Source organism: Staurois parvus, unplaced genomic scaffold (genome assembly GCF_062004578.1).
Source record: "Staurois parvus isolate SC_StPar_1 unplaced genomic scaffold, SC_StPar_1.0 ptg000195l, whole genome shotgun sequence".
Taxonomy (NCBI): Eukaryota; Metazoa; Chordata; class Amphibia; order Anura; family Ranidae; genus Staurois; species Staurois parvus.
The window spans coordinates 8,130,242-8,274,420 of NW_028317991.1; the positions used below are offsets into that span (position 1 = coordinate 8,130,242).

At 43.6% G+C, this 144,179-nt stretch overlaps 3 protein-coding genes across 3 annotated transcripts in view; all 3 read right to left on the minus strand.

Annotated features, from left to right (window-relative positions):
• Positions 1 to 23,273: 23,273 nt before the first annotated feature.
• On the minus strand, positions 23,274 to 64,752 carry LOC149461685 (uncharacterized). The gene is made up of 5 exons (XM_089677925.1): positions 64,523 to 64,752; positions 49,893 to 49,946; positions 47,369 to 48,077; positions 34,524 to 34,648; positions 23,274 to 23,935 (listed from the first exon to the last, which is right to left on the minus strand). The coding sequence occupies exons 3-5, from the start codon at positions 48,002 to 48,004 to the stop codon at positions 23,800 to 23,802; spliced, it is 897 nt and encodes a 298-aa protein (XP_089534051.1). The 5' UTR covers positions 48,005 to 48,077; positions 49,893 to 49,946; positions 64,523 to 64,752; the 3' UTR covers positions 23,274 to 23,799.
• A 25,813-nt stretch (positions 64,753 to 90,565) lies between these two features.
• LOC149461686 (uncharacterized) lies at positions 90,566 to 99,560 on the minus strand. Its single transcript, XM_089677927.1, has 4 exons — positions 99,491 to 99,560; positions 99,000 to 99,129; positions 97,904 to 98,101; positions 90,566 to 97,155 (listed from the first exon to the last, which is right to left on the minus strand). Exon 4 carries the CDS (start codon positions 96,336 to 96,338, stop codon positions 94,890 to 94,892), a length of 1,449 nt encoding a protein of 482 aa, XP_089534053.1. The 5' UTR covers positions 96,339 to 97,155; positions 97,904 to 98,101; positions 99,000 to 99,129; positions 99,491 to 99,560; the 3' UTR covers positions 90,566 to 94,889.
• Positions 99,561 to 121,706: 22,146 nt separating this feature from the next.
• DOP1B (DOP1 leucine zipper like protein B) overlaps positions 121,707 to 144,179 on the minus strand; it is a 227,720-nt gene continuing 205,247 nt past the window's right edge. Inside the window, exons 29-37 of the mRNA XM_089677928.1 lie at positions 142,545 to 142,654; positions 139,357 to 139,503; positions 137,736 to 137,797; positions 136,288 to 136,416; positions 135,979 to 136,115; positions 129,877 to 129,932; positions 126,093 to 126,251; positions 125,473 to 125,602; positions 121,707 to 123,139 (exon numbers count right to left, since the gene is read on the minus strand). Of these exons, the coding sequence (XP_089534054.1) occupies positions 122,885 to 123,139; positions 125,473 to 125,602; positions 126,093 to 126,251; positions 129,877 to 129,932; positions 135,979 to 136,115; positions 136,288 to 136,416; positions 137,736 to 137,797; positions 139,357 to 139,503; positions 142,545 to 142,654 (1,185 nt within the window). The 3' untranslated portion in view covers positions 121,707 to 122,884. The remainder of the gene's footprint in view (positions 123,140 to 125,472; positions 125,603 to 126,092; positions 126,252 to 129,876; positions 129,933 to 135,978; positions 136,116 to 136,287; positions 136,417 to 137,735; positions 137,798 to 139,356; positions 139,504 to 142,544; positions 142,655 to 144,179) is intronic.

A 144,179-nucleotide genomic window follows, 5' to 3' on the forward strand; every position in this document is an offset into this window, starting at 1 on the left:
CAAAAACAGCCGCTGTAAAAACGTCCCGTGTGCATGAGGACTTAGTGTCATTTTTTACAAAAAATTTGCGCTTGAAAAACCACTGCGCAAATATTATGTGACATAAATTGGAACTATCTCTATTTTATTCACAAGGGTCTCTGCTTTAACCCCCCTGGCGGTATTCCTGAGTGTAGCTCGGGGTAAAGTTTCAGCACCAGAAGCGGTAACCCCGGGCGACACTCAGGAATACCATGCAGCGTTGTTCCGGGATCTCTTCTGCACTTACCTTGTCCTGCGCTCCCGCAATGTCCCCCTGCAGTGTCCCCGGTCATCTCCTCCAGCCGATGCCGGCATCCATCTTCTGGGTTCTGTTCCCTGCGACGTCGGGGCGTATGGGGGATGGAACCAGCGTGAAATTTAAAAATGTCAAAAAGTGACATTCACTAAAATCACATAGTATAACATTCCTGTATCAAACCATTTCACATACATTTTGTCCCGAGTGCTTTGTCCTGCGCCCTGCCTGCATTTTTACTGTTCTTTCTGCCTGGAAACTGAGAAACGTCCATGGCGTCCAAAAAGCGTCCCTTTAGGTCAAAAGCGGTTTTAGCCCGTCTAGAGAACAGCGATAGTAAATCAGAACCACTTGCAGAATTGAGTGATAATGATTCGTGGGGGAAATTCGTCATCAGACACTGAAAACGATTCTGCGACTTTGCTCACTGATGTGCGCACGTAGCGCTATATTTCAAATTTCAGTGTTTTTGGTTTGATTATATTATTGAATTAAATTTATTATTTTTTATGATTATTTATTAAATTATAATTTATGATTTTGTGTTTCAAATTTTATCATACCCGGGATGTTTACTAGACTCTTGTTCAGACAGATTTCAGTGAGTTATTGCTAAAAATTACAGGCCTACAATAAAAAACAACATATTTCCATGCAAAAAAATATACCGCTTTGAGTACAGAAATACTGACATAATCAGACCGCTAGGGAGGCTACGAATATATATCATGTTTAGGGGAATTCTGTAATTTTTAGTAATTGCTTTAAATGAATTTGTAAACATATGTGGGAAAAAAAACTGTAAAACCGGCTCTGGCAGAGAAAGGGTTAAACTCGCCCAGTCTAAATTTAGGCTAACATTCCAGTTGTGTGTCTATAGGACAGGATTTCTGGTAGTAATTAAGGTAAAATAAGGTTTTATCCAGTAAACAAATGGGCTAACAGGTGAATTTCTAAGCGTGTGATCAACTGGCATCAGGTCGGCAAAGGAGGGGGGGGGGTGGGGGGGGGAGTTATGTAGTAAACAACCTCACATCAAAATGGCAGTTGGTGGTTGGCTGTGCTGCTGAGAAGACACAGACTCCTGTTGCTTCAGGATTTCTGTTGGATTTCAGCGTTTCTCCTGTCAACAACCTACAAGATGGATCAGGATTTCAACTGGGGAACAGTGGACCCTCGTCTCCTTCTGGATTTGGCCTCTTCACACTCCACCGGGAAGGACAGAGAGGAGGATATTATGGCCGCTGTGACGCATCTGCAGGGAGGAAAGGCAGAGAAGACTGAGGCCCTGGGTCAGCTTCTGGACATGGCTACAACCTTCACCATGGCTCCCATCTACCATTATCCAATGAGGTTCCCAAAGAGATCCGGGAAGAGGGCTGAAGATGGAAAGGCCCCCAAGGTGAAGAAGAGGGACATCACCATCAGCGCTGCATCCCAGGAGCCTTCAACCAGCACCCATTCACGCTCTTCCCGAGCAAGCAAAGGGGCTATATACAAACAGCTGGTATCTGAAGGTCTCCTGATTGCCCTGATGTCCAAAGAGCCCAAAAGAAAGGCAGCGGAGACCAAGCCTCAAGGAGCCAAAAGACCCAGGGCCCAATGAGGTAAGTGACATTAGGTGAGTATGGCTTTTATTATATTTAAAGCCCTTTCCTGTCACCTGCCCCGAATTGATCGCTGGCTAAAAAAAAATATCCATCTAAAATGTATTTTTATTTATACAAAGCCACGGTCACTGCAGTCCCAAGGGTTCCCCCTCTATTTACAGCCAGCGGGGTCCTTGATGGATTGCTTATTATGTTTTGCCCAGAGTTGGGCTTTAAAAAAAAAAAAAAAAAAAAAAAAAAATTAAAAAAAAAAAAAATAAAAAAGTGTGCATTTAGAAATTATAATTGTTTCTCTTGTTACCAAAAAAAAAAAAAAAAGTTTGTAAACATAGATAAGATAGTGATAAGATAGTATGCTTGTTAAGATAGTCTGCCATCTTGTAACATCCTCTGGTAAATGCCAAACATCTCCTTTTCCTCTTCACTTCTGTTTCTTTGGAAAGAGCAGAGAATGTTAGTTGTGGCCATATATACAGCTCTATGTGCAGCCCAGAGCCCATAGCGCACAGCCCAGAGCCCATAGCGCACAGCCCATAGCGCACAGCCCAGAGCCCATAGCGCACAGCCCAGAGCCCATAGCGCACAGCCCAGAGCCCATAGCGCACAGCCCATAGCGCACAGTCCAGAGCCCATAGCGCACAGTCCAGAGCCCATAGCGCACAGCCCAGAGCCCATAGCGCACAGCCCATAGCGCACAGCCCAGAGCCCATAGCGCACAGCCCAGAGCCCATAGCGCACAGCCCAGAGCCCATAGCGCACAGTCCAGAGCCCATAGCGAACAGCCCAGAGCCCATAGCGCACAGCCCACAGTGCACAGCCCAGAGTGCATAGCGCACAGCCCAGAGCCCATAGCGCACAGCCCAGAGCCCATAGCGCACAGCCCAGAGCCCACAGTGCACAGCCCATAGCGCACAGCCCAGAGCCCATAGCGCACAGCCCACAGTGCACAGCCCAGAGTGCATAGCTCATAGCGCACAGCCCAGAGCCCATAGCACACAGCCCAGAGCCCATAGCACACAGCCCAGAGCCCATAGCACACAGCCCAGAGCCCATAGCGCACAGACCAGAGCGCACGTGAATTGGATATATTATTTTAAACCAGAGTTTAGTGTCACCTCCTTAACATCTTACAAAAAAGGAGAGGATTGGCCGGCTATAGGGGTGGAGGAGGCCGGGTTTTTTTGTTTTTTGTTTTTTGGTGACACTAAACATCCTTATTTTTCTGAAAAATCCATTCACATCCACTAGCTAATGGCTCTTTGATTTACTTTTTAAAGAAATCATTTTCTTCTGTGTTTTCCTGCTTCCTTGTAACATCCTCCATGAGCTCCCACACCTCTCTTGTTCCTCCTCACTTTTAAATACTTGGAATGAACAGCGCATGTTAGGAAAAAAAAGTTACAAAACAATTATACAAAAATATTATATAGATTTTATAGATAAGATACATATTATAGTTATTGTCATTGTAAACTATTATTCATGAAATTGTCTCTATTATTCTGTGTTTCTGCCATCTTGTGACATCCTCTGGTAAATTCCAAACCTCTCCTTTTCCCTCTCAATTCTGTTTCTTTGAAAAGAGCAGAGAATGTTAGTTGTGGCCATATACACAGCTCTATGTACAGCCCATAGCCCAGAGGTGAATTGGATAGATTATTGGAAACCAGAGTTTAGTGTCACTTCTATAACATCTTACAAAAAAAGAGAGGATTGACCAGCATTAAGGGGTGGAGGAGGCCGGATTTTTTTTAATGTGACACTAATCATCATCCTTATTTTTCAGAAAAATTCATTCACATCCACTAGTTAATGGCCCTGTAATTTATATTTTAAGGAAATCATATCTTACTGCGTTTTCCTGCTTCCTTGTAGCATCCTCCATGAGCTCCCACACCTCTCCTGTTCCTTCTCACTTTAATTATATGGAATGAGCAGTGCATGTCAGTTGTAGTCATGTGTCCTGCTTTATGCACACTGCAAAGCCAGAAGTTGGATCAAATGAAAAAAAAATATATATTTTTTTAACCATAGTGTAGCTCTAACATCCTACAATAAAGGAGTGTGATTGGCCGGCTATAAGAGGCCGGATTTTTTTTTTTAATAAGAGAAAATCCATACACCTCCACTAATTAATGGCCCTGTCATCTATTTTCATTAAATCATTTCTTATTGTATTTTTCTGCTTCATGGTAACACCCTCCATGAGCTCCCACACCTCTCCGTTCCCTCTCACTTCTGTTTGTTTGGAACAAGCAGTGCATGTTAGTTGCAGTCATGTGCACTACTCTATGCACACTGCAAAGCCCATAGCCATCAAACCCATATGTAAATTGGATATATTATTGTAAACCAGAGTTTAGTGTCACATCTTTAACATCTCACAAAAAAGGAGAGGATTGGCCGGCTATAAGGGGTGGAGGAGGCCGGATTTGGTTGTTTTTTTGTGACACTAATCAATATCCTTATTTTTCAGAAAAAATCCATTTACATTCATTGGTTAATGGCCCTGTAATATATTTTTTAAAGAAATAATTTCTTACTGTGTTTTCCTGCTTCCTTGTAATGTCCTCCATGAGCTCCCACACCTCTCCTGTTCCTGCTCACTTTTAATTATATGGAATGAGCAGTGCATGTTAGTTGCAGTCATGTGCACTGCTCTATGCACACTGCAAAGCCCACAGCCCACAGTTGAAAGCATTTTTTTCCTCTCACTTTTCAGAGTTTAGTGTCACTTATTTAACAACTTACAAAAAGTGTGATTGGCCAGCTATGAGGAGAGGAGGAGGACAGATTTTTTTTGTGACACTAAACAATATATTTAAAAAAAAAAAAAAAAAAAAAATTCACATCCACTAGTTAACCTCCCTAGCAGTCTGATTATGTCAGTATTTCTGTGCTCAAAGCGGTACATTTTTTTGCATGGAAATATGTCATTTTTTTTATTGTAGGCTGTAATTTTTAGGAATAACTCACTGAAATCTGTCCGAACAAGAGTCTAGTAAACATCCCGGGTATGATATAGTTTGAAACACGAAATCATAAATTATAATAAAAGGAATAATCATAAATAATAATAATATAATAATAATACATTTAATTCAATAATATAAGCAAACCAAAAACACTGAAATTTGAAATATAGCGCCAAGTTCACACATTGCTGAGCAAAGTCGCAAAATCGTTTTCAGTGTCTGATGACGAATTTCCCCCACGAATCATTATCACTCAATTCTGCAAATGGTTCTGATTTACTATCGCTGTTCTCTAGCTGGTCTAAAACCGCTTTTGACCTAAAGGGACGCTTTTTGGACGCCATGGACATTTCTCAGTTTCCAGGTAGAAGGAACAGTAAAAATGTTTTTGAAAAATTATAATTTTTGGTTGTAAACTAACTTGAGGTTTTTTTTTTACTATAAAGATAATACATTTTGGACAAGATTTCTGAAGAAAGATTATTTATTTGCAAAAGTTTATAAGAAAAGCACTTTTTTTCAAAATTTTTGAACTTTTTCATTTATGTAGCAAAAAAAATAAAAATCCCGGTAGTGAATAAATGCCACCAAAAAAAAGTCTTATCTGTCTCAAAAAAATGCTAAAAAAATTGAGTACAGTGTTGCATGACCGCACAACTGTCATTCAAAGTGTGATAGTGTGATAGCGCTGAAAGCTGAAAATTGGCCTGGACAGGACGGGGTGAAAGTGTCCGGACTGGAAGTGGTTAAATTAGGGGCTGTTCACACTGCCCACACACTAACCCCCAGGTCACATCTGTGTGGTCGTGCGGGCCGCGATTTGCATGGGCACGAGAGCCTATACATTTGAATGGACTCCTGTGCCACGGGACATGCAGGGAAGAAATCTATATTTCTATATCTACTTTGGAAATCGCAGCCTGCACAGGAACCGAGGTGCCCAGTACGGTTGCCATATCCAGTGCGGGTGACGTACCATTAGAATTAATGACACCCGCCAGCGGGTCCCGCATTCCTGTGTGTGGGTGGTGCAGCTGCAGGTATTTGTGCAGGTCCCGCATCGGCACCACCCACACAGATGTGAACCGAGGGTAAACTGAATGGGTTTGGTGTGTGGGCAGCCGTCCATTCCGGCTGCAGCCAGCCAGCGGTACAAGGCAGAGTGATGCACATTTTACCGCATCACACAGCTCATTTGTCTTCTTTTTGTTTTGTGTGAACTTAATGTGAAGAACACAAAGTGACGTGTCATAGCATGTCCCCAAAAAAGCAGCACAGTGTGATCAGCTGCTGCACAGTGACATGCAATGCCTTCCTGTGCGCTGCGAAAAAATGCAGCATGTCTGCATTTTACTGTGGCTCCAGGCTGCACTGCAGTGTGAACAGGACACATAGAAAACAACCACATGACTGGCGTTCTTCCCGTACAGAACAATTAGGCGATCTCTGAAAACCTATCTCTTCAGGGAAGCCTATCCGGCCCTCAGCTAATATGGAATCTTCTATTCAGGGGCAAGCTGACAACTCATGGGGCCCCTGGGCAATAGGGGATCATGGGGCCCCTGTGTCCTTGCCCACACTCAAAAAAGCCTATGAAAAAGGTACCAGGGGCATCTCATGGGGCCCCCTACTGACCCCGGGCCCTCAGACAGTGCCCGACTTTCCAAATGGTCAGTCCGCCCCTGCTTCTATTCCTACTACCAGTCCATCCCCCACAGTTATTACCTTTTGTACCACCAGCCCCTCCCTCTTAGATTGTAAGCTCCCAGGATCAGGGCCCTCCTATCCCTCTTGTATTGAACTGTATTGTTGCTGTATTGTCTCCCGTTATATTGTAAAGCGCTGAGCAAACCGCTATATAAATCCTGTATAATAATAATAATAGCAGTCACCGTACTATGTGTGAACAGGTACCTAGAGCTTGTTCACAGCATGTCTGTTTACTGCACAACAACACACACGGCGTGATGTGAACATAGAAACAACTGTTACCTCTGTGCCCTGTTCATGCTATACATGTGTGGAGGTGTGCAGCAAAATGACGCTCAATAGACATGGTGGGAATCGGCCCTTTTGTAGTATGACTGCACTGGGCGCTGCTCATGTGACCCCCCTTCTGTATAATGTATGGACTGCCACTGCTGGGAAATCTATTATATGCAACTTTTAGTGCAGAAACAGAAAAATGTGCGGGAAAAACACTGCTATGTGATTGTTCTTATAAGGTCGTCAGTTTATTTTTTTCTCATTTCAGGAAATAATAAAAATATATTTTTATAGCTCTTGTCAGTTGATTCATCTGTCCTATGACAAAATAAACCAATGTCAGCCCGGCTGCTTTATATACAATGGCCAGCAGTGATAGATTTATTCATCTGCAGTCTGCGAGGATAAATGTAAGTAACACTTACACCCCGGGCACACCAGGGGCGACTTTCCATGTAATTTGCCATGCCGTGCGAGTTGCAAATTATATGGCGAGTCGCACCCTATTGTCCGCAATGAAAAACGTCATATCGGTGCGATTCTGACTTGGTCGGAGCCGCAGTGATTTCTAAAGTAGTGCATGCACTACATCTGGTGCGACTTGCACAGATATCAGGGCAGATGTCTTGTAAGTCACACCTCAAGTCGGAATGACATCCGACTTTGAAATCATGCGACTCCACTGGAAGTCGCACAATTTCAAAGTTGGATCGGTGTGACTAGGACCTATGTGTGTTAAAAAAAAAAGAAAAAAGGTATTTATATTTTTTAAATAAATACACAAGTGTTTAATCTTTCATGTCTATTTTTTACAGGATGGGTTATTATAAAGATGAGGGTTCACATGTAGTTTAAATGCCGCTTCACACTGGAATAACACAGGAGCACGGACTATGTTCCTTTGCGATTCCTGTGTGATGTGATTTTAGTCCTTTTATTTGAATGGGCTGAAATCACACTGGATCGCACCAAAAGTAGAACATGCACTACTTTTAAAAATGCACTGCAACCGGATCGCATGGACCATGGTACTGCGGTGCAGGCAAAAGCACTGCATTTACAATCTGAGTTTGGGATGTTGAAATCTCCAACTTCCAAATCACACCCTATTGTCCGCAGTTAAAGTGGTGATATCGGTGCGATTTGGATTTGGTCGGAGCCACACCGATTTTTAAAGTAGTGCATGCATTACTTTGGGTGCGACTTTCATAGACATCTGGGCAGATGTGTTGCAAGTCGCACCTCAAGTTGGACTGACATCAGACTTTGAAATCGTGTGACTTCACTGGAAGTTGCACGATTTTAAAGTCGGATCGGTGTTACCGGGACCTTACATATATCCAGTGAAGTGATACATAGAGATTAAACAAATCCTCCTACGTAAGTTGTGCCTGTTTACCTGCGGTCTTCTCCTCTCTACATCCATTCAAAATGCTGAATTTATAAAGCTTGCTAAGACCCCAGTCGCACTGGCACCATGAGACTTTCAAATCGCATGTGAAGTTGAACCCTATTGTCCGCAATGAAAGCATTCATATCGGTGAGGTTTCGACTTTGTTTCTAAAGTAGTTCATGCACTACATTTGGTGCGATTTGCATAGACATCTGTCTCAGATGTCTTGCAAATCGCACCTGAAATCGGCATGTCCCTCTACTTTGAAATCTTGCGACTTCACAGTAAGTCGCACAATTTCAAAGTCGGCCTTGATGTGACCGGGGTGTAAGAGTTCCGAAAAAAAGTGGGCAGAGAGCGAAAATTACACTCTGGAGAGCTCAGTGAGGAGAGTACTGAGAGCCGATCGTAGGAAAGAGACACCCCTCTTCTACACAACTCATAGGAACAGAGCTGAGCCTGTTAATGTGTTGGACGTCCCTTCTATGTCACCATTATTCTCTTGGTGTCATGAAAACTTGTCAGAAGTGATAGTAGAGGAAGGAAAGCAGCAGCCAGAAATGACACTTTGTGCTCTCAATAGAGACATGTACACACTATAGAGCAGTGGTTCTCAACCTGTGGGTCATGACCCCTTTGGGGGTCAAACGACTATTTCACAGGGGTCGCCTAAGACCATCGGAAAACACATATTTCCGATGGTCTTAGGAACCGAGACACCGCTCCTCTATCCGTCACCAGGCGATGTGTGGAGCTTAGAGAGCAGGAACCGAGCGGCAGCTCGCAGATCAAAGAAGATCAAGTGAGGGAGCTGCTGGAGCGAGTGAACAAGAAAGTGGCCAGAGAAGGAAGACAGCTGACCGGTAAGTGTCTGTACCGTGCAGATGGTTCTGCTGCAACCATGTATGCTGGCTGTAGATGGGAGAGGGAGGGAGCGAGCCCAGGCTGGAGCAGGGGTCAGCAAGGTAAGTATCATTGGTGTCAGTGGGAGGAATAGTGCCCCATTATTGGTGTCACTAATTCCAATGATGGGGCACTATTTCTCCCACTGACACCAATGATGGGGCACTATTTCTCCCACTGACACCAATGATGGCACACTATTCCCCCCCCCCCCACTGACACCAAAGATGGGACACTATTACTCCTCCCACTGACACCAATGATGGGGCACTCTTCTCCCCCCCAATGACAACAATGAGGGGGCACTATTCCCCCCCACTGACACCAATGATGGGGCACTATTCCCCCCCTCACTGACATCAATAATGGGGCACTATTCCTCCCACTGTTACCAATGATGGTTCACTATTTCTCCCACTGACACCAACGACGTGGCACTATTCCTCCCACTGACACCAACGACGTGGCACTATTCCTCCCACTGACACCAACGACGTGGCACTATTCCTCTCACTGATACCAACGATGTGGCACTATTCCTCCCACTGATACCAATGATGGGACACTATTCCTCCCACTGACACCAATGATGGGGCACTATTCCTCCCACTGACACCAATGATGGGACAATATTCCTCCCACTGATACCAATGATGGGGCAATATTCCTCCCACTGATACCAATGATGGAGCACTATTCCTCCCAATGACGTGGCACTATTTCTCCCACTGATACCAATGATGGGGCACTATTCCTCCCACTGACACCAATGATGGGGCACTATTCCTCCCACTATACCAATGATGGGGCACTATTCCTCCCACTATACCAATGATGGGGCACTATTCCTCCCACTATACCAGTGATGGGGCACTATTCCTCCCAATGACACCAATGACGTGGCACTACTCCTCCCAATGACGTGGCACTACTCCTCCCACTGCAAAATTACAGTTATGAAGTAGCAACGAAAATAATTTTATGGTTGGGGGTCACCACAACATGAGGAACTGTATTAAAGGGTCGCAGCATTAGGAAGGTTGAGGACCTCTGCTATAGAGGGATCTGCTTTGTTCATATTTCATGTTTGAGGTGTACAACCACTTTAAAACGTCAGATGTTTTTTTTGCACAGTTGCACTGGTCCAGCTTGGACCAATGTAAGCATGCATATTCCAAACCTCTCCAGGAATGCAAAGTGTTCTCTGATTGGACGAGGTGGAGAAAGGCGGGGCAGGTAATGATATCATTTTCAGCTCCTCCAGTAAGAGAAGGCTTTGTATTCATTGAAAAATAAAAGGTGTTGCCTGAATGGCACCCATGCTAAGTGACCAACCCCCTATATTCACTATGCAGCAGGGCAGCTGCTCCGTACAGATCCTGAAGACAGCGAGGGTCCCTGTAGTAGCGTTGACTACTACAGATCTTCCACAGGGATCACCAGGTATGCAGTATGCAGACAGGCAATGACGCCTCTCCTGCTTGCAGCCCCCTCTGGTATTGTGCTGCATTCACCCTGGGCTGTGTACAGGCAGCCTATAGAGATGGATGAAGACACAGCAGCTGCACAGACAGCATATCAAAATATGCAGGGAGGGTGCAGGAATCTGAACGCACACTGTGTGCACCTGGGATTCAGCTTTAGCCCCGTTCGCATTGATGCAACCTGTCATGCGATTTGACCGTTCAAATCACACAAGTCGCATCCAATTATCAGCAAAAGGAGTGTTATGGCAATTAACGCCAATGCCCCCCAACCTCACCTGAAGCCTCTGACTCTGACCCCCTCTTGTAGCATGTCTGCAGTCTCCGACCCCCTCTTGTAGCATGTCTGCAGTCTCTGACCCCCTCTTGTAGCATGCCTGCAGTCTCTGACCCCCTCTTGTAGCATGTCTGCAGTCTCTGACCCCCTCTTGTAGCATGTCTGCAGTCTCTGACCCCCTCTTGTAGCATGTCTGCAGTCTCTGACCCCCTCTTGTAGCATGTCTGCAGTCTCTGACCCCCTCTTGTAGCATGTCTGCAGTCTCCGACCCCCTCTTGTAGCATGTCTGCAGTCTCCGACCCCCTCTTGTAGCATGTCCACAGTCTCTGACCCCCTCTTGTAGCATGTCTGCAGTCTCTGACCCCCTCTTGTAGCATGTCCGCAGTCTCCGACCCCCTCTTGTAGCATGTCTGCAGTCTCCGACCCCCTCTTGTAGCATGTCCGCAGTCTCCGACCCCCTCTTGTAGCATGTCCACAGTCTCCGACCCCCTCTTGTAGCATGTCTGCAGTCTCTGACCCCCTCTTGTAGCATGTCTGCAGTCTCTGACCCCCTCTTGTAGTATGTCTGCAGTCTCTGACCCCCTCTTGTAGCATGTCTGCAGTCTCTGACCCCTTCTTGAAGCATGCCTGCAGTCTCTGACCCCCTCTTGTAGTATGTCCGCAGTCTCTGACCCCCTCTTGTAGCATGTCCGCAGTCTCTGACCTTCTCTTGTAGCATGTCTGCAGTCTCTGACCCCCTCTTGTAGCATGTCTGCAGTCTCTGACCCCCTCTTGTAGCATGTCTGCAGTCTCTGACCTTCTCTTGTAGCATGTCTGCAGTCTCTGACCCCTTCTTGTAGCATGTCTGCATTCTCTGACCCCCTCTTGTAGCATGTTTGCAGTCTCTGACCACCTCTTGTAGCATGTCCGCAGTCTCTGACCCCCTCTTGTAGCATGTCCGCAATCTCTGACCCACTCTTGTAGCATGTCCGCAGTCTCTGACCCCCTCTTTTAGCATGTCCGCAGTCTCTGACACCCTCTTGTAGCATGTCTGCAGTCTCTGACCCCCTCTTGTAGCATGTCTGCAGTCTCTGACCCCCTCTTGTAGCATGTCTGCAGTCTCTGACTCCCTCTTGTAGCATGTCTGCAGTCTCTGACCCCCTTTTGTAGCATGTCTGCAGTCTCTGACCCCCCTCTAGTAGCATGTCTGCAGTCTCTAACCGTCTCTTGTAGTATGTCCGCTGTCTCTGACCATCTCAAGTAGTATGTTAATATTCTTTGACCAAGCCTATGTTCAGATCTGTGCTCCCTCCCCTGCCTGTGTCTGTGCAGTTGCTGCATCCACTTCTATGGGCCGCCTGCACACAGCTCAGAGGTGGATGCAGATGACAGCGGCTCAGCGCCCATCTCAATGAGAGACAATAACTGCCAGTGAGTGATGGGGCAGGGGAGGATCTAAGAGAATCCTGATAAACACAATCCCCTGCAAGGGATGGGAGGGGTGTGGCTGCGCACTGCTCTCAGGATTCTGATTGGTTTCTGATCCAACATAGAAATTTAAGACAGAACTTTTAGAGGACGCGGCCTTCAGGGTAGGCTCACATCTGTGCAGGCTGCGGTTGGCACATTTTGGAACATTTTTATGCGTATTGCATTTTTTTTCTTTTCAGCGAATAGGAAAGTATGACAGATCTGTTCATGTAGTGCGACTTTAACACTCTCTGGCACCTAAGTAGCATAAAAGTGGCATCAAAGTAGTGGAGGAACCTCTATGTGTGAGGTCCCAATCATGTGATCACTGATTGGCCAATCAGTGATCACATGCAGAGTAGTAAGCAAGATCTCATTTCTGACATCTTTGCTTACCACGTGTGAAATCTGTGAATGATCACAGAGGTCACATGGTACAAGGCTATTCACAACAGCCTTGTACCATGTGACAAGCTGTGACCAATCACAGCTCACACAGTAGTTCTAAATGGTTGCAAGAATGCAGACAGAGAGGAGAAATGATTGCTTTTACAACTTTTATGGGTTTAAAAGCAATCAGTGTAAAAAAAAAAATGTCATCATCCCCCACAAGTAGTACAGTGTCACCATGGTGACAGGCTCTGGTCATCCCCTGTACTGTGTCCGCAGGCTCTGGTCATCCCCTGTACTGTGTCCGCAGTCTCTGGTCATCTCCTGTACTGTGTCCGCAGTCTCTGGTCATCCCCTGTACTGTGTCCGCAGTCTCTGGTCATCCCCTGTACTGTGTCCGCAGTCTCTGGTCATCCCCTGTACTATGTCCGCAGTCTCTGGTCATCCCCTGTACTGTGTCCGCAGTCTCTGGTCATCTCCTGTACTATGTCCGCAGTCTCTGGTCATCCCCTGTACTGTGTCCGCAGTCTCTGGTCCATCTCCTGTACTGTTCCCGCAGTCTCTGGTCATCTCCTGTACTGTGTCCGCAGTCTCTGGTCATCTCCTGTACTATGTCCGCAGTCTCTGGTCATCCCCTGTACTGTGTCTACAGTCTCTGGTCATCTCCTGTACTATGTCCGCAGTCTCTGGTCATCCCCTGTACTGTGTCCGCAGTCTCTGGTCCATCTCCTGTACTATGTCCGCAGTCTCTGGTCCATCTCCTGTACTGTGTCAGCAGTCTCTGGTCATCTCTTGTACTGTGTCCGCAGTCTCTGGTCATCCCCTGTACTGTGTCCGCAGGCTCTGGTCATCCCCTGTACTGTGTCCGCAGGCTCTGGTCATCCCCTGTACTGTGTCCGCAGGCTCTGGTCATCTCTGTACTGTGGCCGCAGTCTCTGGTCCATCTCCTGTACTGTGTTCGCAGTCTCTGGTCCATCTCCTGTACTATGTCCGCAGTCTCTGGTCCATCCCCTGTACTGTGTCCGCAGGCTCTGGTCATCCTCTGTACTGTGTCCGCAGGCTCTGGTCATCCCCTGTACTGTGTCCGCAGGCTCTGGTCATCCCTTGTACTGTGTCCGCAGTCTCTGGTCATCCCCTGTACTGTGTCCGCAGTCTCTGGTCATCTCCTGTACTGTGTCCACAGTCTCTGGTTATTTCCTGTACTATGTCTGCAGTCCATTGGTTCAGAATATTTTTTTTCTTGTTTTTCTCCTCTAAAACCTAGGCGCGTCTTATGGTCAGGTGCGTCTTATGGAGCGAAAAATACGGTATCTTAGTTCACATATATCACTTCTGCCATTTCTGAGCATTTCTTTAATTAAAAAAAAACATGTATAGGGTAGATACTACTATCAAATGTCTTTCAACAAGGTGACATAGATGTCCTACAAATTGCAAAAAAACCCATAAATTATGAGGGGCATTCAAATCAAACCGGGACTTTCGAGTTTATATAAAAAAGAAAAAATTTTGAGGAGTGGAAAATGCATTTATTTTTCGACATACTCCCCTGCTACATTTATACACTTATCCCAGCATTTAACTAATCTCTGGAAAGCTTCGGCATAGAAAGATTTGTCAGTACACCTGAGCCATCCTAGGATGGTCTGCTTCACTTCGTCATTGTTGTGTTCACCGTTTCCACAGAAAGATTTGTCTCTTGTGCAATTTCACAACAGGTTATGCGTCGATTATCCAAGATCAGATGTTCTACACGCTGAAAGTTCACAGGAATGAATGCTGTGGGCTGGAAACCGCCATGGCCGGGATCGTCACTGGTGGATGTATGGCCATCTTGGAAAGGTTTCATCTTGGCAATTGCTCATCATACTATGCCTTGGCAATTGTTCCATCCAATGTACCCCTCTGAAATGTCTTACTGCAGCTGAGCGTCTCATCACTGAACGGTGCTTGAAATTGTAGATATCCTCGGGTTTTACACCTTCGTTCACAAGAAACTTCATCACCACACGCTGTTCCATGCACGCACTAACACTGTTGTCTGCCATCTTGATTAATGGTCTCTGGACTGGCCTGTGACATGTGCGCTGCCTATCAGTAATAGGATACACTTGTGGATTGGCCAGCGACATGTGCACCGCCTATCAGTAATAGGATACATATGTCACCCACTACTGTGTGTACTACTGCCATGCTAGCATCCCTTTCTATACTTGTAAAATTAAAAGTTCCAGTTTGACTTGAACACCCCTCGTATGTTATTGCCTCAACAACAAATCAATGCAACGCACCAACACTCCACCATACAGATGTATAAACTTTAGGTGAAAGGTTGCCTGTTGTCTGTTGAACTGTCTTGGCATCAAAACCTGCTTGAAATTCCTATAAACTTGTGTGTGTAAGGCCAGCATCAGAACTGCACTTGGGAAAAAAACCTTCAGTAGACAGAGCTGGCTGGAAAGTAAGCCAACTAATTATCCTTTCTAAGAGTAAAGAAAAGACTGAGGGCTATATTACTAGAATATCATCAGGTTCAAGGGGTGGTTGTGGGTGAGACAGCAGGGACAGAGGTAATGAAGACAGTGAAGTAGCTGCTTATTGAGGCAGTGGGCGAAATGGTATTTTCTGCTTTAAAATGAGAGTTAAAATAGCTCATAGTGTTTTTCAAAATTTTTTTTGCCCTACAAGAAAAAAAAAAAGCTACTAAAATATGGCATGTGTTTCTTCATCAAAATGTGCGATATTTATCCTATGAAACTGTTCAATATTTTATCTCATGACTTGATATCGAGTGGGATGGATACAGTGGAAAGGAATTAGGACACCTGTTTTTGTCAGAAAACCTTTTTATTGCTGTCTGTGCGACCATTTCGGAGATATTTATTTATTATATTTATTTCAGGTACTTATATAGTGCCATCAATTTACACAGCACTTTACATGTACAGAACATCCAGAAAGTATTCACAGCGCTTAACTTTTGCCAAATTTTGTGATATTACAGCCTTATTCCAAGATGGATTAAATTAATTTTTTTCCTCAACAGAATACTTATGTACATGTGTTTTGTTTTTTTTTTTTTTAATTTGTAATAAATTGCAAAGATTTCAAAATGAACTTCTTTCATGTTGTCATTATGAGGTATTGTTTGTAGAATGTTGGGGAAAAAAATTAATTTAATCCATTTTGGAATAAGGCTGTAACATAACAAAATGTGGCAAAAGTTAAGCGTTGTGAATACTTTCTGGATGCATTGTGTGTGTGTGTGTGTGTGTGTGTATATATATATATATATATATATATATATACAGTCAGGTCCATAAATATTGGGACATCGACACAATTCTAACATTTTTGGCTCTATATACCACCACAATGGATTTGAAATGAACAAACAAGATGTGCTTTAACTACAGACTGTCAGCTTTAATTTGAGGAAATTTAAATCCAAATCAGGTGAACGGTGTAGGAATTACAACAGTTTGCATATGTGCCTCCCACTTGTTAAGGGACCAAAAGTAATGGGACAGAATAATAATCATAAATCAAACTTTCACTTTTTAATACTTGGTTGCAAATCCTTTGCAGTCAATTACAGCCTGAAGTCTGGAACACATAGACATCACCAGACGCTGGGTTTCATCCCTGGGGATGCTCTGCCAGGCCTCTACTGCAACTGTCTTTAGTTCCTGCTTGTTCTTGGGGCATTTTCCCTTCAGTTTTGTCTTCAGCAAGTGAAATGCATGCTCAATCGGATTCAGGTCAGGTGATTGACTTGGCCATTGCATAACATTTCACTTCTTTCCCTTAAAAAACTCTTTGGTTGCTTTTGCAGTATGCTTTGGGTCATTTTCTATCTGCACTGTGAAGTGGCGTCCAATGAGTTGTGAAGCATTTGGCTGAATATGAGCAGATAATATTGCCCGAAACACTTCAGAATTCATCCAGCTGCTTTTGTCCGCAGTCAATCATCAAAAAATACAAGAGAACCAGTTCCATTGGCAGCCATACATGCCCACGCCATGACACTACCACCACCATGCTTCACTGATGAGGTGGTATGCTTAGGATCATGAGCAGTTCCTTTCCTTCTCCATACTCTTCTCTTCCCATCACTCTGGTACAAGTTGATCTTGGTCTCATCTGTCCATAGGATGTTGTTCCAGAACTGTGAAGGCTTTTTTACATGTCGTTTGGCAAACTCTAATCTGGCCTTCCTGTTTTTGAGGCTCACCAATGGTTTACATCTTGTGGTGAACCCTCTGTATTCACTCTGGTGAAGTCTTCTCTTGATTTTTGACTTTGACATACAAACACCTACCTCCTGGAGAGTGTTCTTGATCTGGCCAACTGTTGTGAAGGGTGTTTTCTTCACCAGGGAAAGAATTCTTCGGTCATCCACCACAGTTGTTTTCCATGGTCTTCCGGGTCTTTTGGTGTTGCTGAGCTCACCGGTGCGTTCCTTCTTTTTAAGAATGTTCCAAACAGTTGTTTTGGCCACACCTAATGTTTTTTCTATCTCTCTGATGGGTTTGTTTTGTTTTTTCTGCCTAATGATGGCTTGCTTCACTGATAGTGACAGCTCTTTGGATCTCATCTTGAGAGTTGACAGCAACAGATTCAAAATGCAAATAGCACACTTGAAATGAACTCTGGACCTTTTATCTGCTCATTGTAATTGGGATAATGAGGGAATAACACACACCTGGCCATGGAACAGCTGAGAAGCCATTGTCCCATTACTTTTGGTCCCTTAACAAGTGGGAGGAACATATGCAAACTGTTGTAATTCCTACACCGTTCACCTGATTTGAATTTAAATACCCTCAAATTAAAGCTCACAGTCTGCAGTTAAAACACATCTTGTTCGTTTCATTTCAAATCCATTGTGGTGGTGTATAGAGCCAAAAATGTTAGAATTGTGTCGATGTCCCAATATTTATGGACCTGACTGTATATATATATATATATATATATATAGTACATTCACATCAGTCCCTAACCCTCAAGGGGTGCACATTCTAAGGTCCCTAACTTACATTCATACATACACATACTAGGGCCAATTTAGACAGGATCCAACTAACCTACCAGCATGTCTTTGGAGTGCGTGAGGAAACCCGCGCAGGCATAGAGAAAACATGCAAACTCCAGGCAGGTGGTGCCATGGTTGGAATTCAATCCAACAACCCTAGTGCTGCCAGGCAGAAGTGCTAATCATTTAGTCACTGTGCTAAATTCACCATTTTGTTACGGTTTCTCTTTGGCACTGCGAAAGGAAAAGAAATATCCCATGTTTTGGGTTGACATCGAACACGAATAGTGGGGAAATCTCTCCAATGGGACACAGATGGCAAAAAAAAAATAAAACTTACAAGGGTTCTAACTCTCCTTAACTCTAACCAAAATTCAAAAAAAAGTTTTGTCTTTAGTTACACTTGAAAGTAATTTTTGCTGTAATATTTGGCTATATCTTTGGACAGGTCTATTTCATCATTCTCTGATATTCTTGAAAATGTCATTCTGGTATCCATCTGTCAAACCTTCAAATTGATGGCACCCCTCTCCTATCAGCTCAATTTCCACACTTTTGTAAGAATACTTATCTTTTCCTAATCCCATGCTATCTTGCAAAAATGTTTGTCAAAGACATTTCCAAAGATATTTGTGAAAAAGTTAAGTATTCCACTAAACATGACATACTGTTTGTTCTAACAAGGGATTAGACCATTATGATGTGCATGTACATTGTATTATGTTTGGAGTGATTTGGAGGTTTTTGCAACAAATTATGTATATGATTGTATATACACAAAAAAGTCTTCTAAAATGACAAGAGAAAATACATATATTTCACTACATCTAATATAGTTGATTTACTGAGGGCAAAGAGTCCGTACACTTTGCAAGTGCAGTTGCTCCAGAGTTTAGTAAATGAGGGGAAGCTCTGCTGACTTCCATCATCCAACCATATGCAAGCACAAATGCAGTTTTTTATTTTCCTGTGATTGCATGTGATTGGGTATTCTTTGTAAAATGAAACTTTAACTCATTTACTAAGCTCTGGAACAACTGCACATGCAAAGTGCAGTCTATTTGTCTTTAGTAAATCAACTATTCTGTGTTTTTCCATATTTAGGTTTTTATGCATTACTGTTGAGAGATTACTGATCCAAAAAGGTAAAGTCTACTCCAAATCGGCTATTATATGTTTACATTCCTTAAATATCGCATATCTGGACCACTACTTATTTAACGCATACATTTATTTAGTTATTTATTTTTGTAAATTGACTTTAACAACGTTTTATGTGGTATTTACCGAGCATAAATACCAAACAGCGCCAAGAGGGTATAAAGTTATCCGGCAGCTGGAATAAAAGTAACTCCCCCCGGTAAACAAAACTCTTTGTTAGGGCTCGTTCACACTTGGCTGTTTTACCAACACTTGCCAAACGCCCCTATAGCGTTTGGCAAGCGTTGGTCTGGCGTTTCTGGAGCGTTTTTTAACGGTTGGCAAACGCTCTGCAAACGCCGCATGCGCGGTTTAGTGGCGGTTGCTAGGCGTTAATAACGCCCCACAAACGCCTATAATGCAGTTTGAGTGGTGTTACCGCTCCACAAACGCCCCGCAACCGCACCGCAAACGCCAGCTGGGCGTTTGCGGAGCGGCACCATAGACGAGAATAGGAGGCTTCAACGCCTCCTGACTCGACCAGAGGCGTCCGTTTTGCCGCGACGCAATGACTCCCATTAGAACAGCACCATGTGTTGTAATGTGCAGAATTGGCAGAGGCGTTTGGGAAGCGGTAAAAATGCTTCCCAAACGCCTCTCTGCCGCCTGCACACAACCTTGAACGTAGCCTTACACAGTTAGTCTGGCTGAAAAAAGACAAAAGTCCATCCAGTTCAACCATAAAAAAAAAGTTATAATATAAGTTATGATCCAGAGGAAGGCAAAAAACCCAGCAAAGCATGATCCATATTGCTCCTGCTGGGAAAAAAACTCCTTCCTAATCCCCTGAGAGGCAATCGAATATTCCCTGGATCAACTTTACCTATAAATGTTAGTATCCAGTTATATTAAAATACAAAGTCTTTGCACTATATGAATGTTCCCTCCCTTGACAACTATAACTATTGAAGGAAGAGGTCACTTTGGAAGGGATGCAGGAGCAGAGATACATGTACATTGAGGCCAGAAGTCCCCTCATTAAGGTACATACAGAACATGGAGGGGTGACAAGGAAGAAGGAATTGATATACAAGGCTTGATTTAACTATACATCTGGTGAGAGCATAATGAGATTACCGCCATTTTTACACGGTTTTCGATTTTTGAGGCAAATACCGCATAAAGGGATACTGTTTTAACTTTTTCAGCATCATACTAGATATTTGGGAAAAATGTTTCAGATCATGTAAATACTGCATGTGATCTGCTTTAGTGAATGAAGCTCAGTGTGTTTCTCAGTAAATCCCCAGGCCCAGTATGATGATGAAAAACTACAACCCTTGGGCTAACACAGATAAGGCAACTAGATTCTATTCTGACTTTAGCTGGCCATACACAGTTATTTTTTTTTCTTTGAGCTGAACAAAAAAAATGAATCAGGTTCTTCCATCCACACTGAACAACATGGATGGACAACTATTCTGCCAGGTTATTGCATTCTGACATCCAGTACCAGCAGCTGGCAGAATACCTGAACAGCAGCTGCAGCTGATTGGATGGAAAACTCATACAAATGAGCGCAGAGAGGCCACTCCAGGTGGAAACACGTGAACAGTTAATCATGAGCTCACCACTGCTGCCTTGTTAATCATATGCATGATGAAGAGAACTGGAAAAAAAGGCGCTGTGGAAAATGCTCTCAGACGAGCACCTTAGTGGAGGTGCATCTTTATTGGGTGAGATAAAGTAGCAAGTATAATAAAATTAACCAGCCTGAAGTGGACAGTGTGATTCCAATGGACGGCCCGTCCGCTCTGAGGGGAGCTGAGATCAGAGAATGCTCCTGTCGGCTTCAAATCACGTGGTGTCAGCGTACCAGCGTCCTGGGTGGTGTCACCATGGCAAACGAAGGCAGTGTCCGGCGTTGGCTTCAGCTGGGAGCATATGTGGGGTTACTTGACAAAGCGCAACTGCGCGAAACATGTCGTCTTGGTAACCCCACATATGCTCCCAGCTGAAGCCAACGCCGGACACTGCCTTCGTTTGCCATGGTGACACCACCCAGGACGCTGGTACGCTGACACCACGTGATTTGAAGCCGACAGGAGCATTCTCTGATCTCAGCTCCCCTCAGAGCGGACGGGCCGTCCATTGTAATCACACTGTCCACTTCAGGCTGGTTAATTTTATTATACTTGCTACTTTATCTCACCCAATAAAGATGCACCTCCACTAAGGTGCTCGTCTGAGAGCATTTTCCACAGCGCCTTTTTTTCCAGTTCGCAGCTGATTGGATGCAGACTCTGTTGGACTGACAATGTTCTGTGTGGCTCCTTTGATTTTCCAATCAAAGAATGTTGCATAGGAGGGTGGTGACAGAGCCAATCATGGAATGAATCATAGCCAGTTCATCAGGAACTGACCAAAATTTGCAAAGTGCGCAGGTGCTTAACGGGTCAGTTCACCTTTACATATTTTTCCTAAAAACGCCCCTATGCATTACAGTGTCCTCTGTACAATGAACTGCTCTGCTCTGTTTTGCAAATAAAGGCTTTTTCAGCTGTTCATATTACTGTCCTCCCCTCTTCATCCTGAAGTATTAAAAAAAGTATAATGGACAGTACACAGTTGAGTTAGTCTCCTTAAGCACAATGCAAGCAAGTAAGCTGCATTCCAGACAATCCTGAAAAGAAAAAGAAAATACTGACACAGAGGGTAGAAGCAGAGCAGAAGAGGCCCATTAGTCAACACCTTTCAAATCTTACACCTGTAAAAATGATGATCAGGTGAAGAAGGTAAGAAGATGCAAGTGGAGGTCAAATGGGGTGAGCTTGTCATTTTCTTGTGGTATTATGTTCTGTACGCATCCAGCTTTGGACAAGGGATTGGGCTAAAGTACTATGACAGGTCATACGTTTTGCTATTTTCTTTCACCACAAGTTGAAGGAAAGAAAATAGCTTGATTCCCCCATCAACAGAGTCAGTATTGATGGGGGAGTCCCTCCTCCTGCGCTATTGTATTCTGACAGCGGGACGTTTCCCCACCGTCAGAATACAATGATCACTGCTGGCAGCTATAGCTGCTGTCAAGGATAGAACAAAAAAAAAAAACCCCGTCAAGCTGGCTGTAGATTGACTTCAGTACAACCAGCCTGCCCATAGATGGATCGAAATTCAGACGGTTCAGCAGGAATTTCGATTTGTCTATGGCTGGCTTAAGAGAATTTGTAAGATATCAGCTGGAGGACCAAATCAAGCCAACCCAAATCTCAGCTGAGATAATAGGCTGAAAGCTAACAAAGACCCCAGGCCAGATTTGCTGATGTGGTCAATATTGAAGGTACCCAGACTTGCCTTTTATGAGTCTTCCTGTAGGTTGCATGCATAGTTCCATCATCAATTTCCAGCTCCTCTGATACTCTGCAATCTCTGTTTTAAACAATAAAATTAGAATAAAATTATAAAACTATTCATCAATGAACAAAGCTGCAGCTGTCATCACTAAAGCCCACTGTCGGCTGACATCAGAGAGCCGCTCCAGACTCAGGAAGGATCCCCACAATAATGTTGGGATCCACCCAGATGCCTCAATAGCAGCTGGCTCAGCCTCTCTGTGCACCACTGAGAGCCTGACCCAGCCACTCCTGCCCATGCCCAGCAAATTCTGGATGGTCAGAGCACAGAGCAGTGACTGGCAGTCACTGCTCTCTGCTCAGGGTGGACTGAGAACCGAGCGATCAACGAACATGTGATGGTTCAGTTCTCAGTCTTAGAGCTGGCGGGCGACAGCTGCAGCAGGTAGGTAGGTAAATATGTATGTCTGTTCTTTTGTATTCCCATGCTTCTCATTTAACCCTGAAATAAGCATTTAAAACATTGGTGATCAGTAGTTTATATACTACCCCTATTAATAGTCGCTAACATTGGTGGCCCCCCTCACTAAAACTGATGTAATTGGCAATATACACTTGAACTGGTTTGGGTGGGTGGATTGATACTATTGATAGAAAATAGATCTCATTTTTTATCCCATACTTGGATGATGACCACTGGGACGATATTGAATTGTTTTAAGGACACTATTAGTACAGCTGACAAGCGTATTCAATTTAAATTCATACACAAATTATATTAAACCCTACAGAGGCTACATAACATACTTAACAGCAGATGCTGACTGTCAAAGATGTTCTGTATCACCTATGGACACTTTCAATGTGATTTTGGATATGTTTCTGCATTCCGGACTCAATTTGTCTATTTTTTGGATACAGACTTAGGCTATAGGGGTCTCCAAACCCCAGAACTTGCTCTACTGAGTCTATAGACACCATTGAATCTTCCAGTGAGCTAAAGACCTTATTTTGTCTAGTTCTGTTCTACGCTAGGAAAAGTATCCTTCTAAACTGGGAAGGCACGCATATCTCTCAAGTTTACTCAGTTAGTGGGTCTAGTAGTTGATGGTCTTTTATCCACACTTACGATATTAAAGGAGAAGTACATCCAAAGCGCTTTTGGCTGTACTTCTCCTGTGGATCACAGGAGTGCAGTTCATTCTGCATTCCTGTGACCCGTTTTCAGCTAAGAGCAGACTGAAGTCCGCTGACGGCTGGCATCACTCTATCGGTCCAGGCTGGGGAAAGATCCTGACTTCAAAGTCAGGGGGGGAGCCCTACTTCTTTGTTAAAGTGGTTCTACAGGCTCAAGGATTTTTACCTTATGCATTCTGTGCATTAAGGTAAAAAACCTTCTGGGTGCAGCTCCTCCCCCAGCATCTTCCCCTTATACTTACCTGAACCCCATCTCAATCCAGAGATGTCCATGAGAGAAGTGACTCTCCCGGGTGTCTCTCTCCTCATTGGTTCACATAGCAGTGGAAGTCATTGGCTCCTACTTCTGTCAATCACAGCCAATGAGTCTGTAACGGAACCGGAACTCGACCACTCTTGGGTATATTCCGTTATACCGCAGCTTCCCTTGTCCGAACACCATCCACGGACCACACCCTTGAGATCCCTCAGGAAATAGACAGCACCCAGCTCTTCTTATTAAAACAGGAAGTCAACTCTTTTATTTTACATACACAACAACTTATATACACAGGGCGGGGAAACACAACCAGGAACAGGAAACACATTAACACCCCCTCCCCATCCAACCAAGACACAGAACAATGGGGCAGCACATGGCAAAAGACAATAGATAGCCATGTGGCCGAGAACAATGGACAACACATCAATACACAATAGACATTCACATACACACCCTGTACCCTAACAGGCACAGGGTCACTTAAACATAAGAATTTGGGGAGATGATACAGAGGACCCCCCACACCCAAAAGTCACTCCCATCACATATCTCCCCTTTCGGCAGGAGACTAACGCAGGAGTAGATCCCAGACGGATGTACTCTGAAGTTAGTCTGCACCTCCAGTCCCTCAATGTCAGCACCCACACAGTACCCCAAACAAATTGTCCCACACCAAGCGTTACTCACCCAGCCAACCTCTGCCTCTCCTGTAGAACATACCCGCCGCTGGGGAGAAGTATGGACTGGTCCTTCTCCCTGAAATCCTCTCAGCCACTGGAGAGAAGACAGGGTGGCTGGGCCGACTCCATCATTCTGTGGGGGATCTGGGCCGACTGCCCAGCATCCCTGGGGTATCCAGGTGGTGGATGTAGTCTCATCCGCGGACATCAGCTCAAGCTGCTGTTGTGAGGTGCCACTTACATCCTCTTACTGTAGCTCCTGCGGTGCTGGTTGTTGTGGGCAGAGGTCGACAATGCCATGCCCTGGTGCCAGCTCTTCTGCTGGAGATGTGCCGGCTGGTTCCTCCTCAGCAGAAAAGTCAATCAAATCCACAGCCTCTGGAACTGGTGTCTGGGGATAGGGGTTCACTATCTCCTGTCCGTGGAACTCAGGAGACATTACCAGTGCTGGGCAGAGTTCAGTACTGTTTGTCCCTGTTGCCAGGTCTACTGCTGGTTCCTCCTCAGCCAAGAGGTCTATCAGATCCCCAGTCTCTGGAATTTCCACTGCTGATTCTTGGGCATGCTGCCGAACATGTCCTAGCAGTTGCCTGTATGCCCTTTCTAGATCCAGTTCTTTCGTCAGCGGGTATTCCAGACCTGGTTCAAGCTCTGAGACCCCTGTGAGACCGAACATAGCCTCTCTGCCTTCTCGCAACTTCTTCAGGGTGGGTTCTCCTTCATCGCCAAACACAAAAAGATTTGTAAGGCTCTCCCACAGCAATCCAGGCCCACCAAAGTCATGTCCCTCAGGAGAGCATTCTGTTGCCTCCCCTAAATACTCCTGCTCTGCGTACCACCGCAGAGCCCGATATCTATTGTCCAGTTGTATCTCCTGATGAACCAGCCTGTCCTACTCAGTCACCCATTGCGCCTGGGGTCGCTCTCCCAGGAATGGCATCCGTAACTTCCAATGGTCCCTGGCCCTTTCCTCTGGGGTTGGATACCACTTGCCTTTCTCCATACCAGCAGCCTGGATGGCTCCTCTCCAAAGGACCTCCCAAATCCGCTGCCTGAGCTCCAGGTACTGATCCGTAGACACAGTCCTGGGGTATGTTGCAAGAACAGTCTGCAGCAGCCCTGGGAACTCTGATGCCAGGTCCATAGCTCCACTGGGGTGACTGACGTCTTTTCCTGCTCTTAAATCCCGGTGGTGGTTTGGATGTGTTTACAGCTTGGAAGCACAATCCCACCGCTTGCCACCAATGTAATGGAACCGGAACCACTCTTGGGTATATTCCGTTATACCGCAGCTTCCCCTGTCTGAACACCATCCACGGACCACACCCTTGAGATACCTCTTAGGAAATAGACAGCACCCAGCTCTTCTTATTAAAACAGGAAGTCAACTCTTTTATTTTACATACACAGGGCGGGGAAACACAACCAGGAACAGGAAACACATCATCACCCCTCCCCATCCAACCAAGACACAGAACAATGGGGCAGCACATGGCAAAAGACAATAGATAGCCATGTGGCCGAGAACAACACATCAATACACATTTACATACACACCCTGTACCCTAACAGGTTTGTTAATTAAAAAAAGAAATCTATTAAAATCACTTTTATTATATAATATATAACAGCAGATCTTGTTATAAAACATTTTACAAAAATTTGGCAACTTTGGATTGATCCATTTAGTGATCAGATTTGGCTGTTGACGATGGGAATGAGCCATCCTTCAATTAGTGACCTATGGGTCGAAATGTCCATTTCTTTGGTTTGTGGTAACTTTTGTCTCATATGGGTGCATGGCAATGTGAGTTACTGTATATAATTTTCTTAGTTTGTAGACCTGAGTGTGTAAAGTCTGGGTTGTTATGTTATTAAAAATGCATAAACACCTTTACAAAGAAAAAAAAAAAAAGAGACCTAATTTTTTTAATAAATCAGATTCCATCTGGGCCACCTCTGCCCTCCAGGTAGGTTTGCCACCTCATCCCTTTAAAACCGAACACATATTAATGACACAGGTTCTGAGGCTAATTTAATGCAGATAAGACACCAAGCGAGTTTAATTACCACCTTAATCAGCCCCGGAACCTGTGTAATGAATATGGGTTCTGGTTTAAAGGGATGAGGTGGCAACCGTACCTCTAGGCCATATAGCATCTGCATGGGCTGCTATGCCTTCAGTTATTCCCTTGTTTTGTATTGTGATATGAGGAGAGAATGCAGGAGAAACTTCCAAACTAGCAGGTGTCAAACATCAAGATTTATTGTGGCTTCCAGGATTGTTTTTGTAAGAGAACGGTGGTGGCTAGCTGAACTCGGGGAAAAATCTGAAATTGAACACCCAGTAATCATGAATCCCTTTTTCCCAGAGTCTTTTATAGCCACTCATTGACTGGGAGAATGCCTTGCAAGGTTATTGTGCTGCATTCCTCCCCTCTCTCTGCTCAGCTAACCACCAAGGTTCTCTAACAAAAAAAAAAAAAGAATCCTTGAAGTCTCAATAAACCTTCACAAGTAACCTCCAGGATTAGCTTTCCTCCGCTCCTCCTTCTCCTAATAAATACAAATTAAAGATGAATTCCTAACCACGATAATTATACTAACAATAGTTTACAAAGCCGTCCGCAACTCGCCCCCCCCAGCTAAATTACTAACCTAGTCTCAAAATAGCAACCAAATTGTTCTCTTCGTTCCTCCCAAAACCTCCTGCTCTCTAGCTCCCTTGTTACCCACCCATGCTCATCTCCAGGACTTCTGCCGAGCCTCTCCTGTCCTCTGGAGCTCAATACCCCAATCTGTCCGACTGTCTCCTACTCTACCTTTAGACGATCCCTGAAAACCCTTCTTCTGCTGCCACCTAACAACAGTACTTTATCTTCTCCATCAGCTCATCCCCCACAGTTATTACCTTTTGTATCTCTTGACCCTCCCTTTTAGACTGTAAGCTCTAATGACCAGGGCCCTCTGATTCCTCCTGTATTGAAATGTATTGTAACTGTACTGTCTGCCCTCAAGTTGCAAACTGTTGGAGCTGTATAAATCCTGTATAGTATTCGATCCAGGTATCGGCATGTTATACATAGTTACAATGGTCCAGCTTGGACTGTGTACATACCATACCTGGCCACTGGAAATCACTGAAGTAGACAAAGCTATTCCAATGATCTTCACTTGCTTCTGAGTCCCATGCTCAGCAGCTGGCCTGACGCCTTGTGAATACAGGATGTTGGCCACTCAGCATGGGCTCCATTAAGAGAATGCTTTGCATTTTCTTAATGAATGCAAAGCGTTCTCTGATTGGACAAGGTGGAGAAGTGTTGGCGGTGTCATCACAAACTCAACCTCATCCAATCAAGAACATTTTGCTTTCATGCAGAACATTCTCTGAAGGGTGCCTGTGTTGAGTGGCTGATGGTCTGTATTCGCAAGGCATCACTCCATCTGCTCAGCACAGGACCTGGAAGGAAGTGGAGATCACTAGAGTAGTGGTGTCTGTGATTTCCAGCTTCCAGGGGCATCGGCCAGGTATGGTCTACACAGGTATTGGTCTGAGCTGGACCAATGTACAGTAAGTATGTTTAACAGGCTGATGCTTTGATTATTCTTTAAGAGTTTCCTTCAGTGCTGTGTGAAGAGTTATGAGCTATAGTATTTCCAAGGGAAAGAATGCATTTTGGATATCATATTATTGATGAAATCTTGACTTGTTATAGAGCTCATTATGACTCAATCCTACTAGTTTAATCACATCGCAAAATCCCCTCCCCCATCCAGATTATTTTTTTAGTGGTGGTAATCAGGATTATCATCGTGCTATAAACCTACTCTACGTGTGGACATGCAAGACTCATCCACCTCAGCTTGCGGGGGAGGCAGTTTGGCACCCACCTTCTCCAGAAGACCTTGTCCCTGAACTGAATGTACTGCACACTTTTTTTTTTTGTGCCCTGATACACTTTAAAGTGGTTGTAAACCCAGTGAAGTGACTGGCCTCAGGTGATACACAGAGATGAAACAAATCCTCCTATGTAAGTTGTACCTGTTTATCTGTAGTATTCTCTTCTCTACATCCATTCAAAGTCCAGAATTTATTTATTTCAGGTACTTATATAGCGCCGTCAATTTACGCAGCGCTTTACATATATATTGTACATTCACATCAGTCCCTAACCCTCAAGGAGCGTACAATCTAAGGTCCCTAACTCACATTCATACATACACATACTAGGGCCAATTTAGACAGGAGCCAATAAACCTACCAGCATGTCTGTGGAGTATGGGAGGAAACCAGAGTACCCGGAGGAAACCCACGCAGTCACAGGGAGAACATGCAAACTCCATAAAGCTTGTCTTAAGAGTTCAGAAAAAGGGGGAGCAGAGCTGAGATTACACACAGCAGTGAGGAGAGCTTTGAGAGATTATTGGATCGAAGAGACACCCCCCCACCACCACCATACAGCTCACAGGAGCAGAGCTGAGGCTGCCAATCTGTCCCTCCCGTCACCATTTTTCTCATGGTGTCAGGAAAACTTGTCAGAAATGATTCATGCTGATAACAGGAGAATGGGGCAGCAGACAGAAATAACAGTTAGTGCTCTGGATTGAGACAAGTAAACACTATAGAGGGTTATGCTTTGTTCATATTTCATGTCTGAGCTTTACAGCCATTTTAAGCACACTGCCAGCAAAGGAAGCTAATAACTGGACAAAATCAATGCTATTCATGCTGTTTCAAAATGCCATTGGATGTCACAAAGCTAGAGGAAGTTGGGGAAAGAGAAGTGGCCTGGTGGGCAAATGGAGTGACTTAAAGCGGAGTTTCTGCTCACCCTGTCAAAAAATAAAAGTCAGCAGCTACAAAAACTGTAGCTGCTGACTTTTAAAAAACAGCCACTTACCTGTCCCTAGGTCCTGTGGTGTGTCCCTTGCAGCCCGTTTCACCAGCCGTCCTGTATTCCAAGGAGGCCGGCATCTTCAGTGTGAGCACTGGGCTGTGACAGCTTGCGGCTTCACAGCCGGGTACCCACTGCTCATGCGCGAGTAGTGCTGCGCTTCCTGAATGGTCCTGTAGTCTTCTGGGACCTGTCACGTGTTCCAAAAGACTACAGGGAGGGAGAGAGGGAGGACACCTTCCATTTCCGATTGTCTAGGCCAGTGGTCGGCAAGCCGCGGCTCGCGAGCCACATGCGGCTCTTTACAAACTTAAATGCGGCTCTTCTGTGTGCCGGGCGCCCGCTCCCCTCCCTCCTCTCGGGCGGCCGCCCCAAAAGTCAGGACTCTGCAGCTGTCAGGATGTAGGCGGGGCAGCCAGGATGTAGGCGGGGCAGCGTGACGAACTCCTCTCCTCTCACAGTCCGCCCTGAAGACCAGAACGGCGCGGGAATACGGCGAGAGGAACGCGCGGAGCAAAGGTAAGTGAATTGACACAGGGGGGACTTACTATATGGGGGATGAATTACTATAGGGGGGATGAATTACTAAGGGGGATGAATTACTATATGGGGGATGAATTACTATAGGGGGGATGAATTACTATATGGGGGATGAATTACTATATGGGGGATGAATTACTATATGGGGGATGAATTACTATGGGGGATAAATTACTATATGGGGGATGAATTACTATAGGGGGGATGAATTACTATATGGGGGATGAATTACTATATGGGGGATGAATTACTATATGGGGGATGAATTACTATATGGGAGATGAATTACTATAGGGGGGATGAATTACTATAGGGGGGATGAATTACTATATGGGGGATGAATTACTATAGGGGGGATGAATTACTATATGGGGGATGAATTACTATATGGGAGATGAATTACTATAGGGGGGATGAATTACTATATGGGGGATGAATTACTATATGGGGGATGAATTACTATAGGGGGATGAATTACTATAGGGGGGATGAATTACTATAGGGGGGATGAATTACTATATGGGGGATGAATTACTATGGGGGATGAATTACTATAGGGGGGATGAATTACTATAGGGGGGATGAATTACTATGGGGGATGAATTACTATATGGGGGATGAATTACTATATGGGGGATGAATTACTATATGGGGGGTGAATTACTATGGGGGATGAATTACTATATGGGGGATGAATTATTATGGGGGATGAATTACTATATGGGGGATGAATTACTATATGGGGGATGAATTACTATGGGGGATGAATTACTATATGGAAGATGAATTACTATATGGGGGATGACTTACTATATGGGGGATGAATTACTATATGGGGGATGAATTACTATAGGGGAGATGAATTACTATGGGGGATGAATTACTATATGGGGGATGAATTACTATGGGGGATGAATTACTATATGGGGGATGAATTACTATGGGGGATGAATTACTATGGGGGATGAATTACTATATGGGGGATGAATTACTATATGGGGGATTAATTACTATGGGGGATGAATTACTATATGGGGGATTAATTACTATGGGGGATGAATTACTATGGGGGATGAATCACTATATGGGGGATGAATTACTATGGGGGATGAATTACTATGGGGGATGACTTACTATATGGGGGATGAATTACTATATGGGGGATGAATTACTATAGGGGAGATGAATTACTATGGGGGATGAATTACTATATGGGGGATGAATTACTATGGGGGATGAATTACTATATGGGGGATGAATTACTATATGGGGGATGAATTACTATGGGGGATGAATTACTATATGGGGGATGAATTACTATATGGGGGATTAATTACTATGGGGGATGAACTACTATGGGGGATGAATTACTATATGGGGGATGAATTACTATATGGGGGATTAATTACTATGGGGGATGAATTACTATATGGGGGATTAATTACTATGGGGGATGAATTACTATGGGGGATGAATCACTATATGGGGGATGAATTACTATGGGGGATGAATTACTATATGGGGGATGAATTACTATGGGGGATGAATTACTATATGGGAGATGTATTTTCAGTTTTAAAAATGTGGCTCTCAAAATAAATTTCAATCGTGGTTTTGGCGAGATTTGGCTCAGTTGAAAAAAAAGGTTGCCCACCACTGGTCTAGGCAATCAGACCAGAAGTGGGAGCGGGTACCTGTCAAATTCGGGTAACTGCTTCCCCCCGCCCCCCCAAAGGTGCCAATCCTTAATGGGGAGCGGGGGAGCAGTCCTTAAAGCGGAACTTCCCCTTTTGGGTGGAGCTCCGCGTTAAAGACTTGCAGTGACAGAGTCCTCAAACATTATTGTAAATCGTTATTCTTTGGCAAGAAAAAAAAGAGAAAACAAAAATGGTTTGGGGTAAATTCTTTTTTATTTAGTTTTTTTTTTAGGCCGATATCTGATTTATTTTTATTTGAAGCCTTTTTTTTTTTATAAACAAACATTTAACACAAGAGGCACTTATGACGCAGGGTTCACAAAGCATTTTGGGTTTTCTAAAGAGAGAGAGAAAGAGAGAGAGAGATAGAGAGCGTGCGCAGCAGGCTGTTTCCTTTCAGACTGTATCTCTCTGATCCAAACTGCTGATGGAAAGTAGAGAGAGGCGGGGGCAGGGGTAGAGGAGGGGGATGAGTCAATGCTCTGACTCATTCAGCTGTGTTTTATTTCAGCTCTAGCTCAGTAAACAACAGGCTTATTCAGGAAGGCAGATAAGGATAGCCTGGCAATCCCAGGAGAGGGAGTCTAGGGTGCCATCTAATGGCTGAAAATGATAATACAAGATTTTCATATGTAACATCCCAACTTGAAAAAAAAAGATAAAACACAATATTTATACATACTGTATATATTTTTTTTTTCTCCCAAAAATAATTAATACAGAATCATTTCATGTTAGCAGTCTCATGTGGCAGGTACCCAGTCTCTAACCCAGCCTTTCTCAACCAGGGTGCCTAGGCACCCTGGGGTGCCTTGAGGATTCTTCAGGGGTGCCTTGGCTAAATGTCCAAAAATTGTCCAAAACTTGGCAGAGGATGGGACAAGCCTGCCTTCTAGTTACACAAAGCCACAGGTTTTCATTGAGCACCATTACGACCTTCTAGCCGCCAGCGTCCTGACAACCAATGACATCATCAGCTGATATGGAGGATGTCAGCTGCCTGCACAGCATCCTAGTTTGACCCTCTTCTACTCTGTCAGTGCTGGGGTCACATTAGCTCAGTGATGGAGAAAAACTGGGGGAGAAGAGAAACATTGGAATACTAGTCAGTACCAGTGTGGAAAAGTGTATTTGCTTTGGAAGAATACATCACCTCTAATGTTGGATGTCCTACATGTGTGGATGTTGCTGCATTAGGTAAAACTATTAGAATAGTTTTTCACATTTTAGAATGGGGTGCCTCATGACTGTCAATAATTTTAAAGGGTGCCTTGACTGAAAAAAGGTTGAGAAACACTGCTCTAACCATATCCTGCAGCTTGGGACTGGTGATGAGAATACGGGTATAGCCCATAGGAGCTGCTTATCCAAGCTTCAAGCAAGTCCCTCAATTACCAATAAAAAAAAATAAAAATTCCAGCTTTGTCTATGTATCACAAAGGAGGACCAGTTACTAGAGATGCCAATGGGCGCTGAAAATTGCAAGTTTAACCTGGACAAAAGTTGTATGTGGCTGTATTTCTCCTTTTAGCACAGGGTTCAATATGCAGTCAAAGGAAGATGATAGGATTTCTAACCCATGATTGTGTACTGGCTGAATATTCCGTTAATATGCAAGCTCTAGCCTAGGTTGTAAAACCGTTTGCCTTTGTAGTGCGATTCTGCTGGCATTTTTGGATCAACTGTCTGCATAGGTTTTTAATTCTCTCTGTCCCTGCGGCAGGGTCACAAGGACCCCGAGGCAGAGGAGGCGGCTGTCTAGCTGACAGAAGGGCACACAAGAGCCTCCAATAACCGTACTGCAGCCTCTTTTCCTCTAACACACAGCTCAGCAAGTGTACTCCGTTTTTCCAATATGTAATTCAGTGTTTCTCCATCTTTTTTCAGTCAAGGCACCCTTTAAAATTATGGAAAGTCCTTAGGAGGGGAAAGAGATAAGACGAAAATGGGCAGGGTTTTCTGTACTGGGAGAGGGGTTGCAAGGGAATGGGGATAATGTGTATGTGTATGATGGAATAAGAATCTATGGTTGTTTTGCAGTGTGTGTTCTAAAGAAAATGTAATAAAAGATACAAGAAATAAAAAAAAAATTATGGACAGTCCCAAGGCACCTCATTCTAAAATGTGAAAAACTATTCTATTAGCAGCAACATCCACACATGTAGGACACCCAACATTAGAGGAGATTTATTCTTCCAAAGCAAATACACTTTTGCACACTGGTACTGACTAGTATTCCAGGGTTTCTCTTCTCCCTCAGTTTTTCTCCATCGCTGAGCTGATGTGACCCCAGCATTGATGGAGGGGGGCAGGGGAGGATCAAACTAGGATGCTGTGCAGGCAGCTGACATTCTCCTGATCAACTGATGATGTCACTGGTTGTCAGGACGCCGGCGGCTAAAAGGTCATAATGATGCACAATGAATATCTGTGACTTTGTGTAACTAAGAGGCAGGCTTGATCAACCTGCTGCATTGTATACATGTTTTGGTCAATTTTTGGACATTTTGCCAAGGCACCCCTGAAGAAACCTCAAGGCACCCTGGTTGAGAAAGGCTGGTGTACCTGGCTGAAACTGCAGGCAATCAGGAGCTTCTGAAAAACTCCTCTCTCCTCTGCACTGATCAATTAGGCAGGGAAATGCACTGAAAACCACAATGTAATCTGACAGTTCCCATTGAAATGCACAGACTGCAAATTCAGATCTCACAGTTCAAAAATCGCACAGGACCCTTTTTCAAATTTGCACTGTGGCTCTGACGCATCTACCTGAACGCCCTCTACAGCAACGTCATTCACTTTCACATGTGAAGACACGTGCTAAAAATGCATCACAAAATGCACACGTGTGAACCAGAACTAACAAAAAAATATTCTATTAATTTGTAATGTTATATGAATGAAGCTGTATGAAGTCAGTACCACATAATAATGTGATCTGGTAAAACAATGGAGACACTATGAAAAGAGCTGGGAATACCTTTTATCTCTTGATGTACTGGCTGAGGTTGTGTTCTGCGTCTCCTTCCTTAGCTGTTCCACTTCAATCCTCAATAGGCTCATTTCAGAATCCATTTGTGATATCTGTTGCTTTAGCTGCTCAACCTGTGACAATCAGATAGAGAAAAATAGACATGAAACACCCTCATAATGTGATCTAGATATCCCCCACAAATTTAAATGCATGCAATTTCTAGCTCAAAACTAAAAATGATTCCCTGAGCTACCACAAATTACATTTATTGGTCTAAGACAAGGGCTACTCATATCAATTGTTATAATAAATACTTCTCATAAATTAATTATAATACACACCAATCAACATCAACAAAGTGTCAAAATAAATATGAAAGTGTCCATAAAGAAGAAAAGTTCATATTGTAATCCCACAAAATAGCTGTCCACACCATGTGCCCAAACGAAGATTGAGTGATCCAATAATGTGTGTTCACCGCGTGAAGTGAGAGTAATAACTCACCAGACATTAAAGTGTTACTAAACCCCGGACCCTGCATTCACTATATCTGGTCTCCCCGGACCCTGCATTCACTATATCTGGTCTCCCCGGACCCTGCATTCACTATTTCCGGTCTCCCCGGACCCTGCATTCACTATATCTGGTCTCCCCGGACCCTGCATTCACTATATCTGGTCTCCCCGGACCCTGCATTCACTATATCCGGTCTCTCCGGACCATGCATTCACTATATCTGGTCTCCCTGGACCCTGCATTCACTATATCTGGTCTCCCCAGACCGTGCATTCACTATATCTGGTCTCCCCAGACCCTGCATTCACTATATCCGGTCTCCCCAGACCCTGCATTCACTATATCCGGTCTCCCCGGACCCTGCATTCACTATATCCGGTCTCCCCGGACCCTGCATTCACTATACCCGGTCTCCCCGGACCCTGCATTCACTATACCCGGTCTCCCCGGACCCTGCATTCACTATATCTGGTCTCCCACAGTACACGGAAATGCAATTATTTTAGTAAATATAAACTAAATATCTTTTCTCATCAGCAGTTAGAGCAGTCTTATGACTTCTATCAGTGTTCAGAAGAGCACTGGTGAAGCCTTGTAGGAGGAGTTTTTTTCTCTTCTAGGATGATGCAGAACCCCTGACCTCTGTCTGGGCAGTGCTGATTGGCCCTGTGCTGATCACATGCACCCTCCCAAGAAAAAAAAAAAACTCTCTAGCAATACACACTAAACTGACCATGTGCAGAGTGTCTCCACACAATATATCTTATCCGGAGATAAGAGGGGGCACTGCAAGAAGGGGAGGATCAGAGAAGTCAGGATCAAACAGCAATTTTACACAATGCAGAGGATTACCCCTTAGGTTCCAAAGTGAGTATAACAAGAATGCTTTACTGCATGTACAGACTGATTTTACTGTTGTGGGTTGAATAACACTTTAAATGTCAGAAGGCAAATCATATTCCACTATACCAAAGTGACCAATATCTTCACAGTCTTCCACATGGCAGATTCTAGCAAGCGGGGTGAAACAGCACAAACCCTCCTTCTTATAGACGATTTACAACCTGTAGGAAGGAGCTTCACCACAGGAGAGGCAAGTACACCGGCATAGGGCAGGAGTGCACTCTCATGAAATTTGGGAACCCCAACTTTGCCAGAACCCTACTGGAGTCACATCACCAACCCCAAAGCGAGGACTTTGGAGGCAAAGGTGTACAAAACCTCTTTCTTTGTGCTGTTTCACCCTGTTTGCAAGAATCTGCCATGTGGAAGACTGTGAGGATATTGGTCACTTTGATATAGTGGAATATGATTTGCCTTGGGAGACCAGATATAGTGAATGCAGGGTCCGGGGAGACCAGATATAGTGAATGCAAGGTCCGGAGAGACCAGATATAGTGAATGCAGGGTCAGGGGAGACCGGATATAGTGAATGCAGGGTCTGGGGAGACCGGATATAGTGAATGCAGGGTCCGGGGAGACCGGATGTAGTGAATGCAGGGTCTGGGGAGACCAGATATAGTGAATACAGGGTCTGGGGAGACCAGATATAGTGAATGCAGGGTCCAGGGAGACCAGATATAGTGAATGCAGGGTCCGGGGAGACCGGATATAGTGAATGCAGGGTCCGGGGAGACCAGATATAGTGAATGCAGGGTCCAGGGAGACCGGATATAGTGAATGCAGGGTCCTGGGAGACCAGATATAGTGAATGCAGGGTCCGGGGAGACCAGATATAGTGAATGCAGGGTCCGGGGAGACCAAATATAGTGAATGCAGGGTCCTGGGAGACCAGATATAGTGAATGCAGGGTCCGGGGAGACCAGATATAGTGAATGCAAGGTCCGGAGAGACCAGATATAGTGAATGCAGGGTCAGGGGAGACCGGATATAGTGAATGCAGGGTCCGGGGAGACCAGATATAGTGAATGCAGGGTCCGGGGAGACCGGATGTAGTGAATACAGGGTCTGGGGAGACCAGATATAGTGAATGCAGGGTCCAGGGAGACCAGATATAGTGAATACAGGGTCTGGGGAGACCAGATATAGTGAATGCAGGGTCCAGGGAGACCAGATATAGTGAATGTAGGGTCCGGGGAGACCGGATATAGTGAATGCAGGGTCCAGGGAGACCAGATATAGTGAATGCAGGGTCCGGGGAGACCAGATATAGTGAATGCAGGGTCCGGGGAGACCAAATATAGTGAATGCAGGGTCCTGGGAGACCAGATATAGTAAATGCAGGGTCTGGGGAGACCAGATATAGTAAATGCAGGGTCCTGGGAGACCAGATATAGTAAATGCAGGGTCTGGGGAGACCAGATATAGTGAATGCAGGGTCTGGGGAGACCAGATATAGTGAATGCAGGGTCTGGGGAGACCAGATATAGTGAATGCAGGGTCCGGGGAGACCAGATATAGTGAATGCAGGGTCTGGGGAGACCAGATATAGTGAATGCAGGGTCCGGGGTTTAGTAACACTTTAATGTCTGGTGAGTTATTACTCTCACTTCACGCTGTGAACACACTTACATTATTGGATCACTTGATCTTTGTTTGGGCACATGGTGTGGATAGCTATTTTGTGGGATTATTACATGAACTTTTCTTCTTTATGGACACTTTCATATTTATTTTGACACTTTGTTGATGTTGATTGGTGTGTATTATAATTAATATATGTGAGAAGAATTTATTGTAACAATTGATATGAGTAGCCCTTTTCTTAGACCAAGATGTATAGTTATTACTCTTAAAGCGGCTTTTCCCCATTAATATTGTGGAGTTGGAGGTGGCACCCCTGTTTTTGTTTTGTTTGATCATCAAAAATTACATTTGCATCAAAACCTTATATCCTTCAATATTGCTGCTGTACACTGTTATGTGTTCCCACATCCAACTTAAATTTGTTATGTTTAAAAGTGCAGCACAATTATTATCAATGAAATTATATCTACTAGAAATTTATAGTGAACAAGATTATTACCAATATACAGTGCCTTGAAAAAGTATTCATACCCCTTGAAATTTTCCACATTTTGTCATGTTACAACCAAAAACGTAAATGTATTTTATTGGGATTTTATGTGATAGACCAACACAAAGTGGCATATAATTGTGAAGTGGAAGGAAAACGGGAAATGGTTTTCAAGATTTTATACAAATAAATATGGGAAAAATGTGGCATGCATTTGTATTCAGCCCCCTTTACTCTGACACCCCTAACTAAAATCAACCAATTGCCTTTAGATGTCACCTAATTAGTAAATAGAGTCCACCTGTGTGTAATGTAATCTCTGTATAAATACAGCTGTTCTGTGAAGCCCTCAGAGGTTTGTTAGAGAACATTAGTGAACAAACAGCATCATGAAGGCCAAGGAACACTCCAGACAGGTCAGGGATAAAGTTGTGGAGAAATTTAAAGCAGAGTTAGGTTTTAAAAAAAATATTCCAAGCTTTGAACATTTCATAGAGCACTGTTCAATCCATCATCCGAAAATGGAAAGAGTATGGCACAACTGCAAACCTACCGAAACATGGCCGTCCATCTAAACTGACAGGCCGGGCAAGGAGAGCATGAATCAATGAAGCAGTCAAGAGACCTATGGTTACTCTGGAGGAACTGCAGAGATCCACAGCTCAGGTGGGAGAATCTGTCCACAGGACAAGTATTAGTCGTGCACTCCACAAATCTGGTGTGGCTGCAATCTTTCTTCATCTTCCTAACCTTGGCTTGGTATCAAGAGATCTCTGAATGTTCCACTTCTTAATAAGTGATTGAACGGTACAGACTGGTATATTCAAGGCTTTGGATATCTTTTTATATACCACTCCCATCTTTATAAAGCTCCATTACCTTGTTACACAGGTCTTTTGACAGTTCTTTTCTGCTCCCCATGGCTCAGTATCTAGCCTGCTCAGTGCATCCATGCGAAAGCTAACAAATTAATTGCAATTTAAAAATCCACAGATGTGGAAAATTATATTTTAATTGCTATGTTAACCTGTATGTGTCACCTTGTGTGTCGGTACTAAGGCCAAACATTCCAGGGTATGTAAACTTTTGATCTGGGCCATTTGGGTAATTTCTGTTATCATTATGATTTAAAAAGGAGCCAAACAACTATTTGATAATAAATGGCTTCATATGATCACTGTCTCAGTTTTTTGGCATGATCAGTAATATTCTCAATATTCCCAAAATTTCACGATTTCTGTCAGGGTGTGCAAACGTTTGAGCACAACTGTATATGTAGGTGACACATTTATAATTCTTAATACAGTGTTTAAACCTTGTGCCTTGAGATCACGCAGACACAAGGTGGAGGTTTTAAGCACTGTATTAAGAATTATAAACGCATGACCTATATATTTGTATAAACGTATTCGATTTGAGACTGTGTTACAATCTTGTGCACTTATAATTGAGTACTTCATTAAGAACTATGAACGCATGGACTATATATAGATATCTCTCTCTATATATACACACACACACACACACACTATATTGCCAAATCATTCATCAATGGATTCAGGTGTTCCAATCACTTCCATGGCCACAGGTCTATAAAATCAAGCACCTAGGCATGCAGACTGCTTCTACAAACATTTGTGAAAGAATGGGTCGCTCTCAGGAGCTCAGTAAATACAAGTGTGGTACCATGATAGGTTGCCACCTGTGCAATAAGTCCATCCGTGACATTTCCTTGTTACTAAATATTCCACGCTCAACTGTTAGTGGTATTATAACAAAGTGGAAGAAACTGGGAACAACAGCAACTGAGCCATGAAAACTGACAGAGCGGGGTCAGCGCATGCTGAAGCACACAGTGCGCAGAAGTCGCCAACTGTCTGCAGAGTCAATAGCTAAAGACCTCCAAAATTCATGTGGCCTTCAGATTAGCACAACAACAGTGTGTAGAGAGCTTCATAGAATGGGTTTCCATGGCCGAGCAGCTGCATCCAAGCCTTACATCACCAAGTGCAATGCACAGTGTCAGATGCAGTGGTGTAAAGCACGCCGCCACTGGACTGTAGAGCAGTGGAAACTTGTTCTCTGGAGTGACCAATCACGCTTCTCTGTCTGCCAATCCGATGGATATGTCTGGGTTTGGCGGTTTCCAGGAGAATGGTACTTGCCTGACTGCATTGTGCCAAGTGTAAAGTTTGGTGGAGGGGGGATTAAGGTGTGGGGTTGTTTTTCAGGGGTTGGGCTTGGCCCCTAGTTCCAGTGAAGGGAACTCTTAAGGCATCAGCATACCAAGACATTTTGGACAATTTAATTCTCCCAACTTTGAGGGAACAGTTTGGGGATGGCCCCTTCCTGTTCCAACATGACTGCACACCAGTGCACAAAGCAAGGTCCATAAAGACATGGATGAGCCAGTTTGGGGTGGAGGAACTTGACTGGCCTGCACAGAGTCCTGACCTCAACCCGATAGAACACCTTTCGGATGAATTAGAGTGGAGACTGCAAGCTAGGCATTCTCATCCGACATCAGTGCCTGACCTCACAAATGGACTTCTGGAAGAATGGTCAAACCTTCCCATAGACACCCTCCTAAACCTTGTGGACAGCCTTCCCAGAAGAGTTGAAGCTGTTCTAGCTGCAAAGGGCGGGGCCAACTCAATATTGAACCCTACGGACTAAGGCTGGGATGCCATTAAATTTCATGTGCGTGTAAAGGCAGGAGTCCCAATACTTTTGGCAATATAGTGTAGATAGATATAACAGCACAACACCATTTTTCTCAGTAAACATATTTCAAAAGTTATTATTAATATGAAATTTTCACCACATGTCGTTAACAACCCATGCAATCCATACATACAAAGAAACCAAAACAAATACGTTCCAAAATTAAGTTATGTGTAATAAAATAGAATGACACATGGAAAAAGTAATGAACACATGAAGAAGGAGAGGTGAAAAAAGGCATGGAAAGCCAATACACCAGCTGAAATCTATCAGTAATTAGAAAACAATCCTGCCCCTTGTCAGTGCAAATTAATGTCAGCTGGTTCAGTCTCAACTGATGGCCTATTAAAGGTATCTCATTACCAAGGTGTCACATCTCATGATGGGTAAAGGAAAGAGTTCTCTCAAGACCTTTGCAACCTTATTGCTGCAAAACATACTGATGGCATTGGTTACAGAAGGATTTCTAAACTTCTAAATGTTCCAGTGAGCACTGTTGGGGTCATAAAGCTGCTACAATGGCCCAGCCAATCACTTGACTTCAATCCTATAGAAAATCTATGGAAAGAAGTAAAGATCAGAGTTCATAAAAGAGGCCCACAGAACCTTCAAGATTTGAAAACTGTTTGTGCAGAAAAATGGGCAAAAATCACACCTGAGCAATGTATGCGACTAGTTTCTCCATACAGGAGGCGTCTTAAAGCTCTCATTACCAACAAAGGGTTTTCTATGAAGTATTAAATACATTTCAGCTAACTTTCAATACTTTTTCCCTGAGTCATTCCATGTTTTTACACAAAACATAATTTCTGAACTTATTTGTTTTGGTTTCTTTGTATGTATGGATTTCATGGGTTAACGACGTGTGGTGAAAATTTCATATTAATAGCACCTTTTGAAATATATTTACTGAAAAAAAAGGTGACGTGTTCAATACTTATTTTACCCGTTGTGTGTGTGTTTGTATGTATATATATATATATATATATATATATATATATATATATATATATATATATATATATATATATATATACACACACACACACATACAGTTGTGTTCAAAATAATAGCAGTCAGACATGATATTTCTACATGGCAAATAATTTACTAGCAGGTGTAGTAGAGTAATAGAAATCCAACAGACCCAACAGTCATGACATGCATGCTGCTGATTCTGTGTAATTGAATCACTAATTGAAAGGGGCATGTTCAAAATAATAGCAGTGTGGAGTTCTATTAGTGAGGTCATTCATTCTTTGAAAAACAGGTGGCATTGCCCTTATTTAAGGAAGGAAGGCAGCAAATGTTGTACATGCTGGTTACAGCGCATTTCTCTCTGAAATTCTGAGGAAAATGGGTCGTTCCAGACATTGTTCAGAAGAACAGCATACCTTGATTAAAAAGTTGATTGGAGAGGGGAAAACATATAAAGAAGTGCAGAAAATGATAGGCTGCTCAGCTAAAATGAACACAAATGCTTTAAAATGGCAACCAAAACCTGAAAGACGTGGAAGAAAGCGAAAAACTACCATTCATATGGATAGAAGAATAGCCAAAATGGCAAGGACTCAGCCAACAATCAGCTCCAGGAAGATGAAAGAAGGTGTAAAGTTCCCTGTGAGTACTGTTACAATTAGAAGACGCCTATGTGAAGCCAAGCTATCTGCAAGAAGCCCCCGCAAAGTCCCACTGTTGAAAAAAAGACGTGTGCTGAAGAGGTTACAATTTGCCAAAGAGCACATTGACTGGCCTAAAGAGAAATGGCGCAACATTTTGTGGACTGATGAAAGTAAGATTGTTCTTTTTGGGTCTAGTGGGCGGAGACAGTTTGTCAGACGACCCCCAAACACTGAATTCAAGCCACAGTACCCTGTGAAGACAGTGAAGCATGGTGGTGCAAGCATCATGATATGGGGATGTTTCTCATACTACGGTGTTGGGCCTATTTATCGCATACCAGGGATCATGGATCAGTTTGAATACATCAGAATACTTGAAGAGGTCGTGCTGCCTTATGCTGAGGAGGAAATGCCCTTGAAATGGGTGTTCCAACAAGACAACGACCCCAAACACACCAGTAAACGTGCAACATCTTGGTTCCAGACCAACCAGATTGACGTTATGGAGTGGCCAGCCCAATCCCGGATCTTAATCAAATAGAAAACTTGTGGGGTGACATCAAAAATGCAGTTTCTGAGACAAAACCAAGAAATAGAGAAGAACTGTGGAATGTAGTCCAATCATCCTGGGCTGGAATACCTGATCACAGGGGCCAGAAGTTGGGTGACTCCATGCAACACAGATGTACAGCAGTTCTCAGAAACAGTGCGACTACAACCAAATATTCATTAAGTGATTCAAAGGAAAGCAAAATCTTCAAACATTTTTCAGTTTATATAGAGAATGTTTGAGTTTGTAAAGAAGAATACAAACACTGCTATTTTTTTGAACAGTCTAATATTCACAATTCTTCAATTTTCTTTAGAGGAACAACACAAATTTGATAAATGTTTCTTCATGTTTTGATTTGGAATAGAATGTGTCGTGTTCCCAATGCATTTGTGTGTAGGGAAATAAAAGCTATTAGAAGGATTTTGAGCTTTATTCACTTTTTTCAACACACTGCTATTATTTTTAACACAACTGTATATATACATACCTACACATTTTTCTTTGTTTGGGATTGTGTTGCAGTTTGGTGCAGTCATAATATTTATGTGTGGATATTGAGGACATATATGGTATATGGTTGGTAATCTTGTTCTCTATAAATTTCTAGTGGATATAATTTGATTGATAATTGCACTGCACTTTTAAACTTAACAAATTTGTAGCTCAAGTTTATGTAAAGCTAATTTACCTATACACTAGCCTTTCTCGACAAGGGCTCCTCCAGAAGTTAATAGGGGTTCCTTGAGCACTGAGCAATTTTTGGCCTCTCTGGGAAGTTACCGCTGACACCAATGATCTTTTCAGCTATCTGTAAGGGGGACACTTTCCTGTTGGCCATCAAGTAAGTGGCATTCTTCCCACTGATGTGGGAAGCTAACGTGCTAACGTGCCCTGAGCTGTGAATAAAGTTATTATTGACAGGGGTTTCTTGAGACCTAAATGTTAGATCAATAGTTGTTTCATATTAAATAGGTTGAGAAAGGCAGCTGTGCACAATCAGCCTTTGCTAAGATACTGCTGTAATTCCTGCTACTAGTCTGTCGTGTAGCCACAGTTGCAAAGTTTAAAATTTTCATAAACTGAAATAAAAAAAATAGACACAAAGAAGGTCCTGTATTCTTAAATATCCAAAACGTAAAGACTGGCTTCCAGCTCTGAAGATGGAGCTCTGCTACATACCCTCTGCAGGGCTACTGGCATGGTAAACTGCACGGCAGGATGGGGGAGCCTTTCCAGAGCAAAATCCTGGAAGCCAGAAGCTGCATATTGACCCCCGGTTCACATATATGTGACCGGGCGGGCTGCGTTTTCTGCGGGCACGAGAGCCCATTCATTTGAATGGACTCCCGTGCCTGTGACATGCAGGGAAGAAGTCCCTGCACTTCTTTGGAAAGCGCTGCCTGCACTGGAACCTCCGTTCCCAGTATGGTTGCGTTTTCCAGTGCGGGCGGCATGCCATTAGAATTAATGGCACCCGCCTGCGGGTCTGCATTTTCTCTGTGCGAGGAGTGCGGCTGCACGGATTTTGATGCGGAGCCGCAGCGGCACCACCCACACAGATGTGAACCTAGGGTGAGTGTCTTGGTTGGGGGGGAATCTTGGGATGTCAGTCATCTTTTAATAAAGCGTACCTATACAGGGGTGTGGAAAGTTTTGAAAAAACTACTTGTGCAGGGTCTAAATCGGTGTCCCAATCTACTTGTCCCTCATGACAATCTACATGTCCTGATAAAATTTTTAATTTTTTTTTACAGAAATCGTATTTAACCATGTGCCCTCCTGAGGATAACAATATTTTTTACTTTTTGCCATTAAACATGTCCAGTAAAAAAAATTTAAAAATCAAATTTCGGCACAAATTTAGGCCAAAACGTATTCTGCTACATGTCTTTGCTAAAAAAAATCCCAATACGTGTAAATTACTTGGTTTACGTGAAAGTTATAGAGTTTACAAATGGTGGTATAGATACTGGAATTTATTTATTTTTAATATTAGTAATGGCAGTGATTAGCGACTTATAGCAGGACTGCTGCGGAAATTCTGACACTGGGGTGAACTGACGTGGTGTCACTGACATCCCCAGTGACACCAATACAGTGATCAGTGCTAAAAAAAAACACTGACGCTGTACTAATGGCACTGGGCAGGAAAAGGTTAACATAAGGGGCGATCAAAGGGTTAACTGTGTGCAGGGAGTGTTTTACTAGGGGGCCGTGTCAGTGTGCTTCACTGTAAGCACACTCCTTTAGATGGCTGTGCTGTACACAGCCATCCAAACCAGTGTGCCCGAGCTGACAGGGAGGAGAACTGTTAGTAAACAAAACAGTCCTCCTCCCCATCGGAGATCCTCGGTAATCACCGTACACTGGCGAGTAATCACCGGCTGAGACCCGGTGATTGACATCTGCGGCCACAAATGGCGGCGCGGTAGGGCGCACGCGCGGCTCGCACATGCCCCCTACCCGGAAATGCGAAATCACGTATAAATAGATGATTTTCCGCACTTGTAGTGCCCTGTAGCAGTATTTCAGCTATAGGGCGGTCGGGAAGATGTCAATGCCACTTTAAGACATGTTTTTAATTGAAGATGAGACAGATTTTCACTCTAAACAGACACATAATGTGTGGTCAGGGTCTGGTTTCATTTAGCTGCTGGCACAAGAAAAGGAGGAATTTATGATTTAGGCTATAACCTTGTATCAAATCTGTGTCATCACGCATCTTGCTGTTCCTTTTTAGCTTTGCATTGTCATGCAACATAATTAATAAATGTTCCCCATTGACATTTACCTTACATTGGTAGTCAGAGGATTATTGCCCGCTTGCACTGATAATGAGGGAAAAGGTGCCCCCCCCCCCCAGGCTTCTTTCACACAGGCGCCTTCCGTTTTGATCAGCATGGGCTCTATTTGCTCATACCCTGCTGGTCTGAGCAGAGCGGGCGGATGAGAGGTCCGTGTCCACTCAGTTTATGCACAGCGGACACAGACAGGGCCCGCTCTGCTCTATGAGTGGCCGGGTGTAAACAGACTTCATTGTCTGTTTACACCCCACTACCAATCTGCCTATATGGAGGACAATGGATCTCCCTCTGTTTGTTTTTAGTGTACAGGATCAGAGGTAGGCAGGTGAAAATGGACACAAGTCCATGTACATCTGCCGATCCATAGGGGTGAATGGACAGTTGTGTGAAAGGGGCCTTGCATTAGAGGAGCCTATCCCACACAGAGGAACCCTTGCAAAGCCTTTGTGGACTCAGGGAACCCCTGATAAAAATTACTATATCTACATCTCGTGATACATTAGTGTGCTGGTCCATGGGCAGAATGTTTCTTACATTTATGACCGATAGGTAAAATTACCTCTTAGATACCAAAAATAGATCAATGGTGTCAGCGGAAATTTATCTGAGAGGAAGAAATTGCTCATTGCACAAGGAACTCCTAGCAACTGCTGGAGGAATCCCAGGGTTCCATGGAACCTTAGCTGAGAAACCTTGCATTAAATTATAATGCCTCAATAGCAGTGAGTGGAGAAAGACCCCCTATATTGGTGCTCAGTCTGAAAATGATCCCCTTACATTGGTGATCAGTGGGAGAAAATCCCCTATATTGTTGATCAATGGAAAAAGCCCCCTTTCAATGGGAAGAATGCTTCTTCCAGATATCTAAAAAGATCATTAGTGTTAGAGGTTGCTTAATTAACAGGCAACTGTACATTATTTAAAGTGTTACTAAACCCACAACAGTAAAATCAATCTACTGTATATACAGTAGAACATGCTTGTTATACTCACTGTGGAACCTAAGGGGTTAATCCTCTGCATTGTGTAAAAAGGCTCTTTGATCCTCCCTTCTCTTATCCTCCCCTTCTTCCAGTGTCCTCCTCTTAGCTCTTGAAAAGACCTATTGTTTGGAGACACTCTGCACATACTCAGTTTGGTGTGTATTGCTAGAGAGTTTTTGTTTTCTTGGGAGAGTGCATGTGATCAGCAGAGGGCCAATCAGCACTGTCCAGACAGAGGTCAGGGGTTCTGCATCCTCCTAGAGCAAAATGAAAACTCCTCCTACAAGCTTTAATCAGTGCTCTGCTGGACACTGATAGAAGTCACAAGACTATATAGGGTTATGCAGTCTCATAGGACAGTCAGAGCAAAATGAAAACTTCTACATCTTTATCTAGTGCTCGGCTGGACACTGATAGAGGTCACAAGACTGCTATAATCTGCTGATGAGAAAAGGTATTTCACAGTTTATATTTACTAAAATGATTGCATTTCCATGTTGTGTGTACTGTGGGAGACCAGATATAGTAAATGCAGGGTCCGGGGTTTAGTAACACTTTAAGAAACCCTTAGCCACCCTTGGAGGAACCCTAGGCTTCCTTGCAACTCTGGCTGCGAAAGGCTTATCTACAGTATGCAAGTATTTCCGTTAACTTGTCCAGACAGTAATATACCTCAGACTTATACTGATCCCGTGCAGAACAACAAGCGGCAAGCTGGTGGTATACTTCATCCACCTCACTCCTGCTGATGACGTTTGCCTCTTTTGTTTGTGGGGTACTTGGCTCACATTTCAGTTTCTGAAGTGTTTCGTAATGAACTTTCCACTTGTGGATCTCTTTCAGGGCCTGTTCGTACTTGGACATCAACTGCTTGTTCAAATTTTCTTGTGTTGTCACTGCAATGAAATCCGTCTGGGTAAAAGCCAGGGAAGTCTCTTTCTTTTCTTGCTGGGCTAATAATACAGCTAGCCTATTCTTTAGGTGTTTTACCTTAATGCTGCTCATTATACAACAGTCACAGTGAAAATCTTTGCCAATGTCCATAGTGGGTTGAGTACTATGGTGGTTTACGTGGTGAAGGGGCTCATCTTGTGTAAAGAGAGCAATGCAGTAGGTGTGATCATTATTGGAATCTTCTTGTTTCTCATTTGCTACCATTCTGTATGCTAGGGTAGCAGCCATGGTGCCGGCGTTAAGCCCCTCAGAAGGACCAGAGCTGTCTCGGGGTCTGAAATGATCAGTATTGAGTTTAGATGTGCCGTCTTCTTCAGTGGCCAAGGTAAGCATCTGCACATTCAGCACTGCCATCTGCAGTAGTTTCTGATAAAGTCACATGAGGCTCTTTAACACAGGTTGGAGGGTGTTCACAAGTACAGCTTGCCTGTTGATACAAGAAGTGATAGCAAACTTTAGTTTGACAAAATCAGGGGTCTCCGAAAACTAAAGTGGTTGTAAACCTCAGTCATGAAATATGAAAAAAACATATTCCTCTATAGCAGTGGTTCTCAACCTGTGGGTCACGACCCCTTTGGGGGTCGAACGACCCTTTCACAGGGGTCCCCTAAGACCATCAGAAAACACAAATTACGATGTGTAAAGAGCAGCTACTGTGTAGAAAGCAGCTGCTGTGTTGAAAGCAGCTACTCTGTTAAAAGCAGCTACTGTGCTGAAAGCAGCAGTATTGGAGGTAAAACGACACTTCATGAATTATAATTACTGGGTAAATAATTTTATGGTTGGGGGTCACAACATGAGGAACTGTATTAAAGGGTCACGGCATTAGGAAGGTTGAGAACCACTGCTCTATAGTGTGTACTTGTCTCAATAAAGGGCACTAAGTGTCATTTCTGTCTGCAGTTTTGTTCCTCTGCTATCAGCGTGAATGACTTCTGACAGGTTTTCCTGACAACAAGAGAAAAATGGTGACAGGGGAGGGACCTTCAGCTGATCGACAGCCTCAGCTCTGTTCCTGTGTGCTGTGTGGTGGGGGTCTCTTAGCTCCAATCAGCTCTCAGAGCTCTCCTCACTTAGTTCTGCAGAGTGTAACTTAAGCTCTCAGTCCCCTTTTCTCTGAATGCTCATGAAAGATTTATAAATTCTGGACTTTGAACAGATGTAGAGAAGAGAATACTGCAGATAATCAGGTAAAACCTATGTAGGAGGAATTGTTTTATCTCTGTATCACCTGAGGCCAGTCACTGGGTATACTGTACATAGGGGTTTACAGCCACTTTAAAATACAAAGGCCACATAGTATATTGTAAAAATATTTGCAGGCAAAAAAAAAAACCAAAGCAAAGAATTTCCAAATAAACTTGAGCCTATCAGAGTCCCCTGAGAGCCACCTTTACATCAGAGGGTCCCCATCAAAGTCCCCCTTACATCAGAGTTCCCCCTTGCACGAGAGTCCCCATCAGAGTCACCCCTTACATCTCGGTCCCAGTCATCCCCTCGAACACCCAAGGACCACATGAAATCTTTGTCCCATGGGCTGCAGTTTGAAGACAGCTGATCATAAGGGAACATATGGTATATTTTGAAATCCCTTTCTTAAATTCATTGATAGGCACAGAAAGACTTTCATCTTTGGGGTATACTGCTGCCTAAAAGAGGATAAAACAGCGGCAAACCAAAAATCTGTAGGCCAACCCAGGGTAACTACTAGCATGCCTCAGTTATTTAGCAAGCAGTATGGAGAGTATGATTATAAATGCTGAGGGGTGGAACCTCTCTCCCTCAATGGACTCCAAGAAAAGGACTTGCAGAGAAAACCAAATTAAGATTCCACTGAGTCACAGAGGAAAAAACAGGGGGCGCTACACGGAAGACTCCCTGTTCAAGGATGGAGAGGCCAACTGTCTCTGAAAGAAAACAGAAAGGGCAAAAACCTAGCCCACCATAGTAATGAGAGACAAACGCTGGTCTAGACCCAGCTTCAAAAAGATGACGACTCCTCCCACTGTAAAAATCGTGGGGTGGAAGCCCCAAGACTCATTCCAAGTAAAGTGCCTTCTATGTCTAATGATAAACCCTGTGAGAAGTAGGCTTTCTAGCTTTAAATATCGTAGGAAGCACAGATTTAGAGGTTCCTCTGTCCCGCTGAACTTGGGCTTCAACAGCCAAGTAACTGTGAGACAGGATGACAAATAAATCCTTTAAAAAAAAAGATCCAGATGATCCGGTGTGATCTGCTTACCACATCCATCAGGGTTGGTCCAGAGTGATCACCAGAATACCATCCATCTTGATCCTGCAAAGCAGACAAGGCAGAAATTTCAGTATGAGTTCAGTTAAGCTCAATGTGTTCTATCGCAATGGAGCCACCAGAGCATGCACTTCTTCCTCTAGAACAGTGGTTCTCAACCTGTGGGTCGCGACCCCTTGGGGGTCGAACGACCCTTTCACAGGGGTCCCATAAGACCATCAGAAAACACATATTTTCGATGGGTAAAGAGCAGCTACTGTGTAGAAAGCAGCTACTGTGTTGAAAGCAGCAGTATTGGAGGTAAAACGACACTCATGAATTATAATTACTGGGTAAATCATTTTATGGTTGGGGGTCACCACAACATGAGGATCTGTATTAAAGGGTCGCGGCATTAGGAAGGTTGAGAACCACTGCTCTAGAGGATCCCTGCACCTAGAGATAAACCTGTCCCGTTAGTTGTTAACCATTTCAATACCGGGCACTTTTACCCCCTTCCTGTCCAGGCCATTTTTCAGGTTTCAGCGCTCTCACACTTTGAATGACAATTGCGCAGTCATACAACATTGTACCCAAACTAAAATTTTATCATTTTCTTCACACAAATAGAGATTTCTTTTGGTAGTATTTAATCATCGCTGGGGTTTTTATTTTTAGTTACATTAGTAACATTGTACTACTTTGATGAAGTGATCAGTATTTTTTTTTTTTTTTTACACAATTTGCATATAGCAAAGAATTACTTTGCTATAAGCAAGCATTTACCTGAATGACATCGATTCATTCAGGGTTTGTTTTTTTTTTGTGCTTAGCTGTGATTTGGCCACAGCTAATCACATGACATGTCCATGTGATTAGCTGTGATCATTCACAGCTAGACACTAGTATACAATGGATGGCATGAAAGAAGCCATCCATTGTATACAACTGTCATGTGACCTGCTGTGATTGGTCACAGCAGGTCACATGGTACCGGCAACGGGGGCCGATACTCAGATCTGTCATCTGCTGTGTCCGAGGTACACGGCCGGTGACAGATCGCGCCGCTGCGCGGCTCTGCAGGAGTGCAATCTGCGCATGTGCAGGAGGACGCCAAATGGCGTCCACCCGGAACGCTGATAACATTTGCCGGCCGCCATTCGGCCATAGGGCAGGCGGCAAATGGTTAAAGTGGGAGTAACTCCCTTTTTTGCTTTGTACCAACAGGTAAGCCTATAATAAGGAATAATAATAACAGGAACTGTTCTCCTAAACATGTATCTTGTAGGGATTATGTACCTGTGTAGCTGCTGGTGATGTCACTGGTGCAGGGGCTCTGAAGGAATGGCATACCCGTGCTGTTCCTTCAGAGCCCTGTGCCATAAACAGTGCCTCCAGTGTACATGCCCTGAGTGATGTCATCGCGGCTCGGCCGATCAAACGGCCGCAGCCAGCGAACCCGGAAGAAGACCGGGTGAATATGGATTCCCTTTCAGCAGTGACAGGGCGCCACTGGAGGGATCTGTTTCATAGGTAAGTCTGGTGAAAAAGAGCAGACAAGGGTGCACTCTCATCGTGCATTACCGTGGTATACCACATGTTTATTAAATAGACAAATGGATGTGTACTCACAAACCAACGAAGATAAAAGCAGTGTAAATGGTCCACAAAAACAGTCACACAAATGCTGTGTCGTTTGATAAGGATAAGCTAACGCGTTTCGGGAGATAAACCCCCTTCCTCAGAGTCATAGGTAAGTCTGTCATAATATGCTAGTACGCGGTGCATATTTGTACATTATAACTTTTTTCTGCGGGGAGACCAGTTTTTTTTTCCAGCAGCGGTTTACCACCGCTTTAATAATAATAATAATAATAATAATATATTAATGAATACAGAGCTGCACTTATCTGTGTTTATTATATCTGCCGGGAGTCTGGCTTTAAATTACAAAAAACCCGCAATGAATCAAAACTAAACTCCAGGTCGATATAAATAAAGCATCATTTAATGCTGTTTTGAGTATATAATGCCATTTAAAAATATTTTGAAAAAGTCAAAATAATTAACCGCTAACTGTAATTAACTGCAATTTTTACATACAGCCAGCAGAAGAACTTTGATATCAGCCAACTGTCATCCTCCACATTTGATGAAAGCAGGTGCGGAGCTCTGCACTGGTCTGTGGCAATCACTGAAGAGCTTTGTGATTCAGTTTCAGCAAGGAGGCTGCAACCACAATAATAGGGCATAAAATTCTGGGTATCCGCCAGGCTAGCCAGCCATTTTTATTTATTTCAAAGGATCCAGTTACTCTTTAAATCTAAAAAAAAAACAGATTTACAGTTTCAGTTCATACAGATGTCATACAGATGTACTGGAAGCAGGCGCATCCTACCAGGTGCTGTAACATTTGCATGCTGCTGGCTGAAAATGAGCTGCGAGATCACAGATGTAAACAGAACAAAGACAAATTGTAATCCAATGAGAATCCCCGGCACAGGCCCGCCTCGATGACTCTATATAAATAAATAATAGATGGCTTTGCATTCATAGCATCACAAGCTGCAGGACATAAAAATGAAAATGAAAGCAAATCTGGCAGCCTGTCTGTGCGAGAGGTAATTTACACTTCAGAGGGGAGGGGGAAGGTGCTCCAGCCTTTGCTGCTATTGCTTCTTATTGATTCCTTGACACAGCTACACCTTCCATTATGAGGCACATTTATTACACGCACACGCACACCACGCACGCACACACTTCTGCAATGCTTTGCTGTGAAGTTTCCTAAAGGCGTAATCCACCATTTAAAAAAAATGATTAAATGCACCAATAAGGATAAAATAAAATACCGTATTTTCCAGCGTATAAGACGACTTTTTACCCCTTGAAAATCTTCTCAAAAGTCGGGGGTCGTCTTATACGCTGGTATACGGCATGCTGACACTTTTTAGGGGGGCGGCGCGGTTCCCCCCCCCCCGTCCAACGGAAGGGACACTGAATACAGGGGTGGGCAGGGGCTGCTGTTTCTTACCTGGCTCCGGTCTCACGACGATCCGGTCCAGGAAGCGCGGCTGCTCCTTTATTCAATTCGGCCGCTGGATGTTCGTGCGGCTGCGCCTCCTCACCGGTGATTGGCCGCCAGAACTGTAGCTCAGGAAAGGCACACAGGCGGCCAATCACCGGCGAGGAGGCGGAGCCGAGCGGCCCCGCGAAAATCGAGTGAAGGAGCGGCCGGTTAGTGTGCCGTACAGAGGTGCTGCTGCAACCACATATGCTGGCTGCAGCAGCACCATACTGCAACAGGGGTCAGCGAGTGTCATTGGTGTCAGTGGGAGGAATAGTGCCCCATCATTGGTGTCACTGATACCAATGATGGGGCATTATTCCTCCCACTGACACCAACGATGGGGCACTTTTCCTCCCCCCACTGACACCAACGATGGGGCACTATTCCCCCCCCCCACTGACACCAATGATGGGGCACTATTCCACCCCCCACTGACATCAATGATGGGATACTATTACTCCCACTGACACCAATGTTGGGACACTATTCCTCCCACTGACACCAATGATGGGGCATGATTCTTCCCACTGACACCAAAGATGGGGCACTATTCCCCCACTGATACTAATGATGGGGCACTATTCCTGCCACTGATACCAATGATGGGACACGATTCCTCCCACTGACACCAATGATGGGGCGCTATTCCTCCCACTGACACCAATGATGGGGCGCTATTCCTCCCACTGACACCAATGATGGGGCGGTATTCCTCCCACTGATACCAATGATGGGGTGCTATTCCTCCCACTGACACCAATGATGGGGCACGATTCATCGCTCTGACACCAATGATGGGGCACTATTCCTCCCACTAATACCAATGATGGGGCACTATTCCTCCTATTGATACCAATGATGGGGCACTATTCCTCCCACTGACACCAATGATGGGGCTCTATTCCTCCCACTGACACCAATGATGGGGCACTATTCCTCCCACTGATACCAATGATGGGACACTATTCCTCCCACTGATGCCAATGATGGGGCACGATTCTTCCCACTGGTGTGCATTGGAAGAGGGGTAGTCTTATACGGCGAGTATTGCCCAAACACTACATTTTAACAGGAAAAGTAGGGGGTCGTCTTATACGCCGGAAAATACGGTAATGCATTTATTCCAATTTGGCATTCAGGACTGCAGAGCTTTGTGACCATGATCAAGAGTGCAATGCGCAGGCTCTGACGTCAATCATCTCTTGCTCTGTCCATTCCCTCCTCCTTCACTCTTTGCCCATTACTGTTATCACTAGCCTCCAAACCCAATCATAAAGCTCAGGAGATGGAGGAGACAGGTACAGCTGGTGACCACAAAAAAGTGATCACAGAGTCATATCTTTACGTCTCTAAAGCTGGCCATACACTATACAATTTTATATTCAATTTCTGCCCAATTTCCTTTAGATTTAGCATCAACTATGTAGTGCAGGAGCCTGCCTTATTGGATACAATTGAAAGCGTTCTTTAGGTTTGACCTCATATTATATGGTTTTTGGTAAATCTAAAGCAAAGTTCTCAAGAAAATTGTATAATGTATGGCCAGCCTAAGTATCCTTAACCCCTTGGCGCCGGCGCCTCCCGGCCCTTTAAGGATTTCAGAAGGTGGGCGGGGTTTTAGGGTCATGTGACCACTGTGATTCACTGTCATGGCGGACACATGATCCAGAAAGGTCCCGAGTGCAAGAGGAGATCGGGACCTTTCCATGAATACCGGACATGTGTGCTGGGAGCGCGCACAGCGTGCGCTCTCAGCACATATGTTTTTCTTAAAAGCAGTCAAACATGCGGCCGCTCGGTGTCAAGGCCCAGACGCCGGGAGGCCGCACATTTGCGTGCGGCCGGCGCCAAGAGGTTAAAGCAGAGATCTACCCAAAAGGGGAAGTTCCACTTCAAGTAGTGTTCCTCCGCTCCCCGTGAGGAAGGCACCTTTAGGGAGCGGGTACCCAACTTTGACAGGTACCCACTCCCACTTTGGCTAGGTGATCGGAAGTGGAAGTTGTCCTCCCTCACTCCCCATAGTCTTCTGGGACACGTGCCAGAAGACAACGGGACAATCAATTCACAAGGTGCAGTGCTACTCACGGATGCGCAGTGGGCACCCGGCTGTGAAGCCGCAAACTGTCACAGCCGGGTGCCCACACTTAGGGCTCATGTACACTGCAGCTGATAAACTCACGTTTAGGAGCTGTTCAGCGTTTTTTTCAGCAGCCCCTGAACTCTCCCTAATGTTTTCCTATGTGTCCATGTACACATCTTCGTTTACAGGCATTTGAGTTTACAGTCGTTTTTTTGAATGCAGAAAACTTGCATTCAGCAGTTCATTTTATCAGTGTTTCACATGCAAAACGCTTGTAAACGCGGCAAATCACATCTATAAGTGTCTGTGTCTGGAATATTTTTTTAACTCTTCCAGTTCCCAATGCTGTCCAGAGCCTTTTTTCATCATGAAAAATGCGTGCAAAGTGTTTTCAAGGTACCCAAATGGACAAAACACTGAGCACAGGATGTTCCTAACATGCTTGTCACCCATTGCAATGACCAATTCACACCTCAGACCTCTCCCACCTTTCGACACAAAATAAATGTTAATGAGCAACTCACACCTAAGCTAATCTCAACACTGTAATGACTTTTGGGACTGTTTATTAGAAAAAATTATATTATCCCAAGTTGGGAATCCCAGCTGACTATTAGGGGTTAACATTCTAGAGTGAATTTCAAGGGATATTTCAAGAGGGTACCACACACGAGTGGAAAAGACTTGTTTAACCTCCCTAGCGGTCTGATTATGTCCATATTTTTGGTGCTGAAAGTGGTACCATTATTTTGCATGGAAATATGTAGTTTTTTTATTGTAGGCTGTAATTTTTAGGAATAACTCACTGAAATCTGTCCGAACAAGAGTCTAGTAAACATCCCGGGTAGGATAAAATTTGAAACACGAAATCATAAATTATAATTTAATAAATAATCATAAAAAATAATAATATAATAATAATACATTTAATTCAATAATATAATCAAACCAAAAACACTGAAATTTGAAATAGAGCGCCAAGTTCGTACATTGCTGAGCAAAGTCGCAAAATCGTTTTCAGTGTCTGATGACGAATTTCCCCACGAATCATTATCACTCAATTCTGCAAGTGGTTCTGATTTACTATCGCTGTTCTCTAGCTGATCTAAACCCGCTTTTGACCTAAAGGGACACTTTTTGGACGCCATGGACGTTTCTCAGTTTCCAGGCAGAAAGAACAGACAAAATGCAGACAGGGGACAGGACAGAGCACTCGGGACAAAATGTATGTGAAATGGGTTGAAACAGCAATGTTTTACTATGAAAAATTTGTTTTGAAAAAAATTAAATTTTTTAAAATTTTCAAATTTACCGCCGCCGCCCGTACATCCCGACGTCACAGGGACCGGAACACAGAAGCTGGATGCCGGCATCGGCCGGAGGAGATGGCCGGGGACGCTGCAGGGGACACATCGCGGGAGCGCAGGACAAGGTAAGCTCTGCAGGGACTCCCTATGCAGCGCCGCATGGTAAGCCCGAGTGTAGCTCGGGGTTACTGCTTTTGGCACTGACATTTTACCCCGAGCTACACTCGGGAATACCGCCAGGGAGGTTAAGAGACAAACACCACTATTTGAGTTTGCAGGTGAGCATATACACCTGGACCCAAAGGAACAATCGTGAGACTGAGATCCTCATTGTCTTATCTCACAAAACCTTGGGAAGTGTGGATTACCAAACAAATCTTCTTGAGATGTCACAATAGCTATTGAATACTGAGGTTTAACTCCAGTCCAGTCTATTTACCCTAATTACCCAACAATGGATGAAATTTCCTATGTCACATCGCCTTGAACTGTGTATGCAGCAGAAAGTGAAACCTGGGTCATTTCAGATATAAAGAAAAATGTGGTTTATATCAATGGAAATCTTATAAAGGGTATATTTCCACACACCAAAATATATTCAACAAAGTTGGGTATTGCATACCACTCAACTAAGTTTGAAGTGATGAAGAAGAAGATTGATTGTGAATTGGGGTAAATTTTATATTTCCAAAAGAAATAAGCTATTCCAATAGTTTAAATATCAGGAAAATGAGAAACCAAATGTATTTACATCTTTCTATGGTCCTTATCCAAAAGTTGTAGTGAAATCAACTATACTTGAATAGGACATATATTTGATACATAAAGACATTTTGTTTCTATCAAAAGATGGTCATCATTAAGACCACCAATTCATTTGTGATACCGGACTGTCCCCAGTGGACAGGTGAGGAACATCTCTAGATACGCAACTTCTCAACCGTCCAATCATCAAGTCTGTTGGGAGGTCTTTTCGGAAGAATGGAATTGGATGATATAAAAATGCCAAACACCTAAACTCAAAAACTCTCAAACTGATGAACTCACTTGCTCACCTGATCACTTCAAGACCTCAAGACTTCTAATAATCACTTCACTCCTTCTGAAAGACTGCTACTACTTCTTGATAACTTCTGAACTTAATCTTCCAACTATTTCTTCACTACTCCTACCACTATATACTGCACTATACTCACTTGCTACCTGCGGCCATTTTGCTGAGAACTTCCAGCTGCCATTTTTAAGGAAGAGAGTTCCACCAGAGACGCTGATGCTCAGTTAAATTTTGGGAGTGGTGAGACTGTGCTAGAATATTGTAATTTTCTTTGATATTTCCAATTTTCTAAAGACTTATAACATTGAATTTTGTGGTTAGGAATATATTAAGATTATATATATAATTATCACTATACTGTTTGAAATTGGTATTAGATTATATATTGCATATTAATTAATTTGTGGTGCAATTTATCAGAGAGATTTTCTTATTTTTCTATGGCCACGAAAAATAAGAAATAATATTTGAAGCACTATAAGGTTACACTAATCCCTCAAAATTTATATTTCCTTTAAATTGATAATCACATATTGTTTGATAATATAGAAATTAGAATATTATATTTTTGATTGTGTGTACGAGTATATATTCATCACCAGTATTTTGCATTTGTATTAATATATATATAAATTTTGTACATAAATAAATTTATTTATTTATCAAAAAGGCAATTTTTGTGTATATGGTATGAAATCATACTGGTAAAAGAATTCAAGGTAAATTATTAAGTGGTGATCAAATTATTAAGGTGTCCAAATTATTGGTTCATTAAATATTTGCCGTATCTTAATGGCTGGAGGCACTGCAATATTTTGTTTAAGGGAGAGGACACCGCCCTACATATTTAGAATAAATTATTACATAAACCACCACAACACATACTGCTGTCTCTGCTTCTACTCTATTTTTCTCTGAAACAGTCTAAAATAGTTAATAATTTACCACTTTTCAGTGCATTCTGGGCATTTTGGGAGGTTCTCCTGTGCTTATCTTTAAAAAACGCTTCTAAACGCAAATACACATAAACGCGTTATGAAAACGCGGTTAAACAGACAGCTAAAGACCTACAGAAATCTCTGGCACATGCTAACATTTTTGTTGACACATCTACAATAAGAAAAACATTAAACAAGAATGGAGTACATGGCAGGACACCACGGAGGAAGCCATTGCTGTCCAAAAAGAATATTGCAGCACGTTTGAAGTTTGCAAAAAAGAGCACCTGGATGTTCCACAGCACTACTGGCAAAATATACTGTGGACAGATGAAACCAAGATTGAGTTGTTTGGGAAGAACACACAACACTATGTGTGGAGAAAAAAAGGCACAGCACACCAACATCAAAACCTCATCCCCACTGTAAAACATGGCGGAGGGAGCATCATGGTTTGGGGCTGCTTTGCTGCCTCAGGGCCTGGACGGATTGTTGTCATTGATGGGAAAATGAATTCCAGAGTTTATCAAGACATTTTGCAGGAAAACGTACGACCATCTGTCCGCCAACTGAAGCTCCGCAGAGGATGGGTGATGCAACAGAACAATCACCCAAAGCATACAAGTAATTCAACAAAACAATGGCTGCAACAGCACAGAATACGCCTTCTGGAGTGGCCCAGTCAGAGTCCTGACCTCAACCCGATTGAAATGCTGTGGCATGACCTTAAGAGAGCGATTCACACCAGACATCCCAAGAATATTGCTACACTGAAACAGTTTTGTGAAGAGGATTGGTCCAAAATTACTCCAGATCGTTGTGCAGGTCTGATCTGCAACTACAGGAAACGTTTGGTTGAGGTTATTGCTGCCAAAGGAGGGTCAACCAGTTATTAAGTCCAACGGTTCACATACTTTTTCCTCCCTGCACTGTGAATGTTTACATGTTATGTGCAATTAAACCATGGCAACATCTAATGTTTGTGTAGTATTATGTTCAGCAGACTGTGTTCTTCTATTGTTGTGACTTAGATGACGTTCAGAGCACATTTTATGCCCAATTCATGCAAAACTCCACGTAATCCCAAGGGGTTCACATACTTTTTCTTGCAACTGTACATGGGGCCTTAAGATGCCGGTGTGGAGGACGGTTGGTGAAACAGGTTGCAGTGAGGACACTGCTGTCTCGTGGGACAGGTGAGTGGCTGGTTTTTAAAAGTCAGCAGCTACAGATTTTTTAGCTGTGGTCTTATTTTTTTTTCATCTTTGACTGGAGCTCCGCTTGAAGTCTCCAACAATACCCTTTGTGAAGCTCAAGGCACTGCTTTCTTAGGTTATGTTCCATGAGAATATCACGGCATTAGAGATCGACACAATGCCCAAATTTTGTAATGCTTCCTACTTTCCAGATGGAATCCCTAACAATATAACCTCAATTCTGTTAAAGGGATGAAGCTCTCCCTTACCTGATGCTGAGTGCGCCCCAATTTAAATACTTAACCACCCAGTGGATCCAGCATTCTCTTGCCGCGATCTGCTGCTCTACTGCCACTGCCTGGGTCCCACACCGCCACCTTCTTTTGTGACATCATCTCATCTGAGTGCAGGCAGCCACCTCCTGATGATGCACTGCCAGGCCTGCCACCTCCTCCATCCAGGAATGGAAGCCTTTTCCTCCTGGGAAATATGATGCACCTGCAGACTATTGCAACTGTGTTCAGTGCGTCAAGGGTACAGTGTGCAGGCTCTTGTGTTCAACCCCAGACCCAGCCCTCAACCCCAGACATGTATGGAGGTTCTGTTAGGGGACTACATGGAATGCATTCATACCTCCCAACTTTCTGAGATGGGAGAGAGGAACCCCTTTAGCACAAAGTGTGTAGGCAAAGGTCACACCTGCTGCCACGCCCTCAGTTATGTGGTCCATGAAGAATTAATTGGCTAAACGCAAAGGTGTGTTTTTTCACCACTGTGCCTCCTTTATACTGGCCTTTTAAAACAACATAAAAAGGTTTGCATGAAAGTTTTAGTTTAGTGTAACACTTTGGATAGTGATATATTGCATTTATTATAGGGGCCTAAACATCTGTCCAAAAAGAGGGACAACTGAGAAGAAAAGAGGGACAGAAGGATTAGCTTCCAAAAGAGGGACAGTTGAGAGGTACATTATATTGCCAAAAGTATTGTTCCTCCTGCCTTTACACTCACATGAACTTTAATGGCATCCCAGTCTTAGTCCGTAGGGTTCAATATTGAGTTGGCACACCCTTTGCAGCTATAACAGCTTCAACTCTTCTGGGAAGGCCGTCCACAAGGTTTAGGAGGGTGTCTATGGGAATGTTTGACCATTTTTCCAGAAGCGCATTTGTGAGGTCAGGCACTGATGTCAGACGAGAAGGTCTGGCTCACAGTCTCCACTCTAGTTCATCCCGAAGGTGTTCTGTCAGGTTGAGGTCAGGACTCTGCACAGGCCAGTCAAGTTCTTCCACCCCAAACTCGCTCATCCATGTCTTTATGGACCTTGCTTTGTGCACTGGTGCGCAGTCATGTTGGAAAAGGAAGGGGCCATCCCCAAATTGTTACCACAAAGTTGGGAGCATAATATTGTCTTGGTATGCTGACGCTTTAAGAGTTCCCTTCACTGGAATTAAGGGGCCAAACCAAACCCCTGAAAAACAACCCCACACCATAATCCCCCTCCACCAAACTTTACACTTGGCACAATTCAGTCAGGCAAGTACCGTTCTCCTGGCAACCGCCAAACTCAGACATGTCCATCAGATTGCCAGACAGAGAAGCGTGATTGGTCACTTCAGAGAACACGTCTCCACTGCTCTAGAGTCCAGTGGTGGCGTGCTTTACACCACTGCATCTGATGCTTTGCATTGCACTTGGTGATGTAAGGTTTGGATGCAGCTGCTCGGCCATGGAAACCCATTCCATGAAGCTCTCTACGCACTGTTGTTGTGCTAATCTGAAGGCCACCCGAAGTTTGGAGGTCTTTAGCTATTGACTCTGCAGACAGTTGGTGACTTCTGCGCACTGTGTGCTTCAGCATGCGCTGACCCGCTCTGTCATGTGAAGTGGCCTACCACTTGGTGGCTGAGTTGTTGTTGTTCCCAGCTGCTTCCACTTTGTTATAATCCCACTAACAGTTGACGGTGGAATATTTAGTAGCCAGGAAATGTCACGGATGGACTTATTGCACAGGTGGCAAACTATCACGGGACCACGCTTGAAGTCACTGAGCTCCTGAGAGCGACCCATTCTTTCACAAATATTTGTAGAAACAGTCTGCATGCCTAGGGGCTTGATTGTATACACCTGTGGCCCTGGAGGTGATTGGAACACCTGAATCACATGACTTGGAGGGCTGGCCCAATATTTTTGGCAATATAGTGTATATTACAATTGCTGTGACCTTTTGTGCCCTGCTGTTGGCGTGCTCTGCTCTCCCATCTGCTACCTCTGCCACAGATGGGACTTGTAGCATTTTCATCCACCAATCCCTATAAATAAATGACGGAGCTGTACAGGCAGCCTCATGTACAGCCACACTAAATTAAAAAAACAACAACATACAGCAAGAAGCATTAAATGATTCAGGTAGGGGGGAGGGGTGGGGGTTTATTTAGGGTGCTGGTATATGCAACCATGCTTTATGTGATACCTAAATATGGGTGTATCATGAAACATGGTCTAAAAAGTGGAAAAAGCTGAACTCACAGCAAACAACTAAATACACAGTTAAAGTGCTGCACATATAAGAGAGCTGTTTCACTTGCCTAATTTATTTTATTTACAGGTACTTTAAATAGCACCATCAATTTACGCAGCGCTTTACATGTAAATTGTACATTCCCAACAGTCCCTGCGCTCGAGGAGCTTACAATCTAAGGTCCCTAACTCACATTCATACATACACATACTAGGGACAATTTAGACAGGATCCAATTAACTTACCGGCATGTCTTTGGAGTGTGGGAGGAAACCAGAGTCCCTGCAGAAAACCTACACAGGCACAGGGAGAACATGCAAACTCAAGGCCGGTGGTGCCGTAGTTGGGATTTTAACTGATGACCCTAGTACTGCTAGGTAGAAGTGCTGACCGCTTAGCCACTGTGCTGCCCAAGAATTTATATTTTTGTCAATTCAGTCCTGAGATTTACACAGCTGTGCCTCACAGTACAGCCCTGTCTGGAAGAGCACAGATGATTTTTCTCTGCTACAGTTCCCTTACACGTACAGGTCTTGTTCCCTCCCCCCTGCCTGGGGTTGGACTGTGAAAGGAGAAACAGTAACCTGATGAGCTCATCTCTCTAATCAGCATTCTCGTAGGCAATGCAACAAAATCGACTGGCTCCTGCTGCTTTTCTGACTTCCAGTCTGAGCTCTGCTGTACAAGGACTGCAGTGGGCTGATAGTGGGTCAAATTCAAGTCATTACAATGCTTGGATTTAAAAAAATAATAATTTAATGATACATTGATGAATACAGAGCTGTAGTCATGTATATCTGCCTGGAATTTAGTTGTAAAGTGGACCTTTATCAAAAATCAAGGTACTGCTGTTCACACATCGGCTGCGGGAACAATCATACTAATTACCCCCCAGGATCTGTCCAGGTTTATCAGTCCAATACACACTTTGTACCAAGCAATGATGAAAGGGACATTAAACAATATTTTATGTCCTATTTAAGGCTCCTCATAGATGGGATCACTGGCCTCCCACTGGATAGGATTGCTGGCTTTCCCCTGGCTAGGCTACCTCATAGGTGGGATCACTGGATTCCTCATATCTAGGATCGATGGCCTTCTCATGAGTGGGATTGTTGGCTTCCTCATTGATGGGATTGCTGGTTTCCCCATGAGTGGGATCAATAGCTTTCCTATTGTTTGGATATCTGAATTCCTCATGCGTGATATCGCTGGCCTCCCCATGGATGGGAATGCTGACTTCCTCATGAGTGGGATTGCTGGCTTCCCCATTGATGGGAATACTGACTTCCTCATGGGTGGGGTAGCTGGATTCTCCGTGGATGGGAATGATGGCTTCCCCATGGATGTGACCAGTGGCTTTCTTTTAAGATGGATCATTGGATTCCCCATGGATGCGAATACTGAATTCCCCATGGTTGGGGATGCTGGCTTCCCTATGGGTGGGATAGCTGGATTCCCCATGGATGTGAATACTGACTTCCCCATGAGTAGGATAGCTGGCTTCCCATGGGTAGGATAGCTGGATTCCCCATGGATATGATCAGTGGCTTTCTCATAAGTGGGTTCACTGGATTCTTCATGGGTGGAATCACTGACTTCCTCGTGGGTGGGATCACTGACTTCCTCGTGGGTGGGATCACTGACTTCCTCGTGGGTGAGATCACTGACTTCCTCGTGGGTGAGATCACTGACTTCCTCGTGGGTGAGATCACTGACTTCCTCGTGGGTGAGATCACTGACTTCCTCGTGGGTGAGATCACTGACTTCCTCGTGGGTGAGATCACTGATTCCTCGTGGGTGAGATCACGGACTTCCTCGTGGGTGAGATCACTGGATTCCCCATGGATGGGAAAGCTGACTTCCACATGGGTGAGATCACTGGATTCCCCATGGATGGGAAAGCTGACTTCCACATGGGTGGGATAGCTGGCTTCCCCATGGATGCAAATTGTAACTTCCTCATGGGTGGAATGGATTTCACATAGGTGATATCGCTGGCCTCCCCATGGGTGGAATTGCTGGCTTCCTGATGAATATGATCATTGGCTTTCTCATAAGTGAGATCGCTGGATTCCCCATGGGTGTGATCGCTGGATTCCCCATGGATGGAAATGCCGACTTCCTCATGGGCGGGATCGCCGACTTCCTAATGGGCGGGTTCACTGATTTAAAATACTTCCAGGCAGTGTGAGCCAAGAGCAGGTCCTACCTTCCATCATGTGAAGGGGGCTCCATTACCCCACCCCCCCTAATGTCCTGTCCATTGTACATGTATGTATGTATACACACATAGTATAGATCCATGATTCACACAGAACACAGACCATGTGACAGGACACTTCTCTGCAGATAAGGAAGCGCTCTGTCTTGTTATAGAACCTCCACACCCAATCAGCGCTGTCATCACCAACACATGCCGACCTGTCACCTCTGTCAGACGAGAAAGGACAATTCGCACCGGGCCCGCTCTCACCTCATCCAGCCGGTCCGTCCGCCTCCACCTCATATGAGCGGGAATTACAAACAGCGAGGTGTGGGGCGGGGCTTCCTCAAGACGACCAATCGCGGCTCGCAGTCCCACCACTGGCGCGTGACTGCAGAATCGGATGAAGCTGGCGGTGGGGAGAGGAGAAGGGGGTCCCATGCGGAGCTGAACAGTCCTGATTGGTGGGGACGTGTCATCTCTGGAAGTATATGGGAGATTGCGAATTTAATGCAGGAGAGAAAAAAAGGAAGTATTAGAAACGTTCTTCCCGGCGTCCATCTCTGAGCACCGGTGTCCGCCTCCTACACTCGGTCCCCATCTGTGAGCGCCGGTGTCCGCCTCCTACATCCGGTCCCCAACTCTCAGCACCGGTGTCCGCCTCCTACACCCGGTCCCCAACTCTCAGCACCGGTGTCCGCCTCCTACACCCGGTCCCCATCTGTCAGCACCGGTGTCCGCTTCCTACACCCGGTCCCCATCTGTCAGCACCGGTGTCCGCTTCCCACACCCGGTCCCCATCTGTCAGCACCGGTGTCCGCTTCCCACACCCGGTCCCCATCTGTCAGCGCCGGTGTCCGCCTCCTGCACCCGGTCCCCATCTGTCAGCGCCGGTGTCCGCCTCCTACACCCGGTCCCCATTTGTCAGCACCGGTGTCCGCCTCCTACACCCGGTCCCCAACTGTCAGCGCCGGTGTCCGCCTCCTACACCCGGTCCCCTTCTCTCAGCGCCGGTGTCAGCCTCCTACACCCGGTCCCCTTCTCTCAGCGCCGGTGTCCGCCTCCTACACCCGGTCCCCTTCTCTCAGCGCCGGTGTCCGCCTCCTACAACCGGTCCCCTTCTCTCAGCACCGGTGTCCGCCTCCTACACCCGGTCCCCTTCTCTCAGCACCGGTGTCCGCCTCCTACACCCGGTCCCCTTCTCTCAGCACCGGTGTCCGCCTCCTACAACCGGTCCCCTTCTCTCAGCACCGGTGTCCGCCACCTACACCCGGTCCCCTTCTCTCAGCACCGGTGTCCGCCTCCTACAACCGGTCCCCTTCTCTCAGCACCGGTGTCCGCCACCTACACCCGGTCCCCTTCTCTCAGCACCGGTGTCCGCCACCTACACCCGGTCCCCTTCTCTCAGCACCGGTGTCCGCCTCCTACACCCGGTCCCCAATTCTCAGCACCGGTGTCTGCCTCCTACACCCGGTCCCCATCTGTCAGCACCGGTGTCCGCCTCCTACAACCGGTCCCCTTCTCTCAGCACCGGTGTCCGCCACCTACACCCGGTCCCCTTCTCTCAGCACCGGTGTCCGCCTCCTACAACCGGTCCCCTTCTCTCAGCACCGGTGTCCGCCACCTACACCCGGTCTCCTTCTCTCAGCACCGGTGTCCGCCACCTACACCCGGTCCCCTTCTCTCAGCACCGGTGTCCGCCTCCTACACCCGGTCCCCAATTCTCAGCACCGGTGTCTGCCTCCTACACCCGGTCCCCAATTCTCAGCACCGGTGTCCGCCTCCTACACCCGGTCCCCAATTCTCAGCACCGGTGTCCGCCTCCTACACCCGGTCCCCATCTGTCTGCACCGGTGTCCGCCTCCTACACCCGGTCCCCATGTCTCAGCTCCGGTGTCCGCTTCCTATACCCGGTTCCCAACTCTCAGCACCGGTGTCCGCCTCCTACACCCGGTCCCCATGTCTCAGCACCGGTGTCCGCCTCCTACACCCGGTCCCCATGTCTCAGCACCGGTGTCCGCCTCCTACACCCGGTCCCCAACTCTCAGCTCCGGTGTCCACCTCCTACACCCGGTCTCCATGTCTCACCACCGGTGTCCATCACCTATCCCCTGTCCATCTCAGTGCACATCACCGAGTCCCATTGTCCATCTCCTCTGCCTATTGTTCATCTCTTGTCCCCAGTACTTATCACCTACCCCCAGTTTCCATCCCTTGCCCCCAGTGGTCCTCTCCTTTCCCTCACAGTCAGTGTCCTATCCTGGGTGTTCCCCACTTACCCAGTGTCTTATATCTCCAGCGTCCATCTCCTACCCTTCTGTCCATCAGCTATAGTAAGTGTTCATCTGCCCCTAATATCATCTTACCTCCAGTATCTGTCTCTTATTAAGTGTTCTTGCATGGCAGACCACTTACTGTTCTCTCACATATATATTCTTATTATACCCAAATTTACCACCCTAACTCCTCCCACAGTTTTTACACTACATAGACAGTTATATACGGAAACGTGCGGATTGTTCCCGATTGGTGTGCTTTTACTTTGTGGAACGTTTCGCCGATTGGTTCACGAAATATCGGTGTTTTTATGGTGAAATTGGTCCCATAGGAATGAATGGCGGAATGTTCAAAACTAGACTGGGAGCTGACAAAAGCTAGAGTGTGAGCTGAAAAATCAGGACATGATTTCTAAACTGCCATCACTCCCTCATTTTCAAGCCCACCTACACAAATCGTATATCAAAATGTTCAGCTATCCCTGCTGCCACTAAAAATGTCCACAGCTAAGCCATAGTCCTGATAGTTTTCACAATATGACCATTTGTTTGCAACTCACGCTGCCCATTGACATTCATTGAAACTCCACTCTAGCCACCTCAAATTTGAAGGGCAATTTCTAAACTGCGACTGTGCCTCCATTTTTAATATTTCAGACCTTTCCAGTTACTCAAGCCACTCCACCCAGTTACTCCGCCCACTCCAGTTGTAGACTACTGGTGGAGGCAAGAACACATCACACAATTTCCACAGAAATTGTAACTTTTCTAATTATTATTATTATACAGGATTTATATAGCACCATCAGTTCTGCATTTTACAAAATGAAGGCAGACATTACAGTTACAATACAATTTGGTACAAGAGGAAACAGAGGGCCCGGCTCGTTAGAGCTTACAATCTAGGAGGAAGGGTTGAGTGATACAAAAGATAATAGCTGTGGGGGATGGGCTGATGGAGGAAATAAAAGGCAGTTTACTTGTTAGAAGCAGGATAGGCTTCTTTTAAAGAGAGAGGTTTTCAGGGATCGGCAAAAGGTGGATAGATTAGGAGATAGCCGGACAGATTGGGGTAGGAAGTTCCATAGGATGGGAGAAGCTCATGAAAAGTCCTGGAGGTGAGCATGGGAGGAGGTGACACAGGAACTAGCGAGCAGAAGGTCTTGGGAGGATCAAAGAGAGCAGTTTGGTTGGTATTTTGAGACCAGGTTGGTGATGTAGCTGGGGGCAGAGTTGTGGATGGCTTTGTAAGTTGTTAGTATTTTTAATTTTATTCGTTGAGCGAGTGGAAGCCAGTGGAGGGACTGACAGGGAGAGGTAGCAGACACTGAACAGTTGGTAAGGTGGATGAGCCTGGCAGCAGCATTCATGATGGACTGGATGAGGGGACAGCCTATGTAAAGGTAAGCCAAAGAGGAGGGAGTTGCTGTATAGAGAAAAACGAGGGATTGAATTAGGAGCTTTGTTGTATCATTGGTTAAAAAGGGGCGTATTCTGGAGATGTTGCGGAGGCTGAGGTGGCATGATTTGGACAGGGATTGGATGTGGGCCTGAAAGGATAGTTCAGAATCTGGGGTTACCCCTAGCACCCTGGCATGGGGGGATGAGTTGATTGTGGTGCTATTGATCCTGACTGAGAAATCAGGAGAAGGGGCACGTGGGGGAGGAAATATGAGCTCAATTTTGGATAGATTGAGTTTTAGGAAGTGGTGTGACATCCAGTCTGATATGTCTGTTAGTGTAAGGGAATTCCTGTGAAACGGCTGGTGAATAGACGTGCCCATGTGCACAGAAATGCACGATCACGCACGATAAAGATTGGCGCCAGACGGACTATTTAAAAGGTGCCTTTGCCTGTGCTGAGTGCTGACTGGTCTTCAGCTCCCCCGTGTCCTGCTTGTTCCTGTGTGATTCCCTTGTTGCTGACCCGGCTTGTTCCTGTACTGACTCTGATTGCTCTCCTGATTGATACTGGTTCCTGACTTCGGCTCTGCTCCTGATTCTGTACCTTGCTGTCCACCTGTTGATGACCCTGGCTATTCCTATGACACTGCTCCTGTCTCTTCCTCTCGCTTCCTGCCTTGCTCTGGTGCACACCTGGTGATCTACAAAACCAGCTCTGCATGTTACCACTGTGCCTGAATCAGAGGATCATCAGTCTTCCAAGGTCATCATCTACAAGAGCTGCAAACAACAACTACTGGCGCTCTTGTTCCCCTGGGTCCTAGACTCCCTCTGTTCCAGCTCCAGTGGGGTCAGGGCTAGTGACACAAGTGACGACCTCGTCATTTCAGTCTCCCATCAGGTACGTGACAGTTAGTAAATTGGTTATACGCAAGGAAACTGATGGGGTGAGCTGAGGAGTAGAGGGATAGATTTGTGTGTCATCAGCATAGAAATGGTATTAGAAACCATAGGAAGCTATCAGCTAACCCAAGGAAGAGGTGTAGATCAAGAATAGGAGAGGTCCAAGGACAGAACCTTAGGGGTCCCCGACAGTAAGAGGAGTAGGAGAGGAGGAAGTAGAGTTGTAAGTGACACTGAAGGTGCGGTGAGATAGGTAAGATTTGAACCAATAGAGAGTACAGTCACAGAGACCAAGTAAATAAGAGTTTTTTGAGGAGGAAGGGGTGGTCAACTGTGTCAAAGGCAGCGGAGAGGTTCAAGAGTAAGAGTACGGATTAGTGATCATTGATTTTAGCGGTTAGTAAGTCATTTGTGAATTTTAGGAGAGCAGTTTCTGTGGAGTGTTGTGAGCACAATCCAGACTGAAGGGGATCAAGAAGATTATTCTCAATTAGGTGGCAGCTCAGCTAGTTGTAGACTAAACGTTCAAGGAGTTTGGAGGCAAAAGGAAGTAAAGAGATGGGTCTTAGGTTGCTTAGATTGGCGGGGTCCAGTGAGGCCTTTTTAATTATGGGGGTGACTAGCGCATGTTTTAGAGAGTTGGGGAAGATGCCAGTAGAAAAGGAGAGATTGAAGATGTTAGTTAAAGAATGAAGGATAGAGCCAGAGGGTGACCGTATTATTTGCGAGAGAACAGGTAGTTAGGTGGGCTTTAGAAAAAAGTTTACCAACCTCCTCTATAGTAGCTGGGTTAAACAAGCGAATTATAGATTGTGCAGGTGAACAAGAAGTGTAGGGTGAGGAAGATATCAGTACAGTGGAGATCTCGTCATGGATTATATCACTTTTTGAAGTGATTAGCGATCTGGGCAGTGAGTGAGGAGGGTGGAGGTGAAGAAGGATAAGGTAGAGAGTTAAAAGGTAGAAAAGAGTGGACAGGGATTGCGTGAGTGGGTGTTAATGAGAGTGATAAAATAGGTCTGTTTGGCAGTGTGGAGACAGGAGTTGTATTTTTGAAGGGCAGATTTATTTTGGTTGAAGCCTTGCTGGGTCTTAGTCTTACATCACAAATGCTCAAGAGCACGGCTATGTTTTTTCAGGCATCTGGTATTGTCTGTTTGCCAGGGCATAATTTTATGTATAGTGAGGGGGCCAATGTGTCCAAGGTAGATGACAGTGAACTGTTGTAGACAGAAGTGGCCAGGTTGGGGCAGGACAGGGCTGAGATTTTGTCATAGAGACAATCTGTTGCTGAAAAAAAAATAGAAGGGTTAAGATAGTGAAGGTTCTTATGGGTAACTGTTCGGTAGTTGGAAACCAAGGAGAGAGTGAAGCTAATAAGGGAGAGATTAGAAAGAGGAAAAGGAAAGTTGGTGAGGTTACAAGGAGTACATAGGTAGGAAAACACAAGGTCGAGGCAGTTACCATTAGAGTGAGTAGAAGCATGTATCCATTGTTTTAGGCAAAAAGAAGTGGTTAGGCTCATAAGTTTAGAAGTAGCAGGAGTTTTAAGATTAACAGGGATGTTGAAGTCACCGAGAATGATTGTGGGAATTTCAGAAAAGAGAAAGTAAGGCAGCCAGGCAGAGAAGTCATCAAGGAAGCTTGATACTGGTACAGGAGGCCGATAGATCTCAATTCTTAAAGAAACTGGAGAGAATAGATGAATACAGTGAACTTCAAATGAGGAGAGGGAGGTGAATGAAGGTCCTAAAAAGTGCTTTGAGGGGAAAGGAGTATTCCAAATCCACCAGGCCTGGGAGAGTGAGTCCAGAGGAGACCACCATGGGAGAAGGCAGCAGGATATGGCAAGTCAGGTTTCTGTATTTGTAAGTAGGTTAAAAGGAGTTTAAGATAAAAGTCATGGACAGAGGTGAGCTTGTTACAGACAGAGTGGGCATTCCAAAGGGCACAGGAAAAGGGGAGGCTAGTTCTAGGAAGAAGAGGAATAGTAACCAGATTGTGTGGATTCCTGCCACTGTTCGAGGATAGGGGGTGCCGGGTGTGTCCTGTTGTCATCAACATCCTTCTACATCCAGTGTCCATCCCTTAGCGTCAATGTCCTCCAACCTTCAATGTCCATCTCCTAGGCCTAGTGTAAATCTCCCATCCCCAGTGTCTGTCTCCAACTCCTAGTAGTGTTCATCATCTCTTCCCAATCTCCTACCCCATATGTTCATCTCCTATCCATAGTGTCCATGCCCTCACCCCAAAGTGCATCACTTACCCCCCAATGTACATTTTCTACCCCTTTGCTCCTCACCTACTCCCAGTGTCCATCTCCTACCCATAGAGTCCATGTCCTACCCTCAAAGTCCATCACCTCCCTGTGTGCATCTCCTACTCCTAGTGTGTCTACCTCCCCAATGTCTATCTCTTATCTCCATTGTCCATCTACTCCCAATGTCCATCTCCCACCCCTAGTGTGCATTTCCTTCCCATTGCCCATCTCTTACCCTGTGTGTCTATCACCCATGCAGAGTGTTCATCTCTTGCCTCCGATTTAATGTTACCCTTAATGCCTGTCTCCTACCAACAATGCCCTTCTACCGCAATGTCCTTTTACCCCCAATGTCCATCTTCTACCCCCAATCTCCTGTTAACATCAGTGTCCTTTTACAGCCAATGTCATTCTCCTATCCCCAGTGTCAGATCCCTAGCCTGGTATCCTCCTACCCCCAATGTCTATTAGCTACCTCCATCACCTTCCCTCAGTGTCCATCTGCTACCTCTAGTGTTCATCATCTGCCCCCAGTAGCCATCGCCTACCCCCAAAGTCAATCTTCTACCCTCATTGCCCATCTCTTACCCCAGTGTTCATCATCTGCCTTTAATGCCTTTATCCTACCCTCAATGTCCATATGCTACATTCAGTGCCCATCACCTACCCCAAATGTCTCTCTTACTTCCAGTTGCCATCTCCCACCCATAGTATGCATCTCTTCCCCCTTGTGTCCATCATCTGTGATGAGTGTTCATCTTCTACTCCTAATGTCTTCTTACACCTAATGTCTGTCTCCTACCAATAATGTCTGCCTCCTACCCTAATGTCCTGTTATCCTCAATATCCATCTTCTACCCCCCAAAATTCTGTTGCCCCCATAGTCCATTTCCAACCCCCATTGTCCTGTTATCAACAATGTCCTTCTACATTCAATGTCCATCTCTTATACCAAATGTAATACCCCTAGTCCCAATTAACATCCCCTATCCCCAATGTCCTACCACCACTAATCTCCATCTCCTATCCCCAGTGTCTATCTTCAACATCCAGTGGCCTTTTCCTGCCCTCAATGTCTATCTCGTACTTCCAATGTTCATCTCCTTTCCCTAATGTTCTTATTATACTGTATCTAGAAAAACATGCCTCAGATGTACAGTAGAGGGGTAAAGCTTTTCTCAACCTTTCTACTCGGAGGATCCCTTGAAATATCTTTTGGGAATTAGGTAAGCCCTGCTACAGTTCATGCCACATTGGCATGATCAGTGAGTTGTAGTACGTTTTAAATAAAATAATAATGTGTACATATTTTATCTGCACACACCTGGATAATTAAAGTGATTATTCACAGTTTATTGTGTGAAGATTTTCAACTCCTTCAGTAAATCAGCCTTATTTTATATGCTGCATCTTACCATTCACATTTGCTGCATCTTCATTGGCATCACCAGCACCTTAGGCATCACTTTCTGTTACTTTATCAGTATCAATAGGTCTGATAGCCATAAATACATAAAAAGTGAGCGCTCTCAAATCAGCAGCCAATGCACTAAAGGTGATCACAGCAAACCTTATGAAGTACCAAATAAAGTGCAGTGCTAGATAAATGGATAATGAAGGTATAAACGACTAAAAAAATGTCCTCAAAAAATAGAAGCACAAATGAACAGTTCATAAAAATTAAGGATAATCCACTTGTTATAGTAGGATACCAGGACAAGTTTGTAGCAGGAACAAATTATAAAAGTGCGCACTCACCGGACGCGCATGGATAATGCGCATGTAATCAATATCCACCAGGGTCACTTATATAGGCGGAGTAGGTGAGCTTCCATGTAAGGATAGATAATCTTGTCTTGGTGGTGTGTGGTAGAACTGCTAGGTCCAGAGGTCCCCTTAAGGTTGGACGGGTGCACAGCCTGGGTACAGGGCTCCCTCCCTCTGGTGGTAGTGGATTGCAATAGGGTATCCTGGAAATTAGTTAGCTCCAATAGGAGCCAAAGAACAGGTGCCCATAGTGTAGTATTTTGATGATTTTATTCAGAATATAAGTGAGTAAAACAGGGTAGTATAGCACTCAAAAAACACAGTGGTAAAGAGTAGTACTGACCCCTTAGGATGGCCGCCGGGCCTCTTCGTGGCTCCAGGCGGCTGTGACGTCACGCCTACAAGGGTCAGGGGCTCGAGTTCCTCCATCTGGGGATTATGAGAGGGTGAGGAGGTTGGCTGCACTGTGAGGAGCAGTTGCAGTACATCCGGCCGCCACTCGTCCTCGGGGTCGCGGCTGTAATTGAGGCCGGGGATTGCGGCCTATGTAGGAACCGCTGCAGTGGGGAGGGTCGTGGATCATGTGGCAGCGGGGAAGGGGGCATCCAGCACCTGATCTTCCCCATTATCACTGCGGAATGTGCTGGGCCGGGTGCCGGGCTCATGTGACTCACCCAGGGACGCCTGGAGGGCAGCATTGCGCCGTGGGTGAGTTTCTAATGCCGGGGGATGAGCGGAGCTTCAGTGGGTGTGGCCGTCATCGTCCCTGGCCGCGCATGCCTCCTTTTTGGTTTTTAAAAGCCCCAAACGTGAATTAAAGCAAATTTAAATACGGTCCTTGGACAAGTAGAATGGGGCCCCGATTTAGTCCCTGTACAAGTAAATTTGGGCCCCCGATTTAGTCCCTGGACAAGTAGATTGGGGCCCCGATTTAGTCCCTGGACAATTAGATTGAGGTCCCGATTTAGTCCCTGGACAAGTCGATTGGGGTCCCCATTTAGTCCCTGGATGAGTAGAATTGGGCCCCGATTTAGTCCCTGGACGAGTAGATTGGGGTCCCGATTTAGTCCCTGGACGATAGATTGGGGCCCCGATTTAGTCACTGGACAAGTAGATTGGGGCCCCGGTTTAGTCCCTGGACAAGTAGATTGGGGCCCCGATTTAGTCCCTGGAGAAGTGTTTTTTTTCTCAAATGTCCACCCCCCTGAGTATCCCAGGAGTTCCATGGACTTGATGCTAGACTCTGATTACAAAGTCCTCCTTTCATGTTGTTGAGCCGTGGATTTCCATGAAAGTTGTTTGTGATGATCTTCCCAGGTGACACCAATGTCCTCGTTCTCCCAGCATAGCGGTCCCATTTCTGCTGCCCAGTCATTTCCAGCCCAGTGCTGATCTCAGGCTAGAAAGTTCCTCTTTTTATTGGTGGCCGTGGCGGGAGCCCAGGGACCTTCCCGTAATGTACGGTGGGGGGGGCGGAGGGGTTTGCCAGAGTCTAAATGCTGAACGAACTTAAAAGATCGATGTGCTTCCTGTGGATAATGCACTCCAAGCACATAATGAAGCGGAGATGGAGGAGCACGCCGGGCAATGTGCCCCTTCTATTGACGTCCACCGCCATTAGGGGTAGGGGGGAGGGGGGCCATCCTGCTATGGACAGTCCCAAGTGAGGACCATGACGAGGTGAGCAGAGTGAATTTCAATTTACATATTTTAACTCTTTCTCGGCCAGTTGCTGGTTTATGAGATGAAAGGAACCCGGATCAAAATGTTCAAAAAAGTGCCACCATCAACGCTCCCTTAACCACCTCCTGTCCGGCCATTGTATATAATCGGCCAGACGGTGGCAGTCCAGGGGCGGGTGATCGTTTATAAACAGCCTCCCCGCCCCCTGCTTGTGCACGCTCCCTGGGAGCACGCAGCACCGCGATCCGGTGCCCGCTGTGTCCTCCAGACACAGTGGAACACTGATCGTCATACGGGACCTCTGTGGGATGTCCCGATCATGTGATCACTCATTGGCCAATCAGTGATCACATGCAGAGTAGTAAGCAAGATGTCACTTCTGACATCATTGCTTACTATGTATGAAATCTGTGAATGATCACAGAGATCACATGGTACAGGGCTATTCACAACACGCTGTACCATGTGACAAGCTGTGACCAATCACAGCTCACACAGTAGTTCTCAATGGCTGCAAGAATGCAGCCAGGGAGAAGGAGAAATGATTGCTTTTATAGCCTTTATGGGTATAAAAGCAATCAGTGTAAAAAAAAAAAAAATCTTCATCGCCCCCCACAAGTAGTACAATGTCACTGTGGTGACACTGTACTGCTAGGGTGACAGTATGTAAAAAACATAATAATATAATAAAATAAAAATGTTAATTTTTTAAAAAAAATTATAATTTTTGGTTATAAACTGATTTGTGTTTTTTTTTTTTTTACTAAAAAGATAACAATACATTTTGGCCAAGATTTATGATGAAATATTTATTTGCAAAATTTTGTAAGAAAAACACTTTTTTTCAAAATTTTTAGACTTTTTCATTTAAAAAAAATAAAAAAATCTTCACCCCCCCACAAGTTGTACAGTGTCACCATGGTGACACTGTACTGCTAGGGTGACAGTATGTAAAAAAAAAAAATATAAATAATAATATAAAAATGTAAAACATTTTTTAAAAATTATGATTTTTGGTTATAAACTAATTTGGGTTATTTTTTTTTACTAAAAAGATAACGAAATAAATTTTGGCCAAGATTTATGATGAAATATTATTTATTTGCAAAATATTTTAAGAATAACACTTTTTTTCAAAATTTTTGGACTTTTTCATTTATATAGAAAAAAAAAATCCCAGTGGTGAATAAATACCACCAAAATAAAGCTTTATCTGTCTCAAAAAAAATCCTATGGGTACAGTGTTGCATGACCGCGCAATTGTCATTCAAAGTGTGACAGCGCTGAAAGCTGAAAAATGGGCTGGGCAGGAAGGGGGTGAAAGTGTCCGGACTTGAAGTGGTTAAAGTGGATCTGTCCCCAGATGTAGACTTCAGTCCATGCAGGCCTAGTAATAGGTGGAGGTGACATCTCTGGGGATTCCTTACCCCGTGCAGAGATCACAGAACTTCCCATGACAAGGCCTTCTCCTGACTCTGGAACAGAGATCCTCACCCGGCATAGCCCAGAGGAACCCCAACGTTCATTTCCAGGTCTTGAAGGAACCTCATATAAGCAGTTCATCGGGAGGCAGTGGCCCAGGGTGTTGCTGGTCGGTAGGGAGAACCTTTACAGGCGGCTAACAGGACCATTGGAGTCATTCTGCTGGCTTGGATGAGCGCTGCTGGTCCACGAACCATGTGGGAGCCAGCAAATGGAAAGTCATCCAGCCACAGCTTGAGGAACCCCGAGCAACCTCTGGAGGAACCCAAGTTCAGAATGTTTGTTCTAGAACAGTGGTCTCCAAACTACGGCCCTTTGCTTGCCTTTGTCTTCCCTTAGGGCACTATTCCTCCCAGTGACACCAACAAAGGGGCTATAATTCCTCCCACGGATACCAATGATGGGCACTACTCCCACTGACACCATTGCTTCCACTGACACCACCATCCAACAATAGGGACATAAGTCTTGCCACTGACACCAACAATGAGGCACTATTCCTCCCACTGACACCACCAATTGGGGAATAATTCCTGCCACTGATGTAAAGAGCATTCTTCCCACTGACACCAATGTAAGGGACACATTCTTCTCAGGAACACAAATGTAAGTGTCATTCTTCCCACTGATCACCACTGTAAAGGGCATTCTTCTCGATGACACCAATTTAAAAGAAATTCTTCCCACTGACACCAATGTAAGAGGAATTGTTCTCATTGACACCAATGTAAGGAGCATTCTTCCCACTGACACCAATGTACGGAACATTCTTCCCACTGACAGCAATTATAGCAGCATTCTTCCCACTGACACCAATGTGACATTTTTCTCACTGACATTAATGTAAGGAAAATTCTTCCCACTGACACCAATGGAAGGAACATTCTTCCCACAGACATCAATGTAAGGGACATTTTACCCATTTACACCAATTGTAAGAGGAATTCTGCCCACTGACAACAATGTAAGGAGATTCTTGCCACTGACACCAATGTAAGGAGCACCATGTATGATTAGTTGAAATAATGACAGATGTAAATGTTGGTGACTCCGCCCCTTTGCTAGCAGCCGATAAGAGGTCACCTGCTCTCTGTGGAATGCGGTGGAGGGTTAGTCGTGGGCGGGGTTGGACAGAAACACGCCCAGCCTCAACGGTTACACGGAGTAAGACAGCGGAGATGCCCAGTGTACGTTCCCCTCTCTGGTGTGCGGCCTTTCCGCGGACCCCCTCCTAGTATGTCACCGCCGGGCCTGGGGCCTGCTGTACGGTGAGGTCCGGTCACCATGGAGACGGGTTGCAGGCCGCCCCGGGTATGTTATAGTTCGCTCTGTACCTGGATGTACGGGGCCTCTATAGAGTGGACGAGGTGGCACTCGGGGGCCCGGTGTGGCCCTTAGACCCGGAGAGGGGCCCTTGGTGAACTTCTCAGGCTCCATGGAGGGGGAAGGGGAGACCACCGAGATCTGTCCTCATAACATCCACAGAGAGTTCGGCCTACACCCCTCTCCAAAGCACATACATGTCCTGTGACCCCCCCCCCCACACCCCATACATGTCCTGTGACCCCCCCGGATGCCCCATACATGCCCTGTGACCCCCGGACGCCCCATACATGTCCTGTGACCCCCGGACATCCCATACATGTCCTGTGACCCCCCCGGACGCCCCATACATGTCCTGTGACCCCCGGACACCCCATACATGTCCTGTGAACCCCCACACACCCCATACATGTCCTGTGAACCCCCCACACACCCCATAGATGTCCTGTGACCCCCTCCAGGACACCCCATACATGTCCTGTGACCCCCCCAGGACACCCCATACATGTCCTGTGGACCCCCTGGGCACCCCATACATGTCCTGTGGACCCCCTGGGCACCCCATACATGTCCTGTGGACCCCCCAGAAACCCCATACATTTCCTGTGGACCCCCCGGACACCCCATACAGGTCCTGTGACCTCCCCCCACACCCCATACATGTCCTGTGAACCCCCCACACATGTCCTGTGACCCCCACAACCCCCATACATGTCCTGTGAACCCCATACATGTTCTGTGACCCCCCACACCCCATACATGTCCTGTGACACCACCCCATACATGTCCTGTGACACCCTCCCCACACCCCATACATGTCCTGTGACACCCCCCCCACACCCCATACATGTCCTGTGACACACCCCATACATGTTCTGTGAACCCCCCACACCGCATACATGTCCTGTGAACCCCCCACACCCCATACATGTCCTGTGAACCCCCCCCCACACCCCATACATGTCCTGTGAACCCCCCCACACCCCATACATGTCATGTGAACCCCCCACACCTCATACATATCCTGTGATACCCCCAGACACCCCATACATGTCCTGTGAACTCCCCACCCCCCATACATGCCCTGTGTCCCCCCCACACCCCATACATTCTATGTTACCCACACCACACAAATGCCCTGTGACCACCCATACCACATACATGCCCTGTGACCACCCCCACACCCCCACATACATACCCTGTGACCCCCCCCCCCGACACTCCAGTATTTATTTCCAGTATGGGATGGGCTGGAGAGCATGAGAGCCCCTCTGTGTGTTTATCACAATCAGTGATCCCTGAGGAGATTTCACTTCCTGTCCTGGTGACTCCTTCTGGGGGTAAGACCGCTTCTTCCATACCAAGCATTACAACCCATGCTGGTGTTCCATGAGGGGCTACAGAACAGGCCGAGGGTCCCCATCAGGTTCTATTTTAATAGGGGGTTTCCATCAGGTTCTATTATTATGAGGGTCTTTGTTAGGTTCTGTTATTATGAGGGTCTCCGTCAGGTTCCAGTATTATGAGGGTCTTCGTCAGGTTCTGTTATTATGAGGGTCTCTGTCAGGTTCCAGTATTATGAGGGTCTTCATCAGGTTCCAGTATTATGAGGGTCTTCGTCAGGTTCTGTTATTATGAGGGTCTCTGTCAGGTTCCAGTATTATGAGGGTCTTCATCAGGTTCTATTATTATGAGGGTCTCCGTCAGGTTCTGTTATTATGAGGGTCTCTGTCAGGTTCCAGTATTATGAGGGTCTCCGTCAGGTTCTGTTATTATGAGGGTCTCTGTCAGGTTCCAGTATTATGAGGGCCTCCGTCAGGTTCTGGGAGATGTGGGACTTGGTAGAATATTTTAAAAGTCCCCTAGTAGTATTAAAATATGGATTGGATGAATATATATTTTAATTAAGGGGGTATATATGTTTTTTTTTTTTTATCTAGTTTTAGGGATTATATATATATATATATATATATATGTATGTATATATATATATATATATATATATATATATATTTTTATAATGAATTGTTAATAGAATTAGTCATGTGTTATTGAGGATTTTATAATAATATTACAGTTTTAGAGTGGTCTCTAAAACTGTAATATGTAATATTAACTAAAATGGCCACCAGCATATCACTCTAAGAGTTCCGGAGAGACATTAATAGGGAGGACTCTTCAAAAATGGCTGCTGGTCTTCGGGAAAATGGATGATGGCAGGGATGTATATGTGTATATATATATATTTTTTAACAATTAATTGTTAAAAGATTAGTCATGTGGCATTGAGGGTTTTATAATAATATTATTATAGAGTTTTAGAGTGCATATAAGGAGGGGTTATAATCAATGGCTCTGGTGAGGACCGCTCAAGAAATAACTGAGCACCCCATAATAAAGTGACCCAAAGTTTAAGACCCAAGTATAAAAAGTGTAATGGGAGCGCCAGACCAAAAGTCCCAAATCTTTTTACATTATTGTTCGCCTGTAACAAGACAACATGGAACAGGCAATGCCTTTCGGAATGAAAGCTCTCCTTCTTCAGGGCTCAGATCTTATACGTAGTTTGGAGGACTGAGAAATGGGTGACCAGTAGGTGGGTGTGGGTGGTCAGCAGAAGGAAGAATGGTGGCTTACCTTAGTGGTCAGTAGAAGGGATGTGGTCAGTAAGGAATGTTCCTTCATGGGGTGGTAAATAGACGAAAGAGGGTCCCCTTACGCAGGAGGTCAGTAAATGGAAGAATACCCTTAACATGGGTGGTCAGTAGGAGAAATGCTCATTTATGTTGCTGGTCAGTAGAAGGAAGAATGGCGGCTTACCTTGGTGGTCCATAGAATAAATAATGCTGTCTTAGATATGTGGTCAGTTGGAAGAAGAACCCCTCTTTACATGTATGATCATTAGAAGGAAGAATGCCCTCGTATGTCGGTGGTCAGTAGGAGGATGTAGAACGGCGGGGCAGCAAAATCGGCAGCAGAGTGAATGCTGACCTGGGCCCTGTCTGGTAGGATTAGTAACAAGGGACTCCCTGCGGTGGTTTCGTCGATGATGGAGCAACGGCACGCTCATCCTAACAGTGAGGGACCAATACAAGGAGCTAGTGGAGTATTTCCTCCAATCCTCATGGTAATCCTGTCCCTTGCCAGTGAACAGTACCGCTAGTGTGACCTATCCCTAACACACACAAATATGTCTACACATACACACTAAACACACACCAACATATACAGACAGGGAACAAACACACATACAAAACACCCCCCACCCCCACACACACCCTCTAACACACCTGTCCCTGTGACCACACAGGAAGTACATAGGTAATAATTTGGAGGGGCTGCAAATAAAATGGGGTGTATGCAGTGTGCCACAGGCTGGTTACATAGGGGAGTGACAAAAAGTGGGTGTGGTGACATGGGTGTGGCAACACTGTGAATGGCTTGTGGTGTCAGACCTATACCTCTACGCTTTGCTTCATTTTAGAAAATTTTAGACCTGGCGGCACATTGAAGAGAGAGCAGGAGAAAGATAAGCCCCATTGTTGGTGTCACTGAAAGTGAAATCGATCCTGAGTCCTTTGAGACAGAGGCTGTAGACCTCTGGGGCCTCCTAAACCAGAGGAAACTGTGCACTGTACACACACAGACACAAGGAGACCGACATCAACACCCGATATTACATGGTGGAATCGAACCGATCAGAAAGTACACCAATCATCTCCTCCAAGAAGCTCAATCCATAGAAGAATACCTACTTGCCTTCCGGAGGATTTGCCCCCCTTCCTGATCAGGCCAGATTTGCGATACGGCACTCTGTTACTTTAACTGACAATTGTGCGGTCATGCAACGCTGCATCCAAATTACATTCATGTCCTCCCCCCCACAAATAGAGCTTTCTTTTGGTGGTATTTAATCACGTCTGTGGGTTTTTTTAATTTTTGTGCTATAAACTAAAAAAAAGACCGACAATTTTGTAACAAATAAGGGCAGAGGACATTCATCATTGTTAGGAAAAGTGTTTGTTACCGAAGATTCTCTCTGTGAAGCTCCTGCTGGTCTGTAATTCCGACTCCCCATTTCTGTCACTTTGTAGAGGGTGACACCATATTGTAAGGCTGCAATGCTGACTGATTGATGGGAGTTTTCTAAACGACCCCCCATGTGATCAGCGGCCCGCACAGACAAAGCGACGTACTGATGTGCCGCTGCCTTCTTCTGGTTATAGGGCGCACACATGTCATCCTCCCGACACCCGCTGTGATTGCACACAGCAGGAATCTGTCAGCCAATTATTTTTGGCTGGGATCTGCTGAGAGGCTGCGTCCAAACACAGCCCAGAGCTCTGTGTTGACAAACAACACAGAGCTCTCTACAGAGGGAATGATCTTTGCAGGGATGAGAAACAAATTAATAAAAGCAGCATACATTACACATGTTAGGCACACTGTTAACCCCTTGATCACCCCTAAATGTTAACCCTTTCCCATCCAGTGTCATTAGTACACTGACCGTGTATAGTATGATCAATGATCAGTCTATTAGTGTCACTGGAGATGTCAGTGGCCATTAGTCAGTTTCTCCCCAGTGTCAGCTTCAGATTGGCCACTACACTATCACAGTCCCATTATAAGTCACTGATTACTGCCTTTACTCGTATAAAAAAAATAAATAAAAATTCCAGTATACCGTATTTTTCGCTCCATAAGACGCACCTCCCCCCCCAAAAAAAAATGGGGGAAAATGTCCGTTGCGTCTTACGGAGCGAATATGGAGCAGCCGGCCCGGTATTCCTGCCGCCACTGTGTTAGAATACTGGGCTGGCCGCTTGGCTCTTCTGTGCTCCTTGGTCCTGCTTGTTCCTCGGTCCAGCGCTATCCTCACTGTCTTTTCTCCCCAGTGCTGGCATCTTTACTGTGGGCACCCAGCTGTGACAGCTTGCTGCTTCACATCTGGGTGCCCACTGTGCATGTGCGAGAAGCGCTGTGCTTTGTGAATGGTCCGGCAGTCTTCTGTGACCTGTCACGTGTCCCAGAAGACTGGGAGGGAGAACAACTCCGCGGAAGTGGAGCGGATACCTGTCAAATTCGGGTACCCGCTCCCCAAAGGTCTGCAGTCTCTGGTCATTTCTCCTATACTGTGTTTGCAGTCTCTGGTCATCCCCTGTACCATGTCCGCAGTCTCTGGTCATCCCCTGTACCGTGTCCGCAGTCTCTGGTCATCCCCTGTACCGTGTCCGCAGTCTCTGGTCATCCCCTGTACCGTGTCCGCAGTCTCTGGTCATCCCCTGTACCGTGTCCGCAGTCTCTGGTCATCCCCTGTACCGTGTCCGCAGTCTCTGGTCATCCCCTGTACCGTGTCCGCAGTCTCTGGTCATCTGTACCGTGTCCGCAGTCTCTGGTCATCTGTACCGTGTCCACAGTCTCTGGTCATCTATACCGTGTCCGCAGTCTCTGGTCATCTCCTGTACTATGTCTTCAGTCTCTGGTCATCCCCTGTACTGTGTCCGCAGTCTCTGGTCATCCCCTGTACTATGTCCGCAGTCTCTGGTCATCTCCTGTACTATGCCCGCAGTCTCTGGTTATTTCCTGTACTATGTCTGCAGTCCATTGATTCAGAATATTTTTTTCCTTGTTTTCCTCCTCTAAAACCTAGGTGCTTCTTATGGAAAAATACGGGTATATTCCATCCACTGTAGACGCTATAACTTTCATGCAAACCAATCAATATACACTGTTTGGAATTTTTTTTTGGGGGGGGGGGGGATTTCTTTTGTCAAAGACATGTACAGTTGCAAGAAAAAGTATGTGAACCCCTTGGGATTACGTGGAGTTTTGCATGAATTGGGCATAAAATGTGCTTTGAATCTCATCTAAGTCACAACAATAGAAGAACACAGTCTGCTGAACATAATACTACACAAACATTAGATGTTGCCATGGTTTAATTGCACATAACATGTAAACATTCACAGTGCAGGGAGGAAAAAGTATGTGAACCTTTGGACTTCATAACTGGTTGACCCTCCTTTGGCAGCAATAACCTCAACCAAACGTTTCCTGTAGTTGCAGATCAGACCTGCACAACGATCTGGAGTAATTTTGGACCACTCCTCTTCACAAAACTGTTCAGTGTAGCAATATCCTTGGGATGTCTGGTGTGAATTGTTCTCTTAAGGTTATGCCACAGCATTTCAATGGGGTTGAGGTCAGGACTCTGACTGGGCCACTCCAGAAGGCGTATTCTGTGCTGTTGCGGCCATTGTTTTGTGGAATTACTTGTATGCTTTGGGTCATTGTCCTGTTGCATCACCCATCCTCTGCGGAGCTTCAGTTGGCGGACAGATGGTCGTACGTTTTCCTGCAAAATGTCTTGATAAACTCTGGAATTCATTTTCCCATCAATGACAACAATCCGTTCAGGCCCTGAGGCAGCAAAGCAGTCCCAAACCATGATGCTCCCTCCGCCATGTTTTACAGTGGGGATGAGGTTTTGATGTTGGTGTGCTGTGCCTTTTTTTCTCCACACATAGTGTTGTGTGTTCTTCCCAAACAACTCAATCTTGGTTTCATCTGTCCACAGTATATTTTGCCAGTATTGCTGTGGAACATCCAGGTGCTCTTTTGCAAACTTCAAACGTGCTGCAATATTCTTTTTGGACAGCAATGGCTTCCTCCGTGGTGTCCTCCCATGTACTCCATTCTTGTTTAATGTTTTCCTTATTGTAGATGTGTCAACAAAAATGTTAGCATGTGCCAGAGATTTCTGTAGGTCTTTAGCTGACACTGTGGGATTCTTCTTTACCTCATGCAGCATTCTGCGCTGTGCTCTTGCAGTCATTTTTACAGGACGACCATGCCTAGGGAGAGTAGCAACAGTGCTAGACTTTCGCCATTTGTGAACAGTCTGTCTTACCGTGGACACATGAACATCAAGGCTTTTGGAGATACTTTTGTAACCCTTTCCAGCTTCATGCAAGTCAACAATTCTTGATCGTAGGTCTTCTGAGAGCTCTTTTCTGCGAGGCATGGTTCACATCAGACAGTGCTTCTTGAAACCAGTAAACCCCTTTTTTTAAGGGCAGGACAGCTGTCAGCAACACATCCAATATCATCACACTGATTGGAGTCAAGGTTGGCTCACTCCTGGCTCCAATTAGCTCTGGGAGAAGTCATTAAGCTAGGGCCTAACATACTTTTTCCTCCCTGCACTGTGAATGTTTACATGTTATGTGCAATTAAACCATGGCAACATCTAATGTTTGTGTAGTATTATGTTCAGCAGACTGTGTTCTTCTATTGTTGTGACTTAGATGATGTTCAGAGCACATTTTATGCCCAATTCATGCAAAACTCTACGTAATCCCAAGGGGTTCACATATTTTTTCTTGCAACTGTAGCAGAGTATATTTTAGTCTAAATGTATGAAAAAATTACATTTGGAAAAAAAATCTTGATTAGATACAGTATGTTTTATAACCAAAAGTAAAAAATATTTTTTTTTCAAAAATGTTGGGTCTACTTTCATTTATACAACAAAAATAAAAACCTCAGTAGTGACTAAATACCATAAAAAAGCTCTATTTGTGTGAAAACAAAATATAAACTTAATTTGGGTACAGCGTTACATGACTGCACAATTGCCATTAATATTAGCGCAGCGCTAAATAGTAAAAAATAGCCAGGTCACGAAGTTGGTAAACCCTTTAGGAGCTGAAGTGGTTAATTCTGATGCAGCCGGTGATGTACTTGATCTTTTTTGCCATCCCTGCACTATTTGGATAAAAGTGTATGACCCCCCCCCCCCCCCCCCTACCTTCAGGTGTCTCCAGTGAAGGGTCCCAGTAATACTCCATCATACAAAGACATTAGAGACAATCATATTCTTCCAAATTTTTGGTAAATTTTGGTGAAGACCCTTTTCTGTTCCCTCCATGACTGTCCCCTGTGTACAAAGCCAGCTTCACAAAGACATGGCTGACCAGTTTGATGTGGAGGAACTGGAGTGTCCTGCACAGAGCCCTGATCACAACCCTAGTGAACACCTTGGGGATGAATTGGAATGCCCATGACAAGCCAGGTCTTTTTTTCTGGCACCCAATGTGAGGCCCAATGTGTGAGCCCGGTCTTCTCATCCATCACCGGTACCTGACCTCACAAATGGGACAAATTCCCACAGACACCCTCCAGAGTCTTGTGTAAACTCTTCCTAGAAGTTGAAGGATGTTATAGAGGCACCTGCAGGTCACTGCCTTTGGTTCTGGAATTGAATGGCTAACAAGCTGATTAGGAGAGATGGTCAGGAGTCCACAAGCCATATAGTGAGCATGTGTCCAGTGAGCATGCATTGCAGTGTAAGTCAGTAGATTTAATGAAGGAAATTCTGCACTCCACATTCAGCAGGGATGTTCACTTTATATCGTCCAACACTTGGGATATGTAATTTTGGACGCCGGGCCGGTAGTTTTTTGAAACATTTAACTCACCTGTCAGGTGGAAGCATTCGGGCGTCACTGCTGCCACCGATTGATTCCACACAGCCCACAGTAACAGCTTCCTCCACCACCCCATGTGCCTCCGTCTTGCCCGCTATGTCTCCCAGGCTTTAAAAGCGTCACCTATACAAAATATAGGGCACTAAAGTTTGTTGTCATTTCACGAGTACACAAAAATGTAAGGTTTGACATGCTGGATATCTATTTATTCGAAGCAACCTCGTCTTTTATATTTTACCAAAAACAAATAGAGTAATTTATTGCTATTTTGTGCCCTAAAATGAAGTGTATCTTTTACTGAAATGTTGGGTTTCCTAGACCTTTGTGGTAATGTCGTGTGACATCAATTGGAACTACCACTATTTTATTCTCTAAGGTCTCTGCTTTCAGAAAATATATCATGGTCGGTGTTTAATCTTTTGTAATTTTCAGTCCTAAAATAATTTTCTAAACGTGTGCAAAAAACACAAAAAGGGCTCTGGCAGTGTAAGGGATGAAGGATAGACCCAGACATTCCTAATATCATCTCAGATTTAAATACGGTTTTGGTTCAAATGTATTTTTTCTTTATCAGGACAAGCAGATTGTCATGAGGGACAAGTAGATTGGGACTCTGATTTAGTTTTTTGCAAAAATGTTCACACCTCTGATTCATGCAGCATTGTTTCATCTGGTCACTCTGTGCTGAGCGACTGCTGTTTGGCATCATTTAAAACTGCAATTTGAAACCTTCATAATATATACAAAGAAATGACATTTATTCTGAAGTAAAAGAACTGGTGGAAACATCTTCATTTTTCATAGCCAAAGCAAAGCTTGCGGTAACACTTTATTTTCTTCTCTTGCTTTACAGCTGGGTCAGCAACTCCGGACATGAAGCTTCGCCTGGGTCTCCTTTTGGGTGTTCTGGAGAGACTTCTGGACAAAACCCGGTAAGGAACATATTCTCTTTCTTAACCACTTGCCGCCCGTCTTCAGCACATATACTGAGGGCGAGCAGCACAGGCGACGTTCTGACACATTGCGACCAAACTTCCAGGTTTGGGGTGCGCATGCATGCTCCCTCGCTCGAGCCATGCTGTGATTGGACACAGCTGAAGTTTGATAGCTGATTTCAGCCAATGATTTTGTCTGAAATCGGCTGTGTTTACAATTCTGTGTTTACGAAACAACTCTGTGTACAGGGAACAGCAATCTGGCTGTTTATTCACCTTGCAAAGCAGGGAGAATAAACAGCCATAAAATATAGTAAAGGCAGCACATATTACACATTGTTAGGCACACAATTGACCCCTTGATCGCCCTAGATGTTAACCCCTTCCCAGCCAGTGTACAGTGACAGTGTACAGTATTAGCACTGATCACTGTATTAGTGCCACTATTGATGTCAGTATCAGTTAGTGTACCTCCCCGTCAGCATCAGCTAGCACTAGTTTTTCCACCACACTATCACAGTCCCACTATAATTTGCTGATCGCAGCCATGACCAGTATAGTGTCTAGAACTGTGTAAATTCCAGTATACATACCATGGTTTGTAAACGCTATAACTTTCATACAAACCAATATACACTGATTGGGATTTTTTTTACCAAATACATGTAGCAGAATTCATTTTGGCCCAAAATTGGCCTAAACTTTAAATTTTTTTATTGGGTGTTTTATAGCAGAAAGAAATATTTTTTTTTCAAAATGTTTGGTCTTTTTTAATTTATATAATAAAAAATAAACAACCCAGCAGTGAACAAATACCACCAACGAAAGCTTTCTTTGTGTGAAAAAATGATGTCAGCACACCTTTCAGCAGGTCTGGGTGTTGGAAACCGCTCAAGAATGCACTCAGACCCATTACAAGAGGGCATTCTTGTGGGATTTTGGTCTCACTGGCAGTGGCAGATTCAACTCTGAGGAGGCCCCTAGGCAGTCGCAACCCTGGCCCTCCTTTGCAGGTTGCTGGCGGTTTCTCCTGAACCCTCTAGTGGGATAACATTGAATGAAGTACTCTGCTTGTTGGCTGCTAAATGGAGATGACATCACTACTGTACTTTTCTGCTCTATAAACAAAAAAAGTGACAATTTTGAGAAAAAAATATTTTTGACTTTTTGCTATTAAACATGTCCAGTAAAAAAAATTTAAAATTCAATTTTGTCATAAATTTGTCACTGGAGATGTCAGTGGCTGTTAGTCAGTTTCTCCCCAGTGTCAGCGTCAGATTGGCTGCCACGCCATTACTAGTATAAAAAATAAATAAAAATTCCAGTATACAGTGAAGCAAATAAGTATTTGATCCCCTGCTGATTTTGAATATTTTCCCACTCACAAAGAAATGATCAGTCTAAAAATCGAATGGTAGGTGTACTGTAACACTGAGAGACAGAATAGCAACAAAAAATTCAAAAGAAATGCATGTCTAACAAATGATGCACTGATCTGCATGTTCATGAGGGAAATAAGTATTTGATCCCCTATCATTCAGCAGGATTTCTGGCTACCAGGTGTCTTTCATACAGGTAACAAGCTGAGATTAGAAGCACTCTCTTAAAGGGAGTGCTGCTAATCTCATTTTGTTACTTATATAAAAGACACCTGTCCACAGGAGCAATCAAACAATCAGATTCTAAACTCTCCACAATGGCAAAGACCAAAGAGCTGTCCAAGGATGTCAGGGACAAGATTGTAGACCTACACAAAGCTGGACTAGGCTACAAAACTATCGCCAAGCAGCTTGGTGAGAAGGTGACAACAGTTGGTGCAATCATTCGCAAATGGAAGAAACACAAAACAACTGTCAGTCTCCCTAGGTCTGGTGCACCATGCAAGATCTCACCTCGTGGAGTGTCAATGATCTCCAGGCAGCTGGGACCACAGTCACCAAGAAAACTATTGGTAACACACTACGCCGACAAGGATTGAAATCCTGCAGTGCCTGCAAGGTCCCTCTGCTGAAGAAAGCACATGTCCAGGCCCGTCTGAAGTTTGCCACTGAACATCTGAATGATGCACAGGAGGACTGGTTGAACGTGTTGTGGTCAGATGGGACCAAAATCAAGCTCTTTGGCATCGACTCAACTCGCAGTGTTTGGAGGAGGAGGAATGCTGCCTATGACCCCAATAACACATCCCAACTGTCAAACATGGTGGTGGAAACATTCTGCTTAGGGCATTGAAAATGGGTTGTGGATGGCTGTTCCAGCATGACAATGACCCAAAACACACGGCCAAGGCAACAAAGGAGTGGCTCAAGAAGAAGCACATTAAGGTCCTGTAGCGGTCTAGCCAGTCTCCAGACTTTAATCCAATTGAAAATCTGTGGAGGGAGCTGAAAGTTCGAGTTGCCAAACGTTAACCACCAAACCTTAATGACTTGGAGAGGATCTGCCAAGAGGAGTGGGCCAAAATCCCTCCTGAGATGTGTGCAAACCTGGTGGCCAACTACAGGAAACGTCTGACCTCTGTGATAGCCAACAAGAGATTTTCCACCAAGTACTAAGTCATGTTTTGTGAAGGGGATCAAATACTTATTTCCCTCATGAACATACAAATCAGTGCATCATTTGTTAGACATGCATTTCTTTTGAATTTTTTGTTGCTATTCTGTCTCTCGGTGTTACAATACACCTACCATTTGATTTTTAGACTGATCAGCAAAAATCAGCAGGGGATCAAATGCTTATTTCCTTCACTGTATATCCCATCCACTGTAGGCGCTGTAAATTTCCCGCAAACCAGTCAATATCCACTTTTTTGTTTTGTTCTTTTTTTTACCAAAGACATATAGCAGAATATATTTTGGCCTAAATTTATGAAGAAATTAGATTTTTTTAAAAAAATCCTCATATACACATAAACAGAAGCTCAAAATAATGCTTTATCCTTTAAAACTTTTATTTGCACATTAAAACATAAAAAATGCACTCCCATTCCAAAGGTCCATATCTGCACCATGCATGGTGAACATCCAGTAATGTACTAATTGGGCATAAGATGGCAGTATCATCCCCGGCAGTATGGAAACAGTCTTGGCTCCAAAACGTGACTAATGGGAAAAACGTCATTCATCGGAATAGCAGTAGTAGTAATCCATACGCCTCTCCAGGATTTTCATAGTTGTAGGCAGTTGAAGTTGTACATAGGGCCCGTGCATTGCCTTGCAATATACTGTGTTTGGAGCCCGACTGTTTCCATACTGCCCGGGATGATACTGCCATCTTGTGCCCAATTAGTACATTGCTGGATGTTCATCATACATGGTGCAGATATGGACCTCCGGAATGTGAGTGCATTTCTTATGTTTTAATGTGCAAATAAAAGTTTTAAAGGATAAAGCATTATTTTGAGCTTCTGTTTATGAGGATTTCGGATGAGCCTGAGGCGGTCATCTAGAGGGAGCATCTTTTGGAGCTAATTTTCAGCAATTCGATCTTCAGAGTCCATACATATGTGACCAAAAGTGCAGTTAGACCAAAACATTGTACAATGTGAGGTCACACTGCTGGAGGTGAGCAGATGTATGGTGGAGGATTTTTTGCACTGGATTCCTGTGACAGATACACATGGTGGCCGTTATTTTAAGGAGGGGGTCACAGGAGAACACTTAAATGATTGGACTTTAACCAAATATATTTTTTGGACAATTAATCTTATTAATTTAAATATTTTTTGAGTCACTTTATTTCTGATTTAGACATCGCTGTTTTTATATATATATATATATATATATATATATATATATATATATATATAGCCAAAATTATTGGGATGCTTGCCTTTACACGCACAGGAACTTTAATGGCATCCCAGTCTTAGTCCATAGGGTTCAATATTGAGTTGGCCCACCCTTTGCAGCTGTAACAGCTTCAACTCTTCTGGGAATGCTGTTTAGGAGTGTGTCTATGGGAATGTGTGATCATTCTTTTAGAAGCACATTTGTGAGATCAGGCACTGATGTCGGGGGAGAACGCCTGGCTCACAGTCTCCGCTCTAATTCATCCCAAAGGTGTTCTATGGGGTTGAGGTCAGGACTCTGTGCAGGCCAGTCAAGTTCCTCCACCCTAAACTCGCTCATCCATGTCTTTATGGACCTTGCTCTGCGCACTGGTGCGCAGCCATGTTGGAACAGGAAGGGGCCATCCCCAAACTGTTCCCACAAAGTTGGGAACATGAAATTGTCCAAAATGTCTTGGTATGCTGATGCTTTAAGAGTTCCCATCACTGGAACTAAGGGGCCAACAACCTAACACCATAATCCCCCCTCCACCAAACTTTACACTTGTGTGGTTTATGGATTCCTGCAGCAGCTGTGATAGGAATCCCCCAGACTGGAAGACGTATAATGAGGATGGAGACCTCCGGGAAGGTCATGTTCATCTATAGAATGTTTTGCATTTGTTTATCTACATTGTTGAGACTTCATTCACATCTTTGCACGCTGGGAATGCGCTAATAATGCGCATGATGTTCATGGTGCCATTCATTGTTAATGTCAGCCCAAATTAAGCCAGCAGACGCACGATAAAAAAACGCAAAAGTCCAATGCCCAAAAAGAGATTAATTTGTCACATGTAGGGCACAATTTCAAAGGAATGCGCTGCCATATGCGGGTTGTGCAAAATGCACAGAAAATAAAGAGCGCCAGAATGTGCATTCACGTGCGTGCTGATGTGAGTGGGGCCTACGTCTTTTTATTGTACAGCAACCCAACAGCTCCTGCAGAGGATACAGTGATAAACACCAACAAATGTACAGTGTGGTGCCTATCACAGGGATCAGTATGTATGTATATACAGAATGCATTACAATGAGGGTCTTCTCCGGGGTCCAATATTATGTGGATCTCTATCAGGTTCCAGTAATATTAGGGTCTCCTCCGCATTTCATTAATATGAGGGTGTCCTCCAGGTTCCAGTAATATGAGGGTGTCCTCCAGGTTCCAGTAATATCAGGGTCCCCTCCAGGTTCCAGTAATATCAGGGTCCCCTCCAGGTTCCCGTAATATCAGGGTCCCCTCCAGGTTCCAGTAATATCAGGTTCTCCAACAGGTTGTGTTATTATAAAGATCACCACCAGTTTCCATTATAATTAGGGTCTCCATAATGTTCCAATATTATGAGGGTCTCTTGCATTCCTTTATTATGTGGACCTCTATCAGGGTAAAATATTACGAGGATCTCCAATCTTATGAGGGTCTCCTTTTAGGTTCTGTTATTAGGAGGATGTCCATCAGGTTTCACTATTATGTTGTTCTCCATCAGGATCTAATATTTTGAGGGTCTTCTCAGGTTCCATTATTTATGTGGATCTCCATGACATTGTGTTTATTATGAAGGTCTCCCTCGGGTTCTATTATTATGTGGATCTCTGTCAAGTTGTGTTATTATGAGGGTCTCCATCTGGTCCCAGTATTATGTGGTTCTCCATCAGGATCTAATATTTGGAGGGTCTCCCTCAGGTTGTATTATTATTAACGTCTGTTAGAAGTGTTTCTGAATTGGCAGCTCTTTCCTGTAAAGAGGCTTTCCTCATCCTTCATAGTGACACGGTTGTGTTACACCCCAGACCATCTTTTCTTCCAAAGGTGGATTTGGCATTTAATCTGAATGAGGACATTGCTCTGCCTTCCTCGTGCCCAGCTCCCAACCATCCAAAGGTGAGGACATTGCTCTGCCTTCCTTGTGCCCAGCTCCCAACCATCCAAAGGAAATCTCTCTACATTGTCTGACCTAATCACAGCCATTAGAGTGTACCTAAAATCTTCTCTAACATTACACAAATATTCCCTGTTTGTCCAATCTGTGGGTCCTCACAAGGGGCACCCCGCTTGAAAACCCACCATTGTACAGTGAATACAGGATTTGAATACGAGAGCTAATGTTCAAAAACATCCTTTCTTCCTTGTTATGTTCCCACTCCACTGGATCTGTTTATCCCCCCCGGCCTTTAGGCACCAAACCTCTGTCACCCAACTGTATGGCCATCACCTGGTCTTCTGCCCCCGGTCTTCTCTTCATACTTTTACAAAGTTTTACCGGCTGGATGTCCAATCTTCAGCAGATGCATCTTTCGGCCACAAGGTTGTTGCAGTGACACACTGAACCTGGGGGGTATAACCCTGTTATTTCTTGGGCCAGTTCTGTTTGCCTAGTTGTTGCCCACCCTGGAATTCATTGCTTGGGGATGTCCCATGGTGTATGAATAAGATGCCATTCTCCTGTACTGTGTGATTAGAATCAGAGGAATTTGGACTGATCTTAGGCTGAATTCACACAGAACGGACAGATGTCGGAGAGTTTTAGGGACGGTGTGATGCGCTATTCAGTACATCTTACAGCTCCTTTTTTTTTTTGTTGAAACTTTATTTGAAGTGCACAATAATGATGCTTCATTCATGCCACTGTACAGCAGTGTGGTTTACTGGGCTGCTGTACACTGCCATGCAGTCCTGTATGATACCCTGCGATAAAATGCAGCATGTCTCAGCTCTAGGCTGCATTGCAGTGTGATAACCTATAGTATATGGATAAGTTGCCTGTGTCTTGTACCATACTATGGACATTACAGGTAAGTCAAAATTCCTCAGATTGTAGCCATTGACACGAATATTGGGGGTTATTATTTGAGTTATTCACAGGAATTCTGGGGTTTTATTACTGAAATCAATATTGGGAGTTATTAGAGTCATTTGCAGGAATTTTGGGGTTTTATTACTGACACTGACACCAATATTGGGGGTGGGTATTGCAGCAAGTGATCACTCATGCCTGGGCAATTTTTTTGGTCCCACTAATACTAATGCTGGGGGTTATGGCCATTCTTGGGGAGTTTACTGGGAAAGAAACATAGAAGACCGACGGCAAAAAAACACCAAGTGGTCCATGGAGTCTGCTCCAAAGTGAGATAGTGATTGCACACATATATTGTTAAGGTGTCAGGAAAGGGAACTTCTAGGACTGTCACATGAAGCACAGAGAGGTGGATCTCCTCCTGGTTGGTTTTATTCTTCATCCTCCCCTCGTCCTGGTAAAAGAGACTAGCAAGATATCACCCCAGGTGGGACTCAAACCCACAATTCCTGGCTTAGGAGGCCAGTGCCTTATCCATTAGGATACCGGAGCTTTGTTATCCAGCTATCTCTCTCTCTTTCTGTCTATGATCTTTTAAAAAAATCTATCTATCTACTTTATCTATCCACTTTATCTGTCTATCTACTTTATCAATCTATCTACTTTATCTGTATATTTACTTTATCTATCTACTTTATCTATCTATCTACTTTATCTATATATTTACTTTATCTATCTATCTAAACATGGTGGAAGTCCATGGGGGTGCAGGTGAGGTCAGAACAGAGACGGGGTTGTACCCTGCGCCCTGTGCATAATGCACTCCTGAACCCTGTGCCCTGTGCATAATGCACTCCTGAACCCTGCGCCCTGTGCATAATGCACTCCTGAACCCTGCGCCCTGTGCATAATGCACTCCTGAACCCTGCACCCTGTGCATAATGCACTCCTGAACCCTGCGCCCTGTGCTTAATGCACTCCTGAATCTAGTGCATAATGCACTCCTGAATCCTGTGCTTAATGCACTCCTGAACCCTGTACATAATGCCCTGTGCATAATGCACTCCTGAACCCTTACACTCTGCGGGTTACACATTCCTGAACCTTTCTCCCTGTTAATAATGCACTCCTGAACTCTGCGTCCTGTGCATAATGCACTCCTCTTTCTATTGGAGATCGGCCAGTGTTATCCTCCGACTCCTCAGAGGTGCTGCCTTTTCAGACCCGTAAACCTTCCGATGATCCAGAGGAAGGCAAAAAAACCCCTTGGTCAGATGGTCACCAACGGAGTAAAAAATTCCTTCCTGACCCCCTAAGGCAATCGGATTGTCCCTGAATCATCAGTCTAGGATGCCCAGTTCATCTCCCTGTTCAATGCTCGACGGTAGAGATGGTAGAGACTCTTCAAAATAGTCAAGGTCTTCACATTTACAGCGTCTTCTTCATTTTCCATGGAAGACTCTTCAGATTTTTCCAGGTCCTCCTCGTTTACAGCGTCTTCGTCACTTTCCATGATGACTCTTCAGATTTTTCCAGATCCTCTTCATTTTCAGCATCTTTGTCACTTTCTGTGGAAAAATCTTTAGAATTATTTAGGTCCTCCTCGTTTACAGCGTCTTCATCACTTTCCGTGGAAGACTTTACAGAATTATCAAGGTCTTCCTCGTTTACAGCGTCTTCATCTCTTTCTGTTGAAGACTCTTCAGAATACTCTGGGTTCCCCTCGTTTACAACGTCTTCGTCACTTTCCGTGAAAGACGCTTCAGAATACTCCGGGTCCCCCTCGTTTACAGCGTCTTCGTCACTTTCCTTGGAAAACTCTTCAGAATTATCCAGATCCTCCTCGTTTACAGTGTCTTCGTCACTTTCCATGGAAGACTCTTCAGAATTATCCAGGTTCTCCTCGTTTACAGTGTCTTCATCGCTTTCCATGGAAGACTCTTCAGAATTATCCAGGTTCTCCTCGTTTACAGCGTCTTCATCACTTTCTGCAGAAGACTCTTCAGGTTTATCCAGGTCCTTCTCGTTTACAGTGTCTTCGTCACTTTCCATGGAAGACTTTTCAGAATTATCCAGGTTCTCCTCGTTTACAGCGTCTTCATCACTTTCTGCAGAAGACTCTTCAGGTTTATCCAGGTCCTTCTCGTTTACAGCGTCTTTGTCACTTTCCATGGAAGACTCTTTAGAATTATTTAGGTCCTCCTTGTTTACAGCGTATTCACCACTTTCTGTGGAAGACTTTACAGAATTATCTAGGTCTTCCTCGTTTACAGCGTCTTCATCTCTTTCTGTTGAAGACTCTTCAGAATACTCTGGGTCCCCTTCGTTTACAGCGTCTTCGTCACTTTCCGTGGAAGACGCTTCAGAATACTCCGGGTCCCCCTCGTTTACAGTGTCTTCATCACTTTCCATGGAAGACTTTTCAGAATTATCCAGGTTCTCCTCGTTTACAGCGTCTTCATCACTTTCTGCAGAAGACTCTTCAGGTTTATCCAGGTCCTTCTCGTTTACAGCGTCTTTGTCACTTTCCGTGGAAGACTCTTTAGAATTATTTAGGTCCTCCTCGTTTACAGCATCTTCACCACTTTCCGTGGAAGACTTTACAGAATTATCAAGGTCTTCCTCGTTTACAGCGTCTTCATCTCTTTCTGTTGAAGACACTTCAGAATACTCCGGGTCCCCCTTGTTTACAGCGTCTTCGTCACTTTCCATGGAAGACTCTTCAGAATTATCCAAGTCCTCCTCGTTTACAGTGTCTTCATCGCTTTCCATGGAAGACTCTTCAGAATTATCCAGGTCCTCCTCGCTTACAGCGTCTTCATCACTTTCCATGGAAGACTTTTCAGAATACTCCAGGTCCTCCCCGTATAACGGAATCCCTCGGACTACACAGTCCATTAATTCTTCCATCTTCATACTTGAATGTTCCGGTTCCATGACAGTCTAGAAAGAGAAAATGACATTCATCAATGTTTCTGATTGATACAGAAAATGGTGACAAAGCTTGGTGACCCAACTCCCTGATATGCAGCAGATTGCCCCAAGAGGGATTCTTCTTCCCCAACTCCCTCTAGTGGTCAAAAGAAGCATTAGATGTGGAGGCGGCATTCATTTTATATCTTTCAGGCCAAGTATATTCCCTACAGGTACAGGAAATTATCTGTTACTCCTGTCAGAAATCCAGTGACTTTGTAAGTTCCTGTACCATGAGCTGAGATCTCCTTGTTATCAGTTTTCTCAGCTTCTGTCTGTGAACTAGAAAGCAATCCCCTCTGTGTAATGGAGGTAAAAAGAGGTGAATGTGTTTTTAGTTCTAATCAGGCTAGGGTGACAACACTTCTTCTCCATAGGTACAGTAGGTCCGCATTGTCATCCCAGGACAGGAAGCATTTTACTGGCAGGATCACCAAGATAAACAAAGCAGGCCTAGGCTGTGAGCCTGACCCATACACAATAATTATCACCAATAATAAACAGAATTCCTTCAGAAGAGTCCCCAGACCATGTGATTGTGCAGTGAGCACAAGATCGCAAATGTGAGAATTCTGTTCAAAAATATGTCTTGGATGCTGATGAAAAACTCCCCTCCCCCATACATGGACCCCTCTATTGTTCATATACTTACCAGTTTTGGTGCAATAGCTGGGGGTGACTTACCTTGTTCCACCTGGGCCCAATTGATCATGTTAAAAAATGGGTTCTTTCTGATGTCACGTACCAAGTATGTCCGCATGTCCTCTTCTGGCCATAGGAGCTGTAAAGAAGAAAGAAATATGGTAAGAAACACTGGGAGAACAATTAACAATATGTGACCAACAGAACTCCCCATTGTAATATTGGATTCTGACAGTGACATATTTCAGCTTCCATGATTTTACTTCTAAACCCACCACTATGTCATGATTGGATTGGGTCGTAGCATGGTCCCCTATTTGTGTCATGTTAGCTCATGAGAGGCTTTAAAGGAAAACTAGAAAAAAATCACAAAGGATATTTTGCAATGAATTGTTATGAAGAATGTATAAAAATCATCTTTCTATCAAAGCTGCAACTGCCGGGATTTTTTCTCTTCTATCGATGCCACACCAAGGGAGTTCTATACTCCGTCTGTGTAAGGAACGTTCTCAGAAATCAAATGTTCTGTATGTGCAATTGGCTTGTCAAATGAAACACACACAGAATGTGAACTCAAGTCATACACATCGTCTGCAATGTAATATTTCCCTAGCCATCCTCTGTAATAGGATTTTCATTTTGGTGGTGTAATGTCTAAGACTCTTCTACTGCTAATGGGACACAAGGACTGCTGCTTTCCTTATAACAACACTGAGACAGCTCAGGGGGGCTAGAAGTGAAGGCGGATCCTTCCACTAAGCAGTCAGCGTGCTAAAAGACTCGCTATGACCCACGTGAATGTGTGCCGGTAAGAATGTGCAATCATGTTTCCTGAACTCCTCTCAAGATCTATAGAACCTGGAAAGGGTAAAGCTGTGTATACTTACCATAAGTATGAGTCCATTGAGCTGCTTGTCCTTGTGATTTGCAAAATTCGAGTTCTCTCTAAGGATTGTCACAGACAAGCTTTCATTCTTATTTCTCTTGATCTTTCTGAAGTCATCGGCGCTTATGGACAACTCATATAATATCACTCCCAAGGAGTAATAGTCTGCTGTGGTGAAGTATGGCATACATTCAGTGACCTGTAGAAACATAAGGGCAGAAAAAAGGATGAGACTATAGTTAGGACAGAGGAGACTCCATGCTGACATATGTGACGTATGAAGCCTCCCAGGAATCCTAAAATTGTGTTAGAGACATCAAACTAAGGCAGAGCTGCTTGTGAATATTGGAGGTGGAGCTTAACATTTATATATAGTCAAACTCTTTGTTTTCTAAGTTTTGGATAGTGTGTGGAAGGGTTCAGACCCCTGCCAACTTTTTTTTTGCTGTCTGTGTGCCATTGAGGAAATTTCCCTTCACTTCTTGTCCCAGAGATGCAATAGGAAGTCAAAGCAATTCTCCCAAAGTGAGGGAAACTCTACTCTTAGGATCTTGTCCCCAAACAAGTCTCACCATTGGAAGACTTTCCCTCTATTCCTTTTCTGGGGACAGCTGTAACATTTTGCTTTCCGCTTTATTTTCCTTCTGGCTAACAGGGATCGCCAGTACAAATAAACAGTGTGACTCTTTCTAATGAGGACACCAATAAAAACCTGACAGCGGGTCTAACCCTTGTCTCGAGGCATACTTTGTTTCTCTTAAAGGTGTACTGACCCCAATAGCTCAATGTTCACAAGCGCTCACCATGGTAAAGAGAAGAATGAGTGGAGCAGGTGAGCCGTTCCTGAAGCTTTTATCCCATTTGTATGTGTGAATCGGGCGGACTCTACAAAGAAGCCCCAACACTGCTGCAACTCTCAGAACTTCCCACCTTTTATTGGATATAGTTCTGGCCTGGAGAGCCACTGAAATCAACCGGGGGTCCAGTGGAGGAATTCTCCATCAAATGAAAGGGGAGCCCCCTGTGTGTCTTCTCTATATCCTACAGTATAATAAACATTACAATAAAGTCTAATATCAGGACATCACGAATCTTACCTCTGGAGCCATGTAACGAGATGTACCCCGACGTCCTATGGTCTTTCTGGACTCGGTACATGAGGAGCCAAAATCTGCAATTTTGATGTGTCCGTCATGGTCCAGGAGAATGTTCTCAGGTTTGAGATCGCTGTGAAGAAAAGAAGTGAACAATTAGCTCTGCATATCCCACATTTTATTAAAGAGATAAAAGATACAAATATACAACTGTACAAAGATGGGTGAACATTGATGGGTGGACATTGGCTTCTTTTATATCCGTCTACAGGAAGTTCTGGGTTCCCAGCTCCGCCCACCTGCTCTATTCCTTATGAGGAGTTCTCACTCCTTTAGCTGGACTTTGTCTAAATCCTACATTAAGCAGAATATGGCATGAGCAAGGAGACCTTACAGGAGGAAACACAACTGGGAACTCTGGTGGAATGTCTTCCTGATTCAATAAGATACCAGAAGCCAAGGAGTGATTATTAGTCAGCTAATCCAATACATACCTGTGCAGCACCAAACCAGCATGCAGGAATTGCAGGCCACAAACAATTTCAGCAGTGAGATGTCTAAAGGAGAGAAAAAATATGAATTAGCATTCAAAATCCTCACAGACCAATAAAAGGTAAAGATGATTTCCCCCTATAGTACATAGGGGTATGGATGGACGAGGCTCAGTTGGAGGGGCCTGGCTGTGTCACTGCCTGTGCTCAGCCACCCCTGACTCCATCACAGCCCTGTCATTGAACTTACCTTATGGGTATGTACCGAAGTGGAGCTTTATCCTCTATCAGGTCCCGAAGATCCCCTCCACTCAGGAATTCCATGGCGAGAAACAGGTGAGTCTGTATAAAAATAAGAGAGAGGTTAAATTAGAGACAAGTAATATTTCACTTTGTGAAAGAATATACGAAGGCGCGCACACACACCGGCAGACAGTGCAATGTGGGTTCTTCCTTCAGGAGATTGGGAAAAGCAAACAGAAAATACGTAGGCCATCATGGCTGGACTATCCTGATCACAATACTAGTTTTGTCTGGCTGTAAGGGTGATCCAGTCACTTCAGTACTTTGGTCACCATTCTGGAAGTCCCATATAGATCCGGAAGCCTGCCTTCTCCAGTCCTTTTAGCTGCAGGCTGGTTCTGGCTCGGCGACTTTAATTTTTGAGACCCCAGGCAGCCAGGCAACTAGCAGTTTCAAAAGTAGGTCAGCTATGGCAGCCTCTCAGTAAATGGCTTCTTTTAAAGAAAACCTCTACTCTGTACAGATTACTTCACCAACCTCCAGCCTTGTAGTAGGCGCTCTAGAGTTCTGCTTTTACCTATACTCCCCCTCTATTGTACAGCGCTGAGTAAACCCTTTGGCGCTATATAAACTCGATGTAATAATAATAATAATAATACTGCTTCCCCGACTACAGCCAGAGCCTTCAGAAAAACCTGGCGTGGGACACAAGTGGCGCTCCCCTCCGCCACTCACATTTCAGCACTCATTGGCTGAAGGACTAATTGATAGGTCCAAAAGACCAACATCGGGGGAAGGGGGAGGCTTATCCTTCTATTTTGGCTTAGAAAAAACATGCAGTTTGCATAACATAAATTTTAGAGGTGGGTCAGTGGGAGAGCGCAGTACAGGAATAGGATGAAAAAGATGAAGCATTACCTTTGTCTGGAATGATCCACATAGATGAATGATATACGGAGTGTTCCTGTATGTTTCCAGTATCTCAAGCTCTTCATCGTCTTCGTTAAATCGCAAATTATTTTTAACGATCTTGATGGCAAGCTTCTGATGAAAGGAGGGATGGGAGGCCAACACCACCTTCCCATAGCTCCCCTGTCCAAGTAGTCCATGGACGGTGACACTTTCCAATGATAGTGCGCATGACTTGTCCACTTCTGTTTCCTCATCCTCATTGGATGGGATCACTTCTGACTCCTCTTCTTTGGTGGATGAGGTCACTTCTGTTTCTGTGTCCTTTGTGGCTGTATCCTGTGACGTTGGCCCATCCTCTGTGGCGATTGCAGCCACTGAGGTTTCCTCTCTCTCGCTGAAGAGTAAACCAACTAGGGTCAGCTCTATTTCATTGGCAGTTGAGTCAATATTTGCTTCTGGAGAAAGAAAAAAAAAAAAAAAATTATTTCTATTCCTGCTATTTACATGTTATTTACTGAAGTAACACAGAATCTGTGGACATTTAAATGCATTTGATTTTACATATGTAAGCGAATGTCATCAGTGTTCTTGAATGGATCTTGTGTCACCCGGTTCTCTATGGGAATTCTATACATAGACAATGTGGGGGTCTGAGCCCTGGGAGTCCATTTTCAGTGCATGGCTTTCTGTGCCAGGACAAGTGTCAGCTAAAGTGCTTTTAATTCACTCAGTATCACCATAGTTAGACTTTGTGGCCACCAAACCATAGAAATCCTGTCTGCGCTGAGATCCTGGTGATAAAGACCACTGATCTGCTACATGACATACGCAGGCTGTGCGTCCTGCTCAGTATGCTGGTGATTTACTCTTCCTCCCTTTTAATGCAATCCCAGCGTTCTGCTTTTCCTAAGTAATAATCATTCTAATATTCCATATCTCAGTGGTTGTACAACAAGGGTGTTACTTAACCACTTGCCGCCCTGCCACTGTACATATATGGCGGCAGGGCGGCACTCGCAGGCAAAACCACGTTTTAAAACGTGTGTTTTGTAAACAAATAGGGGGCGCGCGAGGCACGCCGCCGCCCTATCTGTCCCGCGGATCACCGCCGCAGATGTTAGTCGCCGGGTCACAGCCGCTCCTTAGCGGCTATGTCCCGGCGATCGGCAGCAAACAGTGACAGAGAGCACAGCTGCAGTAGCTGTGCTGTCTGTCACTTCCCTGTCAGCTCGAGGATGAGCTGATCGAGAAAGAACAGTTTCTCTTTCTCGATCAGCCTTGTCCCGCCCAGTACACACCCCCGCCCCCTAGTAAAACACTCCCCTCACTCTTATAACCCTTCCCTGCAAAATAAAGTTAACCCCTTCCTCCCCATTGCCATTAGTACAGTGTCAGGTTTTTTTTTTTTTGCACTGATCACTGTATTAGTGTTTTTGGGGATGTCAGTGACCCCAAGTCAGTACCCCCCAATGTCAGAAGGTCCGCTGCAGTCCCGCCATAAGTCCCTGATCAACGCCATAATTCGCTGATCGCCGCCATTATTAGTATGAAAAAAAAACTAAAAATCCCAGTATCTTTCCTGACATTTGTAAACGCTATAACTTTCACGTAAACCAATTAATTTACACGTATTGGGTTTTTTTTTTATCAAAGACATGTCGCAGAATGCCTTTTGGCAGAAATTTATGACTAAATTTGATTTTTGCATTTTTTTTTTACTGGACATGTTTTATAGCAAAAAGTCCAAAATATTGTTTTTTTTTCCTCAAAATTGTCAGCCTTTTTTTTTTATAGCGCAAATAATAAAAACCGCACAGGCGATCAAATACCACCGAAAGAAAGCTCAATTTGTGGGGAAAAAAAGGATGTAAATTTCATTTATGTACCATATTGCATGACCGTGCAATTGTCCGTTAAACTAGCACAGCGCTGTATAGCAAAAAAATGGCGTAAATTGCAGTATCTATACCATAGTTTGTAGACGCTATAACTTCCACACAAAGCAATCAATATACACTTATTGGGATTTTTTTTTACCATAAACATGGAGCAGAATACATTTTGGCTTAAATTTATAACCAACTTTGAGTTTACTATATATTTTTTATGGCTGAAAATAAAAAATATTGTTTTTCTTCAAAAGTTTTGGCCTTTTTTTGTTTATAGCGTGAAAAATAAAAAGCGCACAGGTGATCAAATACCACCGAAAGAAAGCTCTATTTGTGTGAAAAAAGGACGTAAATTTTGTTTGGGTGCAGCATTGCATGACCGCGCAATTATTTGAATTAATGCAGCGCCGAGTAGCAAAAAGAGGCCTGGTCATTAAGGGGGGTAAATCCTCTGGAGCTCAAGTGGTTAAACTTTGGTAATGCTGTAGAGCAGGGGTAGGCAACCTGAGAGCTGCAGGACTAAAAGTTCCATCATGCCTCTGCAAGTCATAGCTGTAACTGTCAGTTTTGTAATCTTTGCAATGCCTCATGGGAAATGTAGTTCCACAACAGCTAGAGAGCCACAGGTTGCCTACCCCTGCTCTAGAGGCTGAAATATGTAGGGCACTCACCAAAATGATGCCATTGAACAATAAAGAGTGGGGGGAGGGGGGTCTGCAGGAGCAGGGGGATGAGTTCTATAGGCAGCTATGTTCTGCGCACACTAATATAAAATAGAAGGAATATTCTTCAGCCCCCATTCAGAGCCCAGAACATGGCTGTCTGCATGACCGCTCCCAGTGACAATGATGAGAATGGCAGAGGTGTGGTGGCAGCACCATCAGGTCTGTGTGTCTCCTTCACACATCATACCTGTCACCTCACTCCTCATACATGTCACCTCTGACCTGATAAATGTCACTTTCAAATCTGATTGGCTGCCCCTTGGTCAAATGAAGAATTAGCTAACTGTGAAATGCTGCTGTTTATTGCAAGACATTTTCTTGGTGTTTTCCTAGCCTGCTATCGGAAGGGTCCCAATGGAGAGATTTCCCTTCATCATCTGTTCTGTAAACACAGCAAGACTTGGAAAGAAATCTCTCCAAGGTGAGCTCAGTCCCCTCCTAGACCATTGTTACCGGAAGCCGTTACCCCATCCCAAGATTTCCCCTCTATTCCTGCCCTTGTGGATCTTCTGTCACTTTCCATCCTGGTGACATTGGTGATCAGGACACATGGAGAGGGTGAATCTCCCTAATGGAGACCTGACAGGGGTCCTAACACTCCCCTACTCTATGCAGTGACCCCTCTAGGTGTATATAGCAGTGACCCCAGTGTATATAGTACAGGGTGGTTTTGTAAATGATTTTTTTAAAAAAATAAAAAAAATCGGATTTTTTTTATTTAAATCTGATTTTTTTTTAATAAAATGCTTTTTGAGGAAAATCTATTACCATCCAAAGGTTATTCCATCATGAAATAAAGATTAGTTTTTTTAATTATGTAGAATAAGGCTGTATATGTTTAATTTTTTTGGTAAATAAATTCCATGAATCCATTCACAATGTCATGCTCTTCCAGAGGTTTTTGTAAGATTATTGGGCAGTTTCTCTGCCTACAAGATATTATCACAGATGTTCGGTTTACTTTTGCAGTTCTCAAAACTGAATTTGACTCAGCGGAGATCACATGCCTCTTCTTCACAGCAAAAATGTTATAACATGAACAGAGTTAAGAAAAAGACCTTCATCCTAACTTCTACAAACCTATGAATACAGAATCAACCCCTTCAGTGCTAAGTTTCAAGAAGTTCAGTGAATAGAATAGAAACAATATTTTTCTGATTGTTTGGAGTGGAATAGATCTGCACAAGAAGAAAGTGAAACTAAGTGTGAGGAGGAAGGGGCTGACAGTCTAAGTTTCTTAAAATATATATATTTTGTTTAGCCAAATTAGTTAACAAACATGGATGTTTAAGCAAATCACATATGCTGGAATGTTATTGTTTCAGATGAATAAATCTATTTAAATTGTTATTATTAAGGTAATGATTATTTTTCTCCTTCCTAAGTACAACAGAAAAGTTGTCCAAATATGAATGATTAACCTATTAAACTGGGGATAAAAAACTAATATGAAAAGTTGTTATTCTAAAAATCTTCATCTACTTGTATATTAAAGTTATACCAGCAAGAATTAGTCTTTATGTAGAAAACTAGGATTTAAATCAAGCCTTACTGACTAGTGATTTAAATCAAATCCACCCTGATATAGTATATATATATATATATATGTGAGTGACATGCATTCTATTGCCCTACAGTGCATTCTATTTCTCTATGATAATACTTACCATCAGCATCTTTCCTGGTTTTTGGTTGAGGAATGCCCCCAACCCCCCGCCTAAGTGCCCTCCCCTCACCCCTTAGAGGTGCGGTATCCTCAGACTGGCAGTCCTCTGTCATGGGTTGTACACTGATTGGTACATTTGCTTCTTGGTTCAGAAGATCCTTCGCCTTGTATCCTCTCTTCTTCTGAAACAGATGTCTAATCATTGCCCAGCACCCACCCTTCTGGGGGGCAGGTATTGTGGGCTGTGTGGTAGGTAGGTGGTTCTCTACTAAAGGTCCCACTTTCAGTAATACAACAGGTTCCTCTTTGTTGGTGTTCAGGGGATCCCGCTGGTGAACGTTTCTTCTCCTGAAAAGTCGCATTGTTAGAATATTGCAACACAGCAGAGCAAACACACTCGCTTCCTTCTCCCAGGAGAGTCCGTCACGTTCTGAGCTGTGTGGCTGCTGACCACTTCTATCCCTGTGCTGGTCACATGACTCTGGTTGCCGTTACAACTGTGTAACTGCCAAATTTCAAATCTGCTGGCGGCCATCTTTTCTTTGTGTGTAAATTGAGTTTCTTGGCTGCTGCTGCTGCTGCTTAAAACATAACTGACATTTCTTTTTGAAAATGTGAATTTCTTGGCTGCGACTAAAAATAACTGACTTTAAAGAAAAAAAAAATTGAATTTCTGGGCTGTTGCTGAAAAAGTCAGATTATTGTGGGGGTGTGAGACTGAATTCACAGCATTATTATGGGATGTGTATCGAGGGCTACTATGAGATGTGTATGGGGAATTATTATGGGATGAATGGAGGAGGACTATGAATGGATAAATATTATGGGATATATGGAGGAGGATTATGATTGGAGGATTATTATGGGATGTATGGAGGAGGGTTATGATTGGAGGATTATTATGGGATGTATGGAGGAGGGTTATGATTGGAGGATTATTATGGGATGTATGGAGGAGGGTTATGATTGGAGGATTGTATGATGTGATGAGGAAGGATGGGTGTCATTCTCTGTGTAGATCGGTCCTCATTTTCCTCCACCTGTGGTCAGTGTACAGCTCTGAGCTGTGTGCTCTCTATTTCCTATGTACTGATGGATCTTCTTCTATACAGAAGTGTTTAGGATACGGTGTGTGTGAGATAATCTGATGAAAAGCGGAGCAGACATCATGTGACCTATAAATGACTCCGCCCCCATTCTATACTACAGGCCCTCTGGTCTCAAGATGGTTTAGGGGGATTATTTTTATCCAGAAATGGAAGAAATGATAACTTGTCTGTGGTAGAGAAGGGGTTAAACCCCCACTGTGCAGAGAAACTAACTTTTATACCCTGGGGGGAGCGGGGAGGGGGATATTTGTACCCTGGAGGGGGGGAGGACATTTCTGCCCTGCTGGGGGGAGGAGAGGAGGACATTTCTACCCTGGAGGGGGGAAGAGGACATTTCTACCCTGGAGGGGGACACTTCTACCCTCTTCTACCCTGGAGGGGGGAGGGGTGGGGAATATTTCTACCCTGGAGGGGAGGGGAACACTTCTACCTCAGAGGGGAGAGGGACATTTCTACCTTGGAGGGGGTTAGGGTAAGAGAAAATGTTTACCCCCTGAAAGGAGGGGGACACTTCTACCCTGGAGGGGGGCACTTCTACCCTGCAGGGGGACACTTCTACTCCAGAGGGGGACATTTCTACCCTGCAGGGGGACACTTCTACTCCAGAGGGGGACATTTCTACCCTGCAGGGGGACACTTCTACTCCACAGGGGGACACTTCTGCCCTGCAGGGGGACACTTCTACTCCACAGGGGGACACTTCTGCCCTGCAGGGGGGCACTTCTACCCTGCAGGGGGACACTTCTACGCTGGAGGGGGGCACTTCTACCCTGCAGGGGGACACTTCTACTCCAGAGGGGGACATTTCTACCCTGCAGGGGGACACTTCTACTCCAGAGGGGGACACTTCTACCCTGCAGGGGGACACTTCTACTCCATAGGGGGACACTTCTGCCCTGCAAGGGGACACTTCTACCCTGGAGGGGTGGGGAATATTTCTACGCCAGAGGGGAGGGGAACACTTCTACCTCGGAGGGGAGAGGGACATTTCTACCTTGGAGGGGGTTAGTGAAGGAGGATATTTATACCCCGGAAGGGAGGGGGACACTTCTACCCCCGGAGGGGGCAGGGATGGGGGACATTTCTTCCCCTGGGGAGGAAGTGGATTTCTTGCTCAGCTTACCTTTTCCAGAACAGAAGCAGGCAGGACCAGGGAGGATTAACGTCTAACTGAAGGGAAAATATTTATTGTTTGTCATTTTGATTCCAGAAATACTTTTGTAGATTGTAAGCTCGAAAGAGCAGGGCCCTCGAACCTCTCGTATGTTGTTTTGTTATTGTATTGTCTCATGTACTGCCCCCCATTATATTGTACAGCGCTGAGCAAACTTTTTGGCGCTATATAAATACTGTATAATAATAATAGTGGGAGCTGTCTGGGTGTTTATATTCCTTTTTTTTTCTGATATGTAATTGGTTTTCTGACACCCACCTGCTAATTATCTGGAAGTTCCACTAGTTTGCCCCCGGTGGGTTTCCCAGGACCATACACATTCTTTGTTGTTTCTATACATACAGCAGCTATGTCACTTTCACATTTTGGGGATAATTGATTATTGTATTTAATATTCTTTAGTGTTCCTAGCATGGAAGGGTATATTGAGGACATGGGGGTTGTCACCTTGGAGTTTTTTGACCCAATTGGCCTACAGGTATGACCATACCAATAAAGTGATATTAAAGGTACATTTAAAAAAAAAATAACAAACATTCTTGCCTGTCCTGTAATGGATTTCCACTGATGAGCCCCGATCCTCCTCTTTTGGGATCCCCCTCCTTGCCCCCCTCTCCTGCAAGTAACTTCCTATAGGGGCACACGTGCAGGCTTGCTCTTGAGCCACTGCTCTCTCTGTTTATTCACTGCCTGCTCTGGCTTGCTTTCTTCCCATTCTACGTCCTGGTTCTATCTCTACCCTAGATAAGCTATGCACACTCATCGGCCAGCCACCAGATGTAAAAGAAAATATGATTCATCAGACAAAGCCACCTTCTTCCTTCCTTGTCCAGTTCTGATGCTCATGTGCCCACTGTAGGCGCTTTTGGCTGTGGACATGGGCCGGCATGAGCACCCTGACTGTTCTGCAACTACACAGCCCCATACACAACAAACTGCAATGCCCATTTTTTTCTGCTTTCAGCACATCAACTTCAATGATATGTTTACTTGTTGCCTAATATGTCCCATATGCCATTGTAACAAGATAATCAATGTTATAGACCTAACCTGTCAGTGGTCATAATGGCTGATTGGTGCATATTGATCACAATAATGTACCCTCCCTGTTGATGAAATCATTTTTAGCAAGGTTCCCATGAAACTTGAACGTTATTTTATGGGTTTCTCCTTTGGTAAAGAGGTTGAGAACGGCTGTTCAAGTATGTGGCTCCTGTGTGTGGCAAAGGCAATGATAAGCTGCTCAGACAGAAGCAGCTTCAGCAGTAGTACAAGTGTGAATGAGGACTAACTGTATGAAGTTCTCTAGGACCCCAATAGCAGATGTACTCCTGTGTTTAGTTTTTCTAAAGGCAGAAAATGTTTTTGGGCAGCATAAAAACATCAGTGATTCTCAGATCACTTTTTCCTGTGTTTTGAAAAACCTGCTTTACAGCAGATTTAGCCACGTGAGAGTTTTCTAATCAAATTCCAGCTGCTCAGAATTTTATATTCTCTTAACCACTTCCCGACTGGCCGTTTATACACAACGGTGGCAGTGCAGGGTCGGGTGGCCGTTTATAAACAGCCTCCCCGCCCCCAGCTTGTGCGCGCTTCCTCGGAGCACGCAGCACTGCGATCCAGTGCCCGCTGTGTCCTCCGGACACAGTGAAACACCGATCGTTGTACGGGACCTCTGTACGAGGTCCCGATCATGTGATCACTGATTGGCCAATCAGTGATCACATGCAAAGTAGTAAGCAAGATGTCACTTGTGACATCATTGCTTACTACATGTGAAATCTGTGAATGATCACAGAGGTCACATGGTACAAGGCTATTCACAACAGCCTTGTACCATGTGACAAGCTGTGACCAATCACAGCTCACTCAGTACTTCTCAATGAGTGCAAGAATGCACACAGAGAGAAAGAGAAATGATTGCTTTTACATCCTATATGGGTGTAAAAGCAATCAGTGTAAAAAAAAAAAAATAAAAATCTTCATCACCCCCCACAAGTAGTACAGTGTCACCATGGTGACACTGTACTGCTAGGGTGACTGTATGTAGTAAAAAAAAAATAATAATATAAAAAATAAAAATGTTTAACAATTATAGGTTTTGGTTATAAACTAATTTGTATTTTTTTTTTTTACTAAAAAGATAACAGATTAAATTTTGGCAAAGATTTATGATGAAATATTATTTATTTGCAAAATTTTATAAAAAAAACTTTCAAAATTTTTGGACTTTTTCATTTAAATAGCAAAAAAAATAAAAATCCCAGCGGTGAATAAATACCACCAAAATAAAGCTTTATCTGTCTCAAAAAAATGGTAAAAAATTCATTTGGGTACAGTGTTGCATGACTGCGCAATTGTCATTCAAAGTGTGATAGCGCTGAAAGCTGAAAATTGCCCTGGTCAGGAAGGGGGTAAAAGTGTCCGGTCTGGAAGTGGTTAACACAGCTATGGTGAACTGCCTTAAACACAGCTAAACGTTCACTCTCAGTGATGCCATCAAGAAATCTAAATGGTATCACCTACAATTATATGTGTTTAGAAGTGTGCTCTAAGTGCATATTGTAACAGGTTTGAATGAGGCTTTAGTGTCCCAGTGAAAGGGGAAAAAAATATTTGGCCAAAAGGAACACCATTGCAGGTCTCTTCAGGTCTGCCTAATCCTAGCTATGAGATGTCTCTGCTGGACTTTCATTTGGAAAAACAGGACACCAAGGGTGAATATCATACCTAAGCATATTATGTTCTTGAGCACATTACTAAAAGTACACCGAAATGCTATCACTGGATATAGGCAAGTCACATGGGGAAATAGATGGAGAGTGGTGCAAGGCCCACAGTTCCACTAGTATTAGTCTTCCCTTCTCTGTGGTTGGCTATCGGACCTATTGATACTGATAAAGTAACAGAAAGTGATGCCTAGGGTGCTGGTGATGCCAATGAAGATGCAGCAAAAGTGAATGGTAAGATGCAGCATATAAAATAAGGCTGATTTACTACAGGATTTGACAATCTTCCCCCAATAAACTGTGTGAATAATCACTTTAATTATCCAGGTGTGTGCAGATATAATATGTAAACATTATTTTATTTAAAACGTTCTACAACTCACTGATCATGCCAATGTGGCATGAACTGTAGCAGGGCTTACCTAAGACCCAAAAGGTATTTCAAGGGATCCTTCCAGTAGAAAGGTTGAGAAAGGCTTTACCACTCTCCTGTACATCTGAGGCATGTTTTTCTAGATATAATAACATTAGGGAAAGGAGATGAACATTGGAAGTATGAGATAGACATGGAGGGCAGGAAAAGGCCACTGGATGTTGAAGATAGACACTGGGGATAGGAGATGGAGATTAGTGGTGGTAGGACATTGGGGATAGCGGATGTTAATTGGGACTAGGGGTATTACATTTGGTATAAGAGATGGACATTGAATGTAGAAGGACATTGCTGATAACAGGACAATGGGGGTTGGAAATGGACTATGGGATTTTGGGGGTAGAAGATGGATATTATGGATAACAGGACATTGGGGTAGGAGATACAAAGAACAGGTTAATTTGGTTTTTGATAGTTGGCTAACTGGCTGGCAGTTTGAATGGTCTCTCATCCCCCTCTTTTGATAAGTTATACTTATCCATGTTCCTTGCCGACAATAGCTATTATTACACTGGGGTAGGCTGGCAAGTTGAACTGGATAGTCCTATTTTTTACATTGGGGTAGGAGGCAGACATTATTGGTAGGAGACAGACATTAGGTGTAAGATGACATTGGGAGCAGGAGATGAACACTCATCACAGGTGATGGACACAAGGGGAAGAGATTGACATTGAAGGTAGAAGATGAATACTATGGGTGGGAGATGGTGACTGGAAGTAAGAGAGAGACATTTGGGGTACGTGATGGGCACTGGCTGTAGCATATGGACATTGAGGGTAGGATAAAGTCATTAAAGACAGATGATGAACACTGGGGTAAGAGATGGGATGCGTTGGCCAATGTCCTGCTAGGAAACCTTGGATCCTTCTATTTATGGGGATGTTACTTGGCATGTACCACCTACCTAAACATTGCTGGCTACCAAGTACACCTCTTCATGGAAATGGATTCCCTGATAGCAGTGGCCTTTTATAGCAGGATAATGTGCCCTCCTCCTACACTGCAAAAAATGGTTCAAGAATGGTTTGAGGAACACAACAGCAAGTTCAAGGTATTGACTTGGCATCCAAATTATCCAAATCTCAATCCAACTGAGCATCTGTGGGATATGCTGGAAAAAAAAGTCCCACCTCGCAACATACAGGACTTAAAGGATTCTCTACTGACGGCTTGGTTCCAGATATCACAGCACACCTTCAGAGGTCTATGGACATCTATGCCTCAGTGGGTCAGGGCTACTTTGGTGGCAAGGGCAGGAACTGCTCAATATTAGGTGGGTAATAATGTTATGGCTGATTGATGTACACTCACCGGCCACTTTATTAAGTACACTTGTTCAATTGCTTTGTAACACAAATGGCTAATCAGCCAATAACATGGCAGCAACTCAATGCATTTAGGCATGTAGACGTAGTTAAGATGACTTGAAGTTTAAACTGAGCATTAGAATGGGGAAGAAAGGGAATTTAAATAACTTTGAAAGTGGCATGGTTGTTGGTGCCAGACTGGCTAGTCTGAGCATTTAAAAAACTGCTGATCTACTGGGATTTTCATGCACAACCATCTCTAGGGTTTACAGAGAATGGTCCAAAAAAGAGAAAATATCCAGTGAGCGGCAGTTGTGTGGGCAAAAATGTCAGAGAATGGGCAGACTGGTTGCTGCGGCATTCAGATTGTAGGGTCCAAATTTGGTTTAAATAACATGAAAGCATGGATTCATCCTGCCTTGTATCAACAGTTCAGGCTGGTGGTGTGATGGGGGATATTTTTTTTTGGCACTAGCATGGTGTACCTAATAACATGGCCGGTGAGTGTATGTTTTAGATAATACAAGGGGTGTTCAAGTCAAACTAGGATTTTTAATTTTAGTTATAAAAAGGGATGCTAGTGTGGCGGTATTACACGCAGTAGTAAGTGGCAAGGATGTCCTATTACTGATAGGCAGCGCACGTCGCAGGCCAGGCCAGAGACCGGTAATCAAGATGGCAGACAACAGTGTTAGTGCATGTATGGAACAGTGTGGGTGGTGATGATGTTTCTTGTGAACGAAGGCGTAAAACCTCGGGATATCTACAGAAGACTTCAAGCACAGTACAGTGATGAGACGCTCAGCCACAGTAAGACATTTGAATGGTGTAAACATTTCAAAGATGGCTGTACGTCTGTAGTGACGATCCTGGCCATAGTGGTTCCCAGCCCACAGCAGTGATTTTTGTGAACATTCATCATGTGGAATGCTCAATCCTGGGTAATCAATGCATAACTTGTCGTGAAATTGCACAAGAGACAAATCTTTCTGTGGGAACGGTGAACACGATCATTCTCGAACATCTTTCCCCTTTTGACCAGCACTGAAGAGTTGAGGTCTGCACTGCATTGAAGAAGCGTTTTTGACAGGGAAGGCCAGGATTTTCTGGATCACATGGTTACATGTGATGAAACCTTTACAATGCAGGAGCTCATACTGCTTCCCTCATTACATGGACATTACAGCAACTCAGCTGGGAGGTATTGCCACATCATCCTTACAGCCCAGGCCTCGCTCCAAGTGATTTCCACCTGTTTGGACCCCTAAAAGAGTTCCTCAGAGGTCAGCATTTCAGCACTGATGAAATCAAGCAGGATGTCCTATGATGGTTCAGATGTACTGACAAATCTTTCCATGCCAAAGCTTTCAAGGCATTAAACGCTGGGAGAAGTGTATAAATGTAGCAGGGTAGTATGTCAAAAAATAAATGCAGTTTCCACTCCTTGAAATTTGTTCTTTTATTTTATAAACTCAAAGGTCCCGGTTTGACTTGAAGACCGGGGTGTCACTGAGAGCCCCAGGTCCCGTTCTAACGATCAGGACCCAGGACTCCTGATTCTGGATCACATGATAGCCTCTGATGGGCTACCAGAGTGACCAGTCACTCTATAGTCTGCCCACCCCCTTTTTTTTTTTTTTTTTTAAATCTATGAATGGAGGAGAGAGAGTCTCTTATATCTCTCTAACTCCTGGCATAGAGAAAAAAGAAAAAAAGTTTGTTTAAAAAAATAAATAAATATTGAAAAATGAAATAAAAAAAGAAAAAATACCTAGACCAAGGTTTGATCTAGTTCAGTGCCAGGGTAAGTGTTTGGGTCAGGATTTTTTTTCTTTTAAATTGGTATCAGTTTGTTTTAGGTTAAAACAAACAAAAAACAAAATGTGCACTATTGATTATGGGCTGTACGGGTACAAACAACAGATAACATACACATATATGGTATCGCTGCGATCGCCAAGAGGTGGAACATTTATTTTGGGTTGTTATTTGGTGATAGGTTATGGCAGTAACAAGAAACACACAGCTACATTTAAAAAATTATTTTTTTTTACTATTTTGGGCCGGTTTTCCTTTAATAATAATAAAAAAAAATCAGGAGATATCCATTACCATTTACCACCAAATGAAAGCCCAGTTTGTCCTGAAAAAAAAAACAAGGTATAATTCACCTGGATGTACAAAGTAGTTGTGAGGATATGTATGGTTTTACTAACACATGTCAACGTTGCAAAATTGTGCTTAGGCATTTAGATTTGTTTTACCCTTAGGCGTGAAGGAGTTAACAACTTCCTGTGACAAATAGTTTTTCAGCAATAATCATAACATAGCTCATGGGACCCTAGCAACCTGTGAAGGAACCCTAGGCTTCCACAAAACTTTGAGTTGAGAAAGACTACACTAGAGTGTAAGTGCATGGTATGTTGGACCACTAATCACATAGGTCCACTGGAAACCTAATAAAAAAAATAATAAACGCAAATTTCTACAGGCCCACCCAAAAAAAAAAGATTTACCAGAAGAGTGGAGGCTGTTGTAGTGGCATTGTGTATGGTAGGGTGAAGGGGGGGGGGGGCAATTACATAATTATGCCTATGGTTTTGGAATGGGATGTGATAGGTGTCCACAAGTTTTTCTCCCCTATGGCCAAAAGTGACAAGACAAGAATTAATCAGAATGAATTAGTCTCATTAGTACAACGTAGTAAGTACATTATTTTTTGGTATATTAACCACTTGCCCTCCTGAGGATTTACCCCCCTTAATGACCAGGCCTCTTTTTGCTATTTGGCGCTGCACTAATTCAACTGATAATTGCGCGGTCATGCAATGCTGCACCCAAACTAAATTTACGTCCTTTTTTTCACACAAATAGAGCCTTCTTTCAGTGGTATTTGATCATCCCTGCGCTTTTTATTTTTCACGCTATAAACAAAAAAAGACCCAAAATTTTGAAGAAAAACGATATTTTTTGCTTTCAGCTATAAAAAAATATATAGTAAACTCAAAGTTAGTTATAAATTTAGGCCAAAATGTATTCTGCTCCATGTTTTTGGTAAAAAAAAAATCCCAATAAGCGTATATTGATTGCTTTGTGTGGAAGTTCTAGCGTCTACAATCTATGGTATAGATACTGAAATTTACGCCATTTTTTTGCTATACAGCGCTGCGCTAGTTTAACGGACTATTGCGCGGTCATGCAATATGGTACATAAACGAAATTTAAGTCCTTTTTTTCACACAAATAGAGCTTTCTTTTGGTGGTATTTGATTACCTGTGCGGTTTTTATTTTTTGCGCTATAAAAAAAAAAAAAGTTTGACAATTTTGAGAAAAAAAACACAATATTTTGGACTTTTTGCTATAAAACATGTCCAGTAAAAAAAATGTAAAAATCAAATTTCGTCATAAATTTCGGCCAAAATGCATTCTGCAACATGTCTGCTAAACAAAAACCCAATACGTGTAAATTAAATGGTTTATGTGAAAGTTATAGCGTTTACAAATGGTGGGAAAGATACTGGGATTTTAAATTTTTTTTTATACTACTAATGGCGGCGATCAGCGACTTATGGCGGGACTGCGGCGGACATTCTGACACTGGGAGGAACTGACTTGGGGTCACTGACATCCCAAGTGACACCAATACAGTGATCAGTGCAAAAAAACAAAAAAACAGACGCTGTACTAATGGCACTGGGGAGGAAGGGGTTAACTGTGTGAGGGGGGTGTGTACTGCACGGGGACACTGCTGATCCGGAGAGATAAACTCTTCTCTCCGGCTCAGTATGTCAGGAGCTGAGAGGGAACTGACAGAAAGCAGAGCTACTGCAGCCCTGCTCTCTGTCAGTGATTGCTGCTAATTGGCGGGACACAGCCGGTAATGACCGGCTGTGTCCCGGCGACTGACACCCGCGGTCAGGATCAGTGGGACAGGTAGGTCGGTGGTGCGCCTTGCGCGCGCCCTCTACCTGTTTTGCAAAAGCTCGTTTTAAAACGTGGTTTTGCGCAGCCGTGTCGCCCTGCCACCGTATTTCTACAGTAGCTCGGCGGCAAGTGGTTAACTGCCTCCCGCCCGCCCTATATGGAAATGATGGACAGGCGGCAGTTCTCTCGTTCTGGGAGGACATCATATGACGTCCTCCCACTCTAACCGTGTATGTGCGGCCACGGGAGCATGACGATCGCTGGTGATCTGTGTCTTTTGGACGTGATCATCATCGATCATGCTAAAGAGCTGTTGGCTGCAGTTCTTTACCACGTGACAGGCTGTGTGCCATCACAGCCTGTCACAAATGTAAACACAGAGCGGTAACTCATTGTTACCAGCTTCCTCTCCCCACATATAGATCTTGTGTGAGGAGTGGTCTCTTCTAACAGTGAGTTACCGTTTTTACAGTGTATACACACATTACAGGCCCTGTGACAATGTCCATCAATGTACCTGTCACCCATCAGTGTAATCAATGTACCTGCCGCCCATCAGTGCACCCTTCGCCTGACCAGCAGTGCACCTGTTGCCCATTAGCAGTGCATCTGTCGCCCATCAGTGACCATCAGCAGTGCACCTGTCACCCATCAGTGAACCTGTCGCCCATCAGTGCACCCTTCGCCTGACCAGCAGTGCACCTGTCGCTCATCAGTGTATCTGTTGCCCATCAGCAGTGCATCTGTCGCCCATCAGCAGTGCATCTGTCGCCCATCAGCAGTGCATCTGTCGCCCATCAGTAGTGCATCTGCCGTCTCTCGGTGTCACCATCACCAGAGTACCCGTCCTACAGCCAACATCAACAATCTACCTGTCCCAGTGCCGACAGAGCCAGCCATGCCAAAACAAGTTTACACTAGTGAGGAGGCGTTCAAAATCCTGAGTATGACGGATGAGAGTGGCGGGGAGCTCTCACTCTCCAATGCTGATTCAGTGTGTGAGCATATAGAAAGCAGTGGATCAGCGACTGAATCAGAGGAGAAAAGGGTCCCTCTTAAAAGAATACGGCGCTCTGAAAACGAGGCAGCCCCAAGTAGCGCCATACACCCCAATGGTCAATCTGCAAATGCCAATGGCACTAGACCAGGGGTGTTGCAACTGTGGCCCTCCAGCTGTTGTAGAACTACAAGTCCCACGAGGCATTGCAAAACTGACAGTTACAAGCATGACAAGCAAAGGCATGATGGGACTTGTAGATTACCAACAGCTGGAGGGCCACAGTTGCCCACCCCTGCGCTAGATCCATAAAGACCCAGTACCAGCACTGGAGTATTCCATCATCCCCCAAGAATCTGGGCCCAAACATACCTCCCAGATGCTTTTGCCAACCCATTATGGCTGCCCTCCAACTCCAGATCAGCAAGCATTTCCCCTTTCACCGCACAGCCAGGTGTGCAGGCCAACACTGAGAATTTTTCACCAATTGATTTTTTTTTTTTTAATTTATTTTTGCCTGACACTTTACTACAGTTTATTGTGGACCAGACAAACCTTTTTCCCAACAATTAATTTCTATCAACCCCAGTTCATCCTATGCCTGTCCATTTGAATGGAGATCTCTTACATTGGAGGAATGTAAGTTCTTTTTGGGCCTCGCCGTTAACATGGGGCTTACAAAAAAATCAAGGACATGCATACTGGTCCACACACCCAATGCACCACATGACAATTTATTCTGCTGTAATTCCCAGGTCACGCTATGAGATGATCATGCGTTTCCTTCATTTCATTGACAATACCCAGTGCCCTCCCAGAGATCATCCCAACTATGACAAATTATACAAAATTCGCCCACTTCTTAATTTTTTCCCCAAAGGTTTGCTGAACTGCTTGTCCCCAAGAAAAACGTATGTGTGGACGAATCCCTTGTCCACTTCACTGCCGGCTATGAATTAGGCAATTCCGACACCTGTACTGAGAGAAAACCTTGGCTTGTGGTACCTCCCGAAAAAACAAAGGGCTTCCCACAATCTCTAGTGAATACCATGCTACAAAGGGGGGAATCAGCAAGCCTAAGAAACAACAAAGTGCTGGCCCTGAAGTGGAAAAATAAGAGAGACATTTACGTCCTGTCCACCATACACAACGACACCTCGGTGGAAATTACTGGAGGACACGGTCCAATTCAAAGCTTGCGGCCATCCAAGATTGTAAACTCTACATGGGGGGGGAGGATGGGAGTGCATTTCAATGATCAGATGTTACTGCCTTATTTAGCAACAATAAGGTCCAGTTTCTGGTATAAAAAAGTTGCAATCTATTTTGTTCATTTGGCTATATATAATGCGTATGTCACCGACACCAAATCCACAGAAAGACCCACTGCCTTCCTCAAATTTATAGAAGTTGTTACCTCCCTTATCAGCAAGGATCCCCCCCCAGAAAGCATATGTTCCAATTCTGTGAGCAGACTTCATGAGTGCCACTTCCCTGAGAGTATTCCACCAACAGAAGCAGGTTGAAGACACCAAAAAAGATGTCGGGTATACAGCAGGAGGAGTTAGAAGAGACACAAGTTTTTACTGTCCCCAGTGTCCCTCCCAACCAAGCCCGTGCATCGGAGACTGCTTCTGGCGTTTTCACAAGTTACTAAAATATTAGACCATATTTCAAACTGCCTGCTATTTCCCTGTTTCAATATCTTTGCTGATCATTTGCGTGCTGCCCCAACCAACCATGCCACTGCCTTCTACCTTAACCGACCCCCAGCCTGTTTATCGACTATGCCTTTGCCTGCCATTTGCAATGTTTATCCACCATGTTTCTGCCTTCCACCTGAACGGTCACCTGGCCTGTTTATTGACTATGCTTCTGCCTGCTGTCTGGATTATCAACCACGTTTATGACTTCTTCCTGGACTGACCTCGGCCTGTTTATCGACCATGTTTATTGCCTGCCACTTGGATTGATATTTTGACGTTACTGGAGTAGTAGGATTCAAGATAACACAGGGGTCTCACATATGAGAGGGGCTTCAGTGTAGAGTTCTGAGTAGACAAAACCAGTAATTGGCTTTCTCCGGGTTTTGTAATTCCCGGAACAGGGTCTGTGTATCTGTCTACCCCTGTGTCCTGGTCCTACCTGACCGAGGCCCTAAGTCTGATGTTCCTGCCTGCTGCCTGGACCAATGCTTTGGCTGTGCTGACCATATCTCTGCCTACTGCCTGTACTGACCCAGGACCTTTTATGGGCATGTTCCTGCTTGCTGCCTGGCCAAAAACTTTGGCTGTGCTGACCGTATCTCTGCCTGCTCCCTGTAATGACCCAGGACATTTTAAGGACCATGTTCCTGCCTGCTGCCTTAACCATACTTTGGATGTGCTGACCATATATCTGCCTGCTGCCTGTACTGACCCAGGATTTTCTATGGATCTTGTTCCTGCCTGAATGTCAGCCTGCTGCCTCTACTGACCTGGACCAATGCTCTCCTCATACCACAGGTAATCTTTTGTTTACATTGTTTGTTGATTTTTGTGTTACACTTGTTGCAATGCTGGACACACAATCTGTACAGACATTGAAAAGGTCTTGCACTTATGGTATCCCCATAATCAGGAGTAGCAGAATGTATTTTGGGGTGTAATACTTGGTATGTCCATGCTGTTTTTTTAGAAATATAGATTGACAACTTTGTTAAAAATTAATTTTCATTTTCTTTCCGCATTTTCCAAAAACTTGTGGAAAAAAAAAATGAAATGTTCAAAAGACTCATTATGAATCTTAGAAAATACAATGTGGTATTTTCTTTCCAAAATGGGGCCATTTTGTGGACGTTTCCACTTTCCTGTTGCTCCAGGGACTTCAAAAACGTGATTGGTTGTCAGGAAATTAGATGTATAATTTTTGCCCCAAGAACATCTAAAGCTGCTTCTTGGATGTTGGGGCTCTTTTATGTCAGGCTTTCTCAAAGAGGGTGAACAGGCACCTTGGGATACCTTGAGGTTTCTTCAGGGGTGCCTTGGCAAAATGTCTAAAAGTTGCACAAAACTTGTATACAAGCCAGCGGGTGGAAGAAGCCTGACCTTTAGTTACACAAAGCCACAGGTTTTCATTGTACGCCATTACAACCGTCTAGCCACCGGCATCCTGACAACCAATGACATCATCAGTTGATAAGATGTCAGTTGCTTGCACAGCATCCTTATTTGACCCTCCCCTGCCCCTCTCCATCAGTGCTGGGGTCACAATAGCTCAGTGATGAAGTAAAACTGAGAGAAACACTGTAATACTAGTCAGGACCAGTGTGAAAAAGTGTATTTGATTTGGAAGAATAAATCCTCTAATGTTGGGTGTCCATGTGTGGATGTTGCTGCGTTTATATAAAAATATTAGAATAGTTTTTTACATTTTAGAATGGGGTGCTTCAGGACTGTCCAGAAATTTTAAAGGGTGCCTTGGGACTGTCCATAATTTTAGAGGGTGCCTTGAAATTGTCCATAATTTTAAAGGGTGCATTGACTGAAAAAAGGTTGAGAAACACTGCTCTATGTGGCAAGGCTGTGGAAAACTATCACACATGTAGTATAGCCATAATCAGGAGAGGTAGCGGAATGTATTTTGGAGTGTACTTTTTGGTATGTACATGCTGTGTGTGAGAAATATCTTATAAATTGACTTGTTTAAAAAAAAAAATAAGTCATTTTCTTTCCACATTTTCTGCAAACTTGTGGAAAAAAAAAAAGACATGTTCAAAAGACTCATTATGCCTCACAAAAAATATGTTGGAGTGTTTGCTTTCCAAAATGGGGTAATTTTGTGGGTGTTTCTAATGTCCTGGTGCTCCAGGGCCTTCAAAAACATGATAGGTTGTCAAGAAATTAGATGTGTAATTGTTGCCCCTAGAAGGCCTAAAGGTGCTACTTGGATGTTGGGGTTCTCTATGTGGCCAGGCTGTGGAAAAGTCTCACACATGTGGTATCCCCATACTCAGGAGGAGTAGCAGAATGTATTTTGGGGTGTAATTTTTGGTATGTACGTGCTATGTGTTGGAAATATTTTATAAATGGACAACAATGTGTAAAAAAAAAAAAAAAAGTTTTCATTTTCTTTCCACATTTTCTGAAAACTTGTGGAAAATTACACATTCAAAAGACTCATTATGCCTCACAGAATATATGTTGGGGTGTTTGCTTCTCAAAATGGGGTCATTTTGTGGGTAATTCCATTGTCCTGGTGCTCCAGGGCCTTCAAAAGTGTAATAGGTAGTCAGGAAATGAAATGTGTAATTTGTGCTCCTTGCATTGTTGGGCCTCTATGTGGCTAGGCTGTGAAAAAGCCTCACACATGTGGTATCCCCATACTCCAGGGGAGTAGCAGAATGTGTTTTTGGGTTGTAGTTGCAAGTATGCATATGCCGTGTGGGAGAAATAACCTTTTAATATAACAATTTTGTTGAACAAAATAAAAAAAAATCTTAAATTTTTCAATAGAATTGTGGGGAAAAATGCAACTTCAAAAAACTCACGATGCCTCTGACTAAATACCTTGGACTGTCTACTTTCCAAAAAGTCATTTGGGGGGGTATTTGTACTGTCCTGGCTTGTTAGTGTCTCAAGAAATGAGATAGGACATCGGTACATCAGGTATGATCAATTTTCAGTGGTTGGCACCATAGATTGTAGACTCTATTACATTCACAAAGACCAAATAATATACACAGATTTAAGTTATTTATACCAAAGAAATGTAGCAGTATAAATTTTGGACAAAATTTATGAAGAACAATTACTTATCTGCAAAATTTTACAACAGAAACAAAGAAAAATGTGGGTTTTTTTTCAAAATGTTTGGTCGTTTTTTTAATTTATAGCACAAAAAATATAAAAAAAACCCAGTGCTGATTAAATACCACCAAAAGAAAGCTCTATTTGTGTGAAAAATAAGGACACATTTCATATGGGTACAGTGTTGCATGACTGAGTAATTGTCAGTCAAAGTTTGACAGCGCTGAAAGCTGAAAATTGGTCTGGGCAGGAAGGGGGTACAAGTGCCCGGTCAGCAAGTGATTAAATACAATATTATTTGTATACAAGAACATACATAGAACTTTGGGACAATTTTATTAGCTTCTTTTTCACCAACATCAAATTGGTGTCATAATATTTACTGCAATGCTTGAAACATTAGTGCAAATTAGGAAGAATAACTTACAGACTATTACAGTTCTATAGTAGGAATGTTGGAAATTTTACAGAAACTGATGTGGATTCTAGACCAGCACTGTCCAGTTATAGTAGCCATTGGTGAGGACGATCCACCTGTCCTTGAAGTAATAGCCGAGTATTGCTGCTATCTTGACATATTGTGAAAATAGATGATCGAACTGAGCTGACAATAACTGGATCCATCTGACAAATGAATTGCTGTATTTTTAATGTGTGTGCTAATTTGTATGGTCCATAGACTTACACGTTGATTCATGAACCCTGTTTGCTAAGATTTATGAATTTTGTGGTTTTCTGTGTGAAGCAGGTAAAACAACTGGCACGCTCACCTTGAATGGATCAGACTCAACTTGCAGCAAATCACAATTTTTTTCTCCCTGTCAGCTGCAGTATTATGTACATTGATTTATGAGTAAATGAATGGTTCCCTTAATTTCCTATGGCAAAGAATATAATCAAATGGTCTAGCAATCATGCTAAAATATTCTCTTCCCACGACTCTGTACTTGGAATATCTTCAGCCTAGGTGACAACCTGGCCCAATACAGTACTATTTTCCCCCAGCTATTATCCTCTTGGTTTATGGCCTATGTATGTATATAAATATAATGGTTTGTATGTGTACAAACTGAAGCAATGGTCTGAATTGCTCACAGCAACCAGACTTTTGCTGTCGTTTTTCATGCGTAGATTAAAAAAAAAAAATGAAAGCAAGAATCCCATTGGTTATTTTAGGCCACACCTGTATGTTTCTGTACCTTCATATTATATATCACACACAATGATATACAAGTGCCTCCTCTATCTTGTGGATTTTCACAGCATTATTTAACCTAAAATGTCCCTCCGCATCATCTTTCACATTAAAATTCAATATATTTACATTTATATTCTTATCTAACAAGCAAATATTGTTTCTTCACAGTTTGGAAAGGAATGTTCCAAACAGTGAAGTTTTCTCATTAAGTCAGGTTATCTCAATGAGGAAACCTTTAGGGATTTTAGAAAAAGTCGCAGTTATAGGCTACCACGTGGGAGCAAAACATGGATTCCATCTGATTAATTTCCCATGCTCTCCAAGAAGTCATATTCCACGTTTTCCTCAAGTTCCTTCATCACCCTTGTAGTGTCTTCTACTGGGTATTCCACAGAGACATAGAGACCTTGTGCTGAGCTCGAACCTTTTCCCTTTGCTTTAAACACATAACTTAGAGTCCGGAAAAATGGCATGAGCTGGGTGATCTTAGATATAGAATGGAGACTGAGGAGAGGGAACTCGTTCTTCTTAAAGCTGGAGTCTTCAACGACATGTTCCTGAGAGTAGAGAGAAAGGGCACAAGTATTGTTTACATCATACAAGCACTTTGTCTACGCAGGTTGACATGTACAGTATATCTTTGTTTCTTGTTTATCCAACCCACCCCATCCCTTCTCCAACTACTCACAATTTTGAAAAGAGAGAAAATTCTTTCCTGACTTCTTAAAATAAAATAAATCAATAACCTGCATTAGAAAAATGACAATGGCAGAATAATGGTAGAAATCATGCAGTCGTTTTTAACCTCCTTAGCGGTATTCCCGAGTGTAGCTCGGGGTACAATTTCTATACCAAGAGCGGTAACCCCGAGCTACACTCGGGTTACCATGCGGCGTTGCTCTGGGGGTCCCTGCAGCACTTACCTTGTCCTTCGCTCCCGCGATGTGTCCCCTGCAGCGTCCCCGGCCATCTCCTCCGGCCGATGCCGGCATCCGGCTTCTGTGTTCCGGTCCCTGTGACGTCAGGACGTACGGGAAATTTGAAATTTTTAAAAAATGTCATTTTTACTGTTTCAATGCATTTCACATACATTTTGTCCCTACTGCTTTGTCCGGCGCCCTGCCTGCATTTTGACTGTTCTTTCTGCCTGGAAACTTAGAAATGTCCATGGCGTCCAAAAAGCGTCCCTTTACGTCAAAAGCGGTTTTAGACCGGCTAGAGAACAGCGATAGTAAATCAGAACCACTTGCAGAATTGAGTGATAATGATTCGTGGGGGAAATTCATCATCAGACACTGAAAACGATTTTGCGACTTTGCTCAGTGATGTGCGAATTTGCCTCTGTATTTCAAATTTCAGTGTTTTTGGTTTGATTATATTATTGAATTAAATTTATTATTATATTATTATTTTTTATGATTATTTATTAAATTATAATTTATGATTTCGTGTTTCAAATTTTATCATACCCGGGATGTTTACTAGACTCTTGTTCATACAGATTTCAGGGAGTTATTCCTAAAAATTACAGCCTACAATAAAAAAGTACATATTTCCATGCAAAAAAATGGTACCGCTTTCAGCAAAAAAAATCGGAAAGAATCATACCGCCAGGGAGGTTAAAGGAAATACAGAAGCTGCCTTTGCTGACCACTCCTGTAGGAAATGCTGCTTACTTGGCTCACTTGCTTGGCGTAACATAAAAATATGTTGCCGTCTCTCTTCCAGGTTTGGGACATGCATTCGTGCACCCCCTGCTGACCTGCGCTGTGGTTGGATACGGCAGCAGTTTTCAGCCAATGATTTATGGCTGAAACCTGCTGAACAGCTGTGTTCAATCACAGCACAGAGCCCTGCGTTTACAAACACACTGTCTGTTTCTTCTTCCTGAAAAGCAGGGAGAAAATACAGCAAAATCTCTTAGTAAAAGCAGTACATATTACACTTGTTAGGCACACAGTTAGCCCCTTGATTGTCCCATGATGTTAACCCCTTCCCAGCCATTGTCATTACTGTAATGTTATGTTGTTTTTGGTTAAGTGTATTTATGGAGGGAGCTACAACTGTGTTTCATTTTATGACTGTTATTGTAAAATGGCAATAAATTTTCTGATTCTAATTGACAGTGTATAGTATTATCATTGATCACTGTATTTGTGTCACTAGTGATGGCAGTGTCAGTCAGTGTACGTTCCAGCCAGCCTCAGTAAGTGTCAGATTGCCAGCCACACTATCACAGTCCCACTATAGGTCACTGATCACCATTACCAGTAGAGCATCATAGCTGTGAAAATTCCAGTATATATACACCATAGTTTGTAGACGTTATAACTTTTACACAAACCAATTAATATAGACTTATTGGATTTTTTTTTTCCAAAGACACGTAGCAGAATACATTTTGACCTAAAGTATGCAGAAATTTAATTTTTTAATTTTTTTTTATTGGATATATCTTAGAAAGTAGAACATATTTTTCTAAATTATTGGTCTTTTTTTGTTTACATAAATAAAATAAAAAACAGTGACAATCAAATACCACCAAAAGAAAGATCTATTTGTGCAAAAAATGATACAAATTTCATTTGGGCATAGTGTTGCATGACCAAGCAACTGCCAGTTAACACCACAGTGCTGAATAGCAAAAAATGCCCTTGTCAAAAGGTGGAGTCAAGTGGCTAAAGCTCAAATCAGGGAAAAGAAGTCCTTCATTGCAATGAGGCTACATCCGCAGTGCAAGGGTTGACTTCTCATTTCTGTCCAAGGGATGTACAAGTATTTATACTTACCTGATCCTCCTCCCCTGGCCAATGGCTGGTCGGATAAATGTCCCAAGTTGTGTTTTTTCTATAGGGTAAGAAGGTATGGAAGCTCCCAGGTAAATACTCACCCCAAACCGGAACTTCATGAGTTCCAATATCCGAACAACATGAGGTTTGCATTCTTGATGGTTCTCTACCACTTCTGTGGGGATAACACAGGCCTCTGTGTCAACCTCAGGGACAAACGCCCATCTGTACCTGCACAGTAATGAGAACAAAGTCAAATTACCAGATCATCAATAATTAATAGACAGTACTCCTTGTACCAAGCAGCCTGATTCCCACAGTGAGATAACATAATGCTCCCACTTGTACCTTTTCTAGTGGAAATTACCAGAATAGAAGTTAGCAAGTAGGTCTTTGAAAGACTAGAAAACAGCGATCAGTTTGTCACCTTTTTGTCCCGGCTTACTCAGGAATATTTTCACCTAGCTTATTTCAGGAGTTCCTGACAGGTAGAAAGGTTGAGAGAGGCTGCTCTAATGTCTCTAGCACAGTCTATAATCATGCACATACAGTATACAGACTAACTCCAAATTGATCAGGCACTGGGTAAACCCTCATTATATTTCAGGAATGTGGAAGGAAACTAGAAAAATGCAGGAAATCCAAAACACAGGGAGAACATACAAACGTCATGCAGATAGTGTCCCTAGAAGAAGTCCAACACGGTCCAAAGCGAACTTACATCTGAAAGAGTGGCATCTTGTCTGGGGGAAAGGAAAGTGTGGTGTCCAGGAACTTGCACGCAGATAAATACATGTCCAAGCTGTTCTGCTGGATCTCCACATACACAGGCCCATTGCTCTCTGCCACGGCAGCTTTCTGTTTGTTCGTCTTGCTATTCCTAGAACGAAAAGAGTTAATGAAAATGATAACCGGACACACAATGCAATGTATATGCTTACTAGGGAAAGTGGGACCTTCCATGTTTCTGAAAGTCTAATAGAATGACCTTGTGTGCAGGCCTATTTAACCACTTGACCTCCTGAGGATTTACCCCCCTTCCTTACCAGGCCTCTTTTTGCTACTCGGCGCTGCACTAATTCAACTGATAATTGCGCGGTCATGCAATGCTGCACCCAAACGAAATTTACGTCCTTTTTTTCACACAAATAGAGCTTTCTTTCGGTGTAATTTGATCACCTGTGCGCTTTTTATTTTTCACGCTATAAACAAAAAAAGGCCAAAAATTTTTAAGAAAAACTATTTTTTATTTTCAGCTATAAAAAATATATAGTAAACTCAAAGTTGGTTATAAATTTAGGCCAAAATGTATTCTGCTCCATGTTTTTGGTAAAAAAAAATCCCAATAAGTGTATATTGATTGCTTTGTGTGGAAGTTATAGCGTCTACAAACTATGGTATAGATACTGCAATTTACACCATTTTTCTGCTATACAGCGCTGCGCTAGTTTAATGGACAATTGCGCGGTCATGCAATACGGTACATAAATTAAATGTACATCCTTTTTTTCCCCACAAATTGAGCTTTCTTTCGGTGGTATTTGATCGCCTGTGCGATTTTTATTTTTTGCGCTATGAAAAAAAAAAGTCTGACAATTTTGAGCAAAAAAAAACCAATATTTTGGACTTTTTGCTATAAAACATGTCCAGTAAAAAAAAAATGCAAAAATCAAATTTAGTCATAAATTTCTGCCAAAATGCATTCTGCGACGTCTGTGCTAAAAAAAAAACCAATTGGTTTACGTGAAAGTTATAGCGTTTACAAATGGCGGGAAAGATACTGGGATTTTTAGTTTTTTTTTTATACTAATAATGGCGGCGATCAGCGAATAATAGCGGCGATCAGGGACTTATGCCAGCGACTTATGGCGGGACATTCTGACATTGGGGGGTACTGACTTGGGGTCATTGACATCCCCAAAAACACTAATACAGTGATCAGTGCAAAAAAAAAAAAAACTGACACTGTACTAATGGCAATGGGGAGGAAGGGGTTAACTTTATTTTGCAGGGAAGGGTTATAGGAGTGAGGGGAGTGTTTTACTAGGGGGCGGGGTGTGTGCTGGGCGGGACAAGGCTGATCGAGAAAGAAAAACTGTTCTTTCTCGATCAGCTCATCCTCGAGCTGACAGGGAAGTGACAGACAGCACAGCTACTGCAGCTGTGCTCTCTGTCACTGTTTGCCGCTGATCGCCAGGATATAGCCGCTAAGGTGCGGCTGTGACCCGGCGACTGACATCTGCGGCGGTGATCCGCGGGACAAATAGGGCGGTGGCGCGCCTCGCACGCGCCCCTTATTTGTTTACAAAACACACGTTTTAAAACGTGGTTTTGCCTTTGAGTGCCGCCCTGCCGCTGTATATGTACAGTGGCTGGGCGGCATGCGGTTAAGGTAGGAAAAGGTACAGAAACCTATTTTTGCCCTTAGCAACTGTAGAGCTTCTATTATTTTTACAGTTTAGGTTTGAAAATGAGACAAGGGTTCTAAATGGTTGCTACAGGCAGCAATTAATTTTTCCAGTAATGGAATTTTAATTCATCAGCCCCCTTAGTGATTTGAAAATCAGTTTACCAAAAAATGATATTCCAGGTTTACAAAGACGTTGGCATATTGAATACCTATTATTGAATGCCCATCTGCTACTGGTATTTTCTGGGAACTCTAGATTTCAGCATGAATCCTCCACAGCCCTGTCCGTTTGCCACATTTATTATTCTTATTATGCTATATTTTAGCAGGCACATTGCATAGAACGTAAAATTGAACCACAGAAAAGGGAAAGGTTAGAAGAAAAACAGGGAGATCATACAAACTCCATGCAGACAATGTTCCAGGTCAAACTGAGCTGCCAAATTGCAGCGCTAATCTGTGAGCCTCCATTCTGCACAGTGGTGAACTCTTCTTGTTAGGTTTCCCTTTTGTTTTATATAATGGAGATGGAACTAGCAGAAAAGAAAACCCATGAGATTATGTGGCAGACCAGAGGATTCCAGTAGGGTGACCCTGGCGATAAAAGATGCCAAGCTTACCGGGCTTCACCTACACCTGAAATATTGCCTCTGGGTGGACTGTCCCCTTAAACCTCTTTTATATTGGGTCACATTTATAAAGGTGAAACAAGAAATGCCTGCATTGCCCATAGCTTCTAATCCATCTTCTTCTATTAATAGAGCTAATGGTGCAGCGCTAAATAGATAGGCAATACCAGTAGATACATAGAAAGCTAATAAAACAAATGAATAGACAGATGGGATGCACAAACAGCCAGACCAGTGAACTGAAACCGGTGAAAAGGCTCATAAGACACTCCAAGAGCCTGTGAGCAACTCTGTGGACATATATCAGGAATCACAAACTCATATAAATGCGATCTAATCAATATAGTGGTAATGGTGAATTAATAAACAGTCCACTTCAAACACAAGTGAAGAAAAGCTTCAAATTCGTGAGAGTGCCACTGGTGTCACAATGCAATAGTGGTCTGAGTGCCTCCTCACCTCCTTGTAATGACCACAAGGGCCAACACGCTGTGTGGTATATACCACGTATCCACAGGAAAGACCTTGTCTACTGGACCGTCTTATGTACCACTCCGGGGCTGTTGTCATCTAGATCTCCTTCAGTCCCTCCTTAGCTTGGCACTACCTCTCGTCCCCACAGGGTCAGCTCAGAGACATGAATGAGCATACTACATAGCATAATACTGCTTGTTTATTGGATAAATACAAGCTAAGGAGGGACTGAAGGAGATCTAGATGACAACAGCCCCGGAGTGGTACATAAGACAGTCCAGTAGACAAGGTCTTTCCTGTGGATACATGGTATATACCACACAGCGTGTTGGCCCTTGTGGTCATTACAAGGAGGTGAGGAGGCACTCAGTCCACTATTGGATTCTGACACCAGTGGCACTCTCACGAATGTGAAGCTTTTCTTCACTTGTGTTTGAAGTGGACTGTTTATTAATTCACCATTACCACTATATTGATTAGATCACATTTAGATGAGTTTGTGATTCCTGATATATGTCCACAGAGTTGCTCACAGGCTCTTGGAGTGTCTTATGAGCCTTTTCACCGGTTTCAGTTCACTGGTCTGGCTGTTTGTATGTGCATCCCATCTGTCTATTCATTTGTTTTATTAGCTTTATATGTATCTACTGGTATTGTCTATCTATTTTAGCGCTGCACCATTAGCTCTATTAATAGAAGAAGATGGATTAGAAGCTATGGGCAATGCAGGCATTTCTTGTTTTATCTTTATAAATGCGACCCAATATAAATGAGGTTTAAGGGGACAGTCCACCCAGAGGCAATATTTCAGGTGTAGGTGAAGCCCGGTAAGCTTGGTATAAAGGTGGGTGTTTAGCGGCTTTGATAGTACATCCATTTAAGCGCAGGAGGTTTCATGTATAAATCTTCTATTCTCCCTTCCATGGCCTACAGCATACAAGATATTCCTATCTGGCAACTGAATAAATGAGCATAACCCTGACATCTCTTACTTTGATGTTGTCTCCTCTTCCACCAAATCCTCTTGTAGTTGAACAAACACGTGTATCTGAAAGCAGGAATATACCATGGCATGAATTTACAGGATTTACAACAGCTCAGGAAATCTGAAAGGTTACAGGACCCTGTCATAAACAGATTAGAAATTGATGTGTTTAAAAGGAAAGTGCTTAGAGGAACATAAAGATGTGAACTTGAAAATGGAGTGTGAAGGTCCAGATATAATAATGAACCTAATAAAAGATATAAGGATGCTAGATTATCAGACATCCTACATGCTGGCCATCTAAAATGAGCCAGTGAACATAAAAGAGGCTAATAATACATCCAAATAGTATCCAGGAAGCAACAATGGGTGTACAGAACAATTTGTTTCCATTTTAGAGTGCATTCACACCTGTAAATGCACCCTTCTGGTGGTTACATGTGAGAACCCCCAGCAGGGATTCCCACGATTGGCTGCGCGTAGGCAGCCCCATTGAAAAAAAAAATAGGACGCTGCCAGTATGCAGCTTTGATAAAAGCAATGGGCAGCTGCTGGCACTCGCAGCTAATCATGCCCTCTCACATGTAATCACTCATGCTGAGATTACATGAAAGTGATCGATCCTGAACACAGGCAGACTGCGCCCAGGGCCAATCACTCGCATGTGATCACAGCATGGACGTTTACATACGAGTGAGCTTTGACTTCCAGCAGCCTTCCATTGCTTTCAATGGGGCTGCCTACTGGCAGCTAATCGCAGGAACCTCCGCTGGGGTTTTCCTATGTCACCACCAGCAGGGTGCATTTGCAGGTGTGAATGCTCCCTTAACCTCTTCAGCTTTCACACCTGTACACCTCCTATTGGCCAGAGCAATTTTTACATTTCTGCTTTGGTTCTGTTTATTTGGTGATTATTTTGTCATTACTAAAGATAACTAAGTGACACAAATATAATTTCTTGGAACAAACAAGGCATTCTTTTGCTGCTATGTTTTGTTGAAACTATTTTTTTTTCGATGAAACTGATAGACAAAAAAGTAGCAAAACTAAAAAAATGCACTATTTTACACTTTGATCAGTTATTCAAAGGAGCAATATGACCAAAGCTATTTTGGCTGTACTTCTCATATGAATTACAGTTAGTTCTGCACTCCTGTTTCCCATTTTCACTCTACAGTTGGCATCCACCCAGTTCCCTGGACTGGCAGCTGGCTTAGCCTCTCAGTAAACCGCTGGGAGACTGAGCCAGCAGTTTCCGCTCCTTCCACTGCCCAGTGTGAGCCAGGGACTAAAGTACACATGATGAGAAAATGGGACAAAAAATAGTGCTTTCATAGCGATCGTCCGATAATCTGATCATTCATACACAGCTTTCAAGAGGTGTTTACGACAGTTCATGCAAACTATCCGAAGGGAGAAGCACAAAAATTTTTGTCCTACAATAACAGAACAAATGATTTTCATTTAATCAGTGCAGTATTCGTTCGTAAAAAATAGAGTGACAAAGACCGTGCATGCTTGGAAATGAAAGAATAGATTACAATACATACATTACACCATCGCAGGAAGTTGTATTCAGGAAGTTGTATTCTGTCTTACGAGAATTTTCTAATTCTAGTAATCAATTCATTTTCAATATGCACCTGGTACACACGGGCTGAATATCGACAGGTTCAACATAAACCGGCTGACTTTCGTCCAGTGTGTACAGCTACCTGTCTGACTTCTGTCGATCGGCATGCTCAGTTCCCATTGCAGAGCCATCAAAGGACAAATGTGGTATTGCATCGTTGCTGCACCCACCTAGGTGAGTATAAATGGTTTTTTTTCCCAACCTCATACTTCTCTTTTAAATAAAATAGTTACTGCAGATAAAACTTATATATTTTATTCTTCTTTGACCTGTTTAAAATGACAAAATTATGATTCTGGTTCAAAGCATTGCAACATAATTTCCAAATTAAACATTGACTTTTCTTTTTTGGGAGTATGTAGCACAACTAATTCCTCAACTGGTTAACTATGCAGACCATTTTGTATCTTACAGTTGCCAATTCTAGAATTCTGTTCCACGTCATTTAATAGCAGTAGAGAGTTCTACTGTGTAAGATACCAATCAATGCAGAAAGTTTGGAGTTTAAAGTGGTTGCAATCCTCAGGCATGAAATGTGAACAAAGAATATCTCACTGTAATGTGTAAAAACAAATAAATAAACTTGTGAGCCACTGAGGTGTACTTAAAAAAATATGAGTATTAGATCGCTGGTTAATATGCCCACTTTCCTATAATGTGCGTTTATAAACAAAATATTTAAATAATTACCGCGCTCTAATACCATCAAAAAGTGCAAAGTGCTTATAAAATAATATAAAAGTAATAAATATAAAGTGACTGATGTGAGTAAAGAGATAAAAAAGGTATAAGAATGAAATAAATTGATACAATGGTGTCATATTGTCAAATCACTATATGTGCCATCCTTATATAAATGTGCAACTATTCCATCTGTAAACCACAAGAGAATAAATATACTATAAATGAAAATAAAAATAAAAAAACTGCTGTAAAGAAAGCAGCAGTACTGTCCCAAATGTGTCCAGCAAAGACAGATATGCTCTCCTTCAGTATGTAGATCAGGTCTTTGCAATAATGTTGGAAACCTGTGTGGGGAGGGGCAGTGACGTCACCGCGCATCCTATCTACTATACGGCGAGTACTGAAGGTGTGTGGACACACACCCACCGCTATGTTTTAGCTGCAAGCTGCAGATTTTTGACAGATCTTAAAGCGCTATTGTATTATATGACATGTGAGTGCATTATGGAAGCACATTAAAGCTGTTTTTACCCCTGGGATAATACACCATATTCTTTATTTCTCTTTTGCATGAGACATACGAGGAGCATAAAGGCAGAGGATTAAGGAGTGTATCAGAGGAGGGAGTATCCCTCACAGCCCTGCAACCACACAGGTTTCCAACATTATTGCAAAGACCTGATCTACATACTGAAGGAGAGCATATCTGTCTTTGCTGGACACATTTGGGACAGTACTGCTGCTTTCTTTACAGCAGTTTTTTTATTTTTTATTTTTATTTTCATTTATAGTATATTTATTCTCTTGTGGTTTACAGATGGAATAGTTGCACATTTATATAAGGATGGCATATATAGTGATTTGACAATATGACACCATTGTATGAATTTATTTAATTCTTATACCTTTTTTATCTATTTACTCACATCAATCACTTTATATTTATTACTTTTATATTATTTTATAAGCACTTTGCACTTTTTTGTTTGCACTTTTTGATGGTATTAGAGCGCGGTAATTATTTAAATCTCCGTAATGTGTACTTGTCTCAATCCAGAGCACTAAGTGCCATTTTCATCAGCTGCCTCGTTCCTCTACTATTGGCACGAGTCACTTCTGAGGAGTTTTCCTGAAACCAAGAAAAAAATGGTGACAGGGGAGGGCACAGCCTGTGATTGACAACCTCAGCTCTGTTCCTGTATGCTGTGTGAAGGGGGGCGTGTCCCTTCTCTCCAATCAGCTCTCAGAGCTCTCCTAACCCATGTAAATTCAGCCTCCTGTTTTCAGAGCTGAGAGATCCTGAGTAAATTCTGCACTTTGAATAGATGTAGGGGACAGATTGCTGCAGATAAACAGATACAACATATTCAGGAGGATTTATTTAATATCTGTGTATCACCTTAGACCAGTCACTTCACTAGGTATATGTACAGTGGGGCAAAAAAGTAGTCCGCCACCAATTGTGCAAGTTCTCCCACTTAAAAAGATGAGAGAGGCCTGTAATTGGCATCATAGGTAGACCTCAACTATGAGAGACAAAATGAGAAAAAAAATCCAGACAATCACATTGGCTGATTTGGAAAGAATTTATTTGCAAATTATGGTGGAAAATAAGTATTTGGTCAATATCAAAAGTTCATCTCAATACTTTGTTATATATCCTTTGTTGGCAATGACAGAGGTCAAACGTTTCCTGTAAGTCTTCACAAGGTTGGCACACACTGTTGCTGGTATGTTGGCCTATTCCTCCATGCAGATCTCCTCTAGAGCAGTGATGTTTTGGGGCTGTCGCTGGGCAACACGGACTTTCAACTCCCTCCAAAGGTTTTCTATGGGGTTGAGATCTGGAGGCTGGCTAGGCCACTCCAGGACCTTGAAATACTTCTTACGAAGCCACTCCTTCGTTGCCCGGGCGGTATGTTTGGGATCATTGTCATGTTGGAAGACCCAGCCACGTTTCATCTTCAATGCCCTTGCTGATGGAAGGAGGTTTGCACTCAAATCTCATGACCCCATTCATTCTGTCCTGTACATGGATCAGTCGTCCTGGTCCCTTTTTGGAGAAACAGCCCCAATGCATGATGTTGCCACCCCCATGCTTCACAGTAGGTATGGTGTTCTTTGGATGCAACTCAGCATTCTCTCTCCTCCAAACACGACGAGTTGTGTTTCTACCAAACAGTTCTATTTTGGTTTCATCTGACTATATGACATTCTCCCAATCCTCTTCTGGATCATCCAAATGCTCTCTAGCAAACTTCAGACGGGCCCAGACATGTACTGGCTTAAGCAGGGGGACACGTCTGGCACTGCAGGATCTGAGTCCCTGGCGGCGTAGTGTGTTACTGATGGTAGCCTTTGTTACGTTGGTCCCAGCTCTCTGCAGGTCATTCACTAGGTCCCCCCGTGTGGTCCTGGGATTTTTGCTCACCGTTCTTGTGATCATTTTGACCCCACGGGGTGAGATCTTGCGTGGAGCTCCAGATAGAGGGAGATTATCAGTGGTCTTGTATGTCTTCCATTTTCTAATTATTGCTCCCACAGTTGATTTGTACACACCAAGCTGCTTGCCTATTGCAGATTCAGTCTTCACAGCCTGGTGCAGGTCTACAATTTTGTTTCTGGTGTCCTTCGACAGCTCTTTGGTCTTCACCATAGTGGAGTTTGGAGTGTGACTGTTTGAGGTTGTGGACCGGTGTCTTTTATACTGATAACAAGTTCAAACAGGTGCCATTGATACAGGTAATGAGTGCAGGACAGAGGAGCCTCTTAAAGAAGATGGTACAGGTCTGTGAGAGCCAGACATCTTGCTTGTTTGTAGGTGACCAAATACTTATTTTCCACCATAATTTGCAAATAAATTCTTTCCAAATCAGCCAATGTGATTGTCTGGATTTTTTTTCTCATTTTGTCTCTCATAGTTGAGGTCTACCTATGATGCCAATTACAGGCCTCTCTCATCTTTTTAAGTGGGAGAACTTGCACAATTGGTGGCTGACTAAATACTTTTTTGCCCCACTGTACTTTAAGTGCATTCCCTTTATTGCCTAATTTAAAGCTCAGTCAGACCCTCGCTAATTATTACTGTAATGTCATTCTGTGTATACAGTGATAAATTTGAGGCTTTTTTTTTTTTAAACTGTTAAGTGCTGCAGCAAGGGTTAAAATACTCTATGGTGGCAGCACTTAGGAGAGTCAAACCTTGACTCTCTCACAGAAGTGGTCTGACATGTATCCTGGATGCTACTCTAATCAACTTACTCCCTGTTTAGTGCTGTGTGAGAGCTGTGGTCTGACTCCCCTATGTGCTGCCACCACAGGGTGCTTTACCTGCTACAGGAATTGGCAGCTGCAGTAAAAAAAAAACGGCCCCATATTTATTACTGTATGGACAGCCTGAATGCAATATTGTAAAAATCAATTGGGTTTTATTTTGCTTTAAGAAAAGCTTCTGTCTTCTGCCCGATGCGTCTGAATGAACATGTACAATGCTATCAGAGTAAAGGTGGCCAGACACCCTCATTGACAATGTAGGCAAGAAGGGTAATATAACATGCTCTGCTTCTGATGGATCCAATGAAAGCATGTGACACTTTTGGGTCCTTTATAATGCTGACGTCATCTGTTCCAACTCCCAACCCCCCACTCCTGGATCTTGCAAGAATTGGACCATCTGAAAACAATCATTCTAAATCCCCTAATCAAGACCTGTTTACAAGTAAAGGGTTTTTATGAATCCTGCTATACCAAAAACAAGAAAAATGGAAGCATGGGTTCCAGGTCTATACTCACCAATTCAGTCACCATAATCGGCCACAACGAGGTAAGATGCTGCGGTGAAATCCTCAGTAACAAAACACGGAAAAACAGGAACATCTGTGCCGCCATTATAGACGTCTGTCCTACACGAATATTTTCTGTCAAACGTTCTGAGGATAACCAAAAGTACAAAATATGTGACATAATAGCAACATTTTGTTTAAACTGATCAACTCTTCATCAGAAATAGGTGATAATATCTACATAAAAACATTGATAGAGACAGGCTCATGGCAGTCACACCATCTTGCTCCTGGCCATCAGACGGCAGTAGGAAATTACCTTGTATAAGAGGAAGGTACAAATGGTACTGGTCCAGCTCCCCGCTGAAAACGGCAAAGCCCTGTCGCTTCAGTAACATGGCCTTCTGTTCACTGCTGGGGTAGAGCTTCAGTGAACCGCTTGGCATGGCTATAGATGAAATACAAAGAGGAAAAAGATTAACAGAGCAAATTCTGAAAATGCAAATCCAGATGCCTTTAATTTAGCAAATCTATTCACATAAACCTGGAAGATTTTTTTGGCTTCACTTTCTGTCCTGAAGAGATGTGAACAGATCTCTGCAAAGTGGAAATCCAGCAACTGTTACCAAACATATGATCCCATCAAATTTCCCCCAAACCCCAGCAAAATTTGGGATTTTCCCTTTATTTCTTCTGACTTTCTTCTGACAACACCAGGAAAAGAAGTCAGGGTGAATCACTCCAGAGGGGGTACAGACAGCAATAAAAAATTAACAGTGGTTCTAGATGTTTCACACTCTATACCAAACTTAAAAAAGCGGTGTTCCCTTTAACCACTTCCTGTCCGGCCCATGTATATAAACGGCTGGACGGGAGCAGTGCAGGGGCGGGTGGCCATTTATAAACGGCCTCGCTGCCCCCTGCTTGTGCGCACTCCCCGGGAGCACGCAGGACCGCGATCCGGGCACAGTGGAACACCGATCGTTGTAAGGGACTGTTTGAGGTCCCGATCATGTGATCACCGATTGGCCATTCAGTGATCACATGAAGAGTAGTAAGCAAGATATCACTTCTGACATCATTGCTTACTACATGTGAAATCTATTCACAACAGTCTTGTACCATGTGACAAGCTGTGACCATTCACAGCTCACACAGTATTTCTCAATGGCTGCAAGAATGGGTGTAAAAGCAATTTGTGTAAAAAAAAAGAAAAAAAATCTTCATAACTCCCCACAAGTAGTACATTGTCACTATGGTGACACTGTACTGCTAGGGTGACAGTATGTAAAAAAACAAAAAAAAAAAAATAAAATAATATAAAAAAATAAAAATGTAAAAACTTTTTTTTTTTAAATTATAATTTTTGATTATAAACTAATTTGGGTTTTTTTTTTTTTACTAAAAAGAAAACTGAATACATTTTGGCCAAGATTTAAGAAGAAAGATTATTTTATTTGCAAAATTTTATAAGAAAAACACTTTAAAAATGTTTTGACTTTGTCATTTATATAGCAAAAAAATAGAAATCCCAGTGGTGAATAAATATCATCAAAATAAAGTTTTATCTGTCTCAAAAAATGCTAAAAAATCAATATGGGTACAGTGTTGCATGACCGCGCAATTGTCATTCAAAGTGTGATAGCACTGAAAGCTGAAAATTGGCCTGGACAGGAAGGGGGTGAAAGTGTCCGGACTTGACGTGGTTAAGCAGTGTTTGCAGAGATATTTCAATATAAAACATGTAAAAAATGAGAATGCACTTACTCATCAGATCCTTAAACATAGTTTTCTCATGGGTCAAAAAGTGATCAATGATTGACTTCCAACTAAAGAGTAAGAATACAGATGAATCAATAAAGATAAGGCCAGAATGTTACAGAATACAAGTACATGTTTGGTAATACGTGGAGGAGGACAAAGGTGAATGTGGCTAAATGGCTATGGCAACTGAATTACTGCCAATTCAATGTTATGAAGCCCCGCCTTCCTCACTCCAATCAGCATTTTAGATTCAGATTGGTTGCTATATGTTACTGAACACTGCTGTACTGAATACGCCTACTTGTATGACAGCAAACGGGGATTTGGGAGGCCAGTATTACCAGGGAATTGATCCAGCTGTGTCACAGTCTGTGACCATAAACATCACAGAGGGGTTAATTTACTAAAATCGATGAGTGCACAATCTGGTGCGGCTCTGCATAGAAGCCAATCAGCTTCCAGTTTTAAGAGACGAATTGCACAAGCTGAAGTTAGAAACTGGCTACCATGCACACCTGCATCAGATTTTGCACTCTCCAGTCTAATGCAGTCCATACATGGTTCGAATTCCGAACGATTTTTCGTCCAAAAATCGAAACGTCGTTTGTTCTGTAATCCAATGGTGCCACCAATGATTTTGAAAATCGTTTTTCATGCATTTTCCAGCATGCCCAATAAACGAAATGGGGAGGAACCACAAAAATCGGCCGATGCCATTGCCCCACTAACGGAGCAAAAATCATACGAAAATCATTCGGAATTCGAACCATGTATGGCCTGCATTAGTAAATCAACCCCAGTGTGTGGCGGTCAGCATTTGTATTAGTTTGCCTTAAAAGAGGTTTCTGTGCTGTATCTAAATTTAGGGAATAATACAATTTACCTCAGAGTTTTGTAACTTTTATGAATTCACAAACTCCTCTGTGAGGAGATCAACGCACAGAGATGTGATATGCATGGACTGCAGTACAAGGCACTGAAATCCAACAAAATGCAATATGAGGCACTGTACTGCAATTGGGGAGATTTACTAAAACCGGATCACTCAGAATCTGGTGCAGCTGTGTATGGTAGCCAATCAGCTTCTAGCTTCAGCTTGTTCAGTTAAGCTTTGGCAATAAAACCTGGAAGCTGATTGGTTTCTATGCTGAGCTGCACCAGATTTTGCACTCTCCAGTTTTAGTAAATCTCCCCCAATGCCCCAATGCGTTGACAGAAACAGATGCTGCTGAAAACAATGCACTTCCTGATGTCTATGCATTCTGTAAGTGCTGCAAAATAATAAAACAAGCATCTGCTGAAAATGAGCCTGAGGCTTTAAGTGATCTTGTCTTCTTTGTTTTGTGGTCCTCTCCCTCACAGCTCCAATGCCACTATGAGCCACAGTAGTGACATAGGGGGTCTTCTGAAAGAGGGGCAATCTTGCCAGACGAGGAACAGATGGGATCTATGTTGCCTTGTTGTATCTCGTGAATAGACAAGAGGAAATGCCATGGGACAGGTAAGTATTAAAACAATTATTTTCTGTAGAGCATTTATTTTTATTTTGCTTATGACATAACAGGGTCATATTAACCTTTCGAACGCACTGCTTTAACTTATTTACACTATTTCATCCTCTTACTGAAGGCACGATGTGTCCATCTGGAAAAATCCTGGGTCCATGTACAAATCGAGGACCTCCTTCTTCCAAGCTCGTTTGGTATAGGCATAGCCACTGAGGCTGCTGAGAAGCTGGGCACCGGCACGAAAACTCGGAGCATTATATGCACTGGAATAACAAGACATTAATAAGGTACGAATAAATAAAAATAATGGCGCCTATGGAAAAAATGTAGGTCATTAACTGATATACCAGCTGCAAAATCCACCATAAAATAAATACAGTGTAAAAACAACACAAAAATAATTTGCGCTAGTAAATAAATATACAATTATACCTGTAAGCAAAAAAATATATAAATACTATTAAAGTGAGTAATAAAAATAAATATAAGTGTCCAAAAAAATAGTCTAAATTGAGATATACAAATCCGAATAAAAAGTGTACCAAATTGTGACAGTCCACCACCACAAGCACTAAATAAACTCACCAGAGCTATAAAAAACAGAAGCATATGTTGCTCTGGGGGCGATGATATAAACGGAGTAATGAACCATTCATGGATGTATCTTCAAGGAGTAATATTCTGCAGAACCCAGCTGACCAATTTCATTGAGGCAATGCTTTATAATTAAATACCACTGAGGAAATCCACTTCTCCAAGGGATCACTTTAATCGTATCCAAAAGGGTAATACCAGACACTCGGAAGAAATGACAAGAATTTCATGGTGCAGTATTTAAAAACCAACTTAAATTTATTATGCACTTTTATTCGGAATTGTATCACATATCTCAATTTGGACTATTTTTTTGGACACTTTTATATTTATTTTTATTACTCACTTTGATAGTATTTATATATTTTTTTTGCTTACAGGTATAATTGTATATTTACTAGCGCAAATTATTTTTGTGTTATTAATAAGGTACGACAGGGAAATGGAATCTTCAGCTGTAAATAGAGCCCGCAAAGACTGTTGTAGTTACCTTAATGTCCATTTGGATGTGTTTACATTTTTTGGTGTCTATGGAATACAACTGCTTAAGTAGGTATGTTTCTTAGTTCTGTCAGTACTGTTTGAAGTTTGAGTATAGAGAAAATGGTCACACCCCCGCAATGATGATGAGGCCTGGGACCTTCAAAAACGAAGTGGTAAGTGGGGCGTTGTCCTGAGATTTGCGATTCTGCCACGTTCTGTACAATTTAAATCATCAAAAGTCTTGTGTGTAGGAACTCAATCAACCCAGCAGGCCTCTTGAATTCCATCACAACAGACCAAGCCATTTAAATTGAAGAAACATTTCTCAGAGTCTGTAAACTTCAAAGGACCTCTATAAAGCCTCATAAAATTGGCCTTAACCATTCTAGAAGTAACATTACTTAGCTAGAATAAATGCAGCTGGTAAGGGCCAGATCTTGATAGCTAATTGAGTATAGCAGAAAGGATATCTGGCCACAGAACACTGAAAACTTGAATCCATTGCTCTCTATGGAGCGGCGGGTGTAAACGTACATGTGTCTGTTTACACCTGCCTGCATACATTCCGATCCTATCTGCTAAAAACAGACGGATGGGGATCCATTCCCCATCCATCTGGCGGATCGGATGACAGTCGGAAGGAAACAGACAGGCGGTCCGTTTCCATCCAACAGCCCATAGAGGACAGCAGGCTGTGTCTGTGTCCACGCTGCATAAGTGGAGCAGACACGGACTTGTCATCTGCTTGCTCTATGGGCAGATCCCCTGCTGGGCAAGCAGATCGTCTGACATCTCCTGAAACACGTTAGCTTACCACATCAAGGGTTTCCCATCATTTAGGACTGTTACCACTGGCTCTTTGTCTTTGTTTTTATCTTCTTTGGTTTGTGAGTATGCACTTTTATGTATTTTAATAAATTCATTTTTTACCACGGTAATGCACGAAGAGACTGCGCCCCTTTTTTTTTTTTTTTTAATTTAAATATTTATTCATTTTCCATACAAAATACACGTTCCATCATTACTCTCAAATAACATACAAAACCTTCAATTTATAGCCATTTCTATCTTTATTCCTATATTCCCCCCCCCCCACCCCTCTAATACCCTCGCCCACCCTAAAAACCCATCCCCCACCCACTCTGCATTTCTCCATTCCATCTTTTCCTAAGTAAGATATACTCTCATACATCCCGCTCTACTACTTCATATATTTCACCTTAGACACAAAATCTTCCCATTTTCCCCATCTCCCATAATATAACCCCATCTTGTCTTCTTGCATATGATATAGCTTCTCCATCCCACACATCTGATTTACCCTTTCCACCCAATCCTCTTCTCTCGGCACCTCTGACCTATGCCAAAACTTAGGTATTACACCCTTTGCCGCATTCAGATAGTACCATATACCCGAATCCTTGTATTTGTTCACTGATAGCTCTGTACTAAACACAGCTCTGGGTCCAATCCCATCTTTATCCTGGATATTATCTCAAGAAAGTGCGCCCTTTCTTTGCTTTTCCTTTATCACTACCAAGATTTCCCGATCTTTCAAGGGCTGCACCTCAGAGAATGACAGATACAGTACCCCCATTCAGCCTGAAGATTTCAGCGCTGGTTTCGTTTTTCTTCACACATTTTGGAAATACTTTTCTGTGTGACAGCGTGCATTGCAGACATTTCATAATGCTCACACTTGTTAAAGTAGTTGCTGTGAGCGGTGCGTATTTTCACTGAACATGAAGTGGCAGAGATCTGTGAGTATAAAGGGCTAACCAGACACTCCAATCTGCTGGCACTTCGATTGTTGCCCTGTGAGCTGCAGAATCTCAGGTGAGGCTGAGTGTCATTGTTACACACTGGTGACAGCGGCGGGATAGTGACACCACTGTGGTCACATATCTGTGGCAGTGGCCGGAATCTGCCATTTGTTACACCCACCCATAATACATGTGCTCAGTGCAGGAGTGGGATGGGCATGCCTACACCTGTGTACTTTTCAGAAACTTTCAAAAGGCCCGTGATACCACCAGAACGTTGAGGTCTTGAAGCAGGGTGTCATAATAAAGGCATGCTGTTTTATCGAATGGTCCTTGCTCTACTACTATTTTTTTGTTATAACCTCCATTGCCGGTTTACTTTAAAATGTTACAAGAAGTTTAGTTGCATTGCAAAAGAACAAAACATTTGTAAATACAGAAAGTTCAAAAGTGTCCGAGGTTACCTATGATTTCGTAAATAGGGAAAGACGTAGTACAGGAGGCGGGATATTAGCGGAACAGCTTTCTCCTTCTCATCACTTCGGTAAACCATGTCCAGCAGTGTGGCCAGGACCTTCACAGAAACAAATGCCTGAGTGAGACCTCTTAGAGGACAATTTGCCTTTATATATCATGCAGAGAAGAGCTAATCCTTCCCCATGTTTGTTTGTCAATGACACTTTTCAGACACTTCAAACTCAGTTTGCTATTATTTTGAGATATCAAATAATAGGATGTTTGTACTCACCATAAAATCATTTTTCTTGAAGTCTATTTGAGCACAGTGCTATTAAACCCAAACATTTATTATATTGCCGCTACCAATTCTTAGATGTGAAAATTAATTTTCTTTTTTAGGCTTTCTTTCTTTTAATTTCATCTGGTGATCCAGCCAGTAAGTCTGTTTTTACAAAAAACAAGCTCTCCTGCAGTTACAGGGTTGAGACAAACCATTCAACATTGGCAGGGGTGCTTAAAATGATCAGCTTTTATTTATGTAAAACCTTTATCCAAAAAGGAATAAATAATTGCTGTACCTGCTTATAAAGTGTTAGCTGGAGTTTGGCTTTAATTTGTTAATTTAGAAATTTGTATTGTATTTACAAAATCTGCTAGTCCATCTGATACTTCTTCCTCCCAGACTGACATTGGTGCTGTCCAAATCTGCCCCTTGTGTTCCTTAATCCAGAATGGAGGCACTCTACTACAGGAGGTGTGTTACTGGCTAGATCACCAGGTGAAAACAGAGGCAGGAAAAAAGCCTAAAAAAGAAAACTAATGCAGCCACCACATTTTTGGTTTCAGATTTAATACTGCTTTACATTTTTGGGTCATACAGCTGCCTACAGGAGGACTGGACACTGGCAAACAAAAAAACCTGTAGGCCAGCCCAGGATAACTCCTCCTACTACCAGCATGCCTCAGTTATGTAGCAAAGCAGTACCAAGAGCATGATCATAAACACAGAGGGGTGAGATACAGGAAGTCCTTCACCCTGGGATGCTCAAAAGCAGTCCAACCAAGGAGTCGCCAACACAGCAAACAGGCATAGGAAAACAACAGAAAACTGGGTATTGCCTGTAGTTCAAAGAGCTGCCTTGAAGACTTTATGCCTGAAACTGGCACCAGGTAAGTCACCAACACCCACCTGGCAGATATTGAATGCATTACCAGAAGATCAGGTGGCACCAAATTTGGAAAATAGTTCCTTGATGCTGAAAAGCCCAAGAAGCACTCACAGATCTAGTAGAGTGTGCCTTGATAGGAAAGGGTGGAACCAAGATGTAAGACCATATGCTTGAATGATGGTCTGTCTTTGCCACCTAGAGATGATGGAATGAGAAGTTGCTGCACCCTTATGGAGACCCTCCGAGATGACAAAAAGGGAATCAGTCTTTCTGAAAGAAGCAGTGCTGGAAAATGGACTCTCACAACCACGGCCATATGCAGACAATGGTAAAACATTTTCCTTTTTGTGAAATGGAATTAGAAAGAGAAATGGAAGAATGATAAGTGGAGGTGAAAGGCAGAAACTACCTGAGGGCCTGAACACAACCTTGTTACTATGTAAAACCAGAAAAGGTTTTTTGCAGGATAAG

Excerpts from the sequence above, each read along its gene's own strand:
- LOC149461686 (XM_089677927.1), bottom strand. The coding sequence starts at position 96,338 with ATGGAACCGGAACATTCAAGTATGAAGATGGAAGAATTAATGGACTGT.
- LOC149461685 (XM_089677925.1), bottom strand. The coding sequence starts at position 48,004 with ATGGCAGTGCTGAATGTGCAGATGCTTACCTTGGCCACTGAAGAAGAC. Across the intron at positions 34,649-47,368 it reads GGGATCAGTATAAGTCTGAG|GTTGAGCAGCTAAAGCAACA; the intron begins GTATATTACTGT and ends TGATTGTCACAG. Across the intron at positions 23,936-34,523 it reads AGTACATCAAGAGATAAAAG|GGATCTCAAGGGTGTGGTCC; the intron begins GTATTCCCAGCT and ends CTATTTCCTGAG.